Below are 144,179 nucleotides of genomic sequence, written 5' to 3'. Positions count from 1 at the left end.
AATTTTAAATCATTATAAATTATTGACGTTCTTTGAATACTACCTCAAAGGACAAGCACAACCTGAGACACTGATGGGAAGCCTAGTACTAAGAAAATACAAGGCGTTCAGATTTATTTTTAAAACATGATATTGAATAAAGAATGATAATGTCAGAAAGGACTCCTATATTCTTGGCCTGAAATTTTCACATTTTAAGAACCTCAGGAAAGCACATACTTCAATAACTTGTTTTCACCTTACGTTCCACTACTAATAACTAGAGTTAATTCTTTTCTGTAAGATCTGTTGTATTATTCATCAGAAATTTCTTCAGAAAAATGAATTACTATTTTTAAGTATGTTCTAACTTTAATAAGTGTATAGTCATGGATGTGGACTACTTAGAAAGCAGGAAGAATGGATAAATTATTTGTATGAGAGTTTCCTATATAATTTTTTCCTCTTTGACTCTGGTTCATTTATAACTTTTTGGTGTGGTCTTAAGGTGACATTGCCAGGATCTAAGCATCCTCACATTAAATGAACATAGATTGTAACCAAGGTTAAAGCTGAAGAAAATGACTTTCCATTAATTCATCGCTTTTTATTCTGTAATGTTTTCCCTTCCTGGGGGACTGGCAGGACAGTGTATGGTATTTATGCTTAGCTTCTTGCATTCCTGAGTGCCTTACAAGATTTTCATAGGAATACATTTAGTTGGCATATTATAAAGAGAACATACTGCTAAAAAGATGTTTATTTATCATTTTCTATCTATTCTTGAGTTGGTCAAACTAGTCTTTACTACTTAGAGCAAGTTCAAATACTTGGCATTGGCAAACACATGGCTTTCAATATTTTAATTAGAAGTTTAATGCTGACTGACTTTACTAGATGCAGTTCAAGAATCCAGTCAGGAGAAATACATAATTCCTTTCTGTTCAACACATAAGGCACAGAGAAAAAGACATTTGCAATTATTTCTACCTTGCAGAGAATTTAAATTCTGTATTGACCTCCAATATGTAGGTCAACTTACCTTTTTGCAAGCTCACTTGAGTATCTTCAGAGAGCACAACAATGACAGGTTTTTCTGATGAATTCAAGTGACAACTGGCTATTAGAAAATACCTGGGACTATGAGCTGTTGATTCAGCTGGACTCATTACATATCTAAATCCAATAGATGTCTGAGTGCCAATAGGCCTTTGAGTCAAAAGAAACCTGAGAGTAACTAGGAAAAGACATAAAGGCTGGCATAGAAGTTACTGTTTCTACTTCTAATTTATGGTGGAATATTTTTATGTTTCTCAAGAAATGTCAAACCCCTGGTTTGGTAAAGATTTGCCATTCTCGATTAAATTTGCATTAGCAGTTCATTTGGCACAGAAATAGTCATTTATTTGGATTCCACCTTTCCTACTCTTGAACATTATTCTTCAATTACTTTTAGGAATCTTCTATGGTCTGTCCATAATTGTATCTATACTGTCTAGTTCAGTTGTTCAAAATTGTCTTTTCTGTCCTCTATTCTTCCAAAATCTCTCTTCTCTGTGGGTGTCTTGAGTTCGTCTCTAGGTTCTTAGACACCTCATCTCTTTATTTGTAGAGGAAGAGCTTTAGGTTATCCCTTGGTATGTTTGGATAAGGTATATGAGGAAGACAGAAAAGTTTTTTATGCTAAGGTGACAGAATCTAAACTGGTAGAAATCCAAACATCTGCCAGTAAATCGGGAAGAATTTTCCCACAGTCATGACTCATTTTCTGCAGGTGCAAATATTTAAGTTCTATTATAGATGGTATTTTCAGAATTGAAAAGCAGCCAAGGTGGGTGGTTTACCTGAGGTCAGGAGTTCGAGACCAGCCTGGCCAACATGGCGAAACCCCATCTCTACTAAAAGTACAAAAATTATCCAGGAATGGTAGCAGACACCTGTAATCCCAGCTATTCAGGAGGCTGAGGCAGGAGAATAGCTTGAAACCGGGAAGCAGAGGTTGCAGCGAGCTGAGATTGTGCCACTGCACTCCAGCCCAGGTGATAAGAGCGAGACGCCATCAAAAAGAAAGAAGAGAGAGAGAGAGAGAGAGAGAGAGAGAGAAAGAAAGAAGGAAGGAAGGAAAAGAAAGAAAGAGAAAGGAAAGAAAAAGAAAGAAAGAAAGAAAGAAAGAAAGAAAGAAAGAAAGAAAGAAAGAAAGAAAGAAAGAAAGAAAGAAAGAAAGAAAGAAAGAAAGGAAGGAAGAAAGGAAGAAAGAAAGAAAGAAAGAAAGAAAGAAAATCTCCCAAATTTCCAACAGGCAGACCTCACTAGAATGCAAACTTGGCCAGGCATGGTGGCTCACACCTGTAATCCCAGCACTTTGGGAGGCCAAGGCTAGTGGATCATGAGTTCAGGAGTTCCAGACCAGCCTGGCCAAGATGGTGAAACCCCATCTCTACTAAAAAATACAAAAATTAGCTGGGCATGGTGGTGGGCACCTGTAATTCCAGCTACTCAGGAGGCTGACGCAGAGAATTGCTTGAACCCAGGAGGCGGAGGTTTCAGTAAGCCGAGACCTCACCACTGCACTCTAGCCTGGGCAACAGAATGAGATTCTGTCTCAAAAAAAAAAGAATGCAAACTTGTTTAGTTCAGTAGTTACTTAGATGCAAAACTAACCAAAAGTTGGAAAACAAACATATCTCCGAGAACGTAAGTACAAACTCAAGTTAGACAGACCTGGGCAAAAATCCTATTTCTGCCACTAACTAGATTTTTGACAATGAGCAAATTTACTTTGACACTGTAACAGTAACTTATGCCTTATTTTTCTCTTCTATAAAATGGAAAAAAAAAAAAACCACTGGTTTCTTAAAATGTGACAGAAATCTACATGAGGCATCTATCAAGACATTTGTAACCAAGGTGATTTTTCTGGTCAGGTAAGCAAAGCAAGCATCTCTTTCACCCCTATGGTTCCATGTGGACCCTAAAACTTGGTTGATAAAAACGACTTTCCAATTTAGAAGACCATTCTCTGAAGATTACAGTACATCTTAATAAGGTTGCTATGAAGTACAAATAAGAACACAAAGTATATTACATTTCACCTACATACAGTGGCTGTTAATGTTAACCTTTCATCTTTATAATGTTAATAACTACAATAATGATAATAAGATGTGATGGAAAAATCTGAGAAATACTGAAAATATGATGAGGCTAGTGGTCAGACTGGACTCATGGGAGCAGAGCATTGGTCAGATCACCATCATCTGGAGTTTGGCTTCAGCATGTTGGTTCAGAAGACATAGTGTTGATCACTACTGGGGAATGATTCACAATGACCAAACTCACAAACAGATGTAATCATTTAGGAGAAAAGTCGTTCTCACACACCAAGATCCCAATATTTTCAATTCAACTCACCATAAAAAATCATACTAACTTAAGCTTTAGAGAGTTGAATTAGAACCAGGGGAGGAAGTTGGCTTATGTTAAAGACAAAAGTACATTTTGTAAAGCTGAGGAATCTGTTTCCACTGCTGGAACTGATTTAGCACATGAATGATAAGGGTAAGATATTACATAGGGGTGCCAAAACTTTCTATCTTCCAGGCACTTCTGGTGTCATACTGCACTTAGGACTTACTATTTTTTTTCTCCCCCATTTTTGTCTCCAAGTTGATCAGTTTCCTTCCACTGCCAATTCATTCATTCTCTTTTCCTTTTATTCTTCCTTTATTTTATGTTTTTCCTTCTTCAGTATTCCTTTTGCTTTTAATATCTTTATTTTTGTAGGCTGGATAAAATACATTTCAATAGTTTTTAGCATGTATACATTAATAAAGTCATTCTCAGCCAACCGTGGTGGCTCATGTCTATAATCCCAGCACTTTGGGAGGCTAAAGTGGATAGACCACTTGAGGTCAGGAATTTGAGACCAGCCTAGACAACATGGTGAAACCCCATTTCTACTAAAAATGAAAAAAAGAAAAAAAAAAAAAAACTAGCCAAGCGTGGTAGTGGGTGCCTGTAATCTCAGCTACTCTGGAGGTTGAGGCAGGAGAACTGCTTGAACCTGGAAGGCAAAGGTTGCAGTGAGTTGAGATTGTGCCACTGCACTCCAGCCTGGGCAAGAAGAGTGAGACTCCATCTCAAAAATAATAATAAAATAAAAATAAAAAATAAAGTCATTCTCCTTTAATACTGTTCAGTGGCCTTTCTTAACCACTCAATTCACATATTGACAGTGTGAGTTATATTTGTAGCTGACTGCTTTTATTCAATGCACAATTATTTTGGCTGAAGCTAAGATGAACTTCATATTCTGGAGGCAGTGAGCTTCACTTGCACTATGCATACTATAAATATGCTGATGAAACCTATAATGCATCTGAAGTGCACTATTACAACAGAAATGAGTAACAGACATGTAATAATTTTTTACGGGAAACGCTTCAGAGTTGAGCCTGAGATGCTAGAAACCTATGTCCCTGTGCCTCTAAATTTTCCCATCATCCCAGACTTCTGTGTTCCAGTCCACCTTTCATAGTGGCTCCCAGGTCTGAGAGTGATAGAAATTCTGCCTCTCAGAATTGGAATCAGTTGTATTAATAAAAAAGAACACGACCAGTCGGTGGGCTTCCAACCAGAATTTGCCCTACCTGCCAGGCTTTTCAATGTCCTTTACTAAGACTCCCAATCAGAATTTTTTCTCTTTTCTTGCCTGTTGTAGGTCTTGTCTAGAGATTTCTATGTAGAATGTTTTGGTTGCTTCTAATGTATTTTTATTTAAGTAAAGATAGCATCTCTCTGCCTATGGTTGTTGTGGGGATGGGAGGTTAACATTATATAATACATGGAAACAATTTACTAGGATACGTAAAAAATATTAAACATTCAATAATCTATGCCTCTTCCTTACACTAAACAACAAGCACCACGAAAGTGATATCACATTCCCTGCACTTAATACAGGGCCTAGAAGGAGGTCAGTCCTCAAAAAAAAAGCAGTTGAGTGAATGAATGATGAGAGGAAAGGAGGAATTTTAAAAACCCTTTTACGCGGCTTTCTTTTCCTTTTTAAAACTTTGGGTCCAAGAGCTTTTCATCCTTCTCCACCAAAGAACCTCAAAAAGAAGAGAGTAAACATTTGCCTGGAAGAACGGAGACCTAGCTCAATTGTCTGGCCCCAGCACAAATGATTTTGTTTTGCTTTTTAATATTAAATTCTTACAGAAATGTTTAATACAAACACTGTTTTAAATGATTCCATATTTATTCTTATTTATAACCTCTGGCATAAAACTTTTACCTTAGGAGTTCAGAACACTTATGACAACATTTTTTGAAGTTGTTCTATAGACCACCTGCATCAAAATCATCTGAATGATTGTTTAAAAATCACATTTGGGGACATATATCTCTATTTTTCTGAATGATAATTTCTGTGAACAAAATCTCAAATCCTCATGTTATTTTTGCACACTAAAGTTTGTGTGCCACTGCTTGAAAGAAAACAAAATTGCACATGGATGCTAATGGCGGTTTTGTTTTTTAGGATTAAACAAAGTGCCATCTCCTATAAAAGAAAACAAGAGTTAGTCTTTCTTAAGCATTTAATCACAGGGGCTAGAGCTACAATATACTGGACACTAGTCATTTGTGGCTATTTAAATTTAAGTAATTAAAATAAAATGTAAATATCCAGTTTTGCAGTCACACTAACCACATTTCAAGTGGTCAATAGCCATATATGGCTATAAGCTACAGTACTGGGCAGCACATTTCCACGCTGCCTGACAGGTTCTTCCTGCCCACTACACAAATAAAAACCATGGCATTGCAGTGAAGAAAGAGTTTAATTGATGCAAGGCCAGTAGCACCGTAGGGGAGATGAAGTTACTACTCAAATCAATCTCTCTACAAACTCAGGGATGAGGGTTTTTAAGGATAATTTGGTGGGTAGAAGGTTAGAAAGTGGGGAGTACTGATTGGTCAGGTTGAAGATGAGATCATAGAGAGTTGAAGCTGTCCTCTTGTGCTGAGTCAGTTCCTGGGGTGGAGGCCACAAGACCAGAGGAGCCAGTTTATCAATGTGGGTGGTGTCAGCTGGTGCATGGAAACGCAGGGGTCTGCACAATATCTCAAGTACTGATCTCAGGTTTTACAACAGTGACTCCCAAGACATTATTTCTAATCTTGTGGCTAATTTTGCTAGTCCTGCAAAGGCAGTCTAGTCCCCAGGCAAGAAGGGGGTTTGTTTGGGGAAGAGGCTGTTATCATCTTTGTTTCAAAGTTAAACTATAAACTTAGTTTCTCCCAAAGTTAGTTTGGCCTATGCCTAGGAATGAACAAGGATAGTTTGGAGGCTAGACGCAAGATAGAGATAGTTAGGTCAGTTAAAATGTTTGCAAAGGCTGTTTCGATTACAGAAAGTTCCACCGGAGAGCCCTGCTCTGGAGATATGAGTTTATCAGCGCTGGGATACAACAACTGAAGACAGTGGCACAAAAGCTAAGAAGACGCGAAAGACCTATAAGGACTTCCACACCCCAAATTAGCACACAGGATCAGAGGAAAGAGAGGAATTGGAAGAGAACTAAAATATGCAAGGAACAGTGTCCTGGCAAGGCAGCTGCACCCAGAAACAACGCTACTCCAAGAAGGGGAAGCACTAGACTTTGGCATATAGATAATCTTCTCTGCCACAGACATCCACAATCTTTAGAAAAAGATTGCTGAATTTACAAAGGTACTGAATTTGAAAGTCAAAAGACGGCCTGGGTTTCTCATTGTGTTGAAAATGGTGTGTGGAAAGCAGTGGTGGTGCTCGAAATCAGAATTTGAAAAGCAAAATAGGCCATGGATTCAATTTCACCTGCCATGGAGTTGGATACTCACAGCAATCTTACCTATACAGGTATACTGTTAAAACCTACCAGAATTAGTATCACATTTGTACATTGGACCTTGATAAAAAATTAACAAAAAAAGTACATATGCTTTATTTAATCCTCAAAAGCATCCTATGTGAAAGCCACAGGTTATCAGGTTTCACAGACTTACTCAAGGTCACACAGCAAGTAGAGATCTGTTTTATGCTGTTTATGGCACTTATAGTAACTCAGTTTTTTTAAATGGTAATTTTGTATTGTATTCATACTTACTTCTATAGGACATGAGCACAGATACCTACAGGTAATTGCTGTCAAAGAAAGATAAGCAAACTATAAATCATGTATGTAAAGTACTGGCATCTAGACCTTAACTCAGGAAAGATGGTTCTGGGTCAGTACAACTGTGGTTTATTTTTAAGAACAATGACTATCAAGTATTTGGATCCAGCTGGGTACAGTGGCTGACGTCTGTAATCTCAACACTTTGGGAGGCTGAAGCGGGCAGATCACTTGAGGTCAGGAGTTTGAGACTAGCCTGGCCAACATAGTGAAGCCCATTCCTACTAAAAATACAAAAATTAGCCAGGCATTGTGACGGGCACCTGTAATCCCAGCTACTCCGGAGGCTGAGGCAGGAGAATCACTTGAACCTGGGAGGCAGAGGTTGCAGTGAGCAGAGATCGTGTTACTGCACTTCAACTTGGGTGACAGAGTGAGATGCTATATTTAAAAAAAAAAAAAAAAAAAGTATTTGAATCCAGGTCTTTTGAAGTCTCAGGCATTGACCATCTTGGTCTGTGAAGTCCTCACTATGGTAAATATGCCAATTATGCAGTCTTCAAATGGATCCTCAGTTACATGTACCCGAGGCAGGGAAAGGACTAAAGCCAAAAGCTCAATTACAGGCACCACTATGGAGAGTCATGGCTCCTTATCTGAGGCTGAAACAAAATATCAGAGACCCACCCAAGGATAATCCAGACTTCCGAAATTAGCAGGCGATCAACTGAAAAGTCCAGACGTTGTTCTCTATCATCTGTCAACAAGAACCACTTTCCTTTCTGTTCTTTCATGTCTCCAATTTTCAAGAATTAGTTTAAGATTACAGGAGGCAGTGAGTTTTAATTAAAACTAAATTGAATAGATTAGCAGACTGGAAAATGAAGTCAATTATTCCTGATATTTTCTCATAATTCTATAAATTTATATTGCACTATGGATAAGCCCAATTTTTATTACCTTGTATTTAAAATTTAATATATATTTATAAATATGTTTCATGGACCCATCCTACAATTACAGCCATTCAAAAGATTTTGTTAAGAAATCCATACTAAAAATGTTTCATATATGTAACATATATGTAAACCTTAATAGCACATAGCTATTAACAAAAGTAAATAATATTGTAGGAGGTTTAATGTCTAATTAAGGAAAGATGAATTGTTTTTCAAGGATGAAAGACAATAAAAAATTCAGATCATTTCGGAGCAATAGTAGGAGAGGGGGCTGTTTGTGCAAGGAGGTTTCTCTTATAAAAGAAAGAAAACATCAGGCCAGTTCTCCCAAAAGGGAACTATTTTGTGAAATGAAGAGTATGGCTGCATTAGGAGATAAGATCCAGGGGTCCATGTAATTTTTTAAAAGATAATTATATATTGTAAATATGGTATTTAAATAGTGATGTTCTAGCAGCTTAAAATAGCAAAATATTTGAAGAACAGATAAGGTTGAAACTGTTATCAAAAATAAATTAGACATAAGGAATTTAATATTGGTTATAATTTTTTTCTATCATGTATATATTTTATTTTCCCTGTGTAAATTAATCAAAATTGCCAGTTATTGATTGAATGCTTATCTAATGTATGTAATTCCACTACGAACTGTGATATCCTTGCCACCAAAGCACTCATAATGTTGTTAGGGTTGGGAAGTGGAGGAAAATAAACACATTAAAACATGAGTGACAAGAACAAAGCAAGAGATGAAGTTTCATGAGGCACCTCCTGTGTCAGTGCCTGAGAAATCCTTCCCATGTTCTTACATAGCAGCTCAGAAGAGAAAGTGATCACCTCAGCCTGAGAGATTTCACAAGAATGTGTTAATCATTTTTGGTTTTATTTATTTTAAATATTTACTTTATTGGAAGTATAATTTATATACCAAAAGATGCACAGATATTAAGTTTTCAGTTCTATGAGTTTTGACAATTGTATACACCCACGGAAACATCACCAAAATTAAATATCAAATATTTCCATCTCCCAAGAAAGGTAGCTCTTTCTAGCTAATCCCTTCTTCCCTATTCTGTCTTCAGGGGCAATATTATCTGATTCCTAGCACCATAAATTAATTTTCTCCATTCTTGGATTTTATATAAATGGAATTATAGATTATGATCTCTATTCTGGCTTCTTTACAACAGCAAGAGGTTCTGAGATTCATCCATATTGTTTCATATATTAGTACTTTGTTTCTTTCTAATGCTGAGTATTAATGCTGCTATTCATTTCTTGATTATCTGTCCAAAGAAAATTCATATATTTAAAATTAATGTATTAGTTTTATATTGCTGCATAAAAAAATCACTGCAAACTGAGCAACTGATAACTGCACTTATTTCTCAGCTTACAGTTCTTTAGGTCAGTCTTAGGCTCGGGTGGACTTGGCTTAGTCTTCTGCTCAGAGTCTCAGATGACTTAAATAAATCAAAAAGTCAGGCTGCTGAGCTATTATTTGGAGACTCATGGAATAATCCACTCAGTAGGGTGGTTGGAAGAATTTGGTTTCCATGGTCACGGGCCTGAAGTCTCCATTTCCTGGCTGGCAATCAGCTGGGGGAGCTCCTCTTAGGTTCTAGGCACCGCACCACCCGCACCAGTCATCACTTGACCCTCTTCATCTTCAAGCCAACAAAAGAGCATCAAGCTCTTCTTGTGCTTACAATCTGATTCCCTTTCACCTTCCTCCTCTATCACTAGCTGGAGAAAGTTTTCTGATTTTAAGAAAACTTTATTCAGGTTTCGTGTGACTGAATTAGGCCCATTTGGATAATTTCCCCTTCTTAAGGCCAACTGTGCCATATAACATAACATCATGGGAGTGATACCTCATCATATTTCCAGGACCCAGGGATTAGGGTCTATGAAATCTTGGGGCCCTTCCTAAAAATTCTGTCTACCACATTATTTGAAATCATCATGTTAATGTATTTATTTAAATGTTTGGAAAATGGCTAGAGGAGTGAGCACGAGACAGCAAAGGTTGGCAGTGTAGGCCAGAGAGTGGCCACCCTGGTTTGTAGAGAACTGTGAATTCTGGACCAAAAAGGAACCCATAAAAACACTTGATGTGTTTGGCCATATGTAAAATAGTAGAAGGATTTACAATTCCAGTGGAGACTTAGAATGCTTAATTGTAAAGGAATAAGAACACAGAAAACTGAGCAAACCAAAAGAGGAAGGAAAATATCTACAATTAGAACTAACAAGTTTTACAGGAAATCAAATATAATCAGGGTACAGTATCTGGCTAACAATTAACCACACTTATGTAAACATAATTAGGTATATGTTTGGTATTGATTTAACCAAAATCATGCTATATTTTTATTGGAAAAAACAGAGGAAATAAAAGGTCATGGGTGGCATAAGACTACTAAACTCTAACCTTTCATACTATGAAATAAATAGAAATGGGTAAATCAAGAAATGTGTCTGATTTAGAAATCTGAACATAAATAGAATAAATTTTTTAAATACATGCAGTTAGTGACAGGATATGGGCAGAAGGTCTCTCCTTTTTCATTATTCAATTTGTAGTATTTGAATCTTGAAGCAACATGCATGCATTACCTTGTTAAAAGTTACCAATTATTAAAATGGAATAAATTACTCAAATATTTTGTGTTTTAATAGATAGGGGAACATATTTAACTTGAAATCTAAACAAAGAGAGTGTTATTTATACTCTACAATTTTTAAAAATTGCTTTAATTTTGGCAATTTTATTGCTTTAGTTTTTTCTGCTGTTACTAATAATAAAAATAATTTAAAATCACCACTTTTATTTCACTTCTCTACAATCATGTCAGCTTGCAGGGAGATGGAGAAGTGAGGAGGTGAGCCTGGAACAGTGTTGTAACACTCAGGAAGAAACAGGCAGGTAACGTGGAACGATTACCAAACCTTTCTCATAAAGGAAAAAGCCTCTTTATTTAGGCTCAATATTTAATGTAGGATGCTTCAGGAATTGCACATACTCTGAGCACTAAATACTTCATTTTGACTGCCCTCTGAACTACTTAGTTCTACATATTACAATAAACAAGAGCTTCTTTAACTTGGGACTTCTTGAAGGCAACATAGGCTTTGTTAGCATGAATACACTCCCACTCATTAAAGAGAACTACACATGTGGCTTGTTTATATCTTTATATACTCAATAAACAGGAATCAATTTCCAGTGTGGGAAGTTTCAGCCTCCAATTTCTCCTCGCTAAGTAATGATGACAGCCCTCGACATTTTTCTGCTGAGGAAATAATTCTGCTCTTGTTTGGAACCTCTTTGTTGTATCCCAGGTTACCCTCCCATGTACTCTGATCTGCTTTGGTATGTTTGAGACTTGCTTCACTGCCCCCATACAGATCAAAGATGGTCTCTAATCAGAGCTCACTAGTCTGGGGAATGACTGCCTGAAACACCTATGTTTTCAGCCTGAATCAACTGTTCAAGAGACAAGTGTGTGCAAAGATTTGTATCATTAAATCGAACATTTATTGGCCATTCCACAGCAGCATTTAAAAGAAAAAAAAGCCAACATCTTACCTTAGTGTGTGGCACCCTACACTTGCTTACTCAGTTGTTCTGCCTCCCTCACTAGTATGGAAGTGATACAACTGTAGCAGGAAAAGATCTCATTTTCATTTCCTACCTTTCTTTAGTCCCTTAGCAAACAGGGAAAGAATGGCATCTTTATGATTTTCATAAGAAAACTTCTTGGACCACCTGAGCAAATTGAATTTTTAAAATTACTCGGTATTTTAGAAGGACCTAGATATACAGAAAAGATTTACTAAACCCTAAAATAGCAGAAATGCCATTGGAGTGGTGTGTGTTTGTGTGCATGTGAACACTCACTCTCCCAAGGCTGAACATTCTGCCAACTGGTGTCTGTCAAAATAATTTAGTATGGCTCAGTGGAAGATGAAAACCAGAACTCACTTATCTTGCTCCAACCCTGCACAAAAGTAGCAGAAAAACATGTATAAAATGAGTTCAAAATTAAGAAAGAGGAAAAAGGAAAGCACTTGGCTTGCTTACCCTCTGCTGTTAAATAGAGTAATGCTGGAAAGTGCTAAATATAGTCCCTCTAAAGAATCTAGATCTTATTTATAATAAGTCTTAATTTAAACGTGATCTCCACAAGCCTACTATATCACTGCCTCCATACTCAAACCAATACAGAGGACTCAAACTAGAAGGAGAAAAATCTCTAAAGCTTTAACTAGGTAGTTATCAAAGGTCGTAAGTAATCTAGTGTTGTGGAAGCTAGAGGAGCTGCTTTTGAAAGGCGTATGTACTTACCAAGGCCTATGGGAGCTAGGGTGACTTGGGTGCAAATGGGTTATGCCTGAGTGGAAATGCTAAGGTATATGGAAGAGTACCTAGGGCAGGAGTCCAGGGCAGGATGGATAGGGCAATGGCAAATCTCAAGAGATCAGAGAGAGAAGGAAAGACTAGAGCAAGAGCACAGTATGTATTCTTTGTGAAGAGACTGGGGCTGGTTAAGGCCAAAGATAAAACTAAACAACCTATCCATGATGCATTGTAGAGTAGATAGGAAATAGGTTCCTGGCAAAGAAAAGAAGAGGCTATAATAAGAGATATCAAATGACTATGGACATATATTTCATTTATAGAAAGTTTTAAAACAAGCAAAGCTAATATAAAGTGGGATTAGGCCACCCTAGAACTATTCTACTACAGAATTTAGGTAAGAATGTGTAAGTAGATTAACTGTATATCCTTCTTTGAGACAAAGGAGCACTAAAGCTATAAAATTTCTTTTGTGAATGTATCTAAGACAAATTGGCTATGCACAATTAGAATATTTTTGTAAGTTATAGGTATCTTTCAATAATGAGAAATAGGTGAGGTCTATACGTGTCCTTCCCACAATCCCATTAAGAGATCTACCCTCTGTTAGTTTTACTTTAAAGACAGTTATTAATAATGGTCACAGTCATAAAATGGTTCTCTAGCCTGCTCTGTCAGCTCAGTGAGGTCTCAGTTTTCTCTTATTTTGGGGTGCTTTGACTACAACTTATAAAAAGATTCATCTGAAGTGATGGTGACAATATTTGAGCATCAGGATTCAACTGTTCTTTCATATGCACAGATCTGAACAAAATGTGCGGATTTCAAGCCTTGTTCACACAAGTGCAGGGAAAACCTTCAAACTTTCTAACCAATCAACACATCTTGATTGGTTAGAAACCACCAGTTTGTTCACTAAAAGTCATTTTAAAGCCTGTTATGCTAATTTAAAAAACGTCTTTGATAAATACCTCTGAAGCCTTTCCAGTGGCACTATGGAGTATGGCCTGTTTATTAAATTGTAGCTTAAGGAGGGTAACAGATCATCCTAAAGAGTGGGTTAAAACACACATATGCATAACACATTTTAATCTCTACAGACACTTTTTCAAAGTAAATTACAAAACAAAAATTGCTCTTGCAGACATTAAAAAGAGACGCTGAGGAGCAGAGTTCAGGTAAAGATGGAAGAGTGCTGATAACTGAGAGTCAAGAATAGTTGTTTGGTCCTCTCAACTGTGCATTGCCATCAAATCTGCTTTAGAAGTTCAGCTTCCCGATAGTGGAACACATGGAGGTTCCTGTAGGATGATGCACTCAGCAAGGGCATGGAAGCTTTGCGCCCCTTCCCCCACACCTCATCGTAGACATCTCTTCAAGATCTATATCCTTTGCAATATCCTTTATAATAAACCAGCAAACATAAGTAAGTGTTTCCCCTGAGTTCTGGGAGCCACTCCAGCAAGTTAAATGAACCCAAAGAGGAGGTCATGGGAGCCCCAGCTTGAAACTGGTCAGTGAGAAGTTCTGGAGGCCTGAACGTGAGACTGGTGTCTGGTAGAGGGGCAGTCTTGGAGAGTGAGCCCTCAACCTGTGGGTTCTGACACTGTCTCCAGGTAGATAATGTCAGAAGTTAATTGGAGAATACCCAGCTGGTGTCCACTGCTGGTTGGTGGGGGAAAATCCCATATATTTGGTCAAAGAGGTCTTCTGCATTAATTGTTGTGGTATGAGAGCAGAGGAAAAACATGGTTTGAGAGTTTTTCTCAAATCACCTGGTATACCTGTTTCAAGCACTTTTCAACCTTTCTGAGCTCTTATGTTTTAAATGTACATCTCATTAGTAGCATTTATCTGGCATTTCTTTCCTTTTGATTTGTTTCTAATTTAGAGAATCTGTTTATACTTATTGTGATTATTGTTATATTTGTAATTATATCTGGCTTCTTATTTGTGCTTTATATTTAACACACTTTTTCTTTGCGTCTCTTCTTAAATAAATTGATCAAGTGTTCCTTATCGCTTTTTTCTGCTTCTGCTAGTAAGCAAGTCATATAATATTTTTCATTTTCTTAGTGGTTAAACATAAAATTTTAACGTGCTTATTCAAGTACTGGTTCACTGTTCTATATGTGTTCATAATATCAATCAGAATTAAATTAAGGATTCATATCTTCCAACAATATGAAATGCTATTGATCATTATTTCCTCAGTGTTGACTCTTTATCATTTTCTTTATTCTCTCATTTTGGAACTCCTATTTATCTAACCAGATATGTAAACCATGCACCATATTTTAAATTTCAATAAATCTATTTTTATTTCCTAAAGTTCCATTTGGTTCTATTCAAATCTACTTGTTTCCTTGAAATTAATCTTGACTTTCTTTACATCTTTTATCTTTAATAATTTCATTTTAAATACAAGTGATTTTTGTTTAGGTGAGAGCTTTCATATTTGTAAGGATCAGTTGGTGATCTTTCTGGATAATTGTTTTCTTATGTCTTTTGCTATGTTTTAGGCTCTTTCTGTGTGTGTGTGTGTGTGTGTGTGTGTACTCAACAACTTAACCAAGTGTTTTAGTTCCTTATGCCCTGGGTTTTTATACTTTTGCTAGAGTTTGGCTTTTTGTTTGCTTTTGGTTGCCCCAATTGGTAACATTTTAATCTTGCCAAAAAGAGCTTCTGTCCAGAGGCCCACCCCATCCTACTCTACAGGGCCCTGCTTTGTTTCTTTGGCCTTGCTCACCTCCAGGACTGATGCATACTCAGGGTCAACGAGATGTGGCCCCTACCACAGAGCTCAGGATTACCCTTCCAAAGCATATTCTTGATACCTACAATCCCCAAATCCCTTGCCTATATGGCTCCAAGTCCAATTCCAGATTCTCTCCCCAGGACTAGCCATTCAAGGGCCAACCATGCTCCCACTACCTAAAAGATGTTTACAAGAAGTCTAGACAGAGTTTGAATGTCGTAGTTGGGGTATTCACACATGCGGAAATAAAAGCCCTTCTCTATCAGTGTTAGAGTGAGAGTAACAATATAAGAGGGAGGGCTGGGAGGTGGAGGACAGCATCTAGTAATTCTAAATCCAAGCCATGACTTCCAGAACTCCATGAAAGATGGATAAAACATATGTTAAGAGGTTGGTACACCTATACTTTCTAAACATTTAGACCAATGGTATATTGCCCTTCATTTGCACTTTTCCTTCAGACCTGACAAATGTTAGGGAGCAGGCCTAAACCCCTAGACCCAGGAGTATAACATATGTCCAGGCTCCAGGACTATACGTAGTAATTGGCCTGATTTTTTATGTTTTTCTTTTTTCAGAGTCCCAGACAGGAACCAATTCTTTGTCACTTTCTTGCTCTAATAATAAAAGATTTTTCTATTCTCCTTTCAGTAAGGGACACCATTCCAGTGCCCACCTTTACGCAGGGGACTTAGTTATACCTCTCTATTTCCTATATGCCCAATATATGAATTCTGCCTCCAGGTGAAATTAAATTATTTTCCTAGGTTTTAGAGCCTATATCCATGACCATTATCCCTGGAATCACCATAGTATCATATTACAAGCTTACAACTGTAGTCCTAGGTTCCTACTTATGTCTGGCACCTGGGAAATTCTTTTTTTTTTTTTTCAATGTCATCTATGTGTTCATAGCAGGAAAAGGGCCTCCATTATCTTATTTTGCTGGGTAAAAGGCATGAATCCTCCATCTATACAATAACATGAATAAATCTATTAAGTATAACAGACATACTGTAGGTCAAAAGATAAATATGTTGTACAAAAAATGGAAAATAACTGAAATTTTAAAATTCAAGGATAGGCCAGACACATTGGCTCATGCCTGTAATCCCAGAAATTTGGGATGCCAAGGTGAGTGGATCACTGGAGGTCAAACTGGCCAAAATAGCGAAACTCCGTCTCTACTAAAAACCACAAAAATTGGCCAGGCTTGTGGTGTGTGCCTGGGTTTCCAGCTACTTAGGAGGCTGAGGCACAAGAATCGCTTGAACCCAGGAAAATCTGCTTCCTTGTGAATTTTCTCTAGAAAGAGAGAAAAGTCTTGGTCTCTCTGATGCAAGGAAATGGAATATTTCTCCCAGGTTGAATAAAAAGCAGGAATAACACTCAAGGATTCCTCTCTTGTATGGACAGAGTTCTTGGAAGAACATGCAAATAGCTATTTGACATCTGGACATGACTACCTCAAAGACACTTCATTCTCCATTTGTCTGAAACCTACTCATGGCCTTTTCTCCCAAATCTGTTTGTATTTCAAGGTTCCCTATTCCCTTTCAAACTATTTATTCAGTTACACAAATCAAATCTAGTGTTCTCCATAACTCCTCTGCCTTCCTTTCCCTCATATCAAATTCATTGCCAAGTATTCTCCAATTTACCGAACAAATTCCTCTGCAAACACATCTGTTTTTCTCCATCTCCACTCCCACTCTCCTAGTCCACATTACTACACTATGTTGTCTGAATTACTAAAACGGCATAATCCTAAATGGCTTCCCCTTGTCTACTCATGTTTCCCTCCAAAATTGTTTCCACACTGTAACTAGAGGGATTTTCTAAAATTCCTAACTGATCATCTTATACACACATGCACATATGTGTGCACATCTATACACACTGCTTAAAACACTTCGCAGTAGCCTTCCACTGCTCTGAAGGTAAAAAAGCACATCCTTAACACAGCTGTCAAGGCCTTGCAAACTCTGTTTCTGTCTGCATCTCAGGTTTTCTGGGCCTTGGTCATATGGACCTACTTACATTTCTGCAAACGTGCCAGGTTTCCACCTTCCATAGAACTTTTACACATACTCCTGCCTGTCCTAGGAAGGTTTTCTCCCCACTCTATTTCTAACTAATTCTTAGTCCTCCTTCACATAGCAGTCCATTAGTTACTTTAAAGAATCACTTTTAAGTTAAATTTATTTTTGACAGAAACATCAGAAGACTAGCAGAAATGGAAAACCAGCATCGCTCACCATCAACTATGAAAGTAAATACCTAACCCTTACAGTAAGTTCTGTCCATCTGAGGGTCCCTGAATTCATCCCCTGTACCTCTGTGGTACCGTGCGGGGAAACAGTACTGATTGGGAGTCAGGAGGCTCAGCTTCTGAATATCTGTGTGTCCTTAGGAGTGTCATTGAGACACCCCTGGCTTCACCCAACTGTACAATGAGCTGGCTGGCCTCTCTCTGAAGAGCTCTGCTGGCCCTCTGATCTGATGAAAGCTGTCTTTGTTCTGGTGACTATTCAATTGTTCCTGGAAGAATTCGGCTCCAGATGAAGAGAGAGGGACACTGAGCCCAGACTCTAGGGATAATGGTGAGGATTATTTTCTGGTGATTCGAAGGAGCAGATGAGATTAGGGGTTCCTGCCATGAGTGTTTTAAAAGAATTCTGAATTATTAAGTGGGTCCTTTTCCCCATCATAATGTTTTGAAAAATGCTTCCCTCACTGCCTTCTTCATCAGCCACTTTTTAAGGAACACTTCCTCTGGACGCTTCATAACTGTATCATATACACCCTATTAAATGATCTTTTTACAGCTGAAATTTTGCTTTATATGATTTTTTTTAAAAAAATCTTCCTCTCCCAATAGTCTCTAAGCTTCTGAGACCAAGGAAGTATTTGTTTTTGCTAATTAATATATTTTAGAGTGCCTGGCACATTTATAATTTGCTGAATAAATATGAATAAATGAACAATAGCACATGAGCAAGTGAATAAACGAGTGCATGAATGAATGGTCTTCCCAAGTCATATGGTTTTGGGGAAATAAATAGCTTTAACTTCTCCTTGAAAAAAGAAACAAGGCAGCCCTTGGTTTTGCTGTGAGACAAAAAGGCTATATTCCCAGCACATAGGTCATAGCAGAGAACCCAGGCTTCTAGAGAACGAGGAAGCAAGATGGTAACATCCACATCCACACTGATGAGGATAACTGGCAGAAATGCCCATGCACAAGCAACAGCAGTGTGGTATCTATACCAGGGAGAAAAGGTGCCTAATTTTTGAGTAGGAATTTTAGAGATTCATGTTGGTCAGGGATCAGGTGTCCTTTTCTCAGTTGATGAGTCCCCAGGGTTCTGGAATTCCAGGGATTGCACTAGCAGAGACGTAGCCAAAGACTACCTTTGCTTCCTCACTACACTGACTGCTTATACAAAGGTATATACTATATCAGTTTCATTCACTGAGTTGCACTTCAGAGCACTAATTTCCAAATTAGGGTCAAAAAAGAGAGTGAAAGTGAATAGTACAGATAGAAGAGGTGAGACAGGTAAGACTCCAGGACCTTTGCTTCAAACAAAGTAGTCACAGTCTCATCAGTTTTATATTTTGAGCTTTTATAGTTTGGTATGTATCACTTCCAACAAAATATAAGTTCCATGAGAGCATAAATTGTCTGTTTTGTTCAGTGCTATTTTACCAACACATTAAACAGTAATCAGGTGCATTAAATATATAAATACAGTTTTTATTGAACCAATAATCAGGGTTTTAGTTAAAAAAAGATTGTGCTATTTCTTAATATTAAGTGTTCTTAATAAAAGCACTTTTCAGAAAATGTGGATTACTACTTCTTGAAGCATTTGTCTTCATCATTCTCATCCACCAATTTTTACAGAGCCGTATATAGTCACTCTTGCTCAGTACAGCAAAATACATAAACAAAATTTATCTATTCTTTCAGTGTTTAGAATACCAATGTCCTTTGCTTTTAGTTTTATCTGTTTAAATTGCTAAAGAAAATCATCTCCTCCTGTAAGGTCTAAGTTATTGTCTTCTTAAATGTGAGTTTTGATATTTCCTACCAACTTTTAGAGTTGAATAACGTTAGTGATTTGTTTTCTGATATTTGTTTGAGTGCCTCCATAAAATAATTTCATCTGCTTCATGTGCTAAGGTGAGTAAGGCGGGCATTTTAAAAAGGCTTCTATTTAATAAAATATGTATAGAACACCAATTTCACTTAATCTCCAATGCAATTTTATTATCTTCACAGAATGCTCCTAGAGCTTCCAAATATTGCTATCAAAGCCAAAATAATTTCCAAGGTTGGCTTCTAAATCTTTTGGATACTTCTGTGTCACAGGAAGGAAAGGTGGTTGCAAGTCTGCTCAATTTTAATTACACTGTTTGAGGTAATGGCAATATTTAATGGATACAAAGTATATTCCCCTTTCCACTTAATAACAGATTTAGAATTTGAGTGATTAGTGAGTTTCTAATTTCTAAATACTCACGTTCCAGTTTTATTTTCTCTTAACATAAAATTTCTAAACATATAAAAATATTAAATAACATTGAATATGATACTATTTGCTGAAGCTTAAGTTGATGATCCCAGACTATCCTTCTAAAAACCAAGATGTGTAATGGTCTTGGTCAAATACTTAGTAAGATCAATCAAATCAATAAATGGGTACACCAAATTCACAATTCACAATGAGCCAATAACTTAATGAAATATGTCTGCATAAGTAATTAAAAACTAAAAAGAAAGGATTGTGATGAGATAGTGGCAGCAGTAGGAAAATTTGGTGTTGTCATTTCTCTCTTTGGATGCTCCTGTGTAAAAATGTGATTGAAAATAGAGAGTAGAACTCCTGACCTCAGGTGATCTGCCTTCCTCGGCCTCCCAAAGTGCTGGGATTGCAAGTGTGGGCTACTGCATCCAGCCTATATTGTTGGTTAATACTTGATAACCAAGTTGAAAACATCTACGACAAACCTAGGTGGAAAGAAATCACCACAAATCCCAAAATACAAACAAAAGGATACAAATCATCGCTAGATATAAGACAATAGTATCAATGACTTTGCAAAATGAAGCAGAAGACAAGGAGCTTGTAACAGGTCTGAGAGTCGGAGAACTGTCAAAATGTCATCAGCTAAAGCAGTAGTAGATGGGAGAGGATACTGAGGCTCCAATGGGCAGGCTAGAGCAAGGAGGCCTTGAGAAGTTCTGATGGATAATCTGAATCTGGACCTGAAAACTTCCTAACACTAATAAACTGACATATCTGCCTAAGATAAGGCTCCTTCCAGTGAGAAACTACAAAGAATAAAGTTCAAACTAATCATTATTGGAATGACTATGGCAAAAAAATTAAAAGTAAAATCCAAATGAAAGGGGCAAAGTAGTAGAGAAGGAAGATTTCAGAAAATACAAGGCCATGTATGAATTTATCACAGTGGATAGGAATCCTAGAATTGTTCTGTTGATTATGTAATTTGAACTGTAGCTAGTCCAAATGGTGATGTGCTGTACTTATATATGTTTTTGAAGACTCAGTATGAAAAAATATATATAATATTGAATTAATCATTTTATCTTGATTTATATAGATTATATTTTTTATACTGATAATATGTATATTCCCTTTAATAATTTATATGAACTTTATATTAGATAATCAATAATTCTAATAATTCATCATATATAATTTTCCATGACATTAAAATGATAATATTGTAGATATATTAGGTAAAAGCATTTAAAATTAATTTACCTATTTATTTTTTCCTTTTTTCAATGTAGACACTCAAAACTTTGTTATATACATATTTTATTCTAAAGCAATGCCCCATCAGGGACTTATTTTACTTAAAAGTGAGCAGCAGGAAAGGATGATAATTGAATCCAATATAATATTATGAGAGAGAGACAGAGAGAGAATGAGGAGCACATAACTCCTCTACAAACAATAAATGTACGCTAGAAAAACGCAAATGCTCACAAATTAGTTTAGAGCTGCTAAGATGCTTTTTCAAAACTAGCTGAAAAAAAGCTAATTTTAAAAATCTATGAAAGAACATAAATCACAATTTAAAATACTCAGAAGTGAAGTAATTTGAGAATAAAATTTGAAAAGAAGTGAAAAGAACAAAGGAAAGGATTAGAAATATAATAAATTAAATCATTAAAAATACAAGCAAACAAAGACAAAAATGAGAGATAGCCCATAGAATAAAAGCAATATAAGAGATATCAATCAAGGCAATGTATGGACAGCATTCGGGTCACAATACAAACATCACTTAAAAACCCATGGGGAATGTAAACACTGATGAAATATTTAACATTAAGGGGGGCTGATCACTATTGGGGTGATGATTAAAAGGAGAGTTCTTGTCATTTAGAGATACATATGGAAATATTCATAGATGAAATGTCATGATATCAAAAAGTTGCTTGGGAGAGTGAGTGGGAGTTTAGAGGAAACCAGTTTGGCCATGAGCTGATCATTGTTGAAGCGAGTGATGGGTGTACGGGTGTTTACTATACTTTTCTTACTCAAACGATGTCTGAAATTTTCCATAATAAAAGGTTAAAAAAAATAAGAAATCTACTTCTATTATGGATTTTAAATATACGTTGCAAAATAAAGGAAAAAAAGTCAAAATAAGGGCTCCTTTTCTGTAACATTAGGTACTAAAATGAGAATTGCAGGAGGCTTCACCAAAGTTGGTCAGTTTTTCCATTGATGGAACATTCCAAATCTTTATAAACCATCTGCAGAGCAAGGATTTGGACAGATTTTCCTTCCACTGTAATAATGAGATTTTTTTTTGAGAAAGAATGTCAAAAAGAAGAGCTTTTATTTTGATCCTGTGCATACACTAGAAACTAATTAATAAAACACTTAAAGCAATCTTCATTCCAATTACAAAATACAGACACATGAAGTAATGTAAACAATGTCCAATTATTCTGATCATGTATTGCATATATACAACATAACCAAAATTATTACTCTGACAGCATCTTGGTTATATGATTATGATATAATTTTTCCAACTACTTTTTAGTAACCAGATAACCAAAGATGAAATATTAGTAATGAAAAATTATCTTTTAATATTCAGCAATAAATACAGGCGAAAGAGAAAACAGTATTTTAAAAGGGAGTATTTTATGAAAGATGCAAATAGTGAATTTCAAAGTTCTAGCTTTTTCTAGTTTGCTCCCATTCTTTCTAAATTTTCTTTATTTCTACAAATCTATAAAGGTCATTTTATATAATTTCTAACACTGATGCTCTTGGTGTTATAAACTTTGGGTCAAATAGCATAGGTTGCTCCAATCTCTCTTTTCATTGCATCCCACCTCTATTCTAAAGGCAGACTTCTAGCCACCAAATAATTCAAACCAGATAAACAAGACTGGTAGAGGAAAGAATGTAATATTTCAGAGTACACTTGGTCAAATCATATGCCTTGTCCACCCCTCATGGATGTTATAATGTTATGTACAGTTAGTCTTATTTGAGCAATCCTGTGAGGTATGTAAATATGTATGTAAATTTTACTGGCAAGGAAATTATAGAATAATGTTCTCGCCATTTACTGGAAAAGACAAACCAAAGAGGAACTGATAAAATATTAAATGATAAAATATTACATAAGTCTTGAATGAACAAAGTGCTATGGAGAAGCACAGCTGATTGCTAGTTTTTCAAGGATCAGGAAGACTCCTGCGGTGAGGTGAAACATTCATGCAGGTTAAGGAGAAAGGGCCTGAGGTCTCATAGCGGAAGGGGGAAATAACAGATCTAAGCAAAAAGAACACAATACTCTTCCCCAGTAAGGAAAAGAATGAGTGGAAATAAATGACAACAGTCAAGGGCAAAAGTCCAAGAAGAAAAATAGAAAGGAGTAAGGGGGAAAAAAGATAAAGAAAGCTCAAAAAAGATGGAGTCCCTTATGCTCATCTTACATGCATTTGGCCTGGTCTGAGTTTTTAATCAAAGGGAAAATAAAAAAAAACTCATTTGCACCAGTCCCTGGCTTCCTTAAGTGTGTTTAATCACCAAGTAATAAGCTTTTTTCATAACAAGTAATATCTCTCCATTCTTCCAAACATTATGGGAATTGTTAGAGTGTTACATGCTTGGGAACAAGACCACAGTGCTGCTTCTTTAGTGCTTCTGCCACAGTGAACAATGCTTTCCTGTGCGCAGCTTTGTACATGCAGTCCAGACACCTTTCCCGTTACCACTGCAAGGTTTAACGGCATCTATATGCATTTTTATTTTACAGGCTCTGAATAAGTTGAATGAGACAGACTGTGCCTCCTATCAGCTGACAGTTGTTTTTGCCAACCTCTTAGACTTCAGGGCATTCTATAAAATGTTGGAGAAATGATGCAGTAGTGGAAAGAATTATTTCAATATTAGAACAAGTGCAGTTTTCGCTGCCAACTCAACTCCCTTAATTAAAATGGAAAGCAACAACAGTTGGCTGAGAAGCCAGGTGAGAACACTTTAGAGAAGACTGAGCCCCATTCGAGCCTCATGTGGATCTGGCAAAGAGAACAGTTCTGCTAGGATCCACATGTGCAGCTCTGGCTCTCAGAAAGCCACACATGCTCTCAAGAAGAGTCAATGGAAAAAGAGCAGAGTGACTGACACTATTTGCATTCCTATTCTCTCTTGAAAACACACTGGGTTTCACAGGCCTGCTTATATAGTTTGGCGTTTGGAGTCTTGGATGTTGTAATTTTAAGCACTGTCACTGAGGATCAATCACAGAAATTATCAAGTGAAATACGCATTTCTGCATAATGAGATAGTAATGAAGGAAAATCTGTATGTTTAATATTCTGGAGCTTTAAGGTACAATGGTGTTGTCAGTTTGTTTTCAACTTGGTTATCAAATATTAATCAAAAATATAGGCTGGGTGCAGTAGCTCATGCCTGTAATCCCAGCACTTTGGGAGGCCGAGGCAGACAGATCACCTGAGGTCAGAAGTTCGAGATCAGTCTGGCCAGCATGGTGAAACCCTGTCTATACTAAAAATACAAAAATTGGCTGGGCCTGGTGGCACATGTCTGTAATGCCAGCTACTCGGGAGGCTGAGGCAGGAGAATCGCTTGAACCCGGGAGGCAGAGGTTGCAGTGAGCTGAGATTGTGCCACTGCACCCCAGCCTGGGCAACAGAGTGAGACTCCATCTCAAAAAAAACAAAAACAATATATTGATATTACGTTTGATTTCCCTTCTCTTCTCAGACAAGAAGGTAGTGGTCAAAACTGCAGCCCCTGACCAAGCACAGTGTCCCCAAGGCCTGGTCCAGGCAATGGAGGTGGCACTACCATCCATGAGTGTCAGCATATAGTGCTAAGTTGTGCATTCTCAGACTTGTCACTCTCCCAAGTGTGTGCTAATCAGAGTCAGGAAGACAGCCTGCATTCCAGTTAAGGGTGGGTGGTGGTAGTGGTTAGTGGGTGTGGGGATAGCAAGCCAAACAAAACAGAAAGTCAAGACAGCTAAGAAACATTTGAAGCTGACAGTGGTGAGCAGAATCTGGAGACAATTTGGGGATGAAGAACAAATGTCTGAGTGTATGCAGTTTCTATGGTTATGCTCTGGATGCACTGAGAGATTATGCCTGCAAACAGTAAAAAGTTTAGCTAACCATAATTTAAGCAAACATTCTCACATGACAAGAATTCTGGAAGTAGGCAGAATTCTGGTTTTGGTTTAGCTGCTCAGCCATGGCAAAGCTCCAGGCCAATGTCTCTCATGGCCCTCTTGACATTCTTCTCATGGTTGCAGATTACTGCAGAAGCAAGTCACGTCATCACATAGCCATGTTCAAACTCAAAGAACAGGATGATCCAGGGCAAAAAAACTTATTATCAAGACAATCCCTCAAAAATCAGGAAGGAATAGAAACCTTCCCAGAAAAGTACAACTCATCTACCAGATCAGGATGTAGGGTGGCCAACTTGACCTTATTTGCCTGGAAAATTACCAGTTTTACCATTGGAAGTCCAAGGTGTGGTCAAAACAGAAAGATTGATCACTGTATTAGGGTCACATGGTTATCTTTAGTCCAGAGGCTTAGATCACTTTTCCTGAAATCAAGGGCTTTCTATTCAGTATCTTAATTAGTTTATCTTAACCACAAAGGAAAACATGTTTCTTTGATAGCCTAGGTTCTTTCAACCTTGACTGCACTTTAGAATAATCTGGGGGAGCTTTTGTAAAAATGCTAAAGCATGAGCCCCAATCACAGTGATTTTACCTTAATTAATATGAAATATTTCTTGAGTATCAGTACTTTTTAAAAGATGTTCAAGTGATTCTAATGTACATCCAGGGATGAGAAACTACTAGAAAAGTCAAACAGTAAGACCAACCATTGTACCAACGATTGAACCACTTGATAAAACATCCCTGGAGCACACAATATAATTTCACACAATTGGCAAGATAATAAATCCTTAAACGAATGTAGTACTTCGTTTTTGAACTTTTTTATATTCATATCTTTATTGACATTCACAGGTTGGTGGTATTTCCATCTATAAATTAGAAAATGAAGCTTACTTTGTTTTTCCCTCCTTACCCACCCCACTCCTCCATTTGGTCTTTGGATTTCTCTATTATCATCACTAGTTCTCCTGGCTGAGGGTGAATGAAAAGTTGCCCATGAACATGAGAATATAGGATGTTAGAGATGAAGATGTAAATTATAACGATATGAACAAACCCACAGAATCCTCTCCTTTTCCTAATCTTCTGGGCAGTAGAAATATGCCAATGCTTATCAATGGAGATACAGGAAATTACATGAGTCTGGATCTCACATAGAGAGCTCGATTATATGTGGCAAAAGTGTGCCCACAGGGTCCTTAAGTAAGAGTAATTGACAGTGATTTATCCAGAAATTCAGAAGACGATGTAGCCAGAGAGAGAATCCATATAGTAGTTTACCGAAAGGCTATAGCTAGAAAGGTTCCAAGTATCAGATCTGAGAAATATGACTAGACTACACATGGGAATATCAACACAATTTGGGAGGTAAAATGTGTGGTGGATCAGAGCAAGTGGTTAACATGTGACAGTTACTATGCTAAACACCTTAAATATGTTATCTCACTTAATTATCACAAGTAGTTTATGAAAATGGTAGTAGAAATGTCCCATATAACTGGGAAAATAGAAGTAGAGAAGTAGAGAGAGCTACTCAATGTCACATGACCAGTTCGTGGTGGAGCTAGGAGTCACATGCAGGCAGTTGACCCCATGATCCATAATTTTAACTACCATGAAATCCACTGATGTCCTCAATATATAGAACACCAGAAACACTATGGTATTGATAATCTAGTTCTATAAGGGGTTAATTATGTGGCCATTCAGTCAGCCTGAAGAAGCCAGGCATTATCAAGTGGTCAGCAGTAGTTTTTGCATTTGTTAAAGTAAATGAGAGACAACTGAAAACTAGTCTATGTCTTCATGAGATGTTGGAAAGTAAACATTATATGTAATAGCCAACTAAAGTCACTTTTAAGTAATAAATTCCTATCACTTCCTGATGGTCTTAGACACTATTACTCAGTGTAACATCAGTAGAGATGTCCTGTTCTTCCATCCACAGAGAGGAGGATTTCTGCTGTACCACTGAGCTGTAACACTGGTAAGGGTAAAGGAAGATGGAGGCATCATTGGGAGAATCAAAGGGCAATTACCTTGATTTAGAGGAGAAAATGAAGCTGGGAGAAATGACTCTGTTCAATGTGCTAAAATCAGGCTCTCTTTTAGGCTCTAGAGAAAAACATTTAAAGGGAGCTCAAAGATTTTACATAGACTAGTTTGGTTTTCCAAAATAGACATGCAATGTAATATTTGGAACAGAAAATCCAACAGGAATTTTTTTTTTTAATTTTGCCTTTGGTTTGGAGAAAGATGTGTCACTAGTCATATTCTAAGTTACAGTTACAATGTGAAGATGTAAGGATGATTGCTTTAAGGGTGCCTTTTCAGTTAAGGGTGTTATATACACACTTTTGACCAAACAAGCTCTGATTTCTTATTCTGACTCTATTAGCTTGCTTAAGATCATTTGGCAAGCCACTTAACTATTTTGTTCTTCAGTTTTCTCATTGCAAAATAAATGTATCAGATATGACCCTCAATTCTCTCACACTCTATAAACTATATGTGATATGTCTTTCTACTCAATAAGAATCTTGACAGTATATAAAGTTTTAAGTGCTAGACAACTAACCATTGGACAAAAACAAGTAATAGTAGTGCAGTATTTAGAAATTGATCTAAGTGAAAGACGACACAATTGCGAATCCAACACAACTCTTCTCAACACACAGACACACACACATACTCTCCTAATGAATATTTAAAGATCTCCAAATAATAGATCAGAAAATGTACTACTTCTGTCCATTTTTTTCACTTATTACTCTAAAAAAAATTAAGTGGGAAGTGAAACTTCATAATAAATTGGGGTTTAAAATTTAGACCAACATCATTAGGGTAAAATGTGAGCACAGTGTATATTCCGATTCTAATCCAGTAGTGATTCTCAGATGTGTGAAAAAGAAAAACTTCAGCTGAATTAAATTTAAAGGAGTTAAATTGTGCAATGAAGGATTCGCGATTCGGGCGGCCCCCAGAATCACAGCAGATTCAGGAAGACTCCAGGGATATCTCCTATTCAAAAAAAATTTACAGGCAAAAAAAGGGAAGTGACGTACAGAAATTGGAAGTGAGGTACCGAAACAGCTGGAATTTGCCTTATTTGACCAGTTTGAACACTCAGCAGTGTATAACTGGTAGAAGTATGGCTGCTGGAATTGGTCAAGACTCAGCTATTGTTACAGGTGTATACTTCTAAGGTTAGGTTTTCACTCTTGTCTACCACTTAAGCTAGGTGACAGTCCATCCACAAGTACTCAAATATAGAAGCATGGAGTCCTCAGGACATTTTTAGTTCGCTTTAACAAATGTGTGCCTTGCAAACCAAAAATAAAATTCTAAGGGCCCCCCCAACCATCCGAGTGGACTTTCTCCTCAGCCAGGGTTCTTTTAAAATTTAACCTGAGAGACCAGAGTAGGCCATGATGGGAAGCAGGGGTTGGACATACCTCATTGTACCTCTCCAACACCAATGCAGACTTTTAAGTCTGATGAGAAGCATTTACAATTTATTCTCTCTGAAGTCGGCTACCTGGAGGCTTCATCTGCATGATTAAACTTTAGTATCCACAACCTCTTATCGCAACCCAGACATTTTTCTTTCTATTGATCCCAGGTCTTTAGATAAACTTAACCTTCAACCCAAATATTTGAAATCTACCTATACCTAAAAGCCTCCGCTTCAAGTTATCTTGCCTTTTTGGACCAAACCAACATAGTTCTTTAACGTATTTGATTGAAGCCTCATGGCTCCCTAAAATGTATAAAACCAAGCTGTACCCTGACCACTTTGGCACATGTTCTCATGATCTCCTGAGGGCTGTGTCAAATATGAGTGACCATGAGAGCCATGGTCACTCATACTTGGCTCAGAATAAGTCTCATCAAATATTTTACAGAACTTTTCTCTTTTTACCAACAGGTCATATGAACAAGCAATTGGTTGATTTCTGAAAAAGATTTCCGTCTTTACGTTTGCTGCTTCAGTGTGAAGTATAGTCTTGGCAATCTTCCTGATAGTTCTGGGTCTTGTTATGGGCATGTGCTTAGCCCACTGAAGGGAGCCAAAGCAGCCCAGGTCCTGAATGAGTCCTCATTCTCATCCATGTCCATGTAACCAGGGTATAGAACCAAGTGGTGCACCTGCTGCTTAGGACTGAGCCCGGGCTAAAGGAGAGGACTCTTCTCTTTGAGGCCTTTCACCTACTGCAATGTCCGATAGTATAGCTACTAGCCACACAGAGCTCTTTAAATTTCAATTCTAATTATTTAAAAAAATTTAAAGATAAATTTAAAAGCTAGTCACACCACATTTTGTATGACTAGTGGCTATCTTATTGGACAACACAGATACAGAACGTTTCTATCATTGCACAAAGTTCTACTGGCAGTAATTTCCATTAGTACTAGATGCCAGGGTGGAAATTATCCTGTTATTTTTCTGGGTTTGAAAGGATAGATTTGGGTTTTATTAAAGAGGTCAAGCGGCATTTCAGGAACGGTGGCAGCTGCCTCCTCACCAGATCCTACCCCAAAGCTCAGGTCTCTGCATTCTGTTGGAGGCCCAGGAAGGAACTAATTACCATGCAAATGTTGTTGTTTGGCCATGCTTCAGTGTGAGAGTTTCTAAGGGCAATGAGAGGACAAGCTAGTTTTCCTCTGAAAATATTGCTGCTCTACCAATTCACTCTTTGCTAGATAACAGACATTTGTGGCAGAATAATTTACCAAGGAGTTTTTGCTCTGCCTACCTCTTACCAGAGGAAAGAAAAAGAAAGATGAAAAAATAACTTTGCCCTCACCTTTCCAAATAGTTCCGAGCTTCTGGTATTTCTCTCAGGAGTTAACAGCTTTTGTGCAACCTGGCCCAGCAAGGAGGCTGCTAGGTACCTGTTGTCCATCATCATCAATGCTCCTTAATCAAAGGGAATTCAGCTGTGTATTCCCCAGGGGGAGGGTAGAGGAACTGGGTTGAAAGAGGGCGGGGGGGGGGGGGGGGTTGTTGCCCAAATGTAGCAGTGACTCCTGAAATTTAAGAAAAGGGAAGGAATGTGGTGATGGGTTCCATAACAGGCTGGGAACTTTGTGGAAGTCCCAGTGTGTCCAAAATTTATTCCTTCCAGCGGGTTCTTGGTCTCACTGACTTCAAGAATGAAGCTGCAGCCCCTGGCAGTGAGTGTTACAGTTCTTAAAGATGGTGTGTCTGGAGGTTGTTCCTTCAGATGTTCAGATGTGTTAGGAGTTTCTTGCTTCCGGTGGGTTTGTGGTCTTGCTGACTTCAGGAGTGAAGCCAAAGACCTTTGCAGTGAGTGTTACAGCTCATAAAGGTAATGCAGACCCAGAGTGACCAGCAGCAAGATTTATTGTGAAAAGCAAAAGCACAAACCTCCCACAGCTCGGAAGAAGACCCAACAGCTTGCCACTGCTGCCTCTGGTGGCCAGTTTTTATTGCTTTATTTCCCTCCCCCTCCCCCCCACATCCTGCTGATTGGTCCATTTTACAGAGTGCTGATTGGTCTATTTTTACAGAGTGCTGATTGGTGTGTTTACAAACCTTTAGCTAGACACAGAGCACTGATTGGTGTGCTTACAATCCCTTAGCTAGACAGAAGAGTTCTCCAAGTCCCCACTCAACCTAGGAAGTCCAGCCAGCTTCACCTCTCACCAATAAGGCAGTAGGACTGATGATAGAGGGTGCTGCTGTGCTTTCAGAGGTGGGGAGCTGCTAAACATCCAGCCTTAGTCTTGGGAGTTGCAGCAAAAGATGCCATGGCCCACATTGGCAGAGGCTGTGTCACCAACTGCCTTTGGATGGACCATCTTCTCGTATATATAGTGTGTATCCTACTGGCAAACTTGGAGTTTCAAAGTCCAGAGGCTGTTTCCTAAGGCTTTGCTGTTGTTGTTGTTTGTTTCTTTTTCCGTTTGAGGATGTACATCACACTAACAAGGGAAAAGAGCCCTCGGCAGTAAATGATATTTGGTATCTTCCCTTAAAAATGGGGAGATTAGACACAGATTTAACTTATAAAAATTAAACATCATCAGCCAGGCATGCTGGCTCACACCTGTAATCCCAGCACTATGGGAGGCTGAGGTGAGTGGGTCACCTAAGGTGTTCAAGAGTTCGAGACTAGCCTGACCAACATGGCAAAGCCCCATCTCTACTAAAAATACAAAATTAACCGGGTGGGGTGGTGCATGCCTGTAATCCCAGCTACTTGGGAGGCTGAGGCAAGAGAATCGTTTGAACCCGGGAGGCGGGGGTTGTGGTGAGCTGAGACTGCGCCATTGCACTCCAGCCTGGGCAAAAAAAGTGAAATTCTGTCTCAAAAACAATAATAATAATTAAATATCATCTTACTTGCATCTCAGATTTGTGAATCAAATTTATTTTTTACACAGATTATTCCATATATCTGCAAATGTTTTAACTATTTATTATAGGTAAGTAGTTATCTTTTTTAGAAGGGAAACTGAGGCACGGGGAAATACACACACCCCCACACACACTTAGTACACTAGCTCAGAGGTAGGTATGATAGAAGACGTGTGTGTAGTGCAAGGAATCATTTGAGTGCAAGTAACAAAAAATATAATCTAACTGGTTTATACCAAAAGGAAATAATTGACTGATGTAACTGAAAGCTTTGGAAATAGGGCTGGTTTCTGGTAATGGGGCTCATATTATCAGAATTCAGTCCCTCTCTACTTCTAGACTCTCTGTCTTCTGTTCTGACTTTATTCTCAGATTTTGTGCAGGGGCAGGATGGCTGCCAGCAAGTTCAGGGCTATCATTTCCCAGGTTTGACTGCAGCTGAAAATGTGATTCCCCTCTCAGGACCCTCCCCACCAGTCTCACTGTGCCTTGTTGGCACCGGTTGGGTCCCAGAACCAATCACTCTGGCTAGGGCAATAGAATGCTCCTTTTGGCCAGGCCTGAGTCACCCAGACACCGTTGGGTTTCGGGTGTGGGAGAGGACACCCGCACCTGCACAGGGACTGAGACTGAAAAGGAAAATAGAAACACTCTTCCAGAAGGGTGAACAAATGCCAACAGTCCAAATCAAAGCGAAAACAAAGAAGATGCTCATTTCAGCCTTCTCTCATAGCCTACTTCTTGCCTTCTAGCCTAGAGCCACCTGATTGGCCCTTGAGGCTCTGAAATTTAAATTGAAGGATAAGTATAAATTGTGTGAAGGAAGGCCCTTTACAGTAAACTGAATAATGCCCCCCACCCCAAATATCCAGGCCCTAATCCCTGGAGCCTGTGATTATTTCCTTACATGGGGGGGGAAAAAAAAAAAAAAAAGGCACTTTGCTGCTATGATTCACATAAGGATCTTGGGATGGGAGATTATCCTGAGTTGTTACCCTAAATGCAACCTCATGTCCTTGTAAAAGAGACTTAAATCCGTAAGACTTTCAGGTGAGGGAGGCCCAATTCTAAATCCTCCCTAAGTCTGCCATTTTCTCCTCAGTTACCTTCTATCAGAAGTTGATTCTGTCCCTGAATTGTCAAGCTCCTTAGAGGAAACATTCAACAGGTCAAGAATATAAGATGGTTATGAAAAATTTAGTCTCTGCCCTGGATCATCCTCAATCTGCCCCCTCACCTATGGGAGAGGAAGAACAGAAATCCCTGGAATGGGCCTTCTCTGAAAGTGTCTATATTTGGACACTCTCTCTCTCAGACTAGGGAGAGTGAACAGACTTTTCAGGTCACATCACTGTTGACAAAACACAGCACAGTGGGACAATGCCCAGGAGCAATAAAGGCAGTTCGGAGCTGCCTACAAGTCAAGCAGGAAATGAGTCCAGGAATGACAGTGAGAGTTATGCCCCCAGGAGACACTGGCAGTAGAGTAGCAATGTTCCCAGAGGATAAGGATGTGAGAGATGAAATTAAGAATTCACTCAAGGGTCAAAGGGTCAAGGGAGATAGTCAAGACTGAGTAGTTCCCAGCTCTGCAATCACGATCAAGAAACATCCTGAGAACTAGGGAATCAGGAAACTCCCAAAACCGAAATGGAAATCTGAAATGGTCTAGTGGTTCAAGAGTTCAAAGAATGCTCCCTTTCACCAAGAACATTGGTTACAGAAGATCCAGGGAAACTCTCGCTTACAGGACATCTTGCTGGGGAGTTCAAGCTGCCACTGGATTCACTGCACAGCCAGCCACTGGGTGGTACTTTTGAAGAGCTCTTTGCTTCGGATAGCTTTGCTCCCAGTGTCTTTGAGTCCCATTTTCAGGCTGTGCTCACAGGGGACTTGACAGTTTCTCAGGTGTCATATGCCCACAGGGTGAACTGCAGAAACATAAATGTACATCCTGGATTCCTACATTTCAGGCCCCAGGGAAGAACAAAGACAACAATTTAGACCAAAGTGAAGAAACGCCCCTAAGAGACCCAAATCAGAATAACATCAAGGAACAGATGCAGGATCGAGCCCCTCATCCACCAGACACCTGTCACAGAAGGAACAGGCTCCTTTGAAAAGGAAATTCTGAGAAGGAATAAGGCAGGTAGTTCAGTGATTTTGTTGCAGAAATAAAATCAAAGTCCAGGAAGGTTTTCTGTACAAAGCAAGCTCAGATGAAAGCAGAGCTCTCTTGATGCAGGAGCACATGGCAATCAAGAGATCTTATGGAAAAGAAACTAAGATGAGATGTAGACTTCATGTGTGGGAGAAAAGTCAGTGCAAGGAGGACTTGCAGGCCCAGGCAGAGCCTGTAATTGGACATTCCTGTAATTAGAGGGGACCCTCTCCCACCTGAGCAAAGCCAGGACATAGGTTTGCCCCTTTGCGCTAGAGAGAGACACTGTCTCTATCTTCCAAGACTATTCGCTATACAGACATCCTTGAAAAGGCAATCAGAACAAAGGCAGTCCCTGTCTCTGCATGTAAGACAGGCAGAAACATGAGACACCTGTTGAAAGCTGTCCCCAACAATAGTAACAAGGAGGAATAAATCTTTATCTTATTTTTCTTTTAACTTATTTCTATCCATGATACATCACTTTTTTATTTTTAATCTAAACAGTAGAATTAGAAGCACTTCTCAGAGTTTGGGGCTGATTTAATTACACAGATTTATTAATGGACCTCAAATTTTCTTTTTCAATGAATATTCTTTTGATTATTATTGATACTGAACACTTCTAATGGATTTAAGAATTATATTTCACCTTGCTTCTGTCCTTGATCATTTATCTGTTATACTCTGGGGCTAAAATTGTGCTACTTGGTCTTAGAGCTACAATTTTAACCCTCAAAGTGAGGTTCTAGTGCTGTTCAAAGCTGCTCAGCCTGAGTCTGAGTAATCTTGCAGAAGGGCTCTGCTCTGCCTAGTAATTCCCAATTCTTTCACTTATCTGAAATTCAAAGGTTCACCTTTCTTTGTCTAATTTTGAGCAAGAAGAAACTGGTTATAAAAAGTCACATAAATCCAAATGCCAATAAAGATAGAATAACTCCACATTTTTTACAAAGATAGCTAGGGATCAAAGGAAGGAAAATTTTTCTGTGATTTAAAAAGCTTATATAGACTGACCAAGAATATGCAGTGAAATTTCTGAAAAGGTAGGTAAGCTTACTGAGTAGACCTTTCCTTCACAGTAACAGAGCTAAGTTTATATTTTGCAAATAAGTGTATCATATGGAAAATGTTCATAGTGGTTATGAATTTATGTCATATAGTTCTGGTGTTGGAGTATGATTTAGTTAAGAAAATTTTCCTTTCCTTTATTTACATGGTTCAAAAACAAAAACAACATAATAAAAAAAAAAAAGACTTCCTCCAATCCTGTCTCTATTCACTCTACAAATATTTGTATTAGTTTCTTGTGCATCTTTCCCAAGCAAATCAAACATACATTCGATTCATCTTCCTTCCTTACATAAAAATCATATACATTGTTCTGCCTTTGCTTTTTTCACTTAAAATTATATTTTGAGATTGTTCCATATCAGAATATAGTACTTTCTCATTATTTATTACACTTTGTATAATAATTAATTATTTAACCTAAACCCTTTTAATTGTCATTTGTGTCATTTCCCATTTTATTCTGTTTTGAATAGTACTGTAACAAAAAATCTGTTAAATTTGTCCTTTCATATATGTGCAACATAAATTCTCAGATGGGATGGCTGGGTCAAAGGATATAAAGCCTGTAATTTGAAAAAATTTACCAAATTGCAATATATAGAACTTGTAACACTTTGCACAACCCCAGCAGTGTCTGAGAAATCTGCTCAATTGGCCTAAACTTCAAAGTGTTTTCAACAAAGCTAGTGGAAATGTTCTCGAATATTGTTATTCACCACGTTGACCAAATGTTTTAAAGAGAGAGCCATCTAGATTTATATAGAACTGTGACAATGATTTCAAGTGCCAGAATGTATTAGTGAGCAATTTATAGCCTTGAAAACATCGAGTTGTGCATTTCTGAAAAGTTGAAGAAAACAGAGAATATTTATACACTATAGGAAATCATCAGAGATCTACTAAACTATTAACAAAGATTTTATCATCATCGCTATAGATAATAATCTTCTATGTGTCAATAACCGAAATTACAGGTTATTTTCTTAAATTTACATCAATTGTTGAGAAGAAAACGTTCAACATATTTATATACCTAACTAGAAACCGTTCAAAAAAATACCAGTCATAAACCCAAAAGAATATAGGTTCCTATTTAAAGTAGGTTCCCATTTATTTAGAAGAGTGTAGCAGTTAAGACAACAGGGTTTACATTTAAACCATCCTGAATTTGAATCCCAGTGCTGTTACATAATATGGTCAATTTGTTTACAACATTGCCTTTCTTCTCCATCCTTGCCATGCTCTAGTGTGGGCAGAGAATATTTCCCTGATGGATTGACTTTGGGCTTGACCTGTGACTCGCTATGACTGTGGAATGTAAGTGGAAGTGACAATCGCCAGTTCCCATCATGTAATTCTCCTCTTCCTTTGAGATTCTTCCTTTCTCCAGGACAGCAACATTCCTCAGTGAATGTTTCTTCAGTCTTTTCCCCAGAAGGAAAAGACACAGAGAAGACTTGAATCCAACTAGCAACCTAGAGCCAAGCCCAGCTGAACCCAGAGAAGCACAACTTATCAGAGAAGTCCAGCCAAGCCAGTAATATAAAAGTTTCTCTGCAGATTTGTTAGCAAGAAATAAGTAATGTGGCAACTTCTGAAATTTTCAGGTTGCTTTTCCTGCACCTACTAACTGTGTATCTTTGGAAAAGATTCTCAAACTCTTTACACTACAATTTTCTTATCTATAAGATGGAAATCATAATGGGAACACATAACCTATAGAGTTGTTAGGATTAAAAACAATAATGCAAGTGCTTAGCGTGGAATCTTCCATGTCATAAATGACCAAAAAATGATAAACAGTAACAATCCCTGGTTAGATCACAAGCTCAATGAGAACAAAGGCTTTGTCCTGTTCACTCTGCACAGTTCCTGGCACAAGGTGGTGCTTCATTAACACTTGAATGAGTAAGTGAATATATTGGTGAAGTGCACTTGCTCTGTTTCAAATGATCACTTTGTTTTCAAATGTGTGGACATGCTTTCAGTCATGGATTAATTTGGATGAAACCTTGTAAAAATGGGAAATAGGATGACTAGCAAACTGTGTGTGCTCTAAGAATAGCATTGATAAAACTGCATGGCATGTTGGAAAGAGCACACATTTTGTAGTCTTTATTTTATTTTATTTATTTATTTATTTATTTTTGAGACAGGCTCTCTCTCTGTTGCCCAGGCTGGAGTGCAGTGGTGCGATCTCAGTTCACTGTAGCCTCTACCTCCTGGGCTCAAGGGATTTTCCCATCTCTGCCTCCAAAGCAGGTGAAACTACAGACATGTGTCACCATGCCAGGCTAATTTGTTTATTTTTTTTTTTTTTCCTGTACAGTCAAGGTTTCGCCACGTTGCCCAGGCTGGTAAATTGTGTAGTCTTAAACCTTGTGTTGAACCAGAGCTTGCCACTTATGACTCATGTTAGATTAATTACTGGGAATTATAGTTGCCATATTTTAAAAGAAGGATGATAGTTGCCCTATAGGGTTATTAAAAGAGTCAAAAAGAAATAGTGTATACAAGTTTCTGAGTCCTATTAATGGTGTAAAACATCTTAGGTTTCCTTTTCTTGAAATATACTTGTGACAGAGAAAGTAATGGGAATACTTTGGAAGACAGCAATATAGATGTTATATTATTCCTTAAATCTTAATTCTCAAGGACTTAGGTATGCATATACCATTTTAGCATCTCCCTAATCCACTTAAGTGAAATGAAGTACTTATTTAAAATTCACTTTAATGTTGCCTCTTAAACTGTATTTAGCGGTTTTTTACATAATATACTTAAACTAAAAATGCACTTTTAATTACAGGGAAGTTCTAAGGAAAATAGTAATTGCAAGGAAAAGATTTAATTTAGACCCTGCATGTTCAAAACTCTCCAGAGAACAAAATATGGCTAAATATTTTTATTTTTTTATATATATATATTTTAACCAATTTGTATGAGCTCTTCTGTGAAAAAAGATAATTGCTTCTTCTGAATTTGCCTCGTTGGCATGTCGTTGGCCTACACTGAGCAGCCCTATCAGAAACAGACCAGTGAGACTCATAGCTGTGCTTGCTGAAAAGAAATTACTGAGACATTGTTCAAGTATATTGTAGGGTATCCTCCTGATAGTGAACCCTCGGGAGAAATTCCTTTCTGGTCTTGGCAAGAACATGTGTGCTCTTGCATACTCAGTTTGCTTTTAAACTACAAAAACTGGAAATTGGGTAACTGACCAGGTTTTCCTCATTACATTAACTGCTAGAAACTTAAAGTCCAGTTTGTGGCCTACCTAAAAAAAGCAGTTATACCATCAACACTCAATGGTAAATGCAAAGGACTCTGGTATTTATTTTTATAATAGTGTTAGGCCTTGGTCATATACTTCTCTCCTTAAACTTTTCTTTTTTCCCTTCTTTTAAACCACATAGAGGGAACTTTTTTCTCATGTTTGTTTATCTGTTTACAAAATTTGGATTATACTATCTAAACCTGTTAGCCTGAAATTTTTTCTCACTGCAATTTATTTTGGACACGTATTTTCAAGTCAATACCTAAAGATCTAACATACTGTTTTTAGAAATTTCTAAACAGGTATTCTATTATTATTATAATGCATTATAATTTGTTTAGTCATTTCTCCACTGACTGGCATTCACTAGAGTCCCAGTTTGACCACATCATTATACAATACATATCCTGTTCATAGATAGTTATATCTTCATATAACTTTATTCCAGAGACCTTATTCTCCAAAATCTTACCTACTGCTAATTTAGGTCATTTGATTATTTTTTATCTTTTTTAGTTACTTAATATATTTTTCACAACAAGTTAAAGCATAATACAACTGATTACTTATATTAAAGCTTACTATGTATGCCATTAAACCTTTTAGTCTTATCCTTTCTGATTTCTTCAAAATTTAGAGTAATCAACCCTCCACAGACTTGATATTCAATGCATTTTCTCATTTTAACATGACTGATTTTTAAATGTTTATCTTTTTTACTTCTATGTTATTCTGGGACAGAAATTAAATTTAAATTATATTTATCAATTTATCAGTTTCCCCAAAGTATTTAATAAACCATGCCTTCTTGTCTATTACCATTGCCAATACTTTAGTTAGATAACATTCACTTAAGATAGCCAGACCCTGTAAATAGCTGTCTTAACCAAATCCATTCAATCCATCCTCTTTCTATGTATCTTATTTGACTTTCATTCAAATTCATTCATTTATTAATGTCTACATTTAGAACTTACATTGACTATTCCATATATATTCAGTTTCTATTTTGTGAAGACATTGGCGAGGTGCAAGAGATATATTAGGGAACATACAGATATGGTCCCGGCCCATATAGATCTTAAAGCTGTTTGGGAAAGACAGACATTAATTAAGTGCATATACAAGTATAAAATTATAACTAAAATATAAATAAAATTTACCTGTGATCTGTTTTTCCCACATAACCTCTTGGAAATACATGTTTTTTCAATTATTTGACAATTTAGTAATTATAGGTTTGGTTGAAGAAAGGGCTATTTGAAATAAAAAAACATTGAGAAATGAAAAGAAGATAGCATTCGAGTGTTAAAAATACAAGACACTACAGCTATATGGGGAGCACTACACTATTATGTTGAATAATAGTGATATAAGTAGCAACAGCATTCCCAGCTCCGTCTATGTGCCAGGCAATGTTTTTAGTGATGTACATGTATTGATACATTTATTCCTCTCAAGAATCACTCTTCAGAAAAAAAGGCTATAGTCCACAGTACTGAATACAGCTTGAGGGCAACTGAAATGATAAATAAAAAATGTCCTATGGAATTATGAAGCAAACAATGAGGACGCAATTTTAACACAAAACACTTCAGCTGTGTATTGGAGCCGACGCTAGGTGAGAGACACCACAATTGCTTCTAGGTCTTGGCATTTGTTTGATAGGAAAGGTCTCAAGAGAAGGTCTACTAAATAGATTACATTGCCAAGTCATGCTCATAATAGAAACCAATTATGAAACTAAATGACATATTTGGCCCTTACTGCTAAAAATCCTTGATTTTACTAGAGAAGTAATACTCTTGGTAGTAAAATGATAGTTAAGGCAGGGCACACTGGCTCACACCTGTAACTCCAGTACTTTGGGAGGCCAAGGCGGGTAGATCACCTGAGGTCAGAAGTTTGAGACCAGCCTGGCCAACATGGTGAAAACCCGTATCTACTAGAAATACAAAAATTAGCTGGGCATGGTGGTGCATGCCTGTAATTCCAGCTACTCAGGAGGCTGGGGCAGGAGAACCACTTGAGCCTGGGAGGCGGAGGTTGCAGTGAGCCAAGATTGCACCAGGGCACTCCAGCCTGAATGACAGAGTGAGACTCTGTCTCAAAAAATAAAATAACATAAAATAAAGTGATAGTAGAATGAAATTAGAATACAAATATAATAGAGAAAAGGATAGATTAAATGGTAATGTCATTAATAAAAATATATGTGATACTACAATAATTATATTTGATTGATAAATGCAGGTACTAGCTACATACCTTATAAAAGTAAGAATTTGTTTATTTGTCATAGTATGAAAGACAGAGACCTGTATAGTTATCATATAAACAGAATAGTTATATTCAAAGAATAAACGGTAAAGATTCTATAATCTCTTAGGACAAGATTTTATCTGAGAAATAGTGATAATTCTGTTCTCAGGATTCTTGAGAAATCCTTTGCCTCCCAGTAAATTTTTGTCAAACTGAATTTGACTTTAGTTACTAAATGCAACAAACCACTACAGTACATTTGTTGTTCTGTCTGACTTTCAGGGTCTTTGAGTCACATAATTGACCAGTACAAGAAAATAACAATTCTAAATTTATTTTATTATCACTGAGTAAACTATATTATGTTGATTAATAAGTTAATGAAAGATTCTAATTATTGTCTTGTTTCCCTGCTCTATATTAAGAGTTTAAGTGATCAATGCAATAAACCTTGCATAAGTCATACCTGACAAAAAATTTGAGCTATTTTTCAAAAAAATATCTAAATTATAATTTCATGAAGGAATTCTAATAGTAATTTATTTCAGTTCCCTCTTCAGTGAAAAATGAGGTTGTAAACTCAAAACTGAGTGAGATTTATGAATAGCTCAATGGTGCTTGAAGATAAAACTAGTTCACTAATTTTCCAGGAGTTCTAAGTTGACAGAATTACAGCACTCTTTTCATATTGCCTTACTTTGATGTTGTCCTTTATTTATTTTCTTTTTTCTTGATGTGATTATTTATTGTCCAGATGTCTGAAGCTATTACTAACTTTAGATTTACAGTTCCAGCAGATGGTTGAAAAGAAAAAGATGGATTCAACACTCCTATAATTGCTGTCTTACAGTTCTTTTTAAAACTGTCTAACAGAGGCTACTCTATCAATGCCTACCTATTATCTATCTAAAAGTATCTATAACCACAGTGAATCCATTATTTGCAACTTCTGGCGCTTAAGACCATTTTGAAGGTCAATCTGATGTCTCTTTCAAGCCCTATTTCTCTTTGCTCCCATGTTTGTGTGCTGCTCTGCAGTTAAGTGAACAACTCATTATTCCCTGGCCTCATTTCACACTTTCTTCCTTACATGGCTTTTGTTCATTCAGCCAATATTCATTTATTAAGTACCAAGAATTATGCTAGCCGCTTTAGCTGCCAGTATGAAGCAAGACATTCACAATTACTGTCCTTTATCTTAGTGAATCTTTCAAATAAGAAAGTAGATAATATACAACATAATGTGATTTTTCCCCTCTTCCAAAATGCTTTCCTTTGCTCCATTTTAACAGCAAAGATATTAAGCATTTTTCAAAATCAACTTATATTGAAACTTACCACATAAAGTTTTGCTATATAATTTCTTCTGTTACCACTTGTTATTGGAATCACTAAATTATTGTCTGAGGACATTCAGTATCAATTTTGTATCCTCAGTGGTGCCCCAGTGTGAAGTTTTGCAGTTTGTAATAGTTTAAATATTTGTATGACATTTTAAAATATGAAGTAATAGGCCAGGTGCAGTGGCTCATGCCTGTAATCCCAGCACTTTGGGAGGTTGAGGTGGGTGGATCATCTGAGGTCAGGAGTTTGAGACCAGCCTGGCCAACATGGCGAAACCCTGTCTCTACTAAAAATACAAAAATTAGCTAGGCGTGGTAGCGGGTGCTGTAATCCCAGTCACTCGGAGGCTGAGGCAGAAGAATTGCTTGAACCCAGGAGATGGAGTTTGCAGTGAGCTGAAATTGTGCCATGGCACTCCAGCCTGGGTGACAGAGTGAAACTCCATCTCAAAAGGAAAGAAAATGATGTAATAGGCACATATTTCAGTAATCTTTCCCTTAGAAATGTTGGTATGCTTGCATTTTAATGCAATTGTGATTCCATTTTAGGGAAAAGCATCACATCTTAAAAATTTTAAGTCAAGGTTTAAAGTAGCATTATAGGCAAATTTAATAATTTACTTCTCTGTAAAATGTGTACCAACCCAGAGTGTTTATTTCAGTTGTACTGTTCTTCCAATTGCAAAAGTATTTACTGTAGTCTTTATGTTTTAGTATTGCCTTTTCTCCATTTATAGTATTTGTGCTGCTGCTGACTTCTAAGGTAATTAATCCTTAGCACAGGCTGCAATGTATCTTACATCTTAAAATATTTTGTCTTTCCTAGAGTCTAATATAAGTCACTGTTTAAGAACATTTGTTGAGCTTCAATTCTGCTTTAGTCTACCTTCATGAAGAAAATGAACATTCTGCATTATGTCCTGATTAGGCACTTTAATTTTAACAAATTGATATCATCTCTGTTCTTCTCACAAATGAGTGTTAAACTGGACATCTGCTTGTAGGTGGTGATACAGAATTTCTTTACTTCAGTTTCTTGACAAAGAGAATAACCTTGAATTATCAATAACTCAAGAATGAAAAATGTTATTCATGGAAACTTTTCTGAAAAATGGAATAATCTACTCTCAACTTTTATCCTTAAATAAGACAAAGAAATCTAGAATTTTCTATATTTAAGCTATGCTTTATCATTGACCTCATTTAATAATATAAAAACAGTCTTAAGAAAATTGCCTTTTAACATACTTTATGGATACCATTGAAGGTTGATGCTATTCTACGGTTTCTCTTTTATGAAAGTTGGCAGAAATATCCCATCTGTCCCTAAATCTGTTATTTTTATTTATTTTTATTTTTTTGACAGAGTCTTGCTCTGTCACCCAGGCTGGAGTGCAGTGGCGTGATCTCGGCTCACTACAAGCTCCGCCTCCCGGGTTCACGCCATTCTCCGGCCTCAGCCTCCCACGTACCTGGTGCCCACCACCACACCCGGCTATTTTGTTTTTGTATTTTTAGTAAAGATGGGGTTTCATCGTGTTAGCCAGGATGGTCTCGATTTCCTGATCTCGTGGTCCGCCCACCTCGGCCTCCCAAAGTGCTGGGATTACAGGCGTGAGCCACCTCGCCAGGACAAATCTGTTTTACTTCTTTTTTTTTTTTTTTTTTTGAGACGGAGTCTCGCTCCGTCGCCCAGGCTGAAGTGCAGTGGCCGAATCTCAGCTCACTGCAAGCTCCGCCTCCTGGGTTTACGCCATCTGCTGCCTCAGCCTCCCGAATAGCTGGGACTACAGGCGCCCGCCACCTCGCCCGGCTAGTTTTTTGTATTTTTTAGTAGAGACGGGGTTTCACCGTGTTAGCCAGGATGGTCTCGATCTCCTAACCTCGTGATCCGCCCGTCTCGGCCTCCCAAAGTGCTGGGATTACAGGCTTGAGCCACCGCGCCCAGCCAAATCTGTGTTACTTCTAAACAGCAACTTTTATCTTATCTTACACTGGCAGTAAAGTCCGATGATCAAGGTTGGGTGCCTTGATCTACATCTTGTGACCACCACTTATATGTCAATGACTTTGTTTTCTCTTTTAGAAATCAGTGAAAAAGTAGTTTCTACCTCCCGGGATTAGAAAGGAGTAAACTATATCAAGCCTAAAAAGCATCTGCAAAAATCCCTGGCACAAAGTGGGCTTTCCCTGTTAGCTGTGATTCTTTGGAAAATGATGTATTTTGAAACTTTTTTTTTTTTCTGGCTTCTAAAAAGAGTAAAGTCAAATGTGTTGCCTTTCTGACACTTTGGGAATGGACACAAAATCTTCTACTTATTTTTCTACTTTTATTCTCCCTTAATCTACGGTTATTTAATTTCATTCTCTGTCATATTGCATACTGTTGGGTATAATTGTATGCTCCAGCATTTTAGGTTGAATTAAGAAGAATAAAAAGTGTGCATACATAATATATTTTCATTTTAATCTTTTGCTACTTCAAGACAAAATCTCTGGATTTAAATAGCTATTGGAAGAGGGAGGAAGAGAGTTCCTGAATATGTCCTTGTTCTTGATTCACATGATCAGTTTGTGATAATTTATTGAGCTATAATTTTTGTATATTTTTCTATATTCTTCTTATTGTTGACTCACATTTAAAAATTTTTAAAACAATGAAAATACTGCATCTTCTATACGTATTTGCACTGATTCTTCATCTTCTTTATCTAATTGCACTGATTCTTTTTCAAACCTAATAAAAGAAAGTACATTTTCTCTATGTTTGGGTCAGTCACCTCATTTTTCTTAGGCAAGGCTTAAAGACCAATTCTATAATTTCAGTTACAAATAACAACAACAACAACAACAAAAATGAAAAGACTTCAAAAAAAGGGGAATTTTTCTGTTCACATAACTTCAAAATCCAAAGGTAGCTTATATTTTCAACATGGTTTTTATCAGGGCTTCTCCTGTTGTCTTCAACCATTTTTTCCCAGGCTGCTTCTGTGACCCAAACTCACTGCCCACTTCCCCCATGACCCCAAAGTGGCTCCCAGCATCTCCCAGGGCCGCATACTGCCTTAAATGCATCCCAATCTATACAGAAGAGCAGCACTCTTGAGTTTCTCTCTAATAGGAATTACTTGGGTAATGTGACCCCTAAACTATTCACAGTATCAAAGGAGAGGTAATTTTACCCTGGTTTAATCAAACAAACAAATTCTATCTCAGAAGCTGAGCAGAGCAGTAACCCCACGCAAAGGGCATGAAGATTTTGCAGTGGAGAGCAGTGAAATAGTCTTGGAGTAACAGATTAATTTATAATTACTGCCTTTTTTACATCTTGAGCTTGTGACCATGAAACCATTTATACTAACAGACAGGGCCATTAGCAGCTATTAGCACTAAGGGCAAATTTGTTGATTATTTCATTGATGCATTCATTCCTTTATACAACAGAATTTTGCTGAAGTTTCTATGTAGACAGTCATTAGTATCTAAGTCTTTGGGACACAAAAAGTCCAATAACTGGCTGTAATAGAGTGGTATGATGATGAGGGTGTGAAAAATATTATTGGTAAACACATCAGTTTGCTTAGTGATATAATAAAAAGTCAAAACTCCCCCTGTGAGAAGCATCAAAGTAATTTTACCCTCCTTTATAATGGTGCCCTTCCATCCGCCTTGCATCATGTGGCTTCAGTTGTAATTCAACCATAGCTATCATGATTTTGCTCAGAACAAATTCTTAACCTATTTTATGTACTTTCTTTGAATCCAAAGAAATAGATTCTGAAGTATGTTACAATCAACCACTCTCTAATAGCATTTCCTGATTATAAAGCAAATGGCTCTGACTAGAAAGTGGGCTTCTTTTAATACCAACATCATGAGTGGTATTTCAAAAAATGATGGTTTCTATTTTCATACATTAACTTCTGGAAAAATAAAATATAAATCAATTAAAATATTCATTTACATCAAGGCAAGATTGTAATTTGTGTCCTAGCCTTCTCACAATTACCTAAAGGTAATGATATGAAGAAAAAAATTAATGTTTGATTAATCAGCACTACTAACAGGTCTGAATTTACTTTTCTATACAAATTTTTTGCAAAAACTTCAGGATTAAAGATCCATATTCTTTAAGAGATAATTTCCTTAATTTTTAAAAAAATAAAACAAAATAAGGCTGGGCATGGTGGCTTATGCCTGTAATCCCAGCACTTTGTCAGGCCGAGGTAAGAGGATTACTTGAGTCCAGGACTTCAAGATCAGCTTGGGCAACATAGTGGGATGCCTGTCACTACAAATGTTTAAAAAACAATTAAAAAAAAATAAAAACAAAGTAAAATTGAATTGTTATTCATTGGTACTCAAAAAGAGGGAAATTACATTTTTATGTATTCATATTAAATTGATCATTTCTTTAAAAGTCATTTTCTTTCCTTCTAAATTAATAAATTATTTGTCCCCAAGAATATATTATCTCTATATGCTGTTAGGGCACACAATAGCATATTGTAAGTGAGGTTTCAGTTTATCTAATTAAGCACTAAGGCACACAGTTGACTTGGCAAATACAGTCATATTTTTCACTAATTGTACATTCCACTTGCTCAAATCACTATTCCAGACATAAATTTACTGCTAATTCACTATTCACAATAGCAAAGACTTGGAACCAACCCAAATGTCCATCAATGATAGACTGGATTAAGAAAATGTTGCACATATACACCACGGAATACTATCCAGGCATAAAAAAGGATGAGTTCATGTCCTTTATGGCGACATGGATGAAGCTGGAAACCATCATTCTGAGAAAACTATCGCAAGGATAGAAAACCAAACACTGCATGTTCTCACTCGTAAGTGGGAATTGAACAATGAGAACACTTGGACACAGGGCTGGGAACATCACACACCGGGGCCTGTCGTGGGGTGGAGGGATGGGGGAGGGATAGCATTAGGAGAAATACCTAATGTAAATGACGAGTTAATGGGTGCAACAAACCAACATGGCACATGTATACCTATGTAACAAACCTGCACGTTGTGCACATGTACCCTAGAACTTAAAGTATAATAAAAAATAAATAAATTTACTGCTGATTAAACACGTGATATCAATGTCTCTACTTACACCTTTACTTACAATTTCAATTTCCAATTCTATTCCTGGAATAAGTATATTCACTATGGGATTCTTTTTTCTTCACATCACTTATCAAATGATATATACAATAAGAGTTTACATTCATTTCTCTTCTTGTAATAGCTAATTTATCCTGCAATAAATAGCAGCATATTAAAATATTCTATTAATTACCTGCTATTTTACATAATTTCATAATACAGAAAGAATTTACTTGGATCACAATATAAGAGTTTTAATCTTTTAAAAATATTTATTTGATTGCATCTCTGCTTTTTAAGTATAAGTGGATCATTACGGCAGGGGTGGGGAAAGTGGTGGCTAAGGGGAAATTTATTTGATCACAGACAATTGTGTGCAATGTTTGTAGCTCTAATTTTGGCCAAAGAACAAAGTGTGTTATTCATCTATGTTAATGGTAATAAGTGTGATATAACTGAACTTTCAGTGCACTTCTGTTAATTGAAATTTCCTTCTCATTTTTTAAGAATTAAAAATTATCAACATGAGATTTTAAAATATGCCATATCATAAAGATAGACCCTTAAATATATCGAAAAATTTAAACAGTGTACTGATTCTTTTCTCAGTGTGTTTACTTCTAATTAATCAGAGTAGGTTATTTTTTCATTCTACTTCTATTAATTTCCTTTTGACTTACAATTTTTTCTCTAGCTCATGAAATTGTTTGATTTTGTAAAAGATTAATCTTACATTGAAAGTAATTATTTTTATAGGAGTGAACAATATGATAGCTCTAAGGGTCTTTTTTAAGGAACTTAAGCCTCAAGGCATAAGTGTGTCAGTTTATGAAATGTATTCATGTATTCATAATATAAAATCAAAGATAAATTTTTGGGCTATTTTTCTGATTCTCAGTTTTTAAAAGAATCATCCTTTGATTGTACTTAATCTTGTTCTGTCTTGTAACTAATTTAAAATTATTTTCCAAAGAACTTTGGCCTTGCTTGCAGGCACTCTGCTCAATTTCAGCAGGTTTTTGTTTATGCAGAAAGCCTTGAGATGGTCACTAGCTTTTACGAGTGGGTATCAGGTTTATCCTCAGTTTAATTTAGTTTTAACATGTGTAGTTCTAGGGTATCTAGCAATGGAAAAGCTAACCGTTAAAACCACTTCTACTCAATAATTTCCAAATTACAGGTGAAAGAAACAAAACGTATGGAGAATTGTCAGTAGGCTATTCTTCCTGTAATGCTTATAAAATTTCCTCTTGAATGGAGCTCCACCTGGGAGGTTTGTGCCCAGTTTGGTCTTCATGACCATTCTCAACTCAAACAATTACTTTTATTCTATTGAGCATTGAAGTAATTGCTCATTACCTACTAGGTCAATACCTAGAAGCTACTGACACACCTACTATGTACTATTCTAATGCTAGGAATACAGCAGTAAGCAGAAAATGTCCCTGTTATCAACCAGTTTTCATTCTTATGAGTACGCACTTGCATTAGTCTGGGTTCTCCAGAGAGTTAAAACCAATAGGAGCTATACACACACACACACACACACACACACACACACACACACGCATATGTATGTAAGATACATACACATACATAATTCCATTATACATATACATATGTAAGATATATGAATCCTGACATAAATCTGTAAACGTATATACATATATACGTGTGTGTGTGTGTGTATATATATATAAACACAATTAAGGAAGCTGGAAAGTTCCAAGACCTGCAGGGTGAGCTGGCAAGCTAGATACCCAGGAGAACCTATGGTTTAGTTCCAGTCTAAGTTTAAAGGCCCGAGAACCAGGGGAACTAATGGTATCATTCCAAGCTAAGGACCAGCAGGATAGGGACTCAGGAAGAGCTTACGTTTCAGTTCAAGCACAAAAGCAGGAAAAAACGCTGATGTTCCAGGTCAAAGGCTATCAAGAAAGAAAGATCCTCTCTTACTCAGCAGAGTCAACCTTTTTTTTTATTCAAGCCTTCAACTGATTGGATGAGGCTCACCCATGCTGTGGAGGGCAATCTGCTTTACTCAGTTTACCAATATAAATGTTAGTGTCTTCCAAAAGTACCCTCACAGAAACACCCAGTGAAGTTGGCACATAAAATTAACCATCCTAACACTTATGTTTCAAAATCTGTAACTTTTCAGAAGTCTCCCTTGAGTTTCAGGCTCACATATCTATCTGCCTACAAAACGTATCATCTTGAATGTTAATAGTTATCTAAAACTTATCAATGTAAAAGGAAAACACTTGATTCCAAATGCTTAACTTCCAGAAAAAAAACCCTGCCTTTCTCAATGTTTCCCCTTCTTTGTCAATGGCACCATTACTTGGCCATTAACTCAGGTTAAAAACTGTGGAATCATTCCTGATGTACGTCTTTCCTGAAGTCCTTATTAAATATAATTTACTATCGTGGCATTGCCCATCTTTCTCCAGTGCTGCTTCTTCCAGTGCATCCTTCATTGACAACAGAAAAAAAATCTTACTAAAGTAAGCAAATCAGATCATGTCAACTCTACCCCCCTCATCAGCTAAATATTCTTTAATAGCTCCCTATAACATATAAAGCCTATTCTTCTTAGTGTAACATAAAGAACCTTTATGTCTCTCCCATCGCATCTCTCATCATAATGCACTCAAATTATTTGAATCAGCCATTCAGCCATCCTAGGCTCTTTGTATTTCTCTGAATTGCACAGCCCTTAGACATCTATGCCTTTACATATAACTTTCTCTCTCCTTAGCTTGCCTATCTCCAACCTTCCCTACTTCATGCATTTTTGTCTTTCAGAACCCATCCAAATACCACTTCTTCCCGGAATCCTTCCTTAACCTCCTGAGTCTGTGCTACATGCATAGCACTAAGTGGGTACTTCTGTTAGTACTTTTATACTCTGTGATAACTGTATGTTTACTTGTCCATCTCCACTCTTTACTGCAAGTTTCTTTTGAGCAGAAATTTGTATTTGTGATTTGTATGTGAAGTCTTTCTGAGCTTCACATAACAAATCACTATGCATAGAGCCTGATACGAGCAAAAAAGGAAGAGAGAGAAGAAAAAGAGATTGTATAAGGTCCACAGGTTGTTAAGCATCTGGAATTGTAATTCTGTGTTACAACTGGGAAAGGCATGATTTCCTAGGGTGCTCAACAGAAAAGATCCAAAAGAGTGAATCACGATGTAAAGAGTGAAAAAAGTTCTCCTCCTCCAGGCTGTAAGATTCTCTGCAAAGGATCACATCAGACCAGCAGATGCTATTCTCCTGTTCAATGAAAGGAGCATTACCACTTCATGAGTGGTGCTAGTAATTTCCCTGTTCTAATGGGGCAAGACCTAACAGCAAGGTCGACATTCCAGAAGGGAGCACTTAAATGACACAACCATGAATACCCAGGGACCTGCTTTATGACCCAGTTGTTCCCCTACCATCCATCAATCCAAACGGGCCAATGATACTGTTGGGAAACCACAATCAATATCCTATGATTTTCCTTATTCCCCATAATATAACTCTTTCTTCAAACAAGGAAACAAATCTTACTCAATTGATGAACATTATGTATAATTTCCCAAAATTCTTAAAAATATTTTTGTTTTGAGACAAGGTCTTCTGGTCATCCAGGCTGGTGGACAGTGGCACGATCACAGCTTACTGTAGCTTTGACCTCCTGGGCTCAAGCAATCCTCCCACCTCAGCTTCCAGAGTACCTGGGACTACAGGTATGTGCCACTACACCCAGCGAATTTTTAATATTTTTAATTTTTTGATAAAGATGGAATCTCCCTATGTTGCCCAGGCTGGTCTCAAATTCCTGAGCTCAAGCAACCCTCCTGCCTCAGACCTCCAAACTGCTGGGATTATAGGCATGAGCCACCATGCCTAGCCTAAAAATAATTTTCCAGGAAAAAAAAAAAAAAGCTCCTTCCACTTATAAATGCCTTGATAGTGCCCAGAAGTCCCATTTGTATCCTACTTCTTCAATCATTTCTGATTAAATTTACTTTTTTGTAAGTACCAGCCTTGAAGATATAATTTTTTAAAAATTATTAAATTATTTCATTATATTGTATTATATATCTATTGCTATAAAAATTACTCCAAACATACAGCTTAAAACAACAGACATTTATTATCTTATGGTTTCTCTGTGATAAAAAATTGAACATGGCTTAGCTGGATGGTTCTGGCTCAGCATCTCTCATGATTTTGCAAGGCAACGTGTCAGCTTGGACCGCTGTTATCTGAAGGCTCAACTGGGGCTGGAAAGTCCACTGCCAATCTAGCTCACTCACGCGTGTTTGGCAAGAGGCCTCAGCTCCTTGCTAGCTGTTTGCATTAGGCCTCAGTTTCTTGCCACATGGACCTTTCCATAGTCCTGCTTGAGTGTCCATATGTCACTCTGTGAGAGTCAGTAATACAAGAATGAGAGAGCAGGGAGGAAGCACAATGCCTTATATGACTAATATAGAAAGTGACACATACTTATTTCTGCTATATTCTACTCATTTAAAGCAAATTCCTACATCCAGGTGACAGGCAAGAGGAGCTGAATTAAGCTCCATCTTTTTTTGGTTGATTTATTATTATCATTTTTATTTCAACAACAGATTTTTGGGTAACAAGTGGTGTTTGGTTACATGGATAAGCTATTTAGTGGTGATGCATAAGATTTTGCTGCACCCATCACCTGAGCAGTGTACACGGTACCCCTATGTGTAATCTTTTATCCTTTACCCCCATCCACCATTCCCCTGCAGTCCCCAAAGTCCATTATATCATTCTTGCTGACATTTCCAGGCACATCTTTAACCACTGTTTCCCTAGATCTTTCCACTGATCCATCTGTTCTCCATGCAGTTATCTAGACATGATATACTCTATCCGCACAGCTGCAGTGAAGGTAGCAGGGGAGTGAAGTGGACTCTGTGAGAGTCCTTGGTTATAGTTTTGTTTAGTTTGCTGGTTTTGTCTTCACTGGCCTCCAGCCAAGAGGTGGCACTTTCAAGAGTGCATCAGCTGCAGTAGAATAGGGAGGATGTAAGCTTGCCCTAGGGTCAGGTGGTAGGTGGGGTCCCAAGAGATTATGTCCTTTGTCTTCGGCTACCAGGGCGGGCAGAGAAAGACCATCAAGTGGGGGCATGATTAGGCATGTCCGAGCTCATACTCTTCTAGGGCAAAGCTTGCTGGGGCCTCCGTAGAGGATGGGAGTGTGGGTATCAGGTCAATGGAGCTATGTTCCCAAAGGGATTATGGCTGTCTCTGCTATGTCCAACAGGTTGCCAGGGAAGTGGGAGAAAGCTGGCAGTGACAAGCCTCACCCAGCTCCCATACAGCCCAAAAGACCAGTCTCACTCCTACCATGCTCCCACAACAGCACCAAGTTTATTTCCAGGCAGCTGGTGAGCAGGGCTGAGAACTTGCCCCAGGCTACAAGCCTCCCTGCTGAAAAAGCAAGTTGGGCTTTCAGGTTCCACACCTCCCCAACTGCCATGGCTTCTGTGCTGGTATCTGCACTCCCCATTTGCTCCCTCCCTGGATTCTGTCCAGGAAACTTCACGCTGGGTCAAAATGGTTACAAATGTCAGCTGGAAATTTCCTTCTCCCTGTGGTCTTTCCCCAGTTCCACTGGCACCCTGCTCCCACCCTCACTCAAGGACCCCTATGAGACAAAGTCAGGAATGACTTCCATGGGCACTGAAAGTGCCCACAGGGTTCTTCCTGATGCTTCCTCTGTATTTTGCTCGCCTCTCTAAATTTATCTTAGCTCCAGCTACAGTCAAATCCTTCTCCAGTGATCTGGATCTTCAGGTTCTCCAGTGAGGATATGTGTTCAAAGGTGAAATTTCCCCTTTCACACTTTTAGCACTCAGTGTTTTTGGCTGTCTCATGGAGCCTGCAGTGGCAAGCCACTTCCTTTAAAGGGTCTGTGGATTCTCTCGGCTTTCTTGGTATGATCCTGCAGTAGTTCTTGGAGCAAAAGTTCACAATGTGAGTCTCCCTACACTGCTTATCTGTGTTCACTCAGCTCCTCCTCTAAGCTCCATCTTTTGAAAGGAGAAATATCAAAAAATGTTTAGGCATATTTTAAGACTACCACATATGGGTATTATAAAAACAATATTGTTTTTTACTTAACACAAATGCACAGTATTTCAGCTTTATTAAGTCTGTTTTCAGAATGAAATTCTCAAATGATAACATGCATTTTGAGGAACACTTAAACTCCGAAATTACTTTTTGGAATAAATTTATTTTTATATCTATATCTGTCTCTGTTTGCATTGAATGATAGGGGAAGAAAATACGCAACTATTTCCTCTCTATCCTCAGACTAAAAGAAAAGAACACCAGATCTATTCAATTCTTTATGTCCCTCTTTTATTTCCTATAGTTTAACATATCTGTATTAGCCAGCCTGGTCAATATGATGAAACCCCATCTCTACTAAAAATACAAGAAAAATTAGCTGGGCCTTGTGTTGCATGTCTGTAGTTCCAGCTACTTGGGAAGCTGAGGCAGGAGAATGGCTTGAACCCAGGAGGTGGAGGTTGCAGTGAGCGTGATTGCACCACTGCACTCCAGCCTGGGTGACAGAGTGAGACTCCATCTAAATAAATAAAAAATAATAAAATAAAATAAAATAAAATAAAATAAAATAAAATAAAAATAAAATAAAATAAAATAAAATGTCTGGATTAGGAGACAAAGCATAGTGGACCACATAACAAATAAAAAGGAAGTTGAATGAGACTTTCCATTGCAGTGCATGTTTGGGGAGAGGGAGGAGTATGTTCATGGTGGAGATTTTTTTTTTTTTTTTTTGAGACAGAGTCATACTCTGTCACCTAGGCTGGGGTGCAATGGTGCAATCTCAGCTCACTGCAATCTCCACTTCCTGGGTTCAGCAATTCTCCTGCCTCAGCCTCCGAAGTAGCTGGGACTACAGGCACGTGCCACCATACCCAGCTAATTTTTTTATTTTTAGTAGAGTCGGGGTTTCATCATGTTAGCCAGGATGGTCTCCATCTCCTTACCTCGTGATCCGCACACCTTGGCCTCCCAAAGTGCTGGGATTACAGGTGTGAGCCACCGCGCCTGGCCCATGGTGGAGATGTTTAACTGTCATTTCCTCCTTCATCCTTCCCACTTTCCCTTCTCTCTCTTATCCTTCCTTTTCTCTCTCTCCTGTTTTCTTGGGAACTGAGATTTCAGTGGACATACACAGCAAGGGGTATAGGCCTAGCATTTCCAAGGCTGACACTTTGGCTGCCTTCAGTTTCCTAATTTATCTTTGGTAATACAAATTAAGCAGCATGCTTGTCAAAAAAAGCTGATTTTATTAACTGCCCATTTATCTTGCCCCTGGGACATTATTTTCTCTTAAGCATTTCCAAGTTCTCTGTAAGTCAGGACCCCTAGTTCAAATTCCAACCTTTGCCACGCATTACAGTCATGACACACATTTTGCTCTCAATCTGCACTCTGTTGTCTCAGGTTCTCTCATCCCCAGTGGTATCATGGAGCTTAGGTCTATAACAGTACGTTTTCCAGGACCTCTACAGAACATACCTGATTGGTGGGTTTTCCAGCTTTATGTATTATATCTACTTCAAAATGTTCAGTCCTCTAGGCCTCTTGATTCCCTCCTCCTCAATATGGCAAAGAGTTTCTTGCATTTCTACTTTATTTAGTGGAAGATTTCACTTGTTCCAAGAACTCAGAATATTCCAAATTCACCCTAACAGCATGTTAGTTGTATCTCCCAAAATTCTAATCATGGCATTAAATATCATATCACAGAAAAGCACCTCCATATTAACAAACTATCCCTAACATGACTTTACATTTCCTTTTGTTGCAATCCCCTTTTCCCCCTTGAGTTCAATGAGGTCCAGGCTCTTGCCCCATGACCAAGAAGAACAAGGCACGCAGACACCAGAAGGTGAGTAAGGCAGAGGAGACTTTATTAAGCAAAAGGAAAGCTCCCAACAGTGAAAAGGGACCCTGAAAGTGGGTTGTAAGCAATGGGACTGAGTTCTGGGTCTTTTATGTGGCAAGAAAAAGGAAGTCTTCTGTGGGTTCTGTCCAAATGGGAGAGGGTGGAGATACAATAGATACACCTCCTAGGGGTGTTGTATCTGTGCATGCCTGGAGTTGGTGATAGTAACTCCATCTTGGTTATTATCCATGAGTGCCTAATTGAAACACACATGGTGGAGGAGGCTAAAACCGCAATGCTAATATCATGTTAATGACATTATAATGAGCTGGGTTAAGGATATTTAGGTTGATTTACTGTGCCTGCACCTAGGTTGGGACAGTCCCTTCTGAGCAGACCTCCTGGCACAAGGGGACGTTCTTAACTACATTTCTTCCCTTTAGTCACAGAGGCAGTGTGGGTGCTGTCCCACGGGTGTCCCTATGACTGTTGATCTTCCTGCTAGCTGCAGAGGTGGTGTTGCTGCTGTTCTGCAGGTGTTTCTATTACTGTTGTTCTTCTGCCGAGACCCTCCCTCTCTAATTGCCTAATCTAAATCCCTCCTCTCACTTTGTTCCAGTATTCTTAAGATTCAGACTCATATGTATTCTTCACTGTTGCTTCATGTCAGGCCTCATTGAGGTCTCTTTCCTCCCCTCTGCATGCCTATAATGTCCCAGGCCAAGAGTTTTTTGTGAGTCTGTCCTACGTAATTGGTCTAATGGCTGAGAGTGGAGAAGACAGTTGGTTCTGGGGTGTTCAATGTTGTCTTGCAAGGGAGAGGCCTATGCATCATCTCCAGGTAAGGGAGGAGCATTAGTCTTTGGTAGAGAGGAATGGGCTACTTGTGTAACCCCAGAAGATTCAGGGGAAGAAGGAAACTGAAAATTTTCAATGCATGTACCTGAATGTCTCCATCCCAAGTTTCAGGACCTTGTTCACAGCCAGTAATGAACCTGACCTTGACAGAGAAGACTTGCAGGGATTGAGAATTCAACTCACTATACTTTTCTACTTCCCTTAAGTCCTGGGCCTGACATTTAGCTTTTTCTTCCTGTGTTGAGAAAGATGAAAGACCATTTGTGCTGTATAGGAGGTCATCTGGCTTTACACTTCACCCTAAATTGGTGATCACACTCAGACATTCATTAATATTTCCAATATTTACCTTCACCAAAAGTCAGCAAATTTCATAATCCTCATAAGTACTATTAATATTTACCCTAAATCTCTCAAAGATAAGACATTCTGCCCACTATTGGGTTCATTCCACTTTTATTTCACCCCTTTTCAGCACTGTTGAAAGTGGAACAGTTGCTCTGGTACAGCATGGGTGATGTCATTCTCACTTCCAGCCAACAAGTGGGCAACCCAGCAGAAAGGTTACTTTAGAATCTGCTTCCTCCAATCACATCTGGTACCAAATGTCTGTTTTAAATTCCCCAGGAACCCAACTCTGAAAGACAGATTTTCATGCATGCAGTTTATTTGGGAGTTCTGTAAGGAACAATACCTGCAAGGGGGTGAGGGAAGCTGGATTGGGTAGAAGAAAAAGTCGAACTGCAATACGGTTGCAATAAAGACCTTATTTGTCCCCTCAGGGAGCTCTGGACCTGGGATGGACATTCTAAATTGTTCTCAATTGAAACAAAGGAGCCAAATCTGTTTCAACAAGTCATCGATGTGGGCTGACCTCTGCAAGGAACCCAACTTTAGGCATAGGAGATTCCTTGGGCAGAGAATTCCTAGATTAGGACTCACCTGTGTTTAGTCAACACATCCAGCAGCTGAGCAAATGAGACTTCCTTAGAAGCAGGGGGCGGGGAGGGGGGGTAGGAAATTGATCTGATTAGCAAACCACTGCATCTACTACACTGTGCTCCCAGTAGCAGACAAAATGAAAGTACCATAAAAGTTGAGAAGAGGGTAAGGAAACTTTGTATAAAAAATAATAAGGCATAAATATAGAAGAGCATACTTTTTGTGAGTGATAGCAAATTGTTTGGGTTATACTAAAAAATGCAACAAAAAAGTATACATGAAAGATGCCTAAAGTATAATAGGTATAAATGGGAAATAAGTCAATTGGAGCAGAGTTTGAAGGCGTATGGATACCAGAGGAAGGAGTTTGGGCTTTATTTAGTAAACAATAGGAAAGTTTTTTGAAGGCCGGGCGCGGTGGCTCAAGCCTGTAATCCCAGCACTTTGGGAGGCCGAGGCGGGCGGATCACAAGGTCAGGAGATCGAGACCACAGTGAAACCCCGTCTCTACTAAAAATACAAAAAATTAGCCGGGCGCGGTGGCGGGCGCCTGTAGTCCCAGCTACTCAGGAGGCTGAGGCAGGAGAATGGCGGGAACCCGGGAGGCGGAGCTTGCAGTGAGCCGAGATCGCGCCACTGCACTCCAGCCTGGGCAACAGCGTGAGACTCCGTCTCAAAAAAAAAAAAAAAAAAAAAAAAAAAAAAAAAAAAAAAGGAAAGTTTTTTGAGTTAAAGATGACATAAACTTGAATTGAAAATTAAATAAAACATTTTTCTGATTTGTCCAATTCAGTCTATTCATTGTTCAATTTCAGTTTACAACACATTTTTATCTATTTTAAAGATACTTCCAATACTATTCCCTCCTCCATTTCCTCTTTCTGTGTATGTTACATACACTGCACTCTTCCTTTAATAGCAGAAAAAAAGAACCAAGTGCCTGGTTGGCTTGCAAAAAAGAGATTTGCATAGAAATAGTCTACCAGGAGCAATATATTTGACAGTTTTGAAATAAGCAATAACGTGATTTTCATATTGTACTTCAATTATCTGAGAAGTATAAAAATCATTACTTGAGTCATTAAAGTTAGAATGAACAGTGGGGAATTCACTCTAGGAAGAAAATGTTTCTGTTGGCAGAATGCTGAAACAGTTAATCACATAATTATGCAACCCCTCATTTCTATTTAGCTAAACCTTATTTAAATTAAGATGACTTTTGCCTGTTGCCTCAGAATATCAACTTCTAAAGCAATTTGGTAGCTATACAATGTACTCTAACAGAGTACTTACTGATTTTCTATGTTTTCTACTTCTGCTTTTAGTCCAGAATGTGCTGACATAAACTCCTATAACTCCATCTCTGCTTTACTTGGGAACACCATGATAATCAGCAATTTCTACAATCTGTTTTCTAAATGGTAAGAAAAGTGGTATTTCAACACTACGTGCCAGAAAAGTAACAATGCCACCAGGTTTACTTTTCCCTATTCTGTTTCTAATGACTCAAAGCAGAGTATTAGTCAGACTATCTTACAAATTCCCTTTATACTTTACATTTATCACTAAAATTCCACAGAACGTTTGCATTACAGTGTTTCACTCTGAAAAGCAGTTCAGCTTGCTGGTGAAATAAAACTTGCTGACACATCAATGAGTGAAAGCCTACAGGAAAGGTGGTGGGAGTGGGGAGGCTGTCAGTGAAGTTAGCATGTCTTTGAAAGGCAGTCAAAAAAATAAATAAATAAACAGTAAGAAATGGTTGCACGATCCTCTGGACACTAAGTGTGGTCTTGATCAATTACCAGGGGATCAGTGTTCTCTCCAGGGATGTTTTCCTTCACATGGACATACAGGCAGAGGCACACCTAAACTGTACCATGGACATATGGATCTCATTTGACCATTACGACATCTCTATGAGCTAGGAAGACTCAGGATCATTCCACCATATACAGATGAGAGAATGGAACCAAAACAAGTTATACAAGATGGAATAATCCATACAAGCTATCCAGGATGGAATAATTCATAAGTAGCAACAGAATCAGTGTTGAGCCTAAGCCACCTGTTTTAAACTGTGCTAATTTCACCTCATCATACTTGTTCTGACTTTGAGAGCTCAGTTACTTGGTTGACCTAAATTGTAAGTTAGTAGAAAATACATATCTGAGTCCCTTCTGTTCATACCCAGAGAACGAACTCTTCAAATAATGATTTGATGCTTTTGATTACATCTCAAATTCCAAGATCAGAAACACAAAAGCTGAATCAAACTCCCCAAATTAAAATTAAAGCCTTCACAGGGCACCATGTTGCCTATGAATTATTCTTACTCAATTGTGAATCTAATCACAATTTGAATATGGCACATTTTTCAAAACAGTTGGCCTGGAACCTTCAAAATCATCAGTGACATTGAAGACAATAAAAGGAGGTGACTGTTCTGGATTAATAGAAAAAAAATGGCAATTAAATGCAATGCATGATTGGATCCCAGATGGAAAGAAATTATTGGGGCAATCGGTGGAATTTGAAATAGGGATTTTACACTAGGTAATATTATAGTGATGTAAAATTGCTTGAGAGTGATTAAGGCACATAGGAGAATGGCTGTGTTCTTAGAAGATATATGCTGAAGTATGTAGAGGTGAAGAATCATAATGTCTGCACATTACATACAAATGATTCAGTAAAAATTATATGTCTATATGTATTAGACATATTTATGTTTCATAAAATTATATAAATATTATACACATATATTCATATATTTATAATTTTACAAATATATTTACACATTTTATTATATAAAATGTATATATACGTAAATTAAATTAAAATTATATGCATATAATTTTATATAATATAAAATACCTAGAGAGAGAAGCAATTGTGGCGAAATTAACAACTAGCAAGTCTTAGCAAGGGTGAGACATGGGTGTTCTTTGTATTATTCTCTTAACTTTTCCATTGGTTTGAGATGTCTCAACAAAGAGAGTAAAAATAGAAATACCACAATAAGAATTTTTTCTGACTTGTTTAATTAATTTTATTTGGATTACAGTAACTTTACATAAAATTATTATTAATGATACTTGAACATCTGGTGGGGACATTACACAGTGTTGGGTTTCTGTATGACTCGGCAAAACTTACTTTAAGCCTTGGGATAGTTTTACTTTGTATTATTATTTCTAGCATGAGTATTAAGCTTTTCCTTTAGTAGTAATAAAATAAATAAAAATATGAGAATAATGGGGAATGAGAGAAAAAGGAAAAATAGAAAGAAAGGGAAGTGTATTTCTGTATTGTCATTGATTAGTTCCTTCTTTAGCTAAATTCAAGCCACTTTCCAAGTGTCATCTACATTTCAAGTGTCATCTACAACACCACCTACTACAGAAGGCCATAAATAAAGCCCCATATCTCCTTGTCTTTCTTTCTTCTTTTCTGTTCTTGGGATCCTCATCATCTCCTTATATAGTTCATATGATATTGGGCAGGAAGTGAAGTGGTTAAAAACTGTCTCAAACCATTGTGATTGTGGAAACTTCGAAGGATATAACCAGACATTTCTGGCCAGGTGTTGGTGGTGTTAGACTACACTTCCTCTTCCAGTGATCCCATAGCATTTTTTTTTTACCTCCATTCATATTCCTGGATGTTTTTATAACTGAGGAATGAAAAAAAAGGAAAAGCCTAGAAAAAAGAAGGGGAAGAATGGGCAAGCCTCTGACATCTATTTTGTCTTCATCCCTCTGGTCACAGTTTGACATCTATTATTAAGTGCTGAAACTCGTAAGTTTTGCACTCTTCAGTGAAGAATATTTGGGTATTTGGGGGAAAAGGAGGGCACAGAAAAGGAAGTGCCACCAAACAGGAAAAAGAATGTTCTTTCTGCCTCTGTGTAGAACCAAGCACCCTTCTGGCATCAAGAAGAAAGTCAGGGAGCACCCAGGGGTGGCACTGTGAGCAAAACATTGGCATTTCCAAGATGATCAAAGTTTTTCCAAATAATTTCATAGGTAAAAGACAAGGACAGATGGAAATCAGAGCAAAAGATAAAAAGGAATAAAGACATAAGGATGTGGCTCTATCTAACAAAATGATCTGTAGGTACATGTAAGGGTTCCTTGTGTCCTCCTTTGCCAAGGTCCTGCCTTCATTTTGGAGAGGGCTAGCTACAAAACAAATCTTGGTGTTACAGGTAAGCCCCATGATCTTGTATAATGGCTGGGTTTTATTTTTAGTTCATGCTCCAACAGATATTTGCTCTTCCTACCAAAATAAATTTCCAATGCCCTCCTATCAACAGAAAGTGCAGGGAACAAACCCTGCTTGGAAAATGTCTCCATCTAAGAGCTGAAACACACTCAAAGAACTCTAATACGGACAGTAGGCCAGTGAGCTGCAGCTCCCACATACATTATTATTAACAAATTTAACAAGCATTCATTATTTGGCAGAGCATATGAGAAGGAAGAAAACCCCCCAGGGAAATTGCCGAAAAATCCTCCTTAATTAAAGACTGTACTTAGAGCAGTTGCAAAGTCAAAAAAGAAAGGACTTCCTAAGTTTACAAAGATGGGTCTCAAAGCAAGATGCTAACATACAGTGCACACATCCCAGGAGAGACAGAGAAACATGGAACATGTTAGAACATAACCATAGCCAGAAAATAAACTCTTCTTTGAAAAGCAGTACAATATATGACCTAGGAGTTAAAAAAAGGGCCTCTAAAAAGAGGCCTGGGTTTGAATTCTAACTCTGCCACCTTTCATCTATGTGACCTCAGGAAAGTTATTTAAACTTTTTGTACCTTATCAGGGGAACCAACCCCCAATATTTCAACGTAGGTCCTTTCTATTTTCCCTAAGTGTTGAGAAATAAAGAGAAAGAGTACAAAGAGAGAAATTTTACAGCTGGGACTCTGGGGGTGACATCACATATTGGTAGGACCGTGATGACGACCCCGAGTCACAAAACCAGCCAGTTTTTATTAGGGATTTTACAAAGGGATGGGGTGTACCAACAGGGAGTAGGTCACAAGGATCACATGCTTTAAAGGGCTATAAAGATCACAAGGCGAAGGCAAAATTAGAATTACTGATGAGGGTCTATGTTCCACTGTGCACACATTGTCTTGATAAACATCTGAACCAAAAACAGGTTTCGAGAGCAGACAACTGGTCTGACTAGAATTTACCAGGCTGGAATTTCCCAATCCTAGTAAGCCTGAGGGTACTGCAGGAGACCAGGGCGTATTTCAGTCCTTATCTCAACCACATAAGACAGATACTCCCAGAGCAGTCGTCTATAGACCTCCCACTAGGAATGCATTCCTTCCCCAGGGTATCAATTACTAATATTCCTTGCTGGGAAAAGAATTCAGCAATATTTATTCTACTTGCACATCCGTTTATAGGCTCCCTGCAATAACAAAAATAGGGCTCAGGCAGTCAGACCTTATGGTTATCTTCCCTTCTTCCCTGAAAATCACTGTTATTCTGTTCTTTTTCAGGGTGTACAGATTTCATATTGTTCAAACACACGTTTTACAATCAGATTTCATACTGTTCAAACACACGTTCTACAATCAATTTGTACAATAATGGTCCTGAGGGGACGTGCATTCTCAGCTTACGAAGATAACAGGATTAAGAGATTAAAGACAGGCATAAGAAATTATAAGAGTATTATTAGGGAAGTGATAAATGTCCATGAAATCTTCACAATTTATGTTCAGAGATTGCAGTGAAGACAGGTGTAAGAAATTATAAAAGTATAATTTTGGGAAGTGATAAATGTCCATGAAATCTTCACAATTTATGTTCGGAGACTTCAGTGAAGACAGGTGTAAGAAATTACAAAAGTATTAATTTTGGGAACTGATAAATGTCCATGAAATCTTCACAATTTATGTTCTTCTGCCTCAACTCCAGCTGGTTCCTCCGTTCAGAGTCCCTGACTTCCCATAACAGTACATTAGTTTCCTCATTTTAAAAGTGGATTTAATAGTATCCCTCTCATGTCTTGTGAAAATCAAATGAGTTAATCTTTCTGAACAGTGTCTGGAACAGAGCAAGCACCAATAAATGATAGCTGTTATAATATATTAATTATTGTTCGTGACAAGTAATCTAGAGGCTGAGTCATCTCAAACATCACTTCTTTCTGGGGGGAAAAACTTAAATAACAGCAAGCTTCCCAGTGTCTTTCCTTTCCCCTTTTTGTTTATTAAATCTGACCATATATGCAAAATTGTATATTATTTTTGTCATGATCACTGTCAAATGAAGTTAAGACTTACGTTAAGTGAACCAATACAGTTGAGTAGCACCATGTATAGAAATTTACCTCGATGGGGCTTATTCTTATCTGGGTGTTTGCCTGTTAAAATAGCCCTTAGGCACACCTCCATCATGACACCACATGAATGGATGGCCTCTTCAACTAAACAGTGAGCTCACTGATTCCAGGGCAATGGCCTTAATGAGCTGAATCTGTGGTACATAAGCCAACACAATGCCTGGCATTTGATAAAGCCTACTGGTTTTACCTCCTGTTGTATGCCTGTTTTTGTTATAAGCAATAAATGTAATATTGTTATAAACTTCAAGCAGCTGGAAAAAGCCAGTGAAAGTGATTATCTTGGGATCCTGCACTAATTAATGAAGGAATTACCTAGCGAAATTCTCAAGAACACAACTGCCTGGGCTGCCATCCTGTCCTCCCAGATTGATTCAAGCAGACATGGGTGGAGCTCAAGCATTTGATTCCAATGTGCGGCCGAGTTGAAAGCTACTGCCTCCTACCTTTAACTGTATCCTCAATACACAGTGAACAGAATGATCATTTAGAAAATGTGGTCAATATGGATTCACAACAGCAACAAAGTGCACAAATAATCAGCTAAGATTATAGGGCAGCATTTAACAAATCATTGATCTGTGACACACTATAGGGGTTGTGAATGTTAACAAAAGGTACGAACCAATGACAGCTTCAGTCCTAAGGAAGGTGTTTTCAATTAAGATAGAGTACAAGGGAGTAGAAAAGGAACAATACAGTCATGTTAATATGGCTGACTAATCAAACCTTCTATTTTCAGAATTTAAAAAAATAAAAAATGTTTGTTGCTAGCTACATAGATAAATAGAAGGGTCCTTACCCTCTGGCAATTCAACCTAGTGAAGAAGCAGTCATGTAAAATAAAACAAAAATTAAAATGCAATATGTTATATGAAAGGAACATGTAAGAATATACTACAACTTAAAATGTGCTCATCTTTTGACCTAGAAATCCCATCTAGGGAACTCTTGTATTGTAGTTTCCCCATACCTTGAGAAAATAATATAGAGTTACATGTTAGGATATTTGTAAAAGAATGTTTATGTACACATCATTATAGTAGGAGAAGAAAAGGAAAATAATAGAAAAAAAGAGAAAAAACATACATGTCTACTAATAGAAGCAGGCTGAATAAATTATAAAACATTTGTATACAGAAAGACTGAGGTATATACATGCTACACTGGTTTTAGAAAAGCAAGTTCCAACATAAAGTATACTGCATAACCATATTTTTGTAAAAAGAAAATAAGAAAATATCTACATGTTTTTAAAGTTATTTATTTGTTGGAATAAAGACAGAAGAGTTTAAAACAAGTTACAAGCACTGAGTATACTGGAGAAATCTGATTGGAGGGAGTAAGAGTACAGTCCATTTACCATTTTTTGAGTATACCTGTTTTGATTTTTTTTGCTTTGACAACAGCATGTATTACTTTTGTTATTTAAATAGCTGATAAAATAAATTAAAATAAGAAAATACATTATGATATTCTTTTATTTTTTTCTCAGTTCAAGTTTAAAACAAACCACAAAAGATCAATGGGTTGATGCTCTCTACTGACACATCATACAATCAGTGGCCTCCCCACAACACAATTCAGGCCATCACTTCCAAAGGAAGAAAGGCTGGTCTCTCCACCCCCTGTAGGAAAGGCCTACCTTGTAACACACCACAATTCGGCTGAATCTGAAGTCTTGTATTTTACTCATGGAAAAAAAAAATACAAAGGAGATTTTGTTCTCAGGGGTTCCCACTGCAGCCTGGCACTAAAACAGCCCAGCACTCACTTCTGCTTGGAGAAATATTTTTTGCTCTTTTGGACATCAGACTTGATAGTATCACTGCCAGGTTTCCAGCCAGCTGGGCACACTTCCCCTTGTTTGTCAGTGAACTGGAAGGCCTGAACTAGTCTCAAAGTTTCATCCACAGAGCAGTCAACAGGGAGGTCACTACAGTGACCTGCTGAAGAATACCCGTATCATCAACGATAAAGAGGCCCCTGAATGAGATGCCTTCATCAGCGTTTAAGATCCCATAATCCTGAGCAACGGTGTGCTTTGGGTCTGATGCCAAAGGAATGTTCACGGGTCCAGCCCTCCTTGTTTCTTAGGTGTGTTGATCCATGCCAGGTGACAGAAGTGAGAATCCACAGAAGCATCAATCACTTGGCAGTTGAGTTTCTTAAATTCTTCTGTACCACTGAAAGCAATGATCTCTGTGGGGCACACAAAAGTGAAGTCAAGCAGGTAAAAGAATACAACATATTTCCTTTGTAGTCAGACAGGCTGATGTCTTTAAACTGACCGTCTGACATAACGGCTGTGGCTTTGAAGTCGGGGGCAGGGTGCCCAATTTTAGCATTTCCTGAAGACATCTTCCTATCAGCAGTCCTCACACAAGCTTCTGAGAACAAACCACCAACACCAGGCAGGGAGAGGATACTATGATAGTTATTCTTAGTAAGACATGAAAGCAGTAATATTTTATGCTATATGACTTTCTATTTCAAATTCGTTGGGACTGTTGTGTAGACACCAACGGAATCAAAAACTATTTTATATCAGTATCAGTTCAGAGATAGTAGATAACAGAAATATAAAACACGATTTTTAAAGGAATTGCATATGAGAGGAGGTGAGAACCAGGTTTGAAAACACTTTATTTTGGCAACTGGTGATTTTCATCCAAGATTGAAATCATACGGGTCTCCTTGTTCTTTCTTCCAAAAGATAATGTTGCACCTGTCTTTTCATCATGACTAAACCACTAAATTTATAATTGGTGTGACAAAAACGCACTGATGAGTCAAACATGAGTGAGGTATTCAAAAGCCACCAGAGACTTGCACAAACATTCTAATTATCTTCCTTTTTCAGAAGCCTCAGCCCCCTCTTCAGCCCTGAGTGCCAGCAGTGGGCCAAAGAGGTCTCTCTTGCCAGCATTAGACTGAAGCAGTGGAGTACAGAGAACTCCAATTATTGTTCCCTGATACAGGTTATTCATTCTTTTTGAGAGTTTGTCCCCGCAGAGAGTCCTTAATTGTATACCAATTACTATCTAACTGGCATTCTTCAAGGTGTGGCTATTTTATTAAAGAATTTCAGTAACATAAATTACAAGTGTCTATTCTTGCCTCTACAGAATGGTTTTATATTTCATAACATTTTATAAGCTGATTTATTTACAGTGTTAAATTTGTAACAGGCAACTTTATTAATGTGGGGAAATACAGTTTAATTAATATACATTATTTCTTATACATTAGCATGACAATCATACCCCCTCGATGGAAATACATGAACACAGCCACAGCGCCCCCAGTTTTCGAGCCCTCACAGGTTGATCTCTGTTGTTTGATGTTGCTGCTATGTGTTCTCTATTGGACAGGTTCTTAAAAATCAGAAGTGAGAAGTCCCACAATTAAAACTAGGTTACATCACAATGTATTATTAAAAGACAGTTATCGTTTTTTCTTTACAGTAGTAATTTCTCAGTTTTTATTAGCCAAATTATATTGCCTTCTGGAAACTCCAGAGAGTAAGCACAATAGAATATTTCTAGGGAAATGGGGAACTTTCATAAATATGGGCTTGGTTTCCAAGTTGAAGCCAAAGCCAATTTTATGAATTTAATTTTTGTTCTACAAGGTCATGAACTTACAGTAAAACCAAGGGCTAAATTTAAAGCAACATTGATCTTATATATGAATCTGGGTGAAAACTATGCAAGGCAAGGCAGTTTATGCTGAATTAAGCTGTGTTTGCAAAATGTGATAAAAAGCACTGCCTATTTTGGAACCCATTTCAATGGGTGTGCACTCATGAGGGCTAAGTCAAATAAAAAAGTCTGCCCAAATTTACTTTGGGGTGAGGCTGTCAGATTTCACACAGTTTTCATTGCCAATAGCAAGCATTTCTCAGTCAGAGTGGACCATAAAGTTGCCATTTTTCAGAACTGAAGTTTACTCTTAGAAGAAATTTAACATTAGAACAAAAAGCCAAATACCTATATCTAAAACCAGCCCAAAGAATTAACTGTTTCATATATACAGTATATATTACACAAACATACATATGTACATGTATATGTTTATGTGTGTAGGACAGATATATATATTCTGTGTGTGTATATGTGTGTGTATAAATATATAAAGAGTGAGAGAGCCAGAAAGAGATAGACAAGAGGGAGATACACACACACAGACACACACACACACATCACTGGTTAATTATATTTGAAGACAATAAAAGAAAAAAGTTGATAGTATTTTTTCCAGTAATATTGAGGACCAAGCCAGGTCTTTTCAAGTACATTATCTTATGAATCATACAACAATCATATGAAATAGCTATATCCTATTTATAGCTTTTTTTTTTTTAAATCGAAGACAGAGAATTTCAGGGACTTTCATAAGAAATGCAGCAAAGCTGGGTTGTAAAATAAGGTACCACAACTCCATATCCTTTCTTCTAGCTTTTAACTTTGTATAAGTCAGTGATTCTGCTACTTAACTAAGAGGAATGTTATTATGAAAATACCAGTCTAGGCCAAATATGCATGTTTTTGATCCACTTTAAATGAGTTAGCATTTGAATAGAACACAGGACAAAGCTTAAGGAACAAATAAACAGACAAGACAATAGTGTATATTAAAAATTCAATTAAAATATTACATAAAAATTTAAAAGTAAATACCTAGGGGGAAGAAATGTGCAGAAAAGAAAAAGTCACGTATGGAAGAGATGGGCTAGACTGCTCTGTGGAAAATGTGATGATTTTGTTAAGTTAAATTTATGGCTATTGCAGATTAAAAGAAAGAGAAATAAAAACAAACAGAATAACAGCTTAATGTTACAGTTGAATAGAATTCAAGTTATCCTGTAACAATTTTAATTTAAATATAATATGCCAACCTCTACCTTTAAAGCAAAATAAAAGCATATATAATGTCCCATTTTTCCACATAATAAAATTGTGTTCCATTATGTCACCAAATGGTTATTATGAGCCATATACATTTTACTTAAAAATAATCTGCACCTGAAAAAGGTAAAGTAGAATTTAAGGGGCTTAATCACATTTGCAGATATGTTGATTATTCATTCAGTTAAAGTAAACCTTTGAAACCAAATATTATTTCAAAGTATAAGAAAAATATAATGGATGCCTATTTAAAAATTCCCACATAGGTATAACCCCTAATATTTTACCAATCCAAAAGCATAAAATCTTTTGAAATTACTTGGATTTGTAAAACTAACAACTTAGAGATGGCATGTGAACGAACCCTTAGAAGAGAATGAGTTTTAAGATGAGAGAAATTAGGGCAACATTTTCCCCAACTCCCTTATAAATGAATCTAGTATGTTACTCATACTACATTTTAATGGGAACATATTCAATAAAAGACATTTAATATGAATTTTTAAAAAATATTATAAACTATATACAACTTGCAATATAAAATATTGACTTGCTGCTTGGGTTAATTACATTTTTATAAATAAAATATAAGCTATTCATAAAATGAGAAAAAGGAAAAATGAAAATAACTTACAAATAAACTTATTAGTAGGAGGATGACAAGGGCTAAAACTATTTACTCCCATGCTACTTAATATAATATTAAAGTATATACATTTCTTGGGGAAATGCATGTGGAAACATTTCATTTAAGGTGGAAGGGACTGTGGATATTTGTCCAGGGAGTGTGAAGAAGCTGGTGTAGGATAAGGAGGAAAATATATGTAGAGCTGTATTCAAACATTTGGGAAGCTATGCATGCAAAAAGAAATAGGCATTTTTCCCCTGAGCTCTAAGGCAGTGGTAATCAAACTTTAAAGTACATAAGTGTGATGGTTAATTTTATGTGCTAACTTGCCTGAGCTGAGGGATGCCCAGATAGCTGGTAAAGCATTATTTCTGAATGTGTCCAGTGAGGGACACTTTCTGACTCATAGCTAGTGCCTTCTTTCTGTGTCCTCACATAGTAAAATGGGAGAGAGGTCTCTTTCTGGCCTTTTTCATAAAGGCACTAAGCCCATTCATGAGAGCTCTGCCCCTATGGCCTAATCACCTCCTAGTGGCCCTACCTTATAATACTATCATTTTGGGGGTAAGTACTACAGTATATAAATTTTGAGGGGATGTAAACATTTAAACCACAGCAATAGGAATCCTCACAAAGGTTGTTTACGATTTTTATTTCTGTATTCCACGCCTGGACAATCTGATTCCAAAGGTAAGAGTTGACATTTTTAAAAGCAGCAGAAAAGGTTGCAATGAATATGGTTGATAAATTAGACTCTAGAAAAACCAGTGGGTTGAAGGTGTGATATTACATCCATGTATGAAAAGCAAGGAAAACATTAACTGATAGTCTATAGTCCATCAGTTAGTCTGACAGTCTATTCATTCCTGACGCGGAGTAGATGCCTTATAGCCTCCACACACCCTCCCTTATTGATGATCACGTGCAGATATTCATCAGCAAAAACTGAATGCTCAATTTTTAAAATATATTCAACAATCAGACATTGATCATCAAGTTCACATCTATTCTCCTGCCTCTCACCAGGATTACTGCAACAGACTCCTTACTGGTGTTTCTGATTTTACCACTGCTTCCCTGCAGTCTATGTTCAACAAAGCAAGGCAGAGATCATCCTAAAACATACGTCAGATCAAAACTGTACTCAGCTCAAACCCCCAAATTTTACCATGGTGTAGAAGGCCCCATATGTTCTAGCTTTTTGTGACTACCCTGACTTCATCTCCCTCTTCTCTCTACCTTCCAAGCAGACAGGAATACAGCTTCCTCACCTGACTTTAGTCTTTTCCTCAGGTGTCACTTTCTCAATGAGGCTTTTCTTGACCACCCTAGTCATAACTGCAATATCTTCTTCTCTGTTTTATTTTTTTCCAAGTTATTTATCACAATCTACACAATGTACACCATGTATTTCGTTAATTGTTTTCTTGTGTATCACCCCACACAGAAATGCATGTTTTATGAGGGCACAAATTTCTACCTGTTGTTTACTACAGTATCTTCATCTAGGGGATCAATAAATATTTGCTGAATAGAAGAATAAAGCAAAACTTAATGTTGAACATGTAACTACAATACATTTTTCTGCATATACATCAAAACTTGTCAAAAGCACAGCTGGGATAAATAGGTTTGGTAAAGGATTATTGCATTTCAATTAAGTTCCCCTGTTCTTGTAAGGGAATTTAGGAACATAGATGGATGAGACTTTATAACCTTTAAAGTCCTTTCCAGGGTTAAATTTTACCCCATCTATAAGCAATTCTCCCAAACAAATTGTGGCAGAGATGACTAATTACCCACCCTCCAATCCATACTGTTCATATACACCACATGCTATTTTCCCCTCCTTCTATATTAGTAGATCCGAGCTAAACACCACAACCCCCAGTTCCCAGACTGCTTTCCATTTTGATGTGAGGCATGTGACTAGGGTCTTCAAAACAGGATGTGAGAGAGAGTGTGTGTGTGTGTGTGTGACGGGGCGGGGGTGGGAGTGGGCTGTAAATTATAGATAAGTAGTCCTTAAAATAAATGAACATACCAATGCAATCCTCTTTCCCATTTTACACTGGTGTGATGTCATCTTATCCTCAACCATTGGCTAAAGATAACACCTTAGGATAACACAGCCACAAGATGATAGGACCCTGCCAATTCCATCAAGCTACCAAATCTGCTGCTCTGGACTGTTACAGGAGAGAGAAATAAAATAAATAAAACTCTCTTGTTTAAGCCAACGTTTTATTCTAGTAACCTAGCCTGTGTTGTAAATAATATATAGTATTTTCTTTCTTTCTTTCTTTTTTGAGATGGAGCCTCGCTCTGTCACCCAGGCTGGAGTGCAATGGCGCCATCTGGGCTCACAGCAACTTCCACCTCCCAGGTTCAAGTGATTTTCCTGCTTCAGCCTCCTGAGTAGCTGTGATTACAGGCACCTGCCACCACTCCCGGCTAATTTTGTATTTTTAGTAGAGATAGGGTTTCGCCATGTTGGCCAGGCTAGCCTCGAACTCCTGACCTCAGATGATCCACCTGCCTCAGCCTCCCAAAGTGTTGGGATTACAAGCGTGAGCCACTGTACCTGGCCAGCATTTTCATAGATAAAATAATCCTTGAAACTCTAAAAAAATAAAATTAAAATTCCAATATAAAGGTGGTAAAATTATGGCAGTAGTTCATTGATTTATTTAGAGGTGAGGGGTAGAAATCAAAATCATGTAGAAGTAGGAACTTTAAAAACATAACTTTATTAACTATTTATTTAATAAACAGTCACTTTGCTGGGATTGTATATGCATATGTTATTCAGTCTTTACAATAACCTCCAAAGGTAGGTATTATCATATATGTTTTACAGGTAAAACAGATAATGCTCAAGACGTTTAGAATTTTTTAAGGCAGCACTGTAAGTAAGTGCTAGAACGAAGAACCAAAGTCTATGAGTATTTCTCATTTCTCAGTGTCTTTTCCACTCTCTGATCTTTAGATTTAGACAGATGCTTTGCTCCAGAGGTCTTTGAGAATTTTAAACAGAAGTAGTTGATTTACCACTTGACAAATACATCCCCAGTCTTTCTTCCTTGGAACGAAGCTCTGTAGAAGTGATTCAAAACCCTGAGCAATGGGTGGAATAACTATTAAGTTGAGGGCTAATCCCCAATTTGGACTTGGATTTCCAGAGTAAGATATTTAACCTGTCTGGACCTTAACCTGTTTGTCTAGTTCCTGCTGTAAGATAACTCAAATAACTGAGTCTGCTTAAATGAGCTACAAAAGCATTGGCATTAAGTGGAATTTGGTAACCCCAGACAGAATCCCCTTTCATTTGAGCAGTCTGGAGTCAAAAGCAAAATTTAAATCCAAAAAACACATACACAGTCCGGATTCAATAATTCCACAGATGTGGTTACAAAGTAGATTCAAATGTTTATGACTTTTTTTCCTGGCTAGGAAGAAGGGAACTCATTCAAGAAGTTTAACAAAAACAACAAAGAAACTAAAGGCACAGTCTTAAGGCATTTACATTTATGTATGCACATATATGCATACATATATACATATACATCTATACATCTATGCATATGCATGTATAACCTGGCCAATTCCCTGCACCCACATAGACTTTTGTCACCCAGCCTGCAATGAACTCTGGTGGATCATCACTGCACTGTGTGCTCAGCGGCCTTCAGACCTGAGACAACTCAGTATTTGGGACATTTGGACATTTATCTCTTGAATCTGGAAGCCTTCCATATTGGCAAGAGCTCAACCTCAGTCTGCTGAGAATACTAACAAAGTGTAAAAGACCTGAATCTTTAGATAGCTGTACCCGCCAACACCTTGGTTTCACGTGCAACACAGAGTGGAGTCTATGGCCTTAACATTTGGCTGGAGAAAGAGAAATACTTTTCTCGTTAAACTCTCCAATTCATCATTATGGCCCTCATGTCAAGGCAAGATTTTTCTTCCCAGGCTATTATTAAGAGAAGTGTTGCACCTGGTTTCCCTGGTTTCTCCTCCTGTCTCTCCACTTTCCTCTCCCTCCACCCTCCATAAACATGGACAAAGATTTTTGGTCTCCTCTAGATTATACTAGACAAGGAAATTTTTGGGAACAAGCTGAGGGGACAGCTGTACAAGAATAACGGACACTGTCATTTTCTTCCCCATGCTATAAATAATAAGATAATTTGCATCATCTTCTAAAACTACTTTTTGCATTTATCCAGAGTTTGGAGAATGTAACTTACTCTTTCATTTCCATTCAGTGCTGTGTTTCTATTCATTCCATATTGCTATAACTTTGAGGTGTTCTTTGATTCATATGTTAGATATCTATCAGACAAATCTATAGTAAATCATTTTCTGCCTCATTCTAGATGTGAGCTATTATATGTATTTACAGCAACTAAAATTTGTTATTAAGGGAAATCACAAAGATTCTCTGACAATTAATAAAGTATGTAAGAAAGGTTTCCAGAGTTCATTTTCTCTTTAGGGATTTTGCTTTATCTTGCTTATTATATGCATGTGTGTAGGAAATAAGAAAGTATTCCATGTGTACTGTTGGACATATTACTGTTAAAGGTGAAAAAAGTTGTAGTATATGTAGCCAATGGATCAAATGTTTAATAAGCATTTTTCTGGATCTTTCAACTTAGTATTTTTTAAGTTTCTTGATAAATATAGTAAATGTGACTGGATGGAATCCTTTTGTTTAACAAAAAAAAACAAAAAACAAAAAACAACAAAAAAAGGTACGCTTGTGGGAAATGCCCAGATAAGATCTTAAGAATTCAAGTATTTACCATAGAGATGTATTGCAGTATATTAGAAAGAATATCCTGTGTGAGATTTAAAAAAAAACACTATATACAAAGTGCCTTGTAGATGGTATGCTTTGCCTGACATGTATTATTACAAACTCTTATTTTTAAAAGTAGGCACAATCTATTTAGACATCTGCATCATATAGCTATATCTGAGTTACAAATCACCTTAAAACACAGTTGCTCAAAACACCAATTGTGTACTATTTTTCATGAGTCTATGGGCCACCTGTGCAGTTCTCCAAACCTAGTCTTGGCTCAGCTAATAGCTGGGCTTATTCATGCATCTGCATTCAACTGATAGGTTAGCCAGAGGCATGCTGATCTAAGATGGCCTGAGATGCATGACCTGACTGCTCCACATGATCTCGCATCCTCCAGCAGCTTAGCCAAAGCTTATTCTCACGGCAAAAGCAAGGGTCCAAAGAGTGAGTGCAAACTTAAAAGGCCTTTGGGGCCTCAATCCAGAACTGGCATGCCATCACTTCCATTATATGCTTTGGCCTAAGGGCCTAAGGAAGTCGTAAGTCCAGCCTAGATTTAAGAGGTAGAGAAACAGACTTCATCTTTGAATGGGAAGAGCTGTAAAGTTAGAATACAAATAGCTTGGACACGGGAGAACTGATACCCTTGCTTTTGCCATGAGAATAAATGTTGGCTAAGCTGCTGGAGGATGAGAGATCATGTGGAGTAGAGTCAGGTCATGCATCTCAGGCCATCCTAAATCAGCATGTCTCCAGCTAACATATCAGTTGAATGCAAATACATTTGTTGAGTTCTTGGGTTGTAGTTGTTGCCTGCCTCATAGCTATTGCTTTCCTGAATGTGTCTGACAAACCCAAAATGCACAGGTTAGAGATGACACTTTTGAACATCAACAGGAAGTATGCTCAAGTATGTCAGAGTATGGCACTGTCTTTTACATGGAAATATGTATGTTATCTTTTATATTATCTTTTACTTTCTGTTAATTCTGTCTTTAAAGTTGATGCCCACAAGTCCCCAATATCTAGACCCACAAAAAAGTATAAGAACAAAGAGAAGTGAATCTCCTACAGCTAACTTTATCATACAGGGGAGGCTGAGTCAAGAAACTATAATTCTTCAGGACTGTTTGAACCAAACTAATTTCCTTCAGCTTAAACTACTGTGGTAATGCCACTGCATATGGCTGTGCACACAGTAACCTTGCACTTAAGTCTTTAAGTATGTCTGCCTCTTCAATGTCTACCATGTCAATGAGGAAGAAGTAAAAATCCATGTTGAACCTAATGTCTTCTCCGCAGGAGTAAATCTCAAGCATACTTCCTGTTTCTAGATGTCTGTAGATTTCCATAGAAAAATAAATTGACTTGCTGAGCCAGCCAAGGATACATGTTCTCAGGAACCTCACACAACAATCTTCTTCTGATCTCTTTTCCCAAAGTGTCAGCTTTGGGAAACTTTGAGGGTTCTGAGCTTTTCAGCAACATCAGTAACACCATTGTAGGACCTAACATTATAGGACCATAATATTGGCCCACCATAACACTGTAAGACCTTGAAACAAAGGCTTATCTCTTTATTTTTTTTAAAAGAAGTGTTGAATGAATGCATTATGAAGTGAAATCTACACATAAGGCCATGTTATTAATGAAATAATTCTTATCAAACTATTTGGCAGGCATTTTGTTGAATTCCAAAAGAGTGAAAACTCTGCCTGGAGTTCAGTGAAGCATACCAAGATATGACCTATAAGAAATCAGTAAACCTCTGTAAATTAGATAAGAATTGTTTACTTTGTTCCATTTACTGACAAGATGATGATTTATGGCTCTAGTTTTCACAATGTCAATAGCATTCATGGAAGAAGAAGAGGTTTATTTTATGACTGCAGGCAGCATTATTTTATTCCAATGTACACTGATGTAGAAAGTCCTAAATCACAATGGTAAGTAAAGATTTGTTTCTTCAAAAAAGTTAGTAACAATAAGATCTGCTAAACTCTTATGGTGCTTCATCATGCATAAAGTATAAAAAGTTTCATCCCAGCAAAATTTTATTTGGCAAAGAAACTACACCAATTGAAGAATTTTAAATAGTCCCAAAGAGATGCACAAAAATAGGAATTCTTTCTTAATGGAATTAGCGTACACACAGCAGATGAATACCAGGAGCTGGCTTCACTCAGAGACAAGAACAATTTCTTTCCCTTGTTGTCAATTCGTTCATGACCTCCTTCTAAGTCATAAAAGAAATGTCAATAACCTGAAATTCATGATATTGGTGGACCAAGGCACTGCTTTACATTTTTTTCTTGCTCTTAGTTACAGATCGTGCCATGACTTCACCAAGTTCTTTCAGTTTTTGGCTTCCTTGGCTAAATGATTCTCTGAGCAGCATTTGAGACAAAGTTTTAATGTTTCAACAAATTTGAGATTTTTTTCCAACTACATGCATTTCTAATTGAAAATTCTTCTCATAGAAAAAGATATGAATCTTTCAAGATATTTTCGATGTGGGAAAATATGAAATACATAAGCAGGCTCATTGTCTTCCTTTTTTCCTTGTCAAGAACCTTATAATATGTGAATAATGCCTTACAGCAATGCTTTCAGTGATAGAATATGTTAGAATATGTGAATTTTCTATTTCTCATTTTAACACTTTCTAATTAACTTAGACCAAATAACATAAAGACAGATATCCACAAACCTGATGTTAGGATATGTTTTATTTAATGCCTACAAAGAGAAATCTATTGTAGAAATTATAACAACAAAATGATGGTTATAACTATTTAAATTATACAGTAGGATCTCCTGGCTCACTACAATTTGTTTAGGGTGAAACATTGCTTCCATAACATTTGATATAAAAGCAATTTATTTAAAAATAATTTTCACTGAAACAAGAAAAATACCAGAAGAAAAAAAATATATAATTGAAAGTAGCTCATGGAACCCTAATTAAGAACCTCTGGTCTAGGCCAGGCCATTCTTCCATTATGTGATATTTTCAAACATTTTAAAGCAAAGAGGGTTGAAATTCTCATTTTAACCCATTTTCCCCTCTATATTCAGGGGCATGGAACACATCTCAATAAACTATGGGGAAAAGAGTAACCCTTTTATTTCAACCTGGCTTACATTCATATATAGGAAAGTCTCCTGTGCTTTTAACTAAAGCACACTTTAACTAGATCTTTACAGAACACTTCTGTATACTAACAATTAATAAACATGATAAAGAATATGTGGTTGAGAAAATTTATAATCATCAAAAAAAACTGAATTATGCATAAGGTATTTTTAGCTTTGAAACCCTTGTGATTTCAAATACTTCTGGTGCTCTGTACCAGCTAATGTCTTACCTAGCCAGTACAGCTTAACCCTTTATCCTCTAAAGATTACTTTTGCAAGAAAGCAGCTGGTAAGTACTAAGTACTAACTGATTATTTGATATCCTGTAGCTGAGTGCTCTGCAAAAATGTTGACCATGACAACTAATAAGACATACCTTTTATATGTCTATCTAAAACACATATGTGCATAAGTATTGAATTTAACTATGCTTGCCATAAATCATTTTCATCATTATTGAGTTAAATGTACTGTAATATTTATTAAATGTTAATGTATTACAGATGGTAATGCTGGTCTTGACCCACTAAATTTATTTCATCAACCAATAATACACTACAACTTACAGTTTGGATCACACCAGCCTAAACCCAAAAGAACATGGCTATTTTTTTCTCTACAAAATTAATGAATTTACTTAGTCAAATGTGTTTCTAGAGTTTATCTTTTTAAAATGAGGACTACTTATTCTATTTTCCTGAAAATTTACAATTCTCAATTTACAGGAACATTCTACTATCCAGAGCACATTATTCTTTAGATAATCAACCATTATATGATAATAATTATTATTGCTATGTGATTTGTAGATTTATTTCTAATCTTCACTATAAGACTGAAATGTATAGGTTGTATGATTCCCATTTGGTATTTGAGAAAACTGAGGCTCAAAAAGTTGAAGTATCTTATGTGATCTCATTGCCAGGGTGTCACTTCAGGTTCCTGGACTCCAATGCCTCCTGTGTTCACTGTCCTCACTGCCCCATGGCTAACATTTTCCAGCATAAACCAGGCATTTTCACGGGTATTCTTACACAATAAATCTGCAAACCACACATTAAAAAATTAGGATGACTTCTTGTGTATTTCTCTTCATTTGTTTGAGACAATTTTGTTGAAAATTGTTAGGTACATGATAATACATAGATGAAGAACATAAGGATCCTCTCACCAAGAATCTTAAAATCTGCTAAGTAATTTCCATGAAGAAAGGACCAGGAAATTGACCTGGGAACACAGAAGGACGGACGTTTGCATCAATTAGAATTTTGCAAAAATTTTTTTGACCATGACACATAGAGGGAGGAGTGGTATTTGGTCTCAACCGTAAAGGATTTCAAAGGATAAAAAAGAGAGGTATGGCTATTTCAGGCTTACAGAAGGAGCTTGATATAAAGTATGGGAAGCAGGAAGCACACTGGGTGTCTGGAGCCCTGAGCAGGCAGCCCAGTACAGCAAGCAAACAAGATAGAGGGAGGATTCAGGAACCAACCACATTCTTGAAGGGAGTAAATACCCTACCATTAATAACTCACAGTGTATTCTCTGTTCTTTTTTAAAAAAATATTTTTTCTTACTTTAAAAATTTCACTTGAAAAAGTAGATTTGACTCGATTTCTATCAGTCTTCAGCTAGTCAGAAAAAAATTAAATACAGCTGGATTCAAATGTTAAATTTTAAATCGTTTGACCAAATGACTATAAAGTCTGGAAGCAAAGGTGAATATATATAATGGTATACACACACATACATAGGTTATTGCTATTACATTACAGCACATAATGTGTTGAATGATATTGTATTAAAATGTTTTCCAGACTTTATGGCCATTCAGTATTTTACAGCTCTATTGCATAAATAGTTTCTATCACTTGATAGCAACATACAGATAACAGCCTAAACAATACAGTGTATTCACAGTGGGAAGAATAGTTTGAAAATTTAAGTGGCATCATCCAAATAGTCTTTTAATTTAATATATGCTGACAAACTTAAGCCTCAAAAAAAAAAAAAAAAACTGTCATACCTCAGAGTATCAAACTAGCTGATTAGAATTAGAAAAACAGGTAAAATGCAGCTGTTTTTATCAAAGTATTTTATGTAGTCTATTTTTTTTTCACCAGAACCAGTCTATCATCTAGTGACACAGACACAAATTAGAACCAAAAGTAAATATTTTACAAAACCCCATTCTTAAGCTGTTTATGTTTTTGCCCTAAATATCCTGCTTTCCCATAGGTATATTCTGAGTTAAACACAAGCTCTGGTCTGCCAACTGTAACTTCACTCCATTCTCATATCAGATTATAAGTGAATAGTGACAATGCTACCAATGGGTATAACTACCAATGCACTTCAGTTTCTAAATAATTCACTAACCAGGTAAAAAGCTTTAAGAAATTAGGCATTATTTTACCAATGAAATTAGACAACATATCCCTACCACCTAACGCAATGCACATAGCAGACAGTCAATATCTGTTGAATGCAGAACTAGATTAAGTCATATAAGCTCCAGCTGTGATAACTCTACCATAATATTCTTTAGAAGCGCAAACAACTATAGGCCTTTCAAATATACTTAAATGGATAAAGAAACAGACTAAGAGAAAGAGGTTAATTATGTGTAGTTTCATATTTCTTCGTTTTAACAAACCAATGAATAATAGAATGGTAAGGGATGCTCCACCATAAGAACCCTTACTATTGTGAAAATTTACAGGATTTGTAAAGTAAGATTCTCTGTTTTCACCTGAGTTAATTCTACTGTCTTTATCTTTGCTGCCCTCCTCTGGAATTCTTATATCACCTGGTCCTCTTTTCCAAAGAATATGTACTTTATACTTGACTTTAGAATAGAACTATAAGAGATAATTCAAACTTTTCCATTTCTATTTCGCAGTGCTCTTTTTGCCCAATTTTATAGCACAGGCTTGGAGGCAGAGAAGCGACAATGTAACGACTGCAGGTTATTTGTATGTTTTATCCCAGGACACATTTGTTCTAGTTTGTATAACATTTAGTGACACTTTCTGAACAACCTATGAAATAGTTTGGTCTTTCAAAATATCTTCTGTAAGACTACTATTTGACTAACACTGTGAGGCACACTCATGATCAGAGTTATTATATTACTTTTTGATCCAGAACTGACTTTGGCTAGTATGACTCATGTGCATACCATGAGTATATTTTACAATGGAAGACTCTTGTAATACAAATAAGTCAATGCTAATTTGTTAACTCATGAATTTTTTTTTTTTTTTTTTTTTTTTTTTTTTGAGACAGGGTCTCACTCTGCTGCCCTGGTTGGAGTGCAGTGACACAATCGTAGCTCACAGGAGCGTCAACTTCTGGGCTCAAGCGACCCTCTCACCTCAGCCTCCCAAGCAGTTAGCACTACAAGCACATGCCACCATAGCTGGCTAATTATCTGTTGTTGTTTTTTTTTAATTTTTGATAAAGTAAGGGATTCACTATGATGCCCATGCTGTAACTCATAATTTTTAAACATTCTTATTTACAAAGGCAATTTGTATCAGTGTACAATAAAAGGCACATGTAAAATAAAACATTCAAAGATTAAAACAAATGTAAAAAAATAATGTGAAAGGAAGAGAAATAGAGTGGTCTAGCACCTAAACTATACCAGATATTGTGCCTGTTGATATTTTCACTTTATCTCACTTGTTTTTCCCAGCAGTCCTGCTCAGTCAGCAGGAGTCACTATTGCACAGTGGCTAGGATTAAAACCCAGAATAAAAATAATAATAGTAATAATAGCCAGAAGCAGTTGCATTTGAATAAACTCCAAAACTTACTCCACTTTGCTGGGCCTTAATTTTTCACCTACAAGGTAGCGGGAGATAATGTTCAGTATGTACCTCATTCAGTGGGTCTGAAGACTAAAATAAGTTTTGTTGTTGTTGTTGTTGTTGTTGTTGTTGTTGTTGTTTTTACCGTACAATGATTCACCAAAATTTTACTAAGAGTTGTGTTTCAGAATTTTCCAAGCTTGGGGATTCAGCAGTGACCAAAATGATCAATGTCCCTAGTCTCACGGAGCCAATATTCTAGTGAAGGAAAATAATAAAACAAAAATCAGGAAACATTATGTCAGATGTGATAAGTGCTATGAAAAAAATAAAGCAGAATAGGGACAATGAAGAATGACTAGCAGCTATTATATATGGAGTGACCAAAGAAGGAATCTCAGGAAGGGTGGTATCTGAGCAGAGCACTGGAGGAAGTCACAGAATGAGCCCCATGATTATCCAAGGGAGCTCTTCTCAGGCAAAGAGAACAAGTGCAAAGTCCCTATAGTAGGAACGTACTCAGGAAGTACAAGGAATGGCAGATAAGCTAGTATGGTTAGAATAGAGAGAATGAGGAGAAAAATGATAGGAAATGAGATCAGAGAGGTTGCGAGAGACTCAAGCATGCGCAGCCTTGTGGGCTAGGTTAAGAACTTGCATTATCTCATTTATGCTTTTATTCTGGATTACACAGTTGCTATACAGGTAATAGACAAAAGGGAAGGGAGCAAAAGCAGAAACTAAGACAAGGTTCCATGTAACGGCAGGGACCAGTGTAGCTGTTATAGAAATGATGAGAATGGGTTGTTGTATTGGTCAGGGTTCTCTAGAGGGACAGTACTAATAGGATATATATGAAAGTTAATAGTTTATTAAGTTATATGATCACAAGGCTGTCTGCAAGCTGAGGATAAAGGAGAGCCAGTCCGGGTCGGGCACGGTGGCTCACGCCTGTAATCCCAGTACTTTGGGAGGCTGAGGTGGGAGGATCACGAGGTCAGGAGATCAAGACCACCCTGGCTAACATGGTGAAACCCCGTCTCTACTAAAAATATAAAAAATTAGCCAGGCATGGTGGCCAGTGCCTGTAGTCCCAGCTACTCAGGAGGCTGAGGCAGGAGAATGGCGTGAACCCGAGAGGTGGAGCTTGCAGTGAGCTGAGATCACGCCAATGCACTCCAGCCTGGGCAACAGTGCGATAATCCGGCTTGAAGAGGAAAAAAAAAAAAAAAACAAAAACAGAGGAAAGCCAGTCCAAGTCCCAAAACTGAAGAACTCAGAGTTTGATGTTTGAGGGCAGGAATCATCCAGCACAGGAGAAAGATGTAAGTTGGGAGGCTAGGCCAGTCTCGCCTTTTCACGTTTTCCTGCCTACTTTATATTCGCTGGCAGCTGATTAGATTGTGGCCACCGGATTAAGGGTGGATCTGCTATCCCCAGCCCACTGACTCAAATATTAATCTCTTTCTGCAACACACTCACAGACACACCCAGGATCAATACTTTGTATCCTTCAATCCAATCAAGTTGTCACTCAGTATTAACCTTCGTAAGTCCATCTCTTGTCAACTTGAACCTATACACATCTCCAGAGATCATATATAATCTTCAAATAAAGAAAATAATGTCATAGTTATGCCTAACATAATACAACTATCCTTCGTACAACCAGAAATGCACAAATCCCCAACCCAAACGCTATACCATAAAGTTAACAATACTTAAATGCTGATATGAAGTCAGTAAATCTTCAATCCAATCAAGCTGGCAGTCGGTATTAACCATCACAGTTGTATTTTGCATCTCTTTGAGTGGTAGTGCCATCAGATTTGCTGATCTACTGGAAGTGAAGATGAAAGAAAATTAAGTTTTTTATATCAATTTTTGGTCTAAGTAACCAGAGAATAAAGATGGCATTTACCAATATGAGAAACAATATATGAGTGGGAAGTTTGGAGTTGGGGGGGAAAAAAAAACAAGTTTGTTTTGGACACATTAAGTTTGATACCTTAGTAGAAAACCTAGTAAGTAGTTGCATGTCCAAGTCTGGATGTTGAGTGAACCCTCTTGGCTGCAGATATAAACTTGGAGGTAAGAGGTAAAAATACGGTATTTAAAGCCATAAGACTGGATAAGACTGTTTAGGGCTCAGTGAAAACCCAAGACCGTTCCACGAACTAAGCCCGGGGGTATTTCAATATTTAAAAGTTAAGGAAAAGAAGAGAGACCAGAAAAGGAAACTGAGGAAGCATGGTGAATGAAAATCAAGAGAGGTGCATCTCGGGTGACAAATGAACAATTTTTTTCAAAAAGGATGGGGGAAAACAACTCAAGCCAAATGGTTGCAACAGGTTGATTACATGAGAATTGAAATTGACCTTTGAATTTGACATGTAGAGATCATGGCCATGTTTACAGGAATAGGTTTTCATTCTTTCTTTAAAAGGATGGAAGAAGAGGTAGTGAGTATGGATAACTTTTTCACAGATTTTCTCTGAAAGGAAGCAGAAAAAGGGGATAGTATATGGAAGAGCAATAGGATGCAAAGTGCAAAAAAATATATAATTTGCAAAGATGACCATAATTGTTCTCTTCCCTGTATTCATCTCCCCTTTGCATTGTGACTTTGCAGATCTTCTCATCAAGAGATGGAATCTGAAATGACCGTGCGGGTTGTTTGACCACCAGAAGGCAGTGAAAGTCATATTGTTCTGAGCTTCATGATGCCTTGCAAACTCTCCACTTTCTCTTGAAAACTATCCAGTCACCATGTTAACAAGCCCAAGTTAGCCTGCTTGGTGATGAGAGACATGTGTCTCCATCATCCCAACTCTCCTTTTTACCCCCTCACTCTGTCACTCAAGTACAGACAACCAACCCCCAGAAGCAGAACTAAATAAAAATTAACCTAACTAAATAAAAATTAACCAAGATACACGAGGGAGCCCAGGCAAGAACAGAACAGCCCCACTAAGCCCAACCTAAACTACCAACCAAGAGAATCATGAACTGACAACATAGCTCCTGTTTTAAAGACACAGATTTTGGGGGTGCAGCAAAACAAAACTGATATAGAAAAGACTTTTTTTGTCATTGTTTTGTCATTATGGTTATTTGTTTTAATATGGGAGATAATGTAGCATGTTTGCTGCTGTGAATAATTCAGCAAGAGGAAAAAATAATGATGATCAGAGAGGAAACCATTTTAAAAGCAATATTTCCTACCACATTTGATAGGAAATGTGAGTTTCAGTACACTGGTAGGAATTTTGGCCTTGTATGGGAGCATAGGTAAATGGCATGTGCAAAGAGGAGATGACAGAGTGCCATGGATATAGTAAGTGTTCAGTAAACACAAACCAATATGCTTAAATGACATGGCTATCCTTGGGAACATTAATTACAGACCTAAATTTTAAAGTAAGTTTTTCTGGTCCCAAAGCCCTTTCTATAATAACTGCCAGGGACCTTTTTTTTTTTTTTTTTTTTTTTGCTTTATGTAGAATTATTTTCTTAATTATCTCCATATATACAAATCCCATCCATTATTTGAAAATAAGTATCACCTTTCCATGATATCTTCCTTCATATTCCCATCTTAAAGCAATCTCACATTCTGTTAAGGCCCATAATAGTTGTATCTAAGTGTTTTCAAATACAGTTACAAATTTCTTACTTGTCTTATAATTATATGGATTAATAGAATCTCATTAATGAATTATATGCTAACTATAACTGACTATAGAATTATGAGTTATTAGAGTTTATATATAAACCTTATAGAAAATAGAGTTTATATCTGATTTATCTTTTAACCACCTCAAGATCTATCTAAACATAATATGGAATGTATAAATATGAATGAATGAAAATGTTAATGTAATTAAGCATTACATTTAGTGTCCTGACATAGAGAGTCAAATGAGGGTAATTTAAAGGCTGACATAGTTTAACACATTATTTTAGGTGTATATTTATTATCCATCTTTTAAAATTTTAATGTTTATTTATTTATTTAGGGAGGGAGTCTCACTCTGTCACCCAGTGCAATGGTGCAATGGTGCAATCTCAGCTGCAACCTCTGCCTCCTGGGTTCAAGCAATTCTCATACCTCAGCCTCCCAAGTGGCTGGGACTACAGGCATGCACCACTATGCCCGCCTAATTTTTGTATTTTTTGGTAGAGATGAGGTTTTACCATGTTGGCCAGGCTGGTCTTGAACTTCTAACATCACGTGATCCACCCGCCTCGGCCTCCCAAAGTGCTGGGATTTACAGGCATGAGCCACCATGTCCAGCCTATTGTCCACTTTCAGATATATGAAAAGCTTACTCATTCGTTTATGTACATATATGGATAGACTAGATATTATGGAATAGTTTCTCAGTAATTTCCTGCAAATAACAATTGCATCTTAATTTCTGAACTGGAGAATATTTAGCAACTATTTTTGTAAGCTTTTGTCCTTTTTAAGGAAGATTGTTGATCCCTTCTCTGATCTCTAACAGTTCATTTAAATTATCTAAATATTGCTGCAGCTGGGTGTAGGAAGCTATCTTTATGAACTCCAGCCAATTGCAACATACAAAGAAACACTCAAAAATGCCTAAAATAAACATGCAAAATAGAATACGATGCTTCCTACATAGAAAATTCCTTTTCTCACTTTTGCAATAAAAATATATTCCAAAGCATTAAATCATTGTAGAAATAAATGTCAAATAATTCTTCTAAAGACCATTAATATTTGCTTAACCATATAAGTTTCTCTGAAAAGAAAAGATATCATGCAACAAAAATGCCCCAATTCAGACACAACCAACTGATCTTTAGGAAAAAGTAAAATCCTATTTATTATCTATTAGATTGATTAGTAAAGATATTACTTGATGGACAATAGAACTGGCACCTGTAAGCTGTAGAGAGCACCATTGTGCACACCTCCAATGCATAAATTCATCTTCCAAAATCGTTTTAAGATGTAAATGAAACAAGAACAATTGTGAGTTCTCCCAAATAGCTGTGACTATGTATCCCTGAAAACTTGAAAAGCCAACTCTCATAGAGGATTATTTGCTGGTTAGTTTTCTGTCTAGAAGTTGGTACCAGCCTTTAAAGACACCAAGCATACGCTGTGATAAGAAAGAGGAGAAAAATCTAAGCATGATAAAGCCAAAACTAGAAAATCTGAGTAACAGACTATTAAGTCAAAGAAGCATTAGAAGCATAATGAGATGAGAGGAGCTATAAAGACTAGAGAGAACAGTTCCCGAGCAGGAGAAGGGCTTGAGACAAAAGAATGAAGGTGCCCAGAGATGTGAACTTTCCTGTATCTCATAAAATTATAATGAATTCTTAAAGACCAGTTAGGGGCTAAATCGACATTTCAGAGTCTCTGGAGCTCCACATACATGTGGAGTCCATATCCACTCATGAAATCTTTTCCAAGGGCATCCACGAAGAACTCATGAGAAAGATTGCTGGCAGAGCATAAGACCTGCGTGCTTCCCTCAATGGCACAAGCATGCATGACCTGGTAAAGACTAATAATGGAGCAGGAGTATCTACAGAAGCCTATCCATTCTCCAAAAACTCTGTAAATACCAAGAAATGATCAGCTGCCACTAGCAGCAGGCACAGAACCTCCCACGTCCTGATTCCCTTTCAGATACAAAGCAAAAGCCATCTGCCACTGAATTGGTAAGAACCACGCCCATATATCAGAGTTGACCTTGGTGTGTCATGAAACAAAAGCCAGCTTCCTCTGGGGCAGAACAGGGACCCTTCCATCCCTCATTCCAGACAAAGACAAGCTGCAGCTGGGAAGTGGCAAAAATCCCACTTGTGCATAGAATTCTGCCCTTTTCAAGGCAATGTTCAGCTACCACCCAGGAAGGGCAAGAAACTTACTCACACCCGAGATCTCCCACCTATACAAGATAGTTTTGTTGACACTAGGAGGAGAAGCAGGAAATTTGCTTACACTCTCCAAGTGGGGCACTGGGGAACAGGCAGGAAGGCTGAGAAAACCCCACTTCCTAGGCTTATATATATAAGACCTGCCCAAGTCTGAGGATGGAGTAGGGGAATGAGAAACCACTCCTGTTACCACCAGAGATCTTGCATCAAATAACAAGGAACATAGTTGTGCATTAGGGGAAGGGCAAGAGCATGGACAAAGAACCCTTCTATGATGCAGGTGAGCAAGGCTTGCTATAGACTGGAAGTGAAGCAAAAACATTGAGAAACATACTCTGGAACCCCAAGCCCCACCTTAGGCCAAGATAATAGCAGCCCAGCACTAGAGGATATCCACTGACAAAAAGAATGAACCTTGATTTTTATGTCAACATGTATAAAAACTAACTCAAAATGGACCATACACCTAGGTGGAAGAGCTGAAGCTCTAAAACTTCTAGAAGAAAACGTAAATACCTCCTAAATTCAACAAGAAGACAAACAAGATATAAAAAAAGCAAATAAGCACATAAAAGATACTCATTATCTTTAATCATTAGGAAAGTGCAAGTTTTTAAACCACTGTGAGATGCTATCGATACTACGCACCCATTAGGATTACTAATGTAAAAAGACTGGTCATACCAAATTTTAGATAGAATGCGGGAAAAATTGAAATTTTCATTTATTGTTGGGGGAATGCAAAATGCCACTTTGAAAATATGAACACACAGCCACTTTGAAAAACAGTTTGATTTTTTATAAAGATAAGCATGCATTTACTATATGGGCTAATAATTCCACTCCTAGTCATAAACCCAAAAGAACTGAAAACATGTTTCTGTACAAGGACCTGCACATGAACCGTTTTAGCAGTTTTAGCCATAAATGCCCCAAACTGTAAACAATCCAAATGTCCTTCAAATGGTGAGTGGTAAACAGATGGTGATTAATCCATAAATGGAACACTATTCAGCAAGAGAAAGGAACAAACTACTGATATACGCAACAAAATAGATGATTCTTGAAGCACTGAACTAAGTAAAAAAAGGCCAAGCAAAAGACACATATTGTATGAGTCCACGATCTGACATTCTAGAAACATCAAAACTGAATGCAAAACAGATCAGTGGTTTCTAGCGGCTAGGATGGAGGAAGAGGATTGCCTGAAAGGTGTATGAAGAAACCTTCTGGAGTGATGAAAATTTCATATCTTGATTGCTGTGGCCATTACACAACCACAGACATTTTTCAAAACTGGTAAATGAGCTTTTTTGGTATGTAAAATATATCACAATAAAAAGAGAGAGAAAATTAAACTCTTCAATATTTAACCCTGTTCAAAACCAGAGTTAAGAACCACTGCATCCTCGTTAGTATAGAGATGGGTTTAAAAAAAAAAAAAAACTGCAATAGTCAAGCAAAAGTATAGCATTTGTACATGAGTAGAAGTTGTTGACTATGCAGCTGTCCTGGAATTTCTTGGTCACAACTTCACTTCACTGGGGACAGAAAAGGTGCATCCTGGTTCCAAAAGGTCTACTTAAGTCAAGGAAACAGGTGTGACTTACCTTACACTACTTTTCTCCAAAAGAATTAATAAAGGAAATTGTCACTACAGGATGTACAACTGCTGAGAAAAACTCAGAAATAAAGGTTAGCAAAAAAAATACAGGAGGTTGGTTGATGAGGTCCTTAGAGAGAAATAACAAACAAAGTTCATAAATGAACTTCCTTAGCTTTGTTCTTTTAGATTATCCTGTTCAAAATAAATTCTACCCAAGCCAATGGGGAAGGGGAGTTCTGTGCTTCCTTGAAGATTTTAGCAAAACTTTATGTTTTTGATTATTGTAAAATCTCTGAAAATGGAACAACTAGTTGACCCTGAAGAATAGCTCTTTGCTTTTATTTTCCATTATGAGAAAATGTATGAAGTAGACATATAATCTCTTACCCTGTGTTGGCCACTGCATACAGCAGGGTTTGAGGTACGAAGTGTGGAGAAAGAGTTTTCAGTGTTTGCGTCAGGGTTCTCTAGTGAGGAAGATGTTCCACCTTCTTACCTACAACTACACCAACACATTAGCTGTCTAAGTTCCTGCTGGAGTTGATTTAAGCAGAACACATTTATCCAGGGATATGATGTGGTTGGATGTGACTGCCAACAATGCTTAGTGGCATAATTTATTATGCATGTCCTGTGTTGGGAACTCCTTTTCAGTGGTACTCAATGGACTATAAATATCACTTGCTGTGAAATGCATATTGTTCTTATAGTTGCTTTACCACATCCCAGAGTTAATTTCCAGTTCTCCTTTAGCACCATTCCCAACGTTTTATATCTTTGCTTTATTCTTTTCTTTTGAAACACAATCTCCTTCTCTTGTTGACTTTAAACAAAAAATAACACTCTGAAATCATTAAAGAGGCTCCTTCTAGCTCTAAGATTCATGAGCATATTAAAATAAAATCTATTCAAATGAATCTCTTCACTGAGCCAGTATCTAAACAAGAAAAAAATATTTAGGAACAATTTTTTTCTGAACTAAATAAAAATGAATTTTCAAAAAAGTGTCCTAAATTCTGAATAAAAAATTAAAGTTTTTAATATCATATTGGAAAAAATGATTACTGAAGGGGATTTATACATGTCTGATGTTTTATTCAGGCCACTCAAGTTATTTTTGGTGATTGTCAAAACCATAAAATGTCTATTTAATCAAAAAATGTCTGTTTGTGCTTTATTTTTCCTCTTTGGGAGGCCCAAATTGTAACATAGAATGAGTTGCAAAAAAGAAAGGAATTTACTATATCAGAATCTGTCTAGAAGTCATTACTAATAAACATAGACATTCTTTACCAATTTCATCAGGTGTTCTAAAATAACTTGCAGGTCTCTGATCACCTCCTTTTTAATAAATAAAGTATTAAACAGGACATTTGACTCATCCACATTTGGAAAATGTACTTCATGCTGTTTTCCATTCTCTGAAATCACATATCCTGGGGTTATTGACAAACAGAACTTTCTTGATTTTGATCAGAGCTTGGTTTATAATGTACAATATTAAAAAAAGATTAACTGCTTGACATAGGAATGTAGTTTAAGAAGATTATGATACATCCATAAAATGGAATATTACAAAAGGCATTATAAGGTATTCTATAAATCTATAGTAAAATAGATAGATATATGTTCATGACATATTGCAAAGCGAAACAATCAGTTTATAAAATAACGTATACGATAAATTAAATTTGAAAAGAATAAATATGTTGTGTATATATGGAGACGTGGAAATTTAGAGGAAGAAGATTTAAAAGAACAAACACTAAGTAACTGCAGTCATCATTTGGTAGCGTTATGGGTAATAGTTTCTTCTTTTACTTATTTATATTTTCTAATTTTTATAATGAACATGAAATACTTGTGTAATCAAAACAAATATCTAAAACTCATTATAAACTTTCAAGTCAGATTCTTGGACAAAAGAAAATACAGTAATTGGAGAGCAAAATCTAAGATAAATGCAGAAAACCATATATTCAATCTATAAGTGTTATGCATATGCCAATATCAAGATCATGTTTTTCTACATAAATGATAAAGCCAAGCATGAGGCATAACAAACACTTAGGCTGCAATAGCTAAGGTACTTTAATGCTAAGTCAAGAAAGGGCACATAAGAGTACCCCTTCTTGAGTTTTCTAAGTAGTTGCACAGGAATAGTCACAGAATATTAACTATGAGTTACCTATTCTCTCTTAGTGACTCAGGAAGCTATCTGCTGATTTAAAGTAAGGCACACTCCTACCTTGAAATACATACTTATAAAGAAACATGTAATAGAAGTACTAGTGGAGTGCTTCACTATAAGCCAGGCACTATTCTAAATGTTTCACATGTGAAACCCATTTAATCCTCTCAACACTATGATGTCATATTACTATTACCCCCATTTTTCAGATGAAGAAACTGATACAAATAGGGGTTAAGTAATTTATTCAAATACTTAGGGCTCACCAGTGGCAGAGAAGAATCCAGACCTAGGCAGCCAAGATCTATATTTTTAGCCACTATGTTATACTACTTCTCAAAAGAAAATTAATAGAATATTAACAGAAAATAAAATTCCCATGTATATACTATATATATACACTATATATAGTGTGCATATATATATATAGTATATTTTTATATTTTTTTATATTAGAAACTAGGCCAGGTGCAGTGGCTCACATCTGTAATCCTAGCACTTTGGGAGGCTGAGGCAGGTGGATCACCTAAGGCGGGAGTTTGAGACCAGTCTGGCCAAAATAGTGAAACCCCATCTCCACTAAAAATACAAAAAGTAGCCAGGCACAGTGGCAGGCGCCCGTAATCCCAGCTACTCCGGAGGCTGAGGCATGAGAATCGCTTGAACCCAGGAAGTGGAGGGGTTGCGGTGAGCCGAGATCCTGCCGCTGCACTCCAGCCTGGGTGACAGAGTGAGACTCTGTCCAAAAAAAAAAAAACTATTTTGGTGGACTTTTTATAATCACAGACTTTTATCAGGCAATCCCATGTGCTAGTTCCTGAAGCTCATGTACTAGTTTTCAGATGTTTGCTTTCTGCCCAGAGTCCTCAGCCAAGGCCCTCAAGGGTCTTGCATGCTCCAAGGCTAGATAAACTCCAAAGTTTCCAATGTTGTCTACAAAGTCCCTGGGTGATTTCTACTTTCTCTACCCTCTGAGACACTCTCAGCATGCTCTGACTCAATGGAATATTCTTGATACACAGAATCACTAGAGGAGAGAAGAAAATAGTCCCTTCTGCATCTCTCCAGAAGAGGCCACTGTGAATTTTCTCACCTCATTGACCTTTCCATATTTTCTGGCCTATTTTTCATTGAATCCAGATGAGGAAAAATAAGGTCTCACCATGACCCGACAGGTAAAGGAAAGGCATGAACTTGGCTGACACTTTCCCTTGGTGACAGTCTAATTAGTCCCACCACATTTCTCTTTTTTTATTATTTGTATTATTTTTATTATTTTTGAGACAGAGTCTCACTCTGTTGTTCAAGCTGGAGTGCAGTGGCACAATCTCAGCTCACTGCAACCTCCACCTCCCCGTGCTCAAGCAATTCCCATGCCTCAGCCTCCCAAGTAGCTGGGACTACAGGCACTCACCACCAGGCCCGGCTAATCTTTGTATTTTTAGTAGAGATGGGGTTTCACCATGTTAGCCAAGCTGGTCTCAAACTCCTGGCCTCAAGAGATCTGCCCACCTCGGCCTCCCAAATTGCTGGGATTACAGGCTGAGCCACCATGTCTGGCCCTAATCCTACCACATTTCTACTGGGTATCATATGTTATAGCTCAAGACCAAGTCTGACTAATAATTAAAATTGTTAGCATGTTAAAGTTTGGTGCTTGTGAAACCCAGACAGCAATACTCATTTAAATAACAGGGCTACTTAAAAGGTTAAACAAAAGCACAGTTGATAAATGTATGTGTTCATTTCTCATTAATTATCTTAGCCATTATTCAATGTTTGGGCAAAAAAATACAATTCAACAATATGATGGAATTCAAAATAACTTCTCGCATTGCCTTTTGACCATCTAATTCATAATTTATAATATCCCAGCACCACATTTTTATAGCATTATTCAGCTAATGGGTTCAGAGAAATATTCTGTGATTGTTCTGGGGAAAGTAGAGACAATAGTTGAGCTGAAAAACACCTGAGTGGTCTGGGCATGATGGCTCACGCCTGAAATCCCAGCACTTTGGGAGGCCGAGGTGAGTGGATCACTTGAGGTTGGGAGTTTGAGACCTGCCTGGCCAACATAGTGAAATCCCGTCTCTACTAGAAATACAAAAAAATTAGCAGGGTGTGGTGGCAGACGCCCATAACCCCAGCTACTCTAGACTGAGACAGGAGACTCACTTGAACCCGGGATGTTGAGACTGCAGTGAGCCATGATCATGCCACTGCACTCCAGCCTGGGCAACAGAGTGTAACCCTGTCTCAAAATAAATAAATAAATACATAAATACATAAATCAAACAAAAAACATCCAAGCGTCTTGTCCTCTTATCAATCTTAAACTTTCTGGGGATGTGTGAGGTGGTTCTGTAACTACTATAAACACAGAAGGAAACACTGGGGAAATGTAGCAGCTCAATCACCTTCTCCCTGCTTTTATTTAATTCTGAACTTGCTGTAATCAATAATTGATTCTGATTATGCTCCTGTCACTAATTTCAGTTGAACTGTATCTGGGGGGAAAAAAGTCTCATAATGACTAGTTCTCCATAGGTAAAATGCCATATCTCTAAGATAAGAGAGAAAGCATAAGAGGTTTTGTCAGTTCCCCTGGCTCCCTCTATGTCTTCAATTCCAGCCCCTTTCTCAAGGTCAATATTCAGGGAAACACTTAGGTTTGGAAGCATCACAGGAAATCTGTATGCAAATGCCTAAGTGATTTGAGTATTTTCTCTCTTCTGCATAAAAGCATTTGAAGTCCTTGAATTATCTGTTAGCCTTTCTCCTAGATGATTGAGCAAATTTGTTGATAAAACAGAATATATTTGAAAATCTTGTGGAATAAACACAGAACAGGTCAACTTTTTAAAAAAGAAATGTGCCGTTTAAAGAACATCTGAAATTTTCTCAATGACAAATACTCTTTGATCTTTGGGGTAGAAGAAATAGTCATTAAAAAGTGAAAGTAGGTTAATCCATATAGCTTATCATTCTCACTCTACCGAATCACTCTTGTTCAGTCTGAGCAATGATTACAATTATGTGATAACCCAAAATTTCCACCTCCAAGCTGTTCATTTGTCCTAAAGCTGTTGCAGAACAACAGAATTGCCTCAGGTGACTATGCTCCTGTGCATGAAATTATTTTCAACAGCCTGAAGCACAACAGAATGTTTTATGTGACAAGTTTAAGAAACGTTACTTATCAGACTGCACAACAGTCACTTTTTACCTCTGTTGCCAATCTGATCTGTCTGGTCAGACTTTTTTTAAAAAAAGCTTTCATCATACTTACTCTGCATCTCACAGATACAGTGTCAAACTAACACATAAATGAAGTTGCTCTCTAAAGCCTGGGCACCTTAACTTAGACGTCCTCCATCTCCTTGTGCCTGACATTTTCTAGCTCCCCTTGGATTATTATAAATGTTTGAAGAAATACAGAGGCAAATCTTGTCAAAGAACAGGAGCTGAATGTTTACAATGACAGATAACTAATTAAAAATGACTTCTGTATTTTTCAGTTATCTGAAACTAAAAAATACTTTTATATCATACAAAACAGAAAGACACTTTTGTATCACACAAAACTAAAAAATAGTAGTTTGGCGTTTGATGACATTCAGAAATTAGGAGCACAATTTGGAAGAATCATTTAAGTATTCACTAAGCACCAGAATTGCATAACACTTTTCTTCAGAAAATGTAAAGTATTTCTCAGCATAAGCCTGTCTAGACTAGAATAACCATGGGGCTAACAGAGGTCAGCCCAGAGGTTAGCAGAGGCCCATGAGTGCATGTGCTGTTTCCTTTGTTGCGTTGTGCAGGCAGGTGATTCACCCTGGGCCTTTCAACAAGATGCAGTGGAGAAGGGGTCAAGCAAGCGTAATTTGAAATAATTCAGATGAATCTCTTTTGCTTCCAGTTATGATTGGTATCAACTGAACTCTTTTAATCTTATCAATTGATCATCCATTTACTCAAACATACACTAAGAAAATATCTATGAAGAGAAAAATCTGGTAACCTGGCAGGTTTGTTAGTCACAATTTTCCATTAGCGAATCGGCATGTTGTCAGCTCAGGATAGTTAATAACACTTCCACATGTCATCTAGAGGAAAGAAAGGCAGGAGAGAGGAAACAAGAAAAAGAAAAGGAAGCAAAAAATACAAAAATATAATGAAGATGAACTAGAATGGAAATTGGCAGCACTGAATGTATGACTACCAAGTAAATTTGTGGTACAGCGGGCTTCAGGTAGAAAGACATGAGGCATGGAGGTCATTCTGAGCTTGTGGAAGAATGTGGGCAAAATAATAAAAACAAGATTATAACAGCAGATTATAATGCTCTGGTGAGCACTGTGCAAAGAGACCACATTGTAACAAACGCTTCAGGTGGAAAAATGGTGGAATATGAGATTACGCAGATATGGGACAGCTTTCAGAGCATCTGACCCCTGGATGGGAATTTAAACCTTATGCACTGTTATTAGTTTTCCGTTGCTGTTGTAATAAATGACCACAAGTTTACCAGCCTAAAACAACATCCATTTGCTGTGAAGTGGTAGCAGCACGGTAAGGTATCACGTCATATTGCTTCACACCTTCATTAACTTCATATCCTGTTTTCCATATGCCTTCCAGCCTGGGCTCACACCTTCTAAAGAAAATATTACCCCTATAACCTTTCCCTCAGTCTCTACTTTCCAGAGGATATTAACTAAGATTATCCCTTTGTTAACTGTGCACTTCATAGAGATGTACTCCAGCATGTTCATAGGACATTTGACCCACTGGCCAAATTAGCTGGAGGGACTTTAAGAGAATACCTCTCTCCTAGCAATATAAAATTGGGCTGGCAAACACTAATTTTATACTCTGCTTGCAACCAAAATCGAGGTGATGTAGATCACTATGTATACTGAAAAGCAGAGAAAGCTGATCTGCTAAGACAGAAAAAAATAAACCAGGCCGGGCACGGTGGCTCACACCTGTAATCTCAGCACTTTGGGAGGCCGAGGCAAGCAAATCACGAGGTCAGATCAAGACCATCCTGGCTAACACGGTGAAACCCCGTCTCTACTCAAAATATAAAAATTAGCCACGCATGGTGGCAGACACCTGTGGTCCCAGCTACTTAGGAGGCTGAGGCAGGAGAATGGCGTGAATCCAGGAGGCGGAGCTGGCAGTGAGCCGAGATCACACCACTGCACTCCAGCCTGGGCAACAGTAAGAGACTCCATCTCAAATAAATAAATAAATAAACAAACAAATAAATAAATAAAACCAGATTTACAGATAAACAGAGATCTGAAACCATAGGATCTCAGAGAGACAAGCTGATCCACAGACACATGGAATTAATGCTTGCCTTCATTTCTGATGAGTTTTCCGTTTTTTGTCTTCCTTCCCTTTTAATCAGATGCATTTATATCTTCATAATTTCCCTCCCCTTGGATTGAGCTAGTCTGAAATGTGGATCAGCTGCCTGCAATCAAAGGGACTATTTCAATTATTGTTGCTACGTAACAAACCATCCCAAGATCTGGTGACAAAAATCATCTACTTTATGATGCTCACAGATTCTGTGGGTCCAGAATTTGGACAAGGCATGAGAGGAATTACTTAACAACGCTTGGGGCTTCAGCTGGGAAGACTTGAAAGCTAGATGTGATTCACTGGCTGGAAGCTGGAATCATCTGGAGGGTCGTCACTCATATGTCTGGTGAAAGATGCTGGCTGTTGGCTAAGGCTGAGCAGGGCTGTAAGCTGGAACATCTCAATGTAGTTGTTCTATGTAGTCTCTCCACAGGGGCTCACTGGACTTCCTCACATCATGGCCTCAGCATTCCAAGAGAGGAAGGAAGTGTGTGGCATTTTTATGATCCAATCTCATGAGTGACATAACAGCACTTCTGCCATACTCCAATAGCTGCAGCAGTTACAAAGCTCCAGTCAGTCTCCAGGAGAGGGGACATAGACTCTACCACTCCATGGGAGGAATGTCAAGATCACATTGAGATCTTGTTACAGCCAACACTGGAAAATACAATCTGACGCAGGACTTGACCCTCAGACAATAGGTGGGTTGGAGCCAGATTCTGAAGGTCTCCAGGCAAAGTGGGAGGTTTGGAGTCCATCCTGGAGTCAGTGGGAACCAGAGATACTGAAGTAGAGAAGTGAAATGGAAACAGAGGACCAAAAAGAAGGTAACTAAATAGAAAAGACAAGAATTAGTCTCCCGAGATTGTCTCACTTAATATAGCCAGGATTTTATTGTCTGATGCCTTATATTTTGTGTTGTGAAGACAAGCCAGACTGACACTATCATTATAAAAATTATCAAATTTATTCCCAATGATTTTGTGTTACCACACCAATTTTGTTCCACAATAGAACTAAAAGCTAATTGAGGCCTGTATGTGACAATATGAGTATGCAAAGTAAATCAGCATGTACCAGTTTATGGAAGTGATCTTGTTTTATTCTATTAGGAAAAAAAATGTTTTTCATTGTTTACCATAGTACTGACTACACATAAAGTGCTATTCTCTCACCTCCATTTGAGGTCTACATTAGAGGTTTTTGACACACAGGAAGTGTTGGCTTCAGTGGAAAACTTTTGAACAACACATGACATTCTCACACATCTACATAACGTGAATGTGATTTCAGGTTTAGCATGGAAGTTTAGAAGCCTTTAAGGAAAGGCTGTGGAGTACATTATTAGTAAAGTATTCATCAAAGAAAATAGTCTAAAATCCTTCAGCAGCAATAGTATATATTTTTTTTCTTTTTTGCCAAGAACCTATTTAATTTTTATGCTACAGAAGTACACCCTTTTATCCATCACAAATTTAAGTCAAACATTGTATCTAAAGACATTTAAAGAAATCCAAAAGAGTAATATTAAAGATACTATGTAGAATATTTTGTACTCAAAAAACTTCTTAGCATATTTTTTTCATCTATTTCAACAGGTGATATGCAGCCTTCTATTTGCTAGAAATCTCTCTGCTTATTTATGTCTCCCAACTGCATTTTTCATTGCTTGTTTAGTAAGAAGATATATGAACAATTTCAGTCATTTTTTCCAAGTATCCCTTGTTAAAAATCACAGGAAATGATTCTGGAATAAAATAAAGGTTAAATGTATCTTGGACTTTACAAATCAGTACTTACATAGAAAGAGACATATTGTTTTATGAAAATATATTGGTTTAATGATCTATATGGAAGTAATATTTCATTCTTAAAATAACTCTAGTTTTCGTAAGGGTTCCAGTTTGGTACTCATAATGTGTTTTACACTGGGGAAATCTGCCATTCCATAGAACTGATATACACAGTCTTCATTTTGAAGCCAAGGTAGGGAATATTCTCTTTCAGAGTAGGCACACAGGAGAATCTTGCACCTTGTTTGTTTCACATGTTTAAATACTGTCTTTATCTTCCAACTGTTTTGAATTTCTTGAAGTCTGAGACAGTATCTCTTCCTTGTTAAGGTGTTAAATAAGAACTTACTGAACTGCTGGATTTTGTACAAGAAGTAATGGCTAAACTTACTGCAATCTTGCTATTAGTGTTTTGACATGCATCCACCATGTGATGATTAACATTTTGGATGATTTGGACAAAAATTCCAAATGTATATTAGGTTAATATATATATAATCTGTGATTATGATTATGTTTACAATAAAGAGACTTTATTCCTTCATTCATTGCAAAAAGCCGACAGATACTTTCTAGGTGCTGGAATAGTACCTTTGTGGAACTTACACACCAGAGGGCAAGAAAGGAGATGAATAAATAAATAATCCAAGAGGATGGTTTGCTCTGTCTTTAAAATGAGGTCTAAAGCAGCAATAAAACACCACAGTCGGCTTTCTGCTGTTGCTGCCTTTCTAGCCCTAGCCACAGAACTGAAGCTCTCCTCAACCTCAGACCATGAGATAATCTAATTTTTCAATTTGTAATGAGGCATAGTATCTGAAGCTGTGGAAATAAATTACGCGGACACTGGTTCAGGGGGCAGAAGCAACAGAGACCTCTACTTTAAGTCATACCCAAAGGACTCCTGCATAAAACCCACCAAACAATTAGTCACTGGGACATGCAGCAAACTGGAATCAGAGAAGCCACATCAACCAGCCTGTCAGAAATGTGAGACAGATGTTTGTCTGAGAACAGATGGAAATAAAGACTGGCAGATCCTCCTGCACTCAGATGGGTCTCTGTTCCTCCAGTATTTATGTGTGCCTTTACACAAACTGGCAACTAGAAGATATAGATACACAAATAATAAGTTGCTTGCTTTTTTTTTTTTTTTTTTTTTTCTAACAGGGTCTTGCTCTTTTTCCCAGACTGGAGTGCAGTGGTGCAATCACAGTTCATTGCAACCTCAAACTCCTGGGCTCAAGTGATCTTTCAGCCTCAGCTTCCCAAATAGGTAGGACTACAGGCATGCCACCACACCCAGCTAAATTAATATTTTTTTAGGTTTCTTTTTTTTCTAAAGACAAGGTCTCACTTTGTTGCCCAGACTCATCTCCAACTGCTGGTTTCAAGTGATCCTCCCACCTTGGCCTCGCAAAGTGCTGGGATTACATGCAGGAGCCACCATGCCCAGCCCAGGTTGCTTTCTGTTCCAATGAGTTCAAAAAGTGCACAGGCTCTGGTCTAATCACTAATCATTTAGTTTCTGAGATTGAAATGTTAGCTCACAGTATTTAAACCAGTAGATTTTTGCTGTGATACTCAGTTGCCACAAATAGACAGCAATAATATTTGGCTCTGATTGAGGTACACACAGGAGACAACTTGGTTTCTCTTCCATCACAGCCTCCAGAGCTTGATGAGCACCCCCATCCTTACCCCTTACTAACATCTCCTCAACCTCTGGCCTCATTCAGGTATTGAAATATCCAGTTTCATTCAAATTCAGTCACAGCAGGGTCTGCTTGGACACTCATTTTCCATCAGGCCTGAGGACAGGGAAATGAGGGAAAATGTATTCATATATACAAACCAGGTTGTATATATGAATGCTGTGGTAATGGAACACCTGCGTGAGCAATTCCATGTCCGTGACTTGGACAATGGACTCATTGCTGATCTCTTCAAATCCTGCCTCAGCTTTTGTATATTTCCAGTCACAGCTAAGGACCTGGCCCACACACCCACAGCATCTCTGCCATACTAAATGTGGCCCTACATTTTGATCCACTGTGGGTCCCTCTCTCTCCACACATGTCTATTTCAGCCAGTTACCACTTCTCCAGCTAAAATCAGACACTCATGTCTAGACATCATGGTCCCAAATGCCTGGAGACACATATCAGACCCTGCTGAGAGAATTCTCTCACCAAGCTCTGTCCTGGTGGCTGCACTATGAGTGCAGGACTGTGAGCATGTAAAGCTCACTCCTCCCACCCTTCTGGCACTGCCTACTTTTTAGATACTTCCAAACTCTACATTTGATTCTCTTAGATCTTCCCAAATTTTGGCCTGCATGAGGATAAGGATCAGGTAGGCAATCTCTTCCCCTTACCACCCTTATAAGCAAGGGAAATAGAAAAGTCAAAGCTCTCTTTACTCCTACACATTCCTTTCAAGGCATCCTCCTTATGGATTCCAAGACATGGCTAATAGTCACTGGACCAGGTTTTCTCTCGTTAATAAAGCCTATGCATGTCTCTCCCAGCTGGCTGTCTCTAGAATATGAATGTATTATCATTGGTCATCCTAAATTTGAGGCTTACCCCAAGAAAGCAGGAAAATCACATTTCAAATCCTGTCAGATATTACATTTATTTAAACTATGATCAAAATTGATACACCAATCATCAATTCTTTTTTTTTTCTTTTTTTTTTAAATTTATTTATTATTATTATACTTTAAGTTGTAGGGTACATGTGCATAATGTGCAGGTTTGTTACATATGTATACTTGTGCCATGTTGGTGTGCTGCACCCATCAACTCGTCATTTACATCAGGTATAACTCCCAATGCAATCCCTCCCCCCACCCCCCTCCCCATGATAGGCCCCTGTGTGTGATGTTCCCCTTCCTGAGTCCAAGTGATCTCATTGTTCAGTTCCCACCTATGAGTGAGAACATGCGGTGTTTGGTTTTCTGTTCTTGTGATAGTTTGCTAAGAATGATGGTTTCCAGCTGCATCCATGTCCCTACAAAGGACACAAACTCATCCTTTTTTATGGCTGCATAGTATTCCATGGTTTTTTGTGCCACATTTTCTTAATCCAGTCTGTCACTGATGGACATTTGGGTTGATTCCAAGTCTTTGCTATTGTGAATAGTGCTGCAATAAACATACGTGTGCATGTGTCTTTATAGCAGCATGATTTATAATCCTTTGGGTCTATACCCAGTAATGGGATGGCTGGGTCATATGGTACTTCTAGTTCTAGATCCTTGAGGAATCGCCATACTGTTTTCCATAATGGTTGAACTAGTTTACAATCCCACCAACAGTGTAAAAGTGTTCCTATTTCTCCACATCCTCTCCAGCACCTGTTGTTTCCTGACTTTTGAATGATCGCCATTCTAACTGGTGTGAGATGGTATCTCATTGTGGTTTTGATTTGCATTTCTCTGATGGCCAGTGATGATGAGCATTTTTTCATGTGTCTGTTGGCTGTATGAATGTCTTCTTTTGAGAAATGTCTGTTCATATCCTTTGCCCACTTTTTGATGGGGTTGTTTGATTTTTTCTTGTAAATTTGTTTGAGTTCTTTATAGGTTCTGGATATTAGCCCTTTGTCAGATGAGTAGATTGCAAAAATTTTCTCCCATTCTGTAGGTTGCCTGTTCACTCTGATGGTAGTTTCTTTTGCTATGCAGAAGCTCTTTAGTTTAATTAGATCCCATTTGTCAATTTTGGCTTTTGCTGCTGTTGCTTTTGGTGTTTTAGACATGAAGTCTTTGCCCATGCCTATGTCCTGAATAGTACTACCTAGGTTTTCCTCTAGGATTTTTATGGTATTAGGTCTAACATTTAAGTCTCTAATCCATCTTGAATTAATTTTCGTATAAGGAGTAAGGAAAGGATCCAGTTTCAGCTTTCTACTTATGGCTAGCCAATTTTCCCAGCACCATTTATTAAATAGGGAATCCTTTCCCCATTTCTTGTTTCTCTCAGGTTTGTCAAAGATCAGTTGGCTGTAGATGTGTGGTATTATTTCTGAGGACTCTGTTCTGTTCCATTGGTCTATATCTCTGTTTTGGTACCAGTACCATGCTGTTTTGGTTACTGTAGCCTTGTAGTATAGTTTGAAGTCAGGTAGCGTGATGCCTCCAGCTTTGTTCTTTTGACTTAGGATTGTCTTGGAGATGTGGGCTCTTTTTTGGTTCCATATGAACTTTAAAGCAGTTTTTTCCAATTCTGTGAAGAAACTCATTGGTAGCTTGATGGGGATGGCATTGAATCTATAAATTACCTTGGGCAGTATGGCCATTTTCATGATATTGAGTCTTCCTATCCATGAGCATGGTATGTTCTTCCATTTGTTTGTGTCCTCTTTGATTTCACTGAGCAGTGGTTTGTAGTTCTCCTTGAAGAGGTCCTTGACATCCCTTGTAAGTTGGATTCCTAGGTATTTTATTCTCTTTGAAGCAATTGTGAATGGAAGTTCATTCCTGATTTGGCTCTGTGTTTGTCTGTTACTGGTGTATAAGAATGCTTGTGATTTTTGCACATTAATTTTGTATCCTGAGACTTTGCTGAAGTTGCTTATCAGCTTAAGAAGATTTTGGGCTGAGACAATGGGGTTTTCTAAATATACAATCATGTCATCTGCAAACAGGGACAGTTTGACTTCTTCTTTTCCTAATTGAATACCCTTGATTTCTTTCTCTTGCCTAATTGCCCTAGCCAGAACTTCCAACACTATGTTGAATAGGAGTGGTGAGAGAGGGCATCCCTGTCTTGTGTCAGTTTTCAAAGGGAATGTATCCAGTTTTTGCCCATTCAGTATGATATTGGCTGTGGGTTTGTCATAAATAGCTCTTATTTTGAGGTACGTTCCATCAATACCGAATTTATTGAGCGTTTTTAGCATGAAGGGCTGTTGAATTTTGTCAAAAGCCTTTTCTGCATCTATTGAGATAATCATGTGGTTCTTGTCTTTGGTTCTGTTTATATGCTGGATTATGTTTATTGATTTGCGAATGTTGAACCAGCCTTGCATCCCAGGGATGAAGCCCACTTGATCATGGTGGATAAGCTTTTTGATGTGTTGCTGAATCCGGTTTGCCAGTATTTTATTGAGGATTTTTGCATCGATGTTCATCAGGGATATTGGTCTAAAATTCTCTTTTTTTGTTGTGTCTCTGCCAGGCTTTGGTATCAGGATGATGTTGGCCTCATAAAATGAGTTAGGGAGGATTCCCTCTTTTTCTATTGATTGGAATAGTTTCAGAAGGAATTACCGGTACCAACTCCTCCTTGTACCTCTGGTAGAATTCAGCTGTGAATCCATCTGGTCCTGGACTTTTTTTGGTTGGTAGGCTATTAATTATTGCCTCAATTTCAGAGCCTGCTATTGGTCTATTCAGGGATTCAACTTCTTCCTGGTTTATTCTTGGAAGAGTGTAAGTGCCCAGGAAATTATCCATTTCTTCTAGATTTTCCAGTTTATTTGAGTAGAGGTGTTTATAGTATTCTCTGATGGTAGTTTGTATTTCTGTGGGGTCGGTGGTGATATCCCCTTTATCATTTTTAATTGCGTCGATTTGATTCTTCTCTCTTTTCTTCTTTATTAGTCTTGCTAGTGGTCTGTCAATTTTGTTGATCTTTTCAAAAAACCAACTCCTGGATTCATTGATTTTTTGGAGAGTTTTTTGTGTCTCTATCTCCTTCAGTTCTGCTCTGATCTTAGTTATTTCTAGCCTTCTGCTAGCTTTCGAATGTGTTTGCTCTTGCTTCTCTAGTTCTTTTAATTGTGATGTTAGAGTGTCAATTTTAGATCTTTCCTGCTTTCTCTTGTGGGCATTTAGTGCTATAAATTTCCCTCTACACACTGCTTTAAATGTGTCCCAGAGATTCTGGTATGTTGTATCTTTGTTCTCATCGGTTTCAAAGAACATCTTTATTGCTGCCTTCATTTCGTTATGTACCCAGTAGTCATTCAGGAGCAGGTTGTTCAGTTTCCATGTAGTTGAGCGGTTTTGATTGAGTTTCTTAGTCCTGAGTTCTAGTTTGATTGCACTGTGGTCTGAGAGACAGTTTGTTATAATTTCTGTTCTTGTACATTTGCTGAGGAGTGCTTTACTTCCAATTACGTGGTCGATTTTGGAGTAAGTACGATGTGGTGCTGAGAAGAATGTATATTCTGTTGATTTGGGGTGGAGAGTTCTATAGATGTCTATTAGGTCTGCTTGCTGCAGAGATGAGTTCAATTCCTGGATATCCTTGTTAACTTTCTGTCTCGTTGATCTGTCTAATGTTGACAGTGGAGTGTTGAAGTCTCCCATTATTATTGTATGGGAGTCTAAGTCTCTTTGTAAGTCTCTAAGGACTTGCTTTATGAATCTGGGTGCTCCTGTATTGGGTGCATATATATTTAGGATAGTTAGCTCTTCCTGTTGAATTGATCCCTTTACCATTATGTAATGGCCTTGTCTCTTTTGATCTTTGATGGTTTAAAGTCTGTTTTATCAGAGACTAGTATTGCAACCCCCGCTTTTTTTTGTTCTCCATTTGCTTGGTAAATCTTCCTCCATCCCTTTATTTTGAGCCTATGTATGTTTCTGTGTGTGAGATGGGTCTCCTGAATACAGCAGACTGATGGGTCTTGACTCTTTATCCAGTTTGCCAGTCTGTGTCTTTTAATTGAACCATTTAGTCCATTTACATTTAAGGTTAAGATTGTTATGTGTGAACTTGATCCTGCCATTATGATATTAACTGGTTATTTTGCTCGTTAGTTGATGCAGTTTCTTCCTAGCCTCGATGGTCTTTACATTTTGGCATGTTTTTGCAATGGCTGGTACCGTTTGTTCCTTTCCACGTTTAGTGCTTCCTTCAGGGTCTCTTGTAAGGCAGGCCTAGTGGTGACAAAATCTCTAAGCATTTGCTTATCTGTAAAGGATTTTATTTCTCCTTCACTTATGAAACTTAGTTTGGCTGGATATGAAATTCTGGGTTGAAAATTCTTTTCTTTAAGAATGTTGAATATTGGCCCCCACTCTCTTCTGGCTTGGAGAGTTTCTGCCGAGAGATCTGCTGTTAGTCTGATGGGCTTCCCTTTGTGGGTAACCCGACCTTTCTCTCTGGCTGCCCTTAAGATTTTTTCCTTCATTTCAACTTTGGTGAATCTGGCAATTATGTGTCTTGGAGTTGCTCTTCTCGAGAAGTATCTTTGTGGCGTTCTCTGTATTTCCTGGATTTGAATGTTGGCCTGCCCTACTAGGTTGGGGAAGTTCTCCTGGATGATATCCTGAAGAGTGTTTTCCAACTTGGTTCCATTATCCCCCTCACTTTCAGGCACCCCAATCAGACGTAGATTTGGTCTTTTTACATAATCCCATACTTCTTGCAGGCTTTGTTCATTTCTTTTTCTTCTTTTTTCTTTTGGTTTCTCTTCTCGCTTCATTTCATTCATTTGATCCTCAATCGCTGATACTCTTTCTTCCAGTTGATTGAGTCGGTTACTGAAGCTTGTGCATTTGTCACGTATTTCTCATGTCATGGTTTTCATCTCTTTCATTTCGTTTATGACCTTCTCTGCATTAATTACTCTAGCCATCAATTCTTCCACTTTTTTTTCAAGATTTCTAGTTTCTTTGCGTTGGGTACGTAATTCCTCCTTTAGCTCTGAAAAATTTGATGGACTGAAGCCTTCTTCTCTCATCTCGTCAAAGTCATTCTCCATCCAGCTTTGATCCGTTGCTGGCGATGAGCTGCGCTCCTCAGTTGAAAATGCAGAAATCACCGGTCTTCTGTGTCGCTCACGCTGGGAGTTGGAGACTGGAGCTGTTCCTATTCGGCCATCTTGCTCCGCCCTCGTTACCAATCATCAATTCTAAAAGCGAAACTAATATAGGAATCCATGATATATACTTGGTATTTTTTTTTTTTTTTTAGATGGAGTCTTGCTCTGTTGCCCATGCTGGAGTACAGTGGTATGATCTTGGCTCACTGCAACCTCAGCCCCCCGGGTTCAAGTGATTCTCCTGTCTAAGCCTCTGGAGCAGCTGGGATTACAGGCACCCGCCACCATGCCAGGTAATTTTTGTATTTTTAGTAGAGACAGGGTTTCACCATGTTGGACAGGCTGGTCTTGAACTACTGACCTCAGGTGATCCACCCACCTTGGCATCCCAAAGTGCTGGGATTACAGGTGCAAGCCACCCGCCAGGCCCTTTTTTTTTTTTTAAAGGAATGTGTCTAAGTGAAAATCTGCTTGTGCTGTACCTCTCTTCTTGGCAATGGGTTCTCATTTTATTTTGGCATTGCTTATTTAACACAAGACTTTCATCTTTAGAAGAGAGACAGGAGGAGACAAAGAAAGCAGAAACTAGTGGGAGAAATGTTAGAAAAGAAAAAGGAGAGGATATTTGTGAATGAGAGATTCAGAATTTTTAGATGATAATTTTCATCTATTATTCTAAATTCTATATGCAACTTTGCCCCCGCCATCCAAAGAAAATAAAATACTAGCTGATAAACGATGTTTTCTATTTTTTGGGACATGGCCTACATCTTTCAATGGAAGTGCTTATACGAGTATTTGGGGAACAACATACATGAATTTATTCTGATTAACATCGGAAATTATCTTCTCAGAAGCCGTATCATTTTACTCTGAGTATGGAAGGTTGTTCCCAGCTGATTCTCAAATGGCTTTGAAAGGCAGAGCCTCCCTGACTGATGAGTGGTGGGACTAAGGCCCTCAGGCATCTATTTGCAAGTGCTGATAAGCCTGGGGACAAGCGAACCTTCAAAGGTTTGTACTAGGTGCCTGGAGATTCTCAAAATATATAGAACTGAAGCATTAAAAAAACATGAATGTGCTATCTCAGCCCTACAGGCTAGGTCAGATGCCCAAGAGAGAGAACTGAATTTCACAGAGGATTTTCCTAGCCTAGTTTGTAGTTTTCTTAATCCTGCTAACCCTGAATCATATAATTCTATGTTTGTTTTTGGTTTTTTTTTTTTTGAGACGGAGTCTAGCTCTGTCGCCCAGGCTGGAGTGCAGTGGCGTGACCTCATCTCACTGCAAGCTCTGCCTCCCGGGTTCAGGCTATTCTCCTCCCTCAGTCTCCCGAGTAGCTGGGACTACAAACGTCCGCCACCTGGCCCGGCTAGTTTTTTGTATTTTTAGTAGAGACAGGGTTTCACCATGTTAGGCAGGACGGTCTCTATCTCCTGACCTCGTGATCCGCCCGCCTCGGCCTCCCAAAGTGCTGGGATTACAGGCGTGAGTCACCGTGCCTGGCCTATGTTTGCTTTATTAATGGCCTTCTTCTAACACACTTATATTCTACATTTGTGTTGGAAAAGCTATAAATATTGTTCCTTTACCTTGATCCAGTTATCATGCTTTCTGTAGATAGCTAGGTCATATTTTAAGTACTTGATTACAAGATATGCGCAATGATTTGTTAAACCTTTTACTCTGTTAACACGCCAGTGCTGCACACCATCCTTCTGCAATTGTTTTATGAATGAGGCCTAATATAATGAAAACTGAACACGTTAAACATGTATGAGCTGTAGCATTCTTTTCCCATCAACAAAGATTGACATTGATTATAGGACTTGGGAATCTACAACTAATTTCATGTCTAAGAACAACAATCTCTATTTATATTGGGACAATGCTCAAGTAACCAAAATGTCCTCATAGCTCAGCAAACATGAGATAAATGACTGGAAATGAGATAATATTTAAAACCACTACCTAAATCTCACCACTCCCTAGCCTTCACTTGCCAACCTTACAACCTTGGCTACCACTATCACTCCCAAGCCCATCTGTCTCCTTTGTAGTTTTCTCTTGTCATTGTTACTCTTTTATTCAATGCAGACTTTTTCCTCAATGTAGCAAAAATTGAGAACCCTAGTGTTTACATTTTATAGTCTCAACCACACAAAGATTTGAACAACTATATCTTTCTGCATTTTTTTAACAAAAGCGCAAAATCCAAAAGCACAGACTCGTTAATCCATGTAGGGTAGCATCCAATCCCTGGGCCAATTAACTGCAGTCAGGGAGATAGCTACATTGAAAATAGGCTGCTAATGTGATAACTTGTAGATTACGAGGAATGGGTACAGTTCCAGTAAAAGCAAGAACTCTCTCTTAATAGGAAAATTGAGTCTTAAGTACTCATTCTTTCATTCATTTACCTATTATGTGCCCAGTATTTTCTAGATCCTGGGGAAACAACAATTAACAATTAATTAAATAAGAGGGATATAGTTCGTGTTTAACAAAGCTCACAGTGTTACGGCAGAGAATAGTAGTTAAATAAGAAATAAAAATTAAGTAAAATAGTAAGCTATCAAGATTACAGTAAGTGACATGGCCTCTGAGAAAATAATTTCTGATATCAATACATTCACTGTATTCATTTACTGAATTACTTATTAAGAGAGGACTTACTAAATAGTTAACCTATTCATGTCATCAATGGGTTCTAGAAACCTCACTTCATCAGTAGGTTCTTAGAAACTGGGACTTTAAGTGAAATGATGTACAGCAGGTCCACAAATAATGTCCTTTTGTTCAACTCTTTTGCTACAACATTGATGAGGGAAAAAATGGCTTTGTTATACATCATTTTGGTTGAAGTCATAGTTTCCAAGAACCTATATATGATGTTAAATGAGGACTTACCATACTTTGAAAAAAAATCATCCACCATTCTAAACACTTTGTATACATTACCTCCTTTAATAGTTTTATAGAACTTACTCATCACTTTACAACTGAAGAAACCTGATGCTTAGCCTGGCAGTATAATTTACCCAAAGTCACACAGCTAAGAAAGCAAAGATTTGACATTTTGACAAAGGTCTGCCTGTCTTAGTCTGTTCAGTCTTGCTATAAAAGCATACCTGAGATTGGGTAATTTATAAAGAAAAGAGGTTTATTTGGCTTATGATTCCAGTGGCTGGGAAGTCCAACACTGGGTAGCTGTATCCAGTGAGGGCCTCATGCTGCTTCCACTCATGTCAGAAAGCAAAAGAGAAGCAGGTATGTGCAAAGAAATCATATGATGAGAAAGGAAGCAAGAGAGGGTAACCAAGGAAGCCAGAATCTTAACAACCCACTCTCAGGGAAACTAACCCATTCCTCAAGAGTGAGAACTCACTCACTCTCTTAGGAAGGCATTAATCTATTCATAAGGCAACTGTTCCCATGAACTGAACACCTCCCACTAGGCTTCACCTCCCAACATTGACACATTGGGGATCAAATTTCAACATGAGTATTGTTGAAGATAAATCCCATCCAAACCATAGCACTGCCTAACACCAAAATCTGCACAGTTCTACACTAAGTTACACTCCAAATGCTAATCTGATAGGAGAAGCCCATAGGAACATGTAACAGAGTCCCATGATCAAGGAAAGATTCTCAGAGAAACTAAAGTACTAAACTTACAGATAAATAGAATGTAGCTAACTGAAGAGGAGATAGTATATTCTAGATAAAAAGAACAGCATCAGCAGAGATGAGGATAACATAGTCATGATTAAGGAAATAAAAGGCCTGCAGTAGTGCTGGAACATATGGAGGGAAAATCCTAGCAAGAGAAAAGTTAGAGGGCCAGGCACGGTGGCTCACGCCTGTAATCCCAGCACTTTGGGAGGCCAAGGCAGGTGGATCACGAGGTAAGGAGATCAAGACCATCCTGGCCAACACGGTGAAACCCTGGCTCTACTAAAAAAAAAAAAATACAAAAAAAATTTAGCCAGGCGTGGTGGCAGATGCCTGTAGTCCCAGCTACTCAGGAGGCTGAGGCAGGAGAATGGCGTAAACCCAGGAGGCAGAGCTTGCAGTGAGCGAGATGGCACCACTGCACTCCAGCCTGGGCAATAGAGCAAGACTCTGTCTCAAAAGAAAAAAAAAAGAGAGAGAGAGAGAGAAAAGTTAGAGAAGAATGCATCCATGTTGGTGTATATATCAATAGTTCCTTTCTTTTTATACGTGAATAGTATTTCATCATATGGCTGTACCACTATTCGTTTATCTGTTTGTCACTGATAGGCATCTGGATTGCTTCCAGTTTACAAATAAATCCATCATGATTTATTTGTATGAACATATGCTTTGATTTTTCTTGGACAAATACTTACAAAGGGAAAGGTGCTTATATCAGTGTGTGTGCTTAATTTTATAAGAAATTGTCAAATTGTTTTCCAAAGTAGGTGTACCATTTTATATTCCTAACAGAAGTGTATAAGGGTTACAGCTCCTCCATATATCCCTGTCAATACTTGGAATACTCAGTCTTTTTAATTTTCAGACCTCCTAATAAGTGTGAGGTGATATCTCCATGTGTTCTCAATTTGTGTTTTCACCTTTTCATGTAGTTATTTGTCATCCACATATCTTCTTCGGTGAAGCATCTTTTCAAATTATTTGTCCATTTTTATTGGGTTGTTTTTTATTGGGTTTTGAGAGTTTTTACGTATTATGGATTAAAATTTTTTATCAGATACATAACTTGCAAATATTTTCACTTAGTCTTTGACTTTTCATTGTGTTTCCATCATGTTTTGAAGGACAGAAGTTCTTAATTTTGATAAAATCTAATTTATTGATGTTTTACTTTGTGCATCATGCTTCTGGTATCACATCTAAAGATTATTTGCCTAATACCAGGATCATGGAAATTTTCTTACGGATTTCATTTTAAAATTTTATGCTTTTGAGTTTTACATTTGTCTTTGATTCATTTTGGATTATTTTTTGAATCATATGGAAATGCAAAGGACCTGTAATGACCAAAAACACTTTGTAAAGAAAGAACAAAGTTGCTGTACTACCTGATTTGAAGACTTATTATAAAGCTACAATAATCAAGAGAGTATGTCATTGGTCTAAAAATAGACAAATAGATGAATAGAACAGAGTGAGAAGTCTACATGCAGACTCACTCATATATGGTCAATTTATTTTTGAAAAAGGTACATAGACAATTCAGTGGAAAAGGCTAACCTTTTCAATAAATCATGCTGCAACAATTAGATATACATAAGCATAAGTAAATATTGATCCATATTTCATACCATTCAAAGTGTGTTATAATTATAATTTAGCTAAGAAAATTGTGACAGATGAAGTCTTGATTGACAGGACAGATAAATTACTATTGCTAACTTATGTCAACAATAAAATTAAACCTATTTAAGAGTAAAAATATCAGAAGGGGAAAAGATTTCACTAAAATAAGAATAATGTATGTAAGATACATAGATAAAATAATAACACCAGAAAAGGAGATATAAAGAGAAAAAGCTTTAAATTAGATCAAAGAGTTTTCTAAAAGGAAATGTCATCACTTTATAAAAGAATGTCTTCTTATTCCAGTTGTTTTCAAGTTTACTTTTAGTCATGGAATTCTTTATTCAAGGGAAGTCTTAAGTAGAACTAAAAACAAATAACTCTGGTTGAAACCAGGATAAAGGGCCAACCACCACATTAACTTATCACTCTCCACCCCACCTTACTACACATACACAGAAACATCTACCATGAGATGCATATAATACTTTTAAAAGACCCTAAGTTGCACTCACTAGGTTCTTTGTGTGAATGTGGGAGAATTTGTTTAGGGTGGACAGAATTGTGAATCATCAGCATGCACATTTTTAGCTTAACTAGATGTATTATTTCCTAGGTCTACGATTAAAAAAATCTCAAATTTGGGGACCTAATGGAAAAGAAATTTATTGTCTCATTTTTTGGGAGGCGAGAGGTCCAAAATCAAGGTGTTGCCACAGTCGTTTTTCCTGTAAACACTAGCAGGAAGGGTGGATGCTGTCTTGCCCCTTCCCACTTCTAGTAACCCCAGATGTTCCTTACTTGAGGAAGCATAACTCCAATCTCCACCTCCTTCTTCACCTAGCATTCTCCCTGGGTCTTTGTGTCTGCACACAGCCATCTTCTCATGTGGATATCAGTCCTGTTGGATTAGGGGCCCACCCTAATCTAGTACGGCATCATATTAACTAATTATATCTGCAATCACTATATTTCCAAATAAAGTCACATTATGAGGTGCTGGAGATAAGGATTTCAACACGCCTTTTCTGGGGTGAACACAGCTCAACACTAAATAATTCCAACTTTTTCTTTCACTTTGTTGTGCCAATGTTCACTCCATTATAATAACAATGTATTAAGAGTTTGGTTGTTTTGGGGTGCTAAGCATTATTAGATTTTATCATTATGTCTAACCTCATGGCTACAAAATGATACTTAACTGTTGCATTCTTCTAATTACTAGTGAAATGAAACATCGTTTTATATGTGTAATGAGCATTCTAGTTTCTTCATTTGTAGATTACTTATTCACATATTTTGTCAATTTTTCTGTTGGCTTGTTTGTAATTTTTCATGGATTTGGAGAAAATGTTTATAGCTTCCAGATACTAATGGTGGCTACTTAAATGTCTGCTATAGTTTACATATTTAACAATGAAAGCTTAATTTTTACTACAACTCACTTACTCTATTAAGCTAAAAAGGTAGAAATGACAAGTTGGGGATAGAGAGGCAATACACAGCATTTGTCAACTATGGAGGGAGTGTTGAAATTGTATTGTTTTACAAAATCCAAGATACTCCATTACACATGCATGTACAAACGCACACAGGCACACACACACACGTACACACAGATGTACAAACACTCATAAACTGCTGATTATTCTTACTCAAAAGGTGAAACTGCTGTTTCCAGGCAAGTAGCAAAGCTTCACATCATGCCAGGCCCCTTAGCAGAGAACCCAGAGGGATTTTCCATGACTTAGAATAAGATCAAGACAAGCTTCAGTAACTAGTTTCAAACAATTTCCTCTATTCATCATATAAAACATTATTGCAGAACTAATGAAATAATCTGAGTGTCAACATGCTGGGAAATAACTGAAGACTGAAGGAAAGAAGGAACAACTTAAGGAACTACATGGAGGAAGCCATCAATAGGAAATCTACAATTTTATGATGGATAAAAACCAGCTTACCTTTAGAGTTTATTCTATTTGCAAACATCTAGGATTATGACTGGAAGAGGGAATGCAAATATCTAAGAATAAAAAGTGGTTGTTTTCACTTTATGCTCAGGAGGATTTTATACATAATCACTTTTTGGAGTATAATTTGTTCATTTATAAAAGTATGTATATATGTTCAAACCTAAAACAGAAAAAACATGCAGTCACACTACTTAAACTGAAATGACTTTCTTTCTGGTTTGTTCTACATATAATTTTTATGTCTATTTCTTTTGGTTAACTGGTATGTTCCTTAGAATAACCTAAGTTATATTGCACTAACAATTTAACTTTGATATCTAAGGGTCTTAATATAATGAAGTTACGTTTCTTGTTAACTGTGAATGTCCAGTACATTGTATTTTGCCCTACTTCACACAATCTCCAACTGACGGAAGCTTAACTATGGAAAATGTGGTCTCAGAACACCTTTTAGTGGCAGAGGGAGAATACTGGAAAATCTCAGAGAGATGTTTCTGTTCACATTTCATGGAAAAAAACTAGTCAAAGGCCACACACCACTGCAAGGGTGCTGGGAGGAGTAGTTTCCCCTAAGCCTAAGAAGAAAACAGAACTGGATATTGGTAAGCATTATAATGGCTACCAGAGCTAATGTGCTTTGTTTTCTTTTTGTTTTGGAGCAATGGTGTTTTTTCTTGGTAATAGTTTCTGAGGAATTTTGACTTATATCTTTTTATCTTACCCAACCCAAATTTGTCTCAGAATTGCTGGGAATTTCCACATGTAATACTATGTTGGCACTATTTATTCTAAGCATATTACTTGTTAAATCCTTTCTGAAAAGGATCAGCTTAATATACTAGGAATTGAGCTGATAGATATGACCAGAAAGCAGCCCTGGAAGGTAGCAGGAAGGCAGCACTGCATGCTCACAAATTTTTGTGAATTCACCATTACAGAATTTTCAGTCCCAGCATTTCAACAAAACAGGAGTCCCTCAGCTTGAAGATTAGAAAGTAATGCTTCTTAAATTATTATTAGTCTGAATTTGATTCCTCCCCAACAATGTGGTCATTTGCATTTGATTTAATTTTTCAGTAAACATGTAGCCCTTTCTTCTCTCCTATAAAGAAAACTTAAATAGCCATAAAAAATATTGAAATAATCCAAAGTTAGATAGGGTAGGAAAAGTCAGTTTCAGGTTTAATGTCAAATGTGCATTTTCACAACTTTGGGGGCAAAGGAAACCAAAATTTAAATCAAATTTGAAAAATAAACTTTTTTTAAAAATCTATTCTATACATTTTGAGAATTTTTTTAATGCAAAGGTTTGATAGACAGCCATACTTTTATCATTGGACACAGTGATCATTACTCATAGACCTGCCTAGCATCTTACAAGGGATATTTCATTTCAATTTTGATCTCTGTTTTTTATACATACACTATACACTACTTACATTTGAGTAGAAGAGAAGTTATAATGTACTGATCATGCACTTAGGGGTTTTGTCACTGAAATTTTAAAATATTCTTAGTTCAAACTAATTGTATTTGGCTTCAGGGCCCAGTATTAATACCATCTCTATCACAATGTGTTAGAATTCACTAGAAGTAATTGCATGTTTGTTCTTTTGTCATAGCCCTTTGTTAACTAACTCCTCTAATAAATAATTACTTTTTTTAGGTTGAGTGCTGTTTTTCTAACCTCATTGATTCTAAACTCCTTGAGAGCAGAACATATCTTTTATTTAATGCTGCCAAAAACCCTACATTAGCTTCCCATAGTTTTGTAGTAACAAATTACCACAAAGTTAGTGGCTTAAACCAACAGAAATTTATTCTCTCCAACTTCTAATTTATTCTCTTCAATTCCAGAAGTCTGAAATCACTGAGCCAAAATCAATGTCATCAGAGTCACACCTTCTTTGGAGTCTCTAGGAGAGAATCTGTTCCCTGACCCCCTGGCTTCTGGTGGCTGTCAGCTTCCTTGACTTGAGGCCACATCACTCCAGTCTCTGCCTCCATAGTCACATTGCCTCCTCCTTTTCTGAGTGTGTCTAATTTCCCTCTGCCTCTCTTTTATGAGGACACTTGTGATGGCATTTAGGGTTTCCCTGGATAATCTCTTCATCTCAAAATCCTTATCAAGTCTACAAAGAGCTTTTTTTCCAAATAAGGTTGTATTCACAGGTTCCAGGGATTAGAACATGGACAGATCTTTGGGATCGATTGTCAGCCTATCACATATCCCAACTCTTGCCCAGCTTGGAGTACAGTCCTCAAGTACCCAGTAAACCTTTGTTGATTTGAAAAGTAATATCTTGACGGCAGTAATTTTATATCTGTCTCTGCAGTTGTGACATCTTTTATCTCTACTTTTCCTGGGTTATTTCTTCTCCCGTGGACTGACTGCTTTGCTCACCATCAAAATCAATCTAAAATGGCATCCTTAATCTTGGCACATGCAGAATTTTCCACTTCAATTTTCCACAGATTATTGATTCATTCTCTCCATGACTTTACTCTGGAATTTGTGAGTGAGACAATCTAATTGGCCCACTCTCTGTCCAGTGTTGAATTGCTCACCCAAGGCAGCTTCTGTCAAAAGGAAGAGCCCAAAATTTTGCTGATTCTCTATTAAGAGAGAATATATGGGGAAGGAGATACAACTGGTACCTCTACTACAGGGGAGGCACAGGAGAAATGCTTTCTTAATCTTTGGTATGTAATATTAACTTTAGTCTTCATGTTTGCTAATCAGGGTTTTAGGACCTGGATTAAAGAAAATTTAGTGAGTCACACTATATCTTTGTTTTCTATGCTTCACCTCTAGAAATTACTTTTTTTTCCTTTGATGGCCAACAAGTTTAAAACTTGTAAACTCTTACGAGCTCCGAGCAAGACACCCAATTGTTTCTTACCCTAGATTAATCTCTAACTCTATACGTGACATCTTTTGGCAAAATACTATACATTTCTTCTAGTTCTAATTGTCTAAACTTCAGCAGAGAAAACTTGTGTCTTTTTTTAGAATTTTCAGATATGTTCTATCAGACTTTTTTACTTTTTGTAAAAGATAAAAGAATTTCATATGTAACATCAAAACAAACTGCATTTTGTAAGACTTATCAAATAATATTCTGAGAGATTTGCATAGTATATAGACAATTGTAATTGCAAACTAATTTCACCAATATTACATCCCAAAGAAGATTTTATACATTTGTAAACTGTTCTGTAACATTTGTCATTTTAAATTGTATTAAGAACATTTAACATGAAATCTGCCCTTTTAACTCACTTTTAAGCATACAATACAGTATTGTTAACTGTAGACACAACGTTGTAGAGAAGCTCTCTAGAACTTACTCATCTTGCATAATGGAAACTCTAACTTCATTGAATGGCAACTCCCCTTTTCCCACTTCCACTAGTCCCTGGCAACTACTATTCTACTCTCTCCTTCTATAAGTTTGTTTATTTTAGATATCTCATATAAGTGGAATTACATGGCATTCGTCCTTCTGTGACTGGTTTATTTCACTTAGCATAGTGTTCTCCAGGTTTATCCATGCTGTTGCTATTGCAAGATTTCCTTCCTTTTTGAGGCTGAAAAATATTCCACCGTGTGTGCATGTCACATTTTCTTTATCCATTCATCTGTCAATAAATGCTTATGGTATTTCATATCTTGGCTATTGCTAATAATGCTGCAATGAACATGGGAGTTCAAATATCTCTTCAATGATGTGATCTCAGTTTTTTGGTTAAATATCCAGAAGAGAAATTTCTGTATTATATGGTAGTCCCATTTTTAAATTTTTGAGGAACCTCCGTATTGTTATCCATAGCAGTTGCACTACTTTATGTTCCTACCAACAGTGCACAACGGTTCCAACTTCTCCACATCTTTACCAACATTTATCTTTATATATACACACTTATAAATATATAAAATGGGCATAGAAACAGGTGTGAGCTGATATCTCACTGCAGTTTGATTTGAATTTTCCTGATTAGTGATGTTGAGTGCTTTCTCATATACCTGGCCTTTTGTATGTCTCCTTTGGAAAAATGTCTATTCAAGTCATTTGCTCATTTTTAAATTGAGTTATTAGCGTTTTTCCTATTAAGTTGTAGGAATTCCTTATATAGTTTTGATATTAATCTTTCGCTATACCTATGGTTTGCAAATCTATTCTCCCTTTCCATAGGTTGCCTTATCAACTCTTGAGTGTTTCCTTTGCTGTGAAGTTTTTAGTTTGATGTGGTCCCACTTGCTTATTTTTGCCTTTGTTGTCAGTGCTTTTACTGTCATATCCAATAATCACTGCCACAACCAATGTTATGAAGCTTTTCGGGAATGTTGCATCTTAATGTATCATTCTCCACTAACTTGAGCAACTTCAAACTAATGTAAAATATACTTTTAGTAAGCAATTAAGAAGTAATATAAATTTCGAAATGAATGCATTTTATTGTCTCTCCTAAGCAAATTGTGAAATCCAAAAATCGAAACAGAAACAAAGGAAAAAAATAGAGAAGTTCTGTCTTGTTGCTGCCAACAGGCTGGAAATCCCCTTTAAGAAAATAGTTTAAACTTAAGAAAGCAGCTGGAAGCATTTAGATAGTCCAAGACATTTCAACATTCCTTGTAGACTGTCATTTAAAAAGGATTTTTAATCATGTTTTAAAAAGAAATAAAGAGTGGGTTTATCAGCAAAGTGACTTTTTGAAAAATTACTTTTTTATTTGTAATCAAAGCAGAGATTATAGATACTTGGCTTTAGACAAAACATTTTCTCCTAAACCTTCAAGAAAATATCTCTGATTTATGTCTGCTGCTTCACTCATCCCTGCCCTCATTTTCAAAGCAATATAAGGCAGGGTGATGGAAGGGTGTTAATCTGACAGATATTGAACCAGTAATTAAGTAAAAAATGTTTACAGCATTTCCTCTGAACATTTTATGTATGTTTTTGTCTGCTATTTTACAGTTTGGACTTTTTAAAATAATGTTTTCCCAAGAGACTCATAAGCTTCTTTCTTAAAATGCTTCCACCCTTTTTGTTTAATTCCTCTCAAATTTTCCCAGGACATTCTTTTGCTCCCTGAAAGCACAGAAGTTAATTTTAGAGAAGTTAGTTAGCTTTCAATGGATGAGAGCTGTCCTGGTCACTCAGCACCCCCATGTTCATTGCAGCATTAATAGCCAAGATATGAAAACAGCCTGTGTGTCCATCAATAGATGGATGCATATAAAATATAGTATACATATACACCCACACACATATATACACAATGGAATATTATTCAGCCATTAAAAAAAAAAAAAACAAGAAAATGCTGCCTTTTCCAACAGCATGGATTATACTAAGTGAAATAAGCCAGACACAGAAAGAAAACTACTGCATGATGTCACTTACATGTAGAATTTTTAAAAGTTAAACTCACAGCAGCAGAGAGTAGAAGGGTAGTTACCAGAGGCTGGCAGGGTAGGAGGGCAGTGGAAATGAGATGTTATTCAAAAGGTACAAACTGGCAATTACAGGATGAATAGTTTTGGGGATCTAACATAAAGCATGGCAACAACAGTTAATAATATTGCATTGTATATTTGAAATTTTCTAAGAGAATAGACTTTTTTCTTTTTATATAGTATACATTAGTTTGTACAAACATATTCTCATATTACAAACGCAATTGAGTGCATGCATCTTCCTTTGATATTTGAATCATCTGAAATAACAAATAGAACTATACATTCAAAAGAATCCTCATTTGAATAACAAAAAAAAGACAAGTTAAACAACAAAAAAAAACTTTTCCTTTCTTACAAGTGAACACTGAAGTAGATTTAATTTGGCTTTCATTTTAAAAGACCCCAAAACCAAAAGCAGCTTAAAAACTAATTAAAATTGATTTAAAATTTGTTTACTAAGCTATTGGTCTCTAGCATCATTTTCTCTTTTCTGTTGTTTTGATGCAGGTTCTTTTTTGTCTGTTTCTTCTCTCCCTCTTTTCACTGGTCCACTTGCACCATTTTCATCATGTTCATCATCACTAACAAATTTCATTTTCTTGCCCTGAAACTGTACTTCTCCTTTAGCAAACTCAGGCTAGGCAGCTTTATTACCCTTTCCTTTTAAATCTGTGACCTTTTGACTTCCATTTGTTTGGGGATTCGTGTTGGTCTTTTTATGATTTTTTCAATGCTTCTTTTTCCACCTGTCCTTCCAGTACTTCCCAAGTCACTTCTTTGTTCCTTAATTGTAGATTACCATTATTTGCATCTTTGACTTTTCCCAACGCTTCCTCAACTTTTTCTTTAAATCGAATTATTCCCTCTTTTGCACCTCTGACAAAGTCATCCATTTTAGTTCACCATGATTTGAGAAAAGGATGTGTGAACCTTCTCTACAGGTCTGATCATCTAAGTCACCCAAAAATTTCAGCAAGCATCCAATCTTTTCTCTCAAGAGATTCCATTTCAGCATCTTCAGCTTTCATTTTCCTTCTTGCTCTTGTTTTGCTCTTAATTTATCCTCCATATTACTTTGTTGCCTTTCTTCACTTTTTTCAGCAAAGTAATATTTCTTGAAAAGTATTAGTAGACTGTGTTTTTGTACTTCTGGCTAGGGGTCTCTACAAACTTTTTAGCAGATTCATTGTTACCAAACACAGCAAACATTGATCCTTTAAATGCTTTATGCAATGTTCTTCTCATCAGGATAGTTAGTACTTGACCTCTATCTTCTAATCATTCTTTTATGTCATCAACAGTTGCATCAGTTGGGAAGCCTTTGATATAAATAGATGTTTTTTACATCATTTTTATACTCATCGGTCACTTCAAGGAGGAGTTTACTTAGAGACATTCTGATTTTAGTTTTATCTTCACTGATTTCCATGAGTTCTGCCTTGGATTTCCTCAATGCTTCCACAGTTACATTAAAGTCTGTCGTGAGATGGTTTAACCTGTTGAATTTTATCAATATCTCCAAAGGTACCCAGCCTTCATTCAGTTTGACCCATTCCTTTAAAAATTTGTCCCATGGCAAACTGAAGTCTCCAAATTAATACTCAATTTGATGACAGAATTTGGCCTTCAGACCAGCGTTTTCAGCCACCGTGGTATTCTTTAACATCCTAGTCCTGCAGAGTCAAGCCACAAGCTCACAAGCAACAGTAACATCTTGACTTCCCCTGAGTAGCTCTTAAGTGTTCTTACCACACACAGAAAAAAAGGTAATTATGTGAGGTAACAGTGTCAGGTAACTTGATAGTTGTCATCATTTTGCAATGCATACATATGTCAAATAATCACGTTATACACCTTCAATATATACAATTTTTGTTGATGAATTGTACCTCAATGAAACTGGAAAAAATATTTTAATAAAGTAAAATAAAATTTGCATTTCTGATTTTATGAACCTGTCTTTTACCCTAGGAAGGCCAGGTCGGGGTGGGGGAAGGGAGGAAAGAATGACCTCTTTTTCTTACTCATCCATATAATTTCTTTATGTTGAAAATGTCTTCCTAATGCTTATTTTTGTTTTACTTATCTTAAAATGGAAAGATTTTAATATAATCAAATAATTTAGTATTTTCCTTTATAATATCTACATAAAAGGCAAAAGAAGGGAGGAAATATGAAAATGAATGAGATTCAATTTAATAGAATTTGGCAAAAATAGCACCTTTTTCTTTTTAAATGATATTTGCTCTAGTATATGTGCGTATTTGCTTATGTTTGTAGCTGATACCAGTTCTTGAGGTAAAGAAATTATTTCAGGTCTTGCCTATGATGGGTATCTTTGTAAGATCACTCTAAGTCCAGAGGAAGTTTTCTCAATTATGCAGGTGTAATATCTCCATAGTCATCTCATTTCAGGAGAACAAAGCATAAAGACACATGACTCATGCCACTCAAATGCCAGTAAGACCACTAACCAAATATTCATTTAAAATTGGAAGCAAGTTCATAAAGCAATCAGTTAGTCAGGTGAACGAAGCATCCCCTCCCTAAAGGAGAGTCATGAATGAGTGTAAGAAGTTACTTAGATAATATAGAACTAGAGAAAAAGGAGTTGGAAATGGCAATATTCTAATACCTGTCTTTGAATGTACTGAGTGAGACACAGTCTTTATTTAATAGGGCCTAAATGGATTATGATTATTTAATTGCTATGACTGTGAGTAAACTAACAATTGTCCTTTTCTTATCATCATATTTATGACTTGTACCATTGTTTTTATCAGTAAATATTTGGAATATTTGATGGGCATTTTTTGGTCTTTTTTGAAGGCATCCAGGTCAAATATAAGATTCCGATTCTTCTTGAGTTAAATAAACTGATTTGTTGGTCTTGTTAGTTGGGGGGTTTCCTATACATTGAGTGTCATGTTAAGCAAAATTTACTCCTAAAAGACAGTTTGATGGGGTTGATGGGTAGGATACACAGGTGTGCAAAAATTGCAAAACTAATTGAAGATAATGAATGTTCCACTGTTCTGCCCTGGAGCCACAGAACAGCAGGTAACATGTCTTAGCGTTTTCTTTATTCTGTTTTTCAACATATTCTTTGCCAATTGAGAAATCTGTTTATTTTCGGTGCATTTAGAGTTTAGCATTTTAAAATTTTATGTTATTTATTTCCAAACCATCTGATAATTTGTCAGTTTTTGTTAAACCTGTTAAAAATATTGACTTGTAGTTGCAGCTTTATATAAAGTAGTCACTGGCTTCCAATATAGTTAAGGTTTGTAGATAAACAACAGTCCTAAGTAGAAATATTTCTATACCTCCAGCCAATAGGCCAACATGTGCATTATCAGATCTGATCATAACTGGGTGATCAATGGAGATTAAATGTTTCCAGTTTCATTATATGCTTCTGTTTAATTATCTGAGTACCAATTATGCAAGCATTATTCTTTGCAATTCTAGAAAGAAACAAAATACGTGTTCCAAAGGTGGCTGGGTGGTGGTTGTTGTTGTTGTTGTTGTTGTTGTTGTTGTTGTTCTGAGATGGAGTCTCAATGTGTCGCCCAGGCTGGAGTGCAGTAGTGCGATCGGGGCTCACTGCAACCTCTGCCTCCCAGGCGCAAGTGATTCTCCTGCCTCAGCCTCCTGAGTAGCTGGGTGCATACCACCGCGCCCAGCTAATTTTTGTATTTCTTGTGGAGACAGGTTTTCACCATGTTGGTCATGCTGGTCTTGAACTCCTGGTCTCAGGTGATCCACCTGCCTCAGCCTTCCAAAGTGCTGGGATTACAGGCATGAGCCACCGCGCCCTGCCAAAATAGCTGCTTTTTGAAAAGCTCTTTGAAAATATGACATCCACACATGAAAAGGTCAACATTAGGAAAGTTAAACAGCCTATATAAAAAAAAAAACAGTGAAATAGATGTTTCCAGGAATTATACATTAATATAACACATAGAATAAATGCTGGGTTCAAATGAGTTCAGGGAAAAGGTCAATAAGCAAACTTGGCCAGAGAATGTTCCATTACTGGTCAGACTCAAAGGATGGATAGAATTTGGGAAGAATAGAAGATAAGGATGAAAATGTGGTTGGTCGGAGACACTAAATGGTGTAAACAGAAATGTTCTATTATTAGGTTGGTGCAAAAGTAATTGCAGTTTTTGCCATTATAGAAGAGTGACTTTATCAGTCTAAGTAAACATGGAGGTCAAGTTAGAATGCTCTATTTAATATCTAATGGATGTTTGAAAACTTCTTTTGTGTTCATGGGAACTGTTTTAATAACATTATAACAAAGCATATTCTATTGTTCAGAGTTTTGCTTTATGGACTTAACTGAGATTTCTCAGAAGCATGCTGTATGCTTGTTTTCCATTTTTACTAGCACTGGTACATAACCTGATACATAAAAGTCATTTACGAAATCTTAGATGAATGAAATGGGGCAAAAATAAATTCTGATAGATATTCCTTTAATTCCTGGAGCTTACATTTTTAGTGAGAAAGGTAAGAGATACCTGAATATTCTCTGGTTTAAAGTGATATTGTATTGGCTTTCCTCTGAAAAGCAAATGAATTGAAAAACACACTTGAAAATACTGTATTACTGCTGAAAGAAATCATAGATGACATAAACAAACGCAAAAACATTCTTTACTAATGGACTGGAAGAATCAATATTGCTAAAACGTCCATCTCTACAAAGCAATCTAGAGACTCAATGCTATTCCTATCAACTTGCCAACATCATTTTTCACAGAATTAGAGAATTATTCCAAAATTCTCACTGTTTGTGAGAATATAAAATTATTTCAGTCCCTGTGGAAAGCAGCTTGGAGATTTCTCAAACAACAAAAAAAAAACTTGAACTAGCATTTGACCCACCAATTCTATTACTGCATATAAACCCAAAGGAATATAAATTGTTTTACTAAAAAGATACTTGCACTCATCTGTTCATTGGAGCACTATTCACAATACCAAAGGCATGAAATCAATCTAGGCACCCATCAATGGTGGACTGGATAAAGAAAATGTGGTACATATACCCCATGGAATACTACACAGCCATAAAAAATGATGAAATCATATCTTTGCAGCAACATGGATGCAGCTAGAGGTCATTATCCTAGGTAAATTAACACAGAAACAACAGAAAATCAAATATAGTATGTTCTCACTTATAGTGGAAGCTCATTCCTGAGTACACACAAAGATGGGAATGATAGACACTGGGGACTACTAGAGTGGGGAGTGAGAGGGGCAAGGACTGAAAAGCTCCCTGCTGGTTACTACATTCACTATCTGGGTGACAGAATTAATAAAAGCTCAAAGGTCAGCATCTGGCAATATACTACACCTTGTAACAAAGCTACACATATACCCCTGAATCTAAAATTGAAATTATTTTTAAAAGAGATTCAGGCCAGGTATAGTGGCTCACAACAGTAATCCCAGCACTTGAGGAGGCTGAGGCAGGGGGGTCACTTGAGCTCAGGAGTTCAAAACCAGCCTGGGCAACAAAGTGAGACCCCTGGAGAGACAGAGAGCGAGAGAGAGGGAAATTCAAATCACAAAAACAAAAAACATAATTCTATGTTAAAGTTAAATGGGATTATTTTTATGTATTAATTTATTCATTCAACAAATATTTATTGGATACTTAGTACACACTGGATACTACTGTTCTAGGGGAAGATGATACAGTGGTTAACAAAGTTAATAAAACTTCTGTCCTCATGGAGCTTATATTCTAGTAGAGGGAAACAAACTAATTTGTTTAAAAAGTAAAAATTATTATATGAACTGTAGTTTGTAGAAATTGACCAAATTGTTCGCTTCTTTCTGTATCCCCACCTTGACTGTGTCATGTCACCATGCCTGAATTCTGACTCTGTGCTTGGCCATGCCACCTGCTTTAGCCAATGGGGCACCTTGCTAGCTTGCTGATGGTTGAGAGACAACACGCCACAGAGCCAAGACTCCCACCTCACTGGGCCCCGCCTAGATTAGCCAGCAGCCAGGGGAGCCACAGACCTGGAAATGAACCTAGCCCACATCAGTGGAGCTGCCTAGAGACCCACAGTTGGCCACAGACACAGGGCAGATCAGACAAGCACTGCACACTTGGAGCTAAATAAATGTTTACTGTTGCACGCCATGGGATTTGAGGTTCTGTGTGAATGCAGCATTTTTGCAGCAATGGTGATAATTGTGTTTGAGAAAAAAAAAACTGCAAGGGTCAACAGGGAGAGCAGGGAGGGGGTCATTTGCAAGTTTATGTAAGGTCATCAGGGAAGGTCTCCCTGAGAAGATGACACTTGAGAAAAGACTTCAGGAGGTGGGAGAGGGACCTATGTCTCTATCCAGAAGGGAAGGGGGAGTGTTTCAAGCTGAGAAAAGAACATGTCCAAAGAGACAGCCTTCTGTGTCTAAGGATCCCAAGAAAGCCAGTCTGACTGGAGCAATGACAAAGAGATGAAGGAGATGAGGTCAGTAAAACCAGTGGAACAGAACAGACCCAAATTCTGTGCTGCTCCAGGAATTCTCAAAGCTGTGTTACGCTTACATGCCTTGTGAATTCCAGAATGGACATTTGGAGTTCTGCAATTCCTCACATGTACTTGATAATCCAACCCTTTTTTGCACACAGCATCTCAAAGCACGAGAGCCTGCAGAACTCTCCTCTGGGAAAGCTAATTTACTGACAAGCAGATAAATGGGTTGCCTTAATCTTATGGTCCCAGGCGAGGCCCAGACAGAATGGTCTGAGACAGGTTGAAGCTAGCACCCTGAGTACGTTCCAGAGGATCCAGGCTCTCAGGTGGAGCCAAGTCGGCTCCAAATCACGCCCCTCCAGCTACGTGACTTGACATGCAGCACATACATTGGATTTTATCATTAGAAAAGTTTCATATGTAGCATATTATGTCAGCACAAGAATGTTCCAAATGAAATAAAATTCTACCAGGGGAAAAAATTAGATAGTGTGTTAAAATACATGGAAGTTATAAATCACTAAGACATCCAGGCTTTCCATTAAAAAAAAAAAAAAGCCAGGGTAGATTCTCCAGATGGTCTCAATCCACATCATTTGGGTGGAAACCAAATGCTTCAACCTGTCTCGGCAAAGAACATCTCATTTCGAAAAAAAAGTAAGAAATGGAATGTCTGTGGTGATTTTAAAGATGGATTAATGTTTAAGTGACTTACATTAAAATGCACATGGCTATCAATTTGCTACAGGAAGTATCATCTCAACCCAAGGCCCTTGCGCTGGAGAGGTTCTGCTGTCTGTGCTGAATTTAAGACAAATGTATACATGACACAAGCATTTTCATTCATACTCTATTATTTTATTCTAAACTCCCCTCTTTTCCTCTTTCATTATACCTTTTCACCCCCACTCCTTCCAATTATAGCTACTTCTTTTAAAGCAATAGAGGATTTTAAAGGGGAGAATTTATAACATCTCCACCAAGTACAATCCACAATGTGTATTTTATTTGAGTTGTTAAAGTTCTTGGCCATCAGAGATACTACTGAGTATACTATGTCTTCCGTATTTTCCATCTGTCTTATTTTCATGTTGATATAAAATAACATGTGTAGAAACATCTTGAAATAATGTAAATAAAGCATTTTGCAAGGGAGCATGTCCCTTAAACACATAGTACATACATTTTTTAAAGTTTCCATGTAAGTACGAAATATCTTTCTGTAAACTGAGAAGAGGCAAATTTTCCTTTGCTCCCTTGAAAGGTCTGTATTTCCTCCGTTCATGACTGATCACTCTTCTAATTCCTTTTCAAAACTGTAGGCTCAAGGGAGAATTTCCCCCCCGTTTCTGATCCACATAGCTGACAGGGGAGACTTAGAAAATATGGGTAAAATCCAGGAAATGGTGTGCATGAGAGAGCCGGAAGCAAGTCTCTGAGATTCTCCTGCTATGCAATGTGCTATCTACCTCCTTCAAGCAATGTCTGGGTTATTCCTCCTATTGGAATGGAGATTCCACATGTAACCATCACACTGCATCCTTAGAGGTAGTAGAGGGGGAATATCTATTATTTACCTACCTTAAGAGAAGCCCTCTCTACTAGATCCTAAAAAATATCAAAGTATGGCACCATCACTGGCCACAAGACAGATACATTATAGTTGCGTAAATAAGGTAGCATTTCTATTTTTATAAACATTTTTAATTATTCAAAATAACTTGAGCTGTTTAGATACTAATATATTAATAGAAGTTCAATAGAATAAGAACTATTACGCTAGGATGAGTCAGACCATCTGGGTAAACTTCAGAGAGGTGGAGACTTTGATTTTGCCCTTGTAACATAAGCTCTGCACTCAGGTAGGATGAGAGATGAGGAGGTGGCTGCAAGCAAGCCTATTCTTTAAAACAGATAAGTAAATAAATAAAAATAAAACATATTATGTGAATTAGATACTATCATAGGTGGAGAGATAGTAAAAAAAAAAAAAAAAAAAAAAAAAGAGCAACATAGAATCTCAAGTCCTTTAGATTTTACATTCTAGAGTAAAAAAGCAACAAACATGTAATGGAAAAAAAATCTTCATATCAAATTGTGATAAGCGTTATAGGAAGATAAAACAGGATGATGGCACAGGGAGGGATGGCCACTTCAACCAAGATGGTGAGGGAAGACCTTTCTAATGAGCTGGCATCAGAAAGCTCATCAGACATTGACCTGGGGCAATGGCTGGGCAGAGAATGTGTAGGGCAGGGTTTCCTCAAGTCTAGGTTGTAGAACTCTGGCATCCAGGGACATGTCTAAAAGTGACCAAGATAAAAAGAACCTTTTCCATAGATTTCCCATTTGGAGATTCATAATACACATTAGCATATTAGAGATGCCTGAAAGTCCCTCAGTAAGGAGAACCTGTTTAACTCAACGCTTCTCCGACATGCCTGAACATGATGGTTGTTTTTTGGGGTTGGTGGTGTATGTCTGTGTTGGGAGTCATGGGGGAGGAGAGGCCAGTTGTACTCTAATAACATCTCTGCTACTGGTTTGCAAGATGCTGTTCACGGCAAACTAAGAAGTTTGAAGACTCCAATAGAATAAAACCTGAATGGAGCCTCCTGTCATTGTGCAACACGGTGGCCTGTTTAGAGCTTGATGTATAATAATAAGTCATTTTAATTTTCATACACGAAACGTACAGGGTAAAAGTGTCTGTTTCGATAGTGTTACCCTGACAGTGATCATGCTGAGTAAAGTTAATGAAGGAAAGAAAACACAGAGTAGTGGGGAAAGTATTACTCTAGCCTAAGCAAGAATGCATGAACCTCAAAAATAGCAAAGGAAATGAATAGCAAAGAGAAGATATGAAAGATTATTAAAGAAGAATTTGCCAAACAAGAGGAATTGCCAGATATCTGGAACATGGGAAAGATACTAAATATTGAGTTGGAAGCAGTGGGTTGGTATTAAGGTGATAAATCGAAATAACTACAAAAAAATTAAATAACATTATAACAAGTAAACTGAAGACAGGCAAGGACAGAGGATGAAATGGCAATAAGGATTGAAACGAAATTTTGGTTATGATATGAATAGCCTAGAGTGAAAACTTTAGGAGTTTATTATTCATTTTAAAAGGAAGCTACTAAAGCTTTCTTAGTAGGGCATGGGAAGATCAACAGCATGTTTTTGTAAGCTTTGTTGGGTACCAATGTAGTTTAGGATTAACTGGAGAAGGGAGACAGTGGAGCAGTGTCTAAGAGACAACAGTGGGAAAAGGAAAGAGGAGAGAGATGCTCAAGCTGTTTAACTGCTAGAATATGGAAACAGGCAGAGCCAAGTTTATAGCAAGCACTCACAGGTAAAGAAAAGTCAAGCATGAGCTGGGCACAGTGGCTCACGCCTGTAATCCCAGCACTTTGGGAGGCCGAGGCAGGCAGATCACGAGGTCAGGAGATCATGACTATCCTGGCTAACACAGTGAAACCCCGTCTCTACTAAAAAAAAAAAAAAAATTGGCAGGGCATAATGGCGGGCGCCTGTAGTCCCAGCTACTCGGGAGGCTGAGGCATGAGAATAGCGTGAACCTGGGAGGCGGAGCTTGCAGTGAGCTGAGATTGCGCCACTGCACTCCAGCTTGGGTGACAGAGCAAGATTCAGTCTCAAAAAAAAAAAAAAGAAAGAAAGAAAAAAAAGAAAAGTCAAGCATGACAGTATTGTTATCAGAATTGGAAAGACGGGGTTGGCAGTCAAATTTAAGGGTGGAGGCAGCAGGTGAATGAGAGCAGATTCTCAGTTCCATCTGGAACAAGTTGAGTGAGTATCTGGTGGGTTAATCAGGAAGAGACGTTCTGCAGACAGCCGAAGCTGAAGGGAGATGAAGACTGTATAGACAATTAGGTTATCACTGAGGTTAAAAGTACCAAACAAGACTGTCCTGCTCCACCACTTACTCTCTGTGTGACTCTGTGAAAGCTACTTATCTTTTCTGTGACTCAGTTTTTTGTTTGTTTTTGTTTTTTTTTTTTTTTTTTTGAGATGGAGTCTCACACTGTTGCCCAGGCTGGAGTGCAGTGGCGCGATCTCGGCTCACTGCAACCTCTGCCTCCCAGGTTCAAGCTATTCTCCTTGCCTCAGCCTCCCAAGTAGCTGGGATTACATGCACCCACCACCACACCCGGCTAATTTTTTTGTATCTTTAGTAGAGACGGGTTTCACTACATTGGCCAGGCTGGTTTCAAACCCCTGACCTAGTGATCCACCCGCCTCAGGCTCTCAAAGTTCTGGGATTACAGGCGTGAGCCACCGTGCCCAGCCTCCGGTTTCCTCTTCTATAAAATGGGGTTAATGATAATATCAATCTCGTTACACTGTTGTAAGCGTTTAAAAACTGGGTGCATGGGAAGTGCTTAAAAGAGTATCTGGCACACACTGTTTTCAAAATTATGTTCAATTACATAAGCCTTTTTAATTCTCCACAAGGATGAGAAAATAATGCCTATTGCTATGGAGTTTATATTTTGATTCTCAAATCCAACCTCAGGAAAAGAGTATCTGAAAGACAATGCACTGTATCTTTGCCTTGTTTCCAAATCACTGTGTTTCCTTTGTAATAGCTGATCAACTAAGCCATTAAAGTAGCCTAGATACTAGATCTAGATTTTTAAATAATTTTAAGACAATTTAAGACTTAAATCTGTTAAATTGAAATGAACTTGGAGGTTCAGAGGGATGACAGGAGACTGTCATATCACTTTATTCCTGAAGGTTTTCTCTTAACTGTTTACATTTTTTACGACTTTCACCAGACTCTGCTTAAGACACATTACGGTTAGGGTTAAGATTAGGGTTAGAGCTAGGGTTAGGATTAGGTTTAAGAATAGATTTGGGAAAATTTTAGAGAAGTCAGTCTCTAAAAATACATGGTCATGAAAGTATTAACCATCTTAATAGAAAAGCTTATATATCTTGCATCAGAATGTTCACCAGAGTTATTGGTGTAATAAAACTTCAAAACTTGTTAGTGCAATTTAATGAAGCTGCTTATGAACTGCTACTTTAAAAATTCATGCCTGTTACTCCAGCCTGTCTCTCAAAGTGGGCTCTCACAAAGGAAGGGATTCTTTCATAGTACATCCTGTTCTGCCGTTTAGGGAAGATGCTTCACTGCTTCCACGGGTGATGGTTTTCCGGAAACAGTTACTACCCTGAAGAGACATGCTCAGATAAAAACTAAGTCCCTTGCAAATGGAAAAATGCTCAGTTCATATATCTTACGTCCAAAAACTTGAAAAATAAAACTATAAGACACACTTTTTCATGATTTTTCATATCTGAAGAATATTTACATATGCATTTTAGAAGAGGATTTAGTTCGTTTTATAGAACTTGTCTTAATAATGACCAATAACATCTGTTTAAAATTCTGATGAAATGTTAACCATTCTATTCTATCTACAAATAGGTTAGATTTATGTCTTTAAAGGTCTGAGTCAGAGATACATAGAATAAATTAACATTTTATTTTATTTTATGTAGACAGGGTCTTACTCTGTTGCCCAGGCTGGAGTTCAGTGGCACAATCTCAGCTCACTGCAACCTCCACCTCCTGGGTTCAAGCGATTCTCCTGCATCAGTAGCTGGGATTACAGATTCCCACCACCACATCTGGCTAATTTTTGTTTTTTATTAGAGTCAGGGTTTTACTATGTTGGCTAGGCTGGTCTTGAACTCCTGACCTCAGGCAATCCTCCCACCTCAGCCTCCCAAAGTGCTGGGATTACAGGCGTGAGTCACTGCACCTGGCAGAAAATAACATTTTAATTTTGTCATCATGTTTATGTAAGTTCTAATTTTTTTAGGTCATGTAAACAGAGCAATTTAGGCAGAGAATAATTTCAATTATTGACCACAAGCATTGTTCATTTGTTTGTTTTAAAGAAAGACTTTTTTCCTTTTCTCTCAAAGTGGTACTGTGACTATAAAGACATTTTCCTTTAAATTCATAAAGAAAATAAAGATAGTTTGGTGCTTAACGCTCGAGACACCTGGAGGTAAAAGAAATAGTTGCCAAGGATTGTATTTACAATTATATTTTATATGAAGTAACACATGGTCTTATTAGCTTCAGTTTAATATAATTCTCCCTGCAAATGTTAGTTGAAGTGAACAGAATCTTCCGAAGAAGCTGAATCGGAAGCCGATATGCTTACTGGCATGGGCATTGGGTTGTGGTTTGATTTGGTAGGGAAAGTAATGGAAAACTCCGGGCTTCCTAGGTCCCTCCTCCTTGACGTCTAGGCCACAGTGATTTGGCACAAACAGAATTGAAGGAGAACTTTCTCATATTTTTAGCAGTGGTATATGACTCCATTATAAACACCAACTGTGTGGGCTGAGCACGTGTGAGCAATGGAACTGAACAACCTAACACAAGATGAGACAAGGATACTTTAGTGAAGAGTTGCAACTCCTTGAGAACATAGCCATAAAGCAGGTTCATTTCCCCAGTCATTGTTAACAAATACGCTCTGCTCATAAAGATTACATTTTTTTTCCAGCTTGTTAGTGAGCTCATCTGATCATATAAAATTTTCACTTGTTTTATGTCATTAGAGGAGTTCCTTTTTCCCATTCTGGCACCTCAGTGTTGGAGCAGAGCCATCTCCACGTGGGACTTCAGGGAGGGAGGCTGCCGCTCTCCCTGAATACTGCAACCGCTGAGGCCTAGGGGCTGGGTATGAACACAAGTGTTCTTCCAGCTTCCTACTCTCTGCTGTTTTGAGTCTAAAATTATCCGAGATTGTTCTTATTTATTTATTTTTGAGATGGAGTCTCACTCTGTTGCCCAGGCTGGAGTGCAGTGGCACTATCTTGGCTCACTGCAACCCCTGCTTGCTGGGTTCAAGCAATTCTCCTGCCTCCGCCTCCTGAGCAGCTGGGACCACAGGCACGCGCCACCATGCCTGGCTGATTTTTTTGTATTTTTAGTAGAGACAGGGTTTCATGAGGCTGGTCAGGCTGGTCTCAAACTCCTGACCTCGTGATCCGCCCCACCTTGGCCTCCCAAAGTGCTGGGATTACAGGCATGAGCCACCACACCCGGCCCTAATATTTATTATATGCATGACCCTGAAGTGGCCAGGAAAAGCTGAGATTGGGAGGTAAACCAGACAAATGAAACAGTAACAGGACCAGGATTAGAAATCTCCTCCCAAATTCCCACTTCACGGCTTAACTACTAAGTAAAACCCTGGTGCTGCTCTGAGCAATACAAAATTAAGTAAATTTTCCAAAGCCATTAAGAAAGCTATGCTTGTTTAAACTCTCAGTGTAACCTGAAATAGTTTGAAACAACTGTTTACATTTGAAAAACTGAGGAATGAAGACTATAGATGGAAAGCAGGAAATAATGACATAGATAAACAGGCAATAAACAAGAAAATGGCTTTTGTATCACAGATGGACATAAAACATTTTTTCTTGATAGTTCACTTTCCACACATGGAAGTTAAGCTTAACAAAAGAAGAAATGTTTTCTGTCTTTCCTATCTTCATCTGTATCCCCTGGCACCAACAGTAGTACCTACCACATAATTGGCTCTCAATAAATAATCTGAATCAATGAATCAATAATTTTGGCCAGATTGTTAAATAGGTTATAGACAAAAGTGATACAAGTAATAGTGATACAGCAGTAGTACCTGGCACATAATTGGCTCTTGATAAATAATTTGAATCAATCAACCAATTACTAATTTTAGCCAGATTTTAAAGAGGTTATGGACAAGTGACACAAGTAATAGGATCAACACAGGTTTTCAATGCAACAATTAGATTATAGCACTGAGCATCTTTGTCAAATATTAAATGTTCTCATTTAGCTCCCAGATGTTTCTTTCATTCCTGCATTAGAATATTTATCAGACTGCTGTAACCATTTGTTCACATGTCTGTCTGCCCCACTAGACCACCACGCCTGCCTTTCTCCTGCTTATGCAGTGTCTGGCACATAGCGTTCAATAAATATTTGATGAGTGAAGGAACGAATAATAGGTACCTGGAGAGCAAACATTCCAGATGCGTTACTAATTGAGATGTCAGAAACCTCTTCAACTTTTCGATGAAAAAACAACTGTAGGGTAATATCCTTCTCAAGGTTTCTCAGGCCCCATGAACGATTTTGGTTTATTTTTGCATTCTTTAAATGGAGTGGCGGGGAAAAAAGCATTTCTTCCACTGAAGTCACAGAGATAACCACACGATGGCGCTCGCGCTGCACCGTAAACCCAGAAGCAGCTGAGCAGTGTGGATCCCTGGGCTCCTCCACGTCCCTCTCTCTCCTCTTCTGCCCCCATTCTTCTGCTGTTTCCCCTCCGGTCCTCCCTCCTCCCCATCCAGTCAAGCTTGATACATATTAACAGTTGCCAAGAAGCTGTCAGAACGGAACTGGGGTACTCCCCACCTGAAGCTGGTATTTTCTTTGTTCTGTGACAGGCCAAATTGGGTGTACTCCTCCCTTTTTTTTTTTTTTTTCCCTCAAAAAGAACATTTTGAATGCTGTTTAAATTGTGTATCTGTAGTTAAGGATAGTTATTATTTTGCCCTTCATTGGCTCCTGCAAGTGACCTATCCTTCCTAAGCAAAATAGCCAAAAGAGCAAATGGTGTCCTAAGTCATTAGAATCCCCTCAGCTAGGGAAATTGAAATCTAAGCCTTTGCCAACATATACAAAAGAAGTAGACAATTACAGGCGATTACTACGTTCGGTGCAGACTGGAAAAGTTGGAGAACAAAAATAAGTTACATGATAATCACTTACCTGTTAAGAATTAAAAATGAGTTTAGAAAGTAGATAATTAATGCAGTTTTAAAAAATGGAAAGAGTAGCCCGGCATGGTGGGGTGTACCTGTAGTCCCAGCTGCTCCTCCAGAGGCTGAGAAGGGAGGATCACTTGAGCCCAGGAGGTCGAGGCTGCAGAGAAACATGATCACGCTACTGCACTCCGGCCTGGGTGGGTGACAGAGAGACCCTATCTAAAAAAATAAAGAAAAAAGAAAGGGAACGGGGATAAAAGCTTTAATTGAATCTTTAAAGTGGGTTTTTCTTTTCTTTTTGATTGAGGCAAGCATTATATATGACGACATGCTCCAAGGTTTATGTTTTCTTATAAACAATTTTATCGAGATATAATTTACATTTAATAAAATGCATTCACTTAAGGAAATAATCCAGTGAGTTTTGACAAATGTGTATACACTAATGTAAAACACTGCCACAATCAAGACACATAACTTTTCCAATGTGTAAGAATGTTTCCTCATAACCTCTCAGGCCAGTCCCTGCCCTCACTGGTTTCTATTACCTGAGAACACTTCTACCTGACTTTGACCTTCATGTAAATGGACTCAAACAGTATACATGTGTTTTTTGTGTCTGGCTTCTTTTGCTCAATATATTTTTGATGTTCATCCACACTGCAGAGTGCATTTGCAGCTTATTCTTTTATTGCTGAATAGTGTTCAACTATATGAACATACTTTTTTATTAATTTTCTTCATAGACACTTAAAATGTTTCCAGTTTTGATTATTGTCACTAAAGCTGCCATAAACATTCTTACATATGTATTTATGTGGATATGTGCTTTCATTTATTTAGGTGAATACCAAAAAGTGGAATTGCTGGGTCACAGGGACGTTGTAGATGTTTAATATTACAAGGCACTGCCAACATTTTTCAGAGTGATGGTATTCCTTTCCTAGGAATTCCATAACAAAATATCAAAAACTGGGTGTATCAGAACAAGAGAAATTTATTCTCTCAGTTCAGGAGTCCAAGAGTCCAGTATCAAGGTGTTCTCAGAGCCACACTCCCTGTGACGACTCCAGGAAAGAATCCTTCCTTGCCCCTTCCAACTTGTGGTGGTTGCCAGCAACCCTTGGCATTCCTTGGTTTGTGGCAGCATAATTGCAATCTCTGCCTCAAGCTCATCTGTCTTCACTTGGCCTCTTCCCTATATGTCTTCTCTGTGTCTCTGTGTATCAATTTCCATCCTCTAAAAAGGACACCAATCATTTGAGTTAGGACCCATGCTAAACCAGCATGACCTCACTATAACTAGATTACACCTGCAAATATCCTATTTTCAAATAAAGTCACATTCTGAGGTTCCAGTTAGACATGAAGTTGGGGGACACTATTCAACCCCATACAGTGGTTGAACAGTTTTACAGTTTCCACCATATGTATGAGAGTTCCAGTTTCTTCACATCCTCAGCAGCGCTGGGTACTGTCATTGTCTACTCTAAAATGTTAGCCTTTGTAACGTGAGTGTAGGAGTACCTCATTTGGGCTTCAAATTTCAATTCCCTGATAACAATTGATATTGAGCTTCTTTTCATGAACTTGGCCATTAAGGGATCTTCCTTTAGAAAAAAAGTATCTGTCTTTTGCCCATTTAAAAATTGGGCTATTTTTCTTCTTTCAAATTTATTTTCAGGAGTTATTTATATCATTTTTAGGAGAGATAAATCATTTGTCGGATATATTTCAAATACTTTCTCTCTCAATCTGTGACTTCACTTTTCATTTTCTCTTTTTTCTTTTCTTTTCTGAGATGGAGTCTCACTGTGTTGCCCAAGCTGGAGTGCAGCAGCACAATCTCAGCTCACTACAACCTCCACCTCCCAGGTTCAAGTGATTCTCCTACCTCAGCCTGCCAAGTAGCTGGGATTACAGATTTCCACCAGTACACCCGGTCAATTTTTTGTATTTTTAGTAGAGATGGGGTTTCACCGTGTTGGCTAAGCAGGTCTCTAACTCCTCACCTCAAGTGATCCAAACCCCTGGGCCTCCCAAAGTGCTGCAATTACGTGAGCCACCGCGCCCGGCCCACTTTTCATTTTCTACAGTCTTTTGATCAACGCAAGTTTAATTCAGGTACAGTCAAATTTTTAACTGTTTCCTTTATATTTAGTGCTTTTTGTGTCCCCTCTGAGCAATCTACCCAAACTTAAAAGCTGCAAAAATATTGTATTTTCCTTCAGAAGCTCTATAGTTCTAGCTTTTAGATTTAAGCCTATAATCTATCCTAAATTGTTTTGCATATGCTGTAAGAATTAAAGTTCATTTTTTTCCTCCACATTTGTGTAGTTGCTATGCCTCTATTTGTCGAAAAAAAACTTCTTTCCCCATTAAACTGCACTGACTGAAAAACTGTTGACTGTTTACCTTGTGTTGGAAATTAAGTGATGGCATATATTTTGTTCCAACCCTCTACTTGCCTACTCATGCTATATTGTTTTGATTACTATCATTTTATAGTCTTAAAGTCAGATAGTGTGAGTCCTCCAACATTGTTCTTTTGTAGGGTAGTATTGTCTATTATCGGTACTTTTCATTCATATGTAAATTTCAGAATTAACTTTTCCGTTTCCACCAAAAAAGAAAAAATACCTTTTTGGATTTCATTGGGATTAAACTGAATTCATAGTAAGTAGCCTTTTTAATAGTTAATTTGTAAAACCCATTTCTTGCTCAGAAAGCCTCATCTTCTAATCTTATTTAATTTTCCCAAAAGTGTCTTGTTTTTGAAAAATATGTATAAATGTCTCAAGCCAGATCAGAACTTATTTTGAAAATCTTGGAAATCATCCAATCCATTTTAAGCAACTCTGCCTTGAAAAAAGAAACCTCTTCTCGATAATTTAAGTCTGTGGAAAGTTTTCTGACATTAAAAAATGCACATACTTATGATAAGCAACCCATACCTTCAAAAATGTTTCGGGAGCTTTTCTTAAAAATACTGATTTCCATTTCATTTAACTGTTAGGTACTAAATACTTCTCCATAGACTACGTTTGATGGAACAATACTTCCTAATTATTTTCATTATGTTTAAATTATTAAAAATTAAAAATGAATTCATTTTTCTTTACCTCTTACTCTATCCACTTTAATGATACATTCACAATACATACGTACAAAATGTTTGAAAAACCACACACCTGTCACATTCTATTTTTCATATGTTTTCAATCTTAGACATATTCTGTCTTGTTTCTTTCCACATGAGATATTTCACTATGAAATACACGAAGAACTGAAAAACTTGAAAACTATGACAAAAGTTAAAACGTAAAAACAAAGTCTTAATTATTGTTATATCCCTACACTTCTTTCACATATCTTGCTCCATAGCAGTGAAGTATGTTGAAGGGATTCAACTGCCCTGTCTCCCCGATATTCCACCCACTGTACCCCAACTTCTCCCCAGTTGTAAGCGACTGAAATACCTGGACGGTAGCACACAGTCTTTCAGCTTTTCAAATCCAAAGAGATGAGAGCTTTAAAATCAAGGAATGACTGGCTATAGTATTGAGAGGTGGCAACGTGCTAGCAGCCCCGCTCTCGGCGCCCCCTCGGCCTCCGTGCCCACCCTGGCCGTGTTTGAGGAGCCCTGCAGGCCGCCACAGCACGGTGGGAGCCCCTCTCTAGTCTGGCCGAGGCCGGAGCCTCCTCCCTCTGCTCGCAGGGAGGTATGGAGGGAAAGGCGCGGGCGGGAACCCAGCTGCGCGCGGCGCTCGCGAGCCCGCGCGAGTTCCGGCAGGCGCAGGCGCAGGCGCGGGCTTGGCGGGCCCCGCACGCAGAGCTGCCGGCCGGCGCGCCGGCCCAGGGCAATGAAAGGCTTAGCACCCGGCCGGCACTGCGCTGGAATTCCCACCTGGCCTCAGCTGCCTCCCCGGGTGGTAGGGCTCAGGACCTGCAGCCCGCCATGCCCCAGCACCCGCCTCCGCCGTGGGCTCCCGCGAGGCCCAAGCCTCCCCGACGGGCGCCGCCCCCTGCTCCGTGAGGCCGCGTCCTATCGACCGCCCAAGGGCTGAGGAGTGCAGGAGCGGCTTGGGACTGGCGGGCAGCTCCGCCTGCAGCCCGGGCGCGGGATCCGCTAGGTGAGGCCAGCTGGGCTCCTGAGTCTGGTGGGGACTTGGGGAACTTTTATGTCTAGCTAAGGGATCCTAAAGGCACCAATCAGCACTCTGTGTCTAGCTCAGGGTTTGTAAATACACCAATTGGTACTCTGTATCTAGCTAACATAGCAGAGACTTCGAGAACTTTTCTGTCTAGCACTCTGTGTCTAGCTCAAGGATTGTAAACGCACCAATCAGCACTCTGTCAAAACGGACCAATCAGTTCTCTGTAAAATAGACCAATCAGCTCTCTGTAAATTGGACCAGTCAGCAGGATGTGGGTGGGGTCAGATAAGGGAATAAAAGCCTGCTAGAGGCAGCAGCAGCAACCTGCTGCATTTGGTTTTCTTTTTGTGGAAGTTTTGTTCTTTTCGTCTGCAATAAATCTTGCTGCTGCTGTTTTTTTTTTTGGGACAATGTAGGTTTTATGAGCTGTAACAGGGTGAAGGTCTGCAGCTTCACTACTGAAGCCAGTGAAACCAGGAACCCACTGGAAAGAAAGAACAAACTCTGGACACACACCGTCTTTAAGAACTGTAGCACTCACCGCAAGGGTCCGCGGCTTCGTTCTTGAAGTCAGCGAGACCAAGAACCCACCAATTCTGGACACAGTATCCCAATGATTCTAAGACACCTAGAGCTGTAACCACATAGTTTGAAAATTAGCCTTTCTGTTGTAGGTGCCATGTGCTGGAATTACCAAGGAACACAAAAAATACAGCTTGCGTATTCCTCACCGACTAAAACATTTGTGATTCCTATATTTCTTTCTTCATAAAATGTGTTTTTCCTGTTTCTGAAATTAGCATGCATTGAAAAGTCTGTGCTAAAGTTTAACATAGTAACTAGTGGTCTTCCAGTAAATCAGAGAAATACATAACTTGAGATTACTATACGAAACCAACACCTCAAAGCTTGCAACCCTAGACCTATTTCGGGAATGGGGTAAAGACTTTATAAAGAAATTAAATCACAAAAACCCACGAAACAAATGATTCACAGTTAATAAGGATATTTATGAAAATGTTTTATGATAGGTAGGATTATTTATGTTGCAATATTAAACAAAAAGCCCGGACAGCACAATAAAACATATGTACAACTTACACTAAAGCATTATTATATCCTGATTAAGAGTGCAGAATTCAATAGAGCCAGGTTCAAATCCTACCTCTGCCCTTTATTACCTGTGTGACATTAGGAAAGGTATTTAATCACTCTGAACATTTCCTCATAAGAAAATGTGGAAAATTACAAAATTCACAAGGATACAAAATTTACATAAATATGAAGCTTGTAAAGGAATTCCTGGCATGGACTATACCCTTACTGAAAGTATTTATGACTACAGGGAAAATAGCTAAACTAAATCAGACCAAAAAATCTGTAATGAAGTTTTTTCTCTTCATTACAGAGTTTTGCAATTCATAATGTTTAAAGTGGACATACTCTGTTCCAATAATCAGGTAAATAAAGTAAAAATTTAAAAACAGATCTAAATGCTTATAGGCCAATGGAGCAGTTACAGATAAGCAAAAGAAAATAACTGCTAAAAGGTCCTCATGCAAATCCAAGAGTCATAGACCAGTTATCAAAAAACAGCCCAGTCAGACCACTCTTCTAATTGTCTGTAAGAAATGTACCATTCAAAGCAAGTGGGTAGCTGGAAACATCAGGACAGAGGGCCATCGCTATTATAATTCTGTATGCAGAGGTTTGAAAAAGCACATATAGTTAATTCAAAAAAGGGATTGGTCCATACGTTCTGCAGCAAGAGATGATGTTCTTGCATATTACACACCACTGGCAATTCCAGGATCCTGGCACTTCCTGATATAAGCATACCAATAAGGGTGATGGAAATAAACCTTTATGCTTATAGTTATTAGTTTGTTTTATGATTCCATGATAACAAATATTTTTAAGTACAAAACGGTTAAAGGAAACGTTATAATAAAGACCTTGCTAGAAAGGTATAATAAAGCACTGTAGTACTAAACCGTGTATCATGGCAGTTAAGAAATGCAAAAAGTACCAGTTTTAACAGTATGTAACTGTTTGCATATATTGTAATTGTATAATTCCTAATAAAGTAAAGGTCTGTTAAATTTATACATAAAGAATGAATCTAATGCTGCAATTTGATAACACTTTAAACTACACCCATGAGGAAATAAGTTTCTTGGAAAAAGACTATATCTTAATATTTTCTATTTCTTTAGTGCTAAACAGCTGTTATGTATATGCAGCAGGTATAATTCTGCAATCTCATATTTAGGTGTCAATAATTACTACACTTTATTTTCTTTAATTAACTTAAATTTGACTCCAAGCACACATTTGACAACAGGCTGTCTGGAAATTCAACCTCGAATGGTAATGGGACTTCCTTTCTTGTGCTCCAAAGTCACAATGACTACAGCAGTTTAGGAGATTGGGTGGGGTGGGCCATGGGGAATAAGCAGGCACCCATCTTCTGGAAACACCGGCAGCTGCTGAGATGCTGATAATGCAGGTTCTCATGGTCGTCTTTGCTCCTGTGTCATTCTGCCACCTATGAGCTTTCGCCCAGGATGGAAAGCTCAGAGCCAGGAGGCCACTCTCCCATTCAGGTCCCCTCTGATGTTTGGCTGCCACAAAATCCCTCCGACTAGAAGAAACTGGTTTTGGGCTACTCATTTCCTTTGCGTAATATTGCCCTTACTTTAGGTATAGAATAAAATTTATGTTTTAACCATTGAAAAAAAAACACTGCAAATTATCCTTTTCTCTCTCTCAATAAATTCTGACTTTCTACTGCCTGGATAAGATGTCAAAACTTCTTTATTGAAGCACAAAGACTAAAGATTAATTTTCTACTTTTAAATTAATAAAATTCTTAAATCTCCACTCCTTTCACCTTAACACCCTACACCACCCAGATGAGGCAGGGAGTTGCCCTTGGGCACCAAGGAAGTCACATACATGGAAAAGCAAAGAGGAACAGGACGCATGTCTTTGTAATCTGTCATGACTTTTCTCCTACTATCTCTGCCAGAACCAGTTACATAATTTACAGAGCGAACTGCAAAGTGAAAATATGGGCCTCTTTTTAAAAAATTATTAAGAATTTCAAGACAGTGACAAGAGAGCATTAAACCAAATACCAGAGCCCTCTAAAGGTAGGGCCCTGTGTCACTGCACAGTTCACACACCCCTGCAGCTGGCCCCGGCTACTGCCTTAGTTCATGTCCTTGTCACCATGGTTATTATTCAGCTGCCTCCTAACTCATGTCCTTCTTTAGATTTTCTTTCTTCAGAATCATCCTATGCTAGTAAGCTGTATACAAGGTATCTATAGCAGACCTCCAGTTCTCGGATCTTCCTGATTAAACCCACTAATAAGTCCCCCATGGGGTCATGTCCAAGTTATAAATGTGGAGTTCAAGGTGCTCTTTGGTCTCACCTCTACTTGACCCCTCATCTCCGTCTCTTTCCCCTTCCTGGTTCACACTCTATGCTCCACCCAAATGGGAACATGCAATACTATTTAGGTATCAGAGATGCAATTTTCACACTAGAGAAAAAAGGGAAGGTAATGCTGGACCGTGCTACACAGGAAGCTTTAATTTCAGGTTGTTAGTAGCATATCCTTTCAGAAAACACATAGCTACCAGTTATGCTCATTTGTCAGCACAAGAAAGCTACAGAACCAGAAAACACGATGATGTTTTAAATGTGCTTGAGATTTGTAGCCAGTCTCGATGTCACTATTTCTAGTCCTGCTATAGCACAAATTCCCAAATGTTCTAAAATTTAGAGATTTCATCACTCATGTATCCTTTATTTGTTTCCTAATCCTTTGAGCCTTTTTTTTAATTGTACACTTTCTGTATGTCAGGTGCTTTGACAGGTACTAAGCCAGAAAGATGAACAACAAACAAAAAATAAAAATGAAAAGAGATAGCATCTATTTTCAAGCAGGTCATAGCCTAAGTGTAATCAATAGGTTAAAGAAGCAGTTATAATATCCTATACTATGGCTATCATGTTGAGCAATGACTATGAGTCAAGTTCAGCTTGGAGGGTTTCATATATGTTATTGCTAATCTCACAAAACTTGGGCATTCACATTCCTATTTAACAAATGGGAAAGAGTATAATAACTTGCCATAGAAAGAAGGTTATAAGCTAAGATTTACATCAAAGTTTGGTTCCAAAGCTTCATTCTTTCCACTTCGTTATGCTGTGCTTTTTATATACTGAGAATGGTGCTCTAAAGCAGGTGCACACACAGAGATGTGACCACCAAGTTTGCCCCAGGTTACCCAATAGGCTGGACAGAAGAGGATAAGAAGTGATTGGCCTGGTGGACAAAAGTGTAGGGCAAAGGAATGGCTGCCAAAGAAGAATACTTTGCCAGACCCCAAAGAGCAGCGTATTTTGGAAACTGTGAGGTCTAGAAGGAAAGAATCCTTATGTGGGGAATTATGACACGGGAAGCCATAAACTTAGACAATGGGCTTTGCGGGCCAACTGAAGAGCTTGAAGCTTTGTTCAGTAGCTGATAAGGGACCATTGAGGGGACTTCAATGGGAAATAACACATTAGGTCTGAATTTTAGAAAGATCTTTCTGGTACCAATCTGGGGAAAAGATCGAAGGAGAAAGACCCCAGAGGTAGGAAGTTCATTCAGCAGACCATTGTATATAGTATTAGTAAAAATGAAGAAGACCTGAACAAGTTAGTGGGAAGATGGATAAAAAGAGGCAGCCTATTTTAGGAGATGTAGATCAAGAAGTGACATTTGGTGATGAATTAAATCAGAATTTTGTGGTAAGTGTGAAAAAGGAATCTAAGTAGACCCCTGAGGATTTCTAACAAATATTTGAGTGGTTGGTTCTTTAACCCAATTATTCACAGTTCCAAGTGAGTAGATCTTTGAAATTGTATCTTCTGTTATAAACTTCTATTTAAGAAACCACAATTACCTCCTTCTTCTTTTTTTTCTTTTTTGATAGACACAGGTACAGGGTCTCAATCTGCTGCCCAGCTGAAATGCAGTGGTGTGATCATAGTTCACTGCAGCCTTGAACTCTTGGGCTCAAGCGATCCTCCTTTCTCAGCCTTCCAAGTAACTGGGACTACAGGCACCCACAACCATGCCCAGCTAATTTTTCAAATTTTTTGTAGAGACAGAGTCTTGCTATGTTGCCCAGGCTGATCTCCAACTCCTGGCCTCAAGCAATCCTCCCACCTAGGCCTCCCAAAGTGCTGAGATTACAGGCCTGACCCACTGCACCTGGCCCCATTACCTTCTTCTACTTTTCTTCTGGATTGAAGCAAATCTTTATTCCCTCTTTTCTTAAATCATATGGTTTTGTTGTTGTTGTTTCTTTTATAATGGAAGAGCCCATTTGAGCTCAATAATTACTTATGGATATGGTTCCTTTCTTCTCAATTATTCTCTAAGAAACCAGGTGCTATTCCAGGATAAAATATTTCACAGTGGGTGTTCATCTGTCTCCAGGATTTCCCCCCTCTCCCAGCCAGGTCTGGATTTTATTGATCAGTAACAAAGTAACTTACCTGTGCAGTGTAAATAAACATAAAATTTTACTTTTGTAAAAATAAGGAACCAACAACTTTCAAGAACTGGGTTGGCTAAGGCTCAAGCCAGTTTCTATTAAACAAGGATTCATCTGGTCACTTGAATTTCTCACTCACCCTCTGGAGATATTATGTATGATTGGATTCAGACAGTTTGCACAACGCAGTGGATTAGCTAATTGCTCCTCTGCCTACTATAAGCACAATTGGCTACATTGGTTGAAAAACCAACCCAGGGAATAGGCTATGAAATTGGTATTGAAGCTTTGGCAGCAGACTAAGTGATCAAGATACTGAATGCAAAGCTAAAACACAAAGCACAGCTTGTTTGGTTTGGTTTGGCTTTTTTAACAGTAATTTCTACTGGTGGAGACAGATGTTTCTTGAAGTGGCAAGAGATTTGCAAAGCAGAATGTTCTACTACTTACTGTAATTGCTTTATTAATATTGTATGTGTTTATGGCTTCTATCTTCTGGCTTGTGGCACCTCTTACTTTAAATGACTTTGGGTTTCCTGATGACTGGCAGTTAATCTTGACTTCAGAGATCCTTTGAGTCACACATCCGGCTTTGCTCCTGTATAGTGAATTATTTCGTATGAAGCCGAATTCTTGTTTGCGTTTATTACTCTTAGAAGCCCTCAAGGGGCACTGAAACATCATCAGACAGTGGTCCTATATATGTGTGTATGTGTATATACATATATACACAGACATACCCACACATACATACACACACATATACACACAAATATATACACACACATATACACACACATATATTATACACACACATATACACACACACACATATATATACACACATGTACATATGAAAGGGAACCTCTGGTTAGCTGAGAAGTACACACTCAGTTACACACCCTACAACAGAATGGACTTATTTTATCCCTAGCCAAGTTTTAGGCTTAATGTCAGCTACAGTATCATGAGAAGGAGCTAAAATATTCTAATCCAGCATCTTGAAAAGACTGGGTCAGTTTGGGGGAGTTAAGTTTGCAATAGACATATCCTAAAATAACCTCTCTTTTAGTGCTTCATTTATTTTGCTTTGAAAGTACAGACTATATTGTAATTATCTTCCAATGTGTTACTAAAAAGAAGAAAAAAGAAACTAATAAGGAAATAAACCAACAAATGAAAATTAAATTTGGAGTTGAGATTTTTCTGAGCAGATTTGTTAGTTTGTTCAGTGGCTATCGAATTTCTTTTCTCCCTCATCTGGCCTGTCAAAGTGGCTTTTAGCTTTTCCAACATATTCACTCAATAAGCTCTTCTTCTGTAGTGTGCCTGCTTACTGAAGTTTCCTGGATAAGGAGAAGGAAAGGGCTTTGTCTGGGGAATTTTAGTCGGAGATTTGTGGTTGCCATCATTACTGTGATTTGTTTCAGGTCTGCCCCTAATGACAGCTTGTGGTTTAAGTCTAGTCACCATCCAGCCACAGGCGGTAGGGATATGTGAAAAAGGCAGGAAAGTCTCCCCAAAGATCCTAATTACCGAGTCATTTCTGAAAACTGCTGGGACTTCCTTGTGAAACCAACTAGCAGCAGAGGGCTGAGCCGTGCATTATGTAGTCAACGTTCTGCACCATGTTGTGACAATAAAATTCCCTTGGGCAAACACTCACAACTGGAGGCCTTCATACTCCATTGGTGAAAAAGAAGC

The 144,179-nt window shown here is 37.7% G+C and overlaps 1 long non-coding RNA gene and 2 pseudogenes across 2 annotated transcripts; all 3 read right to left on the bottom strand.

The window, feature by feature from the left end:
- Positions 1 to 63,989: 63,989 nt before the first annotated feature.
- Positions 63,990 to 65,091, bottom strand: LOC102120282 (peroxiredoxin-1 pseudogene; annotated as a pseudogene). The gene has a single exon (XR_001485509.4). The product of XR_001485509.4 is annotated as a peroxiredoxin-1 pseudogene (transcript).
- Positions 65,092 to 80,986: 15,895 nt separating this feature from the next.
- On the bottom strand, positions 80,987 to 136,480 carry LOC135967564 (uncharacterized). The gene is made up of 3 exons (XR_010581739.2): positions 136,237 to 136,480; positions 132,850 to 132,976; positions 80,987 to 81,851 (listed from the first exon to the last, which is right to left on the bottom strand). It is a non-coding gene; the product is annotated as an uncharacterized lncRNA (long non-coding RNA).
- LOC102135359 (lupus La protein pseudogene) lies at positions 117,895 to 119,100 on the bottom strand (annotated as a pseudogene).
- Positions 136,481 to 144,179: the final 7,699 nt, after the last annotated feature.

Source organism: Macaca fascicularis, chromosome 15 (genome assembly GCF_037993035.2).
Source record: "Macaca fascicularis isolate 582-1 chromosome 15, T2T-MFA8v1.1".
NCBI classification, from domain to species: Eukaryota; Metazoa; Chordata; class Mammalia; order Primates; family Cercopithecidae; genus Macaca; species Macaca fascicularis.
This window is presented reverse-complemented; position numbering and strand designations above follow the sequence as displayed.